Source organism: Erythrolamprus reginae, chromosome 11 (assembly GCF_031021105.1).
Source record: "Erythrolamprus reginae isolate rEryReg1 chromosome 11, rEryReg1.hap1, whole genome shotgun sequence".
NCBI lineage: Eukaryota > Metazoa > Chordata > Lepidosauria > Squamata > Dipsadidae > Erythrolamprus > Erythrolamprus reginae.
This window is the reverse complement of record NC_091960.1, coordinates 1,934,525-2,075,874: the sequence shown is the minus strand read 5'-3', so window position 1 is coordinate 2,075,874 and position 141,350 is coordinate 1,934,525. Positions and strand designations below refer to the sequence as shown.

General features: G+C 45.1%; 6 protein-coding genes and 2 long non-coding RNA genes across 14 annotated transcripts in view; 6 read left to right on the top strand and 2 right to left on the bottom strand.

The window, feature by feature from the left end:
* Positions 1-441, bottom strand: part of SARS2 (seryl-tRNA synthetase 2, mitochondrial) — a 16,345-nt gene extending 15,904 nt beyond the window's left edge. The window contains exon 1 of one of the 2 annotated variants that reach the window (XR_011560236.1): positions 143-423. Coding sequence is in view for 1 of the 2 variants with exons in the window: in XM_070763679.1 (XP_070619780.1) it covers positions 143-397 (255 nt within the window). In the remaining variant the exon portion in view is untranslated. Of the gene's footprint in view, positions 1-142 lie in introns of both variants that reach the window. The other variant, XM_070763679.1, reaches the window with a different exon arrangement.
* Positions 442-11,978: 11,537 nt separating this feature from the next.
* On the top strand, positions 11,979-15,281 carry LOC139174091 (uncharacterized). Of its 2 annotated transcripts, none has more exons than XR_011560296.1 (3): positions 11,979-12,360; positions 12,557-13,777; positions 14,613-15,281. It is a non-coding gene; the product is annotated as an uncharacterized lncRNA (long non-coding RNA). The 2 variants fall into 2 exon arrangements; XR_011560295.1 differs by having other exon boundaries at positions 11,979-13,068; positions 13,266-13,777.
* Positions 15,282-15,543: 262 nt separating this feature from the next.
* On the top strand, positions 15,544-19,048 carry LOC139174093 (uncharacterized). 2 transcript variants are annotated; one of them, XR_011560298.1, is made up of 3 exons: positions 15,544-15,825; positions 16,006-17,805; positions 18,104-19,048. It is a non-coding gene; the product is annotated as an uncharacterized lncRNA (long non-coding RNA). The 2 variants fall into 2 exon arrangements; XR_011560297.1 differs by having other exon boundaries at positions 15,544-16,524; positions 16,715-17,805.
* A 32,690-nt stretch (positions 19,049-51,738) lies between these two features.
* Positions 51,739-74,886, top strand: GIPR (gastric inhibitory polypeptide receptor). Its single transcript, XM_070764608.1, has 16 exons — positions 51,739-51,938; positions 55,416-55,494; positions 56,951-57,050; positions 58,389-58,496; positions 59,463-59,584; positions 60,291-60,394; positions 62,587-62,737; positions 63,333-63,492; positions 63,885-63,945; positions 64,756-64,825; positions 65,960-66,048; positions 66,680-66,818; positions 68,266-68,307; positions 70,277-70,426; positions 72,819-72,898; positions 74,658-74,886. Exons 1-16 carry the CDS (start codon positions 51,739-51,741, stop codon positions 74,884-74,886), a joined length of 1,884 nt encoding a protein of 627 aa, XP_070620709.1.
* Positions 74,755-85,264, top strand: FBXO46 (F-box protein 46). 4 transcript variants are annotated; one of them, XM_070763740.1, is made up of 3 exons: positions 74,755-74,882; positions 79,632-79,715; positions 82,853-85,264. In XM_070763740.1, exon 3 carries the CDS (start codon positions 82,948-82,950, stop codon positions 84,943-84,945), a length of 1,998 nt encoding a protein of 665 aa, XP_070619841.1. In that variant the 5' UTR covers positions 74,755-74,882; positions 79,632-79,715; positions 82,853-82,947; the 3' UTR covers positions 84,946-85,264. The 4 variants fall into 4 exon arrangements, with proteins under 4 accessions (XP_070619841.1, XP_070619842.1, XP_070619843.1 ...); XM_070763741.1 differs by lacking the exon at positions 74,755-74,882 and adding an exon at positions 75,701-75,863; XM_070763742.1 differs by lacking the exon at positions 74,755-74,882 and adding an exon at positions 79,104-79,222.
* A 5,862-nt stretch (positions 85,265-91,126) lies between these two features.
* On the top strand, positions 91,127-99,020 carry QPCTL (glutaminyl-peptide cyclotransferase like). Its single transcript, XM_070764708.1, has 7 exons — positions 91,127-91,277; positions 92,244-92,390; positions 93,139-93,426; positions 94,548-94,700; positions 95,585-95,684; positions 96,707-96,823; positions 97,985-99,020. The coding sequence occupies exons 2-7, from the start codon at positions 92,340-92,342 to the stop codon at positions 98,128-98,130; spliced, it is 855 nt and encodes a 284-aa protein (XP_070620809.1). The 5' UTR covers positions 91,127-91,277; positions 92,244-92,339; the 3' UTR covers positions 98,131-99,020.
* A 1,488-nt stretch (positions 99,021-100,508) lies between these two features.
* Positions 100,509-113,235, bottom strand: CCDC61 (coiled-coil domain containing 61). Its single transcript, XM_070764799.1, has 14 exons — positions 113,055-113,235; positions 111,127-111,327; positions 109,728-109,810; positions 108,457-108,617; positions 106,547-106,699; positions 105,650-105,866; positions 105,052-105,137; positions 104,712-104,887; positions 103,665-103,743; positions 102,708-102,838; positions 102,432-102,510; positions 102,048-102,114; positions 101,806-101,920; positions 100,509-100,829 (listed from the first exon to the last, which is right to left on the bottom strand). The coding sequence occupies exons 2-14, from the start codon at positions 111,278-111,280 to the stop codon at positions 100,732-100,734; spliced, it is 1,599 nt and encodes a 532-aa protein (XP_070620900.1). The 5' UTR covers positions 111,281-111,327; positions 113,055-113,235; the 3' UTR covers positions 100,509-100,731.
* A 4,317-nt stretch (positions 113,236-117,552) lies between these two features.
* Positions 117,553-118,068, top strand: NANOS2 (nanos C2HC-type zinc finger 2). Its single transcript, XM_070764607.1, has one exon. The coding sequence runs from the start codon at positions 117,553-117,555 to the stop codon at positions 118,066-118,068; it is 516 nt and encodes a 171-aa protein (XP_070620708.1).
* The last annotated feature ends 23,282 nt before the right edge of the window (positions 118,069-141,350 follow it).

Here is a 141,350-nt window from a genome sequence, read left to right as displayed (position 1 = left end):
TCTCTACCGATAAAGGCGGGCGAGAGAGGTGGGGGAAGCCAGACACCCCCAGCCAGCCCGAAGCCGAGATTCCAGATTCCAGCGCTCGCCTCCGTGGGCCCTTCAGCCAAGCCAGGCGATCTCCCCCACTCCCTCTGCTTACGATCTCACGCAGGTCCGGCGCCTTGAGAGGCCCTTTGCGCGCCTCCAGGTCCCGCTCGGCCTCGCTCAGCCGCTCGCTCAGCCCGGCCACGTCGAACCGCGGCCACGACGCCCACCCTTCCCGCGCGTGCTCGTACAGGCGGCTCCTGGCGCCGCTGGAACCGGCCCGCCGAGGCGGCGGCCGGCGGAGCGATTGCCGCGACAGCGCCCGCCATAGCCGACCCACGCCGCGGCCCAGCAGCAGGGTCGCAGCCATGACAGTCGATCACATGACAGCGACGCAGCCACGTCGGGGGCTCTGAGCCAGCCAATCCGAAGCGCCGGCTGCGCCTCCGTGGTCGCCATGGCAACGGAGAAAAGGTGGCCTGAGGCAGGGGGTTCCTCAAACTTGGCAACTTTAAGACTTGTGGACTTCAACTCCCAGAATTCTCCAGCCGGCATAACTAGCTGGAGGATTCTGGGAGTTGAAGTCCACAAGTCTTAAAGTTGCCAAGTTTGAGGAACCCTGCACAGGAAGGCAAGACCTAAAACGCACGAGATTTTACACATACACAATAAGCTCCCGAAGCTCCCGTCCACTCGCCGTGAAAAACAAACACACACACACCCCCGCGCAGCCTTTTCCAAGGCTGTGCAACTGAGCCGGGCATTGCAGTTGGGGAGGGGGGGGGGTGGAGCGACGAAAGTGCGGGGCCCGGCAAAGGTTTTTCTTATTTTGAATTTATTTATTTATTTTTATTTTATTAATCAGATTTGCATGCCGCCCCTCTCCGCAGACTCGGGGCGGCTCACAGCAACAGTAATACAATGTAAACAAATCTAATATTTAAGTTGTCACGCATTTTAAAAGATCGCTGGCTGCCTCATCGATGGGCTTTGTAGTCCAAAGGGTGGCCGGGCGGGGAGAAAGGTCCCCGGAGGAAGAAGAGGCGGGGCCTCGAGGAGAAGGCATTAAAACACGCAACACACTCACAGCGCAAAAACCTCTAATCTCCCTCACCTGGGCGCGATGAGCCCCAGGTGCCGAACTCTGCTGGGGGTCGGCACGAGAGCAGCCGCGCGAGCGCCTTTCCCGCCTCTCGCCCGTTTATTGGCTGCTCCTGAAAACCCGTCCCTCGGATTGGTCGGAATGCCTCCGCTCGCCCCGAGGGCGGGGGTGCATTTAAAAAGGCGGCGGGTTTCCTCAGCTGTGTGGAAAATTAATTAACCAGCGTGGCGCGCGAAGTAGCAGAGTCCACGGCTGGCGGGTCTCTCGAGAAGGGACCATGCTGCGGGGCGCCGGAGACACCCCAAAACAGTCTACCCGGCGCCTCCGCAGCTAAAGTCCTCGAGCTCGAGGCCGGGCAGGGCCTTTTGAGCTTTTGAGGTAATTCTACCCTTGCGGGATACGGAGGGGAGTGGGGGGGGGGAGTGTGAGTTCTTTAGCCTCCCGCAGGCGAGTCTTCGGAGAGGGTCGGCATACAAATCTAGTAAATTATTATTATTAATTATTAATAGCCTAGTGTTAGATAGCACCTGTAGTAATTTTAACCCTGGGCGTGTATTCTACGGAGTAAAATGCCAGGGACAGCTGAAATAATATCTCGAAGGTGGGTTATTTAAAGGACTCCGGTTCCAGAGCTGACACAAGTTACCTCCGTCTTACCAATTGGTTTGCCTGGGGGATAATGCGAACCACCGAAGTAATCCTAGTCAAGACTCTAGTCCTCAAAAATTTTGGAAGAACCTGAGGTAATGTCAGCAGCATCTCTTTAAAAAGGACCAAATCCACCAAAGGTGTGAAAAAATAGCCTTAAAAGTAAAATTGCTTTAGGAACTGACTTTGTTCTCTGGAATAAAGTCAGTTCTTGAGGTCTGAAGTAATTTTAGCCAAAACTGAAGGTTTTAGAGTCAAATTTTGGTGGAACCCAAGGTAATTTCAGCCTTTTCCCTTTGAAAACTAGCTTCTAAGTAAAGTCTGAGATAATTACAGCCCTGTTCCTTTAAAAAGGACCAAACTACCACAGGTGTGAATAAATTAAGTTCCAAGTAAGGTCTGTGGTAATTATAGCCCTGTCCTTGCAGATTAAAAGTACTGAGGTAATTTTAGCTAGTTAAAAGCAGGGAAATTATCACAGGTGGACAAGCATTAAAATTAGCTTCAAGACAAAATACAGTAGCTTCAGTATCTGTAGTTGCCCTTCATTTCTTAACAAAAGTGATTTGTTGGGACCTGAGGACATTTTAGTCAAAAATCAAGTCCTTAAAATAAGCAAAATATATAAGAAAACTAGTTGCCTCAAGGAACTACAGGCAAAAGTTAAGTAAAATGAGTTCAGGTCCAGGAGTTTGACCTTATTTGCTTGAAATAAAGCCAGCTCTTTAGGTAATTCTGAGATTATGTCAGCAAAGGCTCATATTATTAGTAAAATAGATGGAATTCTAGGTAATCTCAGCCATGTCCTGTTAAAAAGACCAAACCACCACAGGCAGAACAAAATCAGAAACAGAGAAATATAGATTGATGGCAGAAGAGACCTCATGGTCCATCTACTCTGCCCTTATACTATTTCCTGTATTTTAAAATTAAAATTAACAGTTTTAAAGGTAAAGATAAAATTACCGCAGGAGGTGACCTTGCTCTCAGAAATAAAGGGACCTGGGGTAATTTTAGTCAAGGCTCAAATCCTTAAAGAAGCAAAATATGCAGAAAGGATCTACTTCAAATAACTGAAGTCAAAAGTTAACTAATATTACTTCAAGTCCAGGAGTTGATCTTATTTTCTAGGAATTAAGTCAATTCTTGAGGTTTAGCCAACTTATTAGAATAAAATTTTGGTGGAACTTCAGGTAATCTCAACCATCTCCTTGTAAAAAGACCAAACCACCACAGGTGAATGAGAATTAAAATTTGCTTCCCAGTAAAGCCTCAGGTAATTACAGCCATGCCCTTGCAGACTAAAAGCACATAAAGTTACAGGATTAGTATTTCTAGCTTCTGAACATCTTTTGGTTATTTATTGATATTGATTTTTTTTCACCCAAAGGCATGAATCCAATAGACGAAGAAGAAGACATCAACAGTAAGACAGATGGTTTCATTTACTATTCAATGTACTGAAAGCAAGGAACTGTATAGAACTGTATTGAAGGCAGGAAATGTATTGAAAGCGAGGAACTGTATAGAACTGTATTGAAGGCAGGTACTGTTTGCAACATGTTACTGCAAAAAAATTTGGACCTTGCTAAAGTTTACTTACTTTGGCAAAGCTGTTTATTAAAAAACCCCAACATTAAAATGTATCAATGGCAGCGAGCCGGAAGGCTAAATTGCACTTGCCACTACGGCTCGTAAGTTCTTGTGGGACCGGCGCGATTTTGCTGTTGAACCTGTGGAGGTAGAAAAATTGCGCCTGTGTTTCAGCATGGTTTTACCTGTGGCTCCGTGCGTGATTTTTTAGCTGGTTCTACCTGTGGCTCCTACCTCCACAGGTGCAGCAGCAAAATCGCACTGGTCCTGCAAGAACTTTTTGAGCTGTGAGCGCAATTTAGCGTTCTGTCTCGTAGCCCACCACTGATCAATGGTAAAAAGAGCAGTCATAAGTTTATAACTTAGATAAAAAGTATCAAAAAAAATTGTGACTCACCATAACTTTGTTTATTGGCTGCGGTTCTTAGAACCAGATCACATTCCATATTCCACATATACCCTGGTGATGGGGGTGATGCCCCTACTTATAGAGGTCTTTCAGTCCGTGAGCTTTCGGACACTCACCCTGGATGAGATCAAGCTACCGCTTGTCTCATTGAGTTTCTGAGTGGACACTGTGGGAGACTCACACTGGACGTCCTCTCTGGGGTTGCCCTTTCAGTCCCTGAGTGAGCAGTGAGGGCGAATCACACTGGAAGAGACAACAGTGCTCAGCTAGAAGCCTCCTCCAATGCCTGAGGACCCCCTCAATGAGACTCAGACCGGAAGGGAATCCTTTGGGATCACCTCCCTCCCAGCTTAGAAATAATGCCAGTACCGGCCAGACTTCTTAAAGGCGAAAGTGATGCAACTGGATGCGAGGTGTATTGACAGAGGATAATATTTATGGCTCACCATTGAAAAGAGGCGTCCTTGGTGGTGTCTGAGCTCAGTGGCTTCCTTGTAGAGGTTTTGTTAGGAAACTAGGGAACATCATCAGTGCTGGAAGGGAGTGCAGTGTGCGCTCAATTTATGGTTTTAGTGGCTTCTTTCAGTGTTGGTGTAAATGGTCTTGGACAGGGGTAGGCAAGGTTGGCTCTTCTATGACATGGGGACTTCAACTCCCAGATTTCCTGAGCTAGCATGATTGTCACAGGAAGTCGGAGTTGAAGTCCACAAATCATAGAAGATTTGTGGTCTTGGTGATTCTGTGTTGTTAGCTTCTTTGGCAGTTCCTTGCTGGGAAATTCTGTAGTTCTTGATTGTTGGTCTGGTGTTAATGATAGTGATAAAACCTCAACAGCCTTTTTGTAATGCTAGGTCTGGCTGTTGATGTATAGAAGCTGTTATAGTTTTTTAGCCTTGCAGACTAACGGATGGAACCAGTGCTGACAAATTTTCCTTGGAAGAGGCAACGCTTGCTGGGCGCAGAAGAACAAGAAAGAAGTGTGAAAGAAGAAACCAGAAAGCAAGAAAATGTCTCAAGCCCAAGACTGTTGACCTTCAGCTGTTACTCATCATCTCTGCTGTGAGGTAAGTTTGGCTGAGCGTTACAGTCCCCCAAGATTTTAGGATATGGGTGGGGTTCATCTTCCTCTACTTTATACTAAGAAAGGGTAACCCTGCATATGAGATAAAAGAATGCACCACTGTGTATTGTGAATCTTAGGAGTAAAACTCCAGTGGCAACTGAAGTAACGTTGATTTTTTGTATTTATTTCACAGGCTTGTACCACACCAACTTAGAAGACAGACAATTCAATTGTCAGCCAGCAGTGTTGAGAGTAGAAATAGAAGAACAAATGGAAAGAATGAATGAATGACATCTTCATGTCACCAAGCAAATCAAAAGTGACCTATAGATAATAGATTTCATACCATTCTGGCCTGGCATAAATTTAGCCCTGGCAATGGTTGTTAGAACCAGTATGAAAATCTAAGTGGCCATTTTTAATGCTAGATGTGGCCAATAATTGATAATAGATTTCATACCTTTTTTGCCTGGCATAATTTAGCCCTGGCAATGGTTCTTAGAACCAGAATGAAAACCTCAGTGGCCATTTTTAATGTGAGGTGTGGCCATTGATCAATTTTAGATTTTATACATTTCTGCCTGGCATAATTTAGCCCTGGCAACGGTTCTTAGAACCAGAATGAAAACCTCAGTGGCCATTTTTAATGTGAGGTGTGGCCATTGATCAATTTTAGATTTTATAGATTTCTGCCTGGCATAATTTAACCCTGGCAATGGTTCTTAGAACCAGAAAGCAAACTTCAACAGCCTTTTTCTAATGGTAGGTCTGGCTGTTGATTTATGAAAGATCTTATAGTTTTCTAGCTTTGCAGACTAAGGGATGGTACAAGTGCTCACAAATTTTCCTTGGAAGAGACAACGCTTGCTGGGCACAGCAACAGAAGAAAAAAAAGTGAAAGAAGAAAGCAAGAAAATGTCTCCAGCCCAAGACTGTTGGCCTTCTGCTGTTACGTCATCATCTATGCTATGAGGTAAGTTCGGCCGAGTCTTACAGTCCCCCAAGATTTTAGGATATGGGTGGGGTTCATCTTCCTCTACTTTATGCTAAGTACGGGTAACCCTGCATATGAGATAAAAGGATGCACCACTGTGTATTGTGAATCTTAGGAGTAAAACTCCAGTGGCAACTGAAGTAACGTTGATTTTTTGTATTTATTTCACAGGCTTGTACCACACCAACTTAGAAGACAGACAATTCAATTGTCAGCCAGCAGTGTTGAGAGTAGAAATAGAAGAAAAAATGGAAAGAAAGAATGAATGAATGACATCTTCATGTCACCAAGCAAATCAAAAGTGACCTATAGATAATAGATTTCATACCATTCTGCCCTGGCATAAATTTAGCCCTGGCAATGGTTGTTAGAACCAGTATGAAAATCTAAGTGGCCATTTTTAATGCTAGATGTGGCCAATAATTGATAATAGATTTCATACCTTTTTTGCCTGCCATAATTTAGCCCTGGCAATGGTTCTTAGAACTAGAATGAAAACCTCAGTGGCCATTTTTAATGTGAGGTGTGGCCATTGATCAATTTTAGATTTTATACCTTTTTTGCCTGGCATAATTTAGCCCTGGCAACGGTTCTTAGAACCAGAATGAAAAACTCAGTGGCCATTTTTAATGTGAGGTGTGGCCATTGATCAATTTTAGATTTTATAGATTCCTGCCTGGCATAATTTAGCCCTGGCAACAATTCTTAGAACCAGAATGAAAACCTCAGTGGCCATTTTTAATGTGAGGTGTGGCCATTGATCAATTTTAGATTTTATAGATTTCTGCCTGGCATAATTTAGCCCTGGCAACAGTTCTTAGAACCAGAATGAAAACCTCAGTGGCCATTTTTAATGTGAGGTGTGGCCATCGATCAATTTTAGATTTTATAGATTTCTGCCTGGCATTATTTAGCCCTGGCAACAGTTCTTAGAACCAGAATGAAAACCTCAGTGGCCATTTTTAATGTGAGGTGTGGCCATTGATCAATTTTAGATTTTATAGATTTCTGCCTGGCATAATTGAGCCCTGGCAATGGTTCTTAGAACCAGAATGAAAAACTCAACAGCCTTTTCCTAATGTTAGGTCTGGCTGTTGGTTTATGAAAGATCTTATAGTTTTCTAGCTTTGCAGACTAAGGGATGGTACAAGTGCTCACAAATTTTCCTTGGAAGAGACAACGCTTGCTGGGCACAGCAGCAGAAGAAAAAAAAGTGAAAGAAGAAAGCAAGAAAATGTCTCCATCCCAAGACTGTTGGCCTTCTGCTGTTACGTAAGTTTGGCTGAGTCTTACAGTCCCCCAAAATTTTAGGATATGGGTGGGGTTCATCTTCCACTACTTTATGCTAAGTATTTTTAGTAAAATAGATATAATTCTAGGTAAACTCAACCATGCCCTGTTAAAAAGACCAAACCACCACAGGCAGATCAAAATCAGAAACAGTTTTAAAGATAAAATTACTGCAGGAGGTGACCTTGCTCTCAGAAATAAAGGGACCTGGGGTAATTTTAGTCAAGGTCAAATCCTTAAAGAAGCAAAACATGCAGAAAGGATCTGCTTCAAATAACTGAAGTCAAAAGTTAAATAATATTGCTTCAGGTCCAGGAGTGGATCTTATTTTCTAGGAATTAAGTCAATTCTTGAGGTTTAGCCAAGTTATTAGAATAAAATTTTCGTGGAACTTGAGGTAATCTCAACCATCTCCTTGTAAAAAGACCAAACCACCACAGGTGAATGAGAATTAAAATTTGCTTCCCAGTAAAGCCGGAGGTAATTACAGCCATGCCCTTGCAGACTAAAAGCACATAAAATTACAGGATTAGTATTTCTAGCTTCTGAACATATTTTGGTTATTTAGTGATATTGATTTTTTTCACCCAAAGGCATGAATCCAATAGACGAAGAAGAAGACATCAATAGTAAGACAGATGGTTTCATTTACTGTGTATTGAAAGCGAGGAAGCCTGGCAGGTACTGTTTGCGACATGTCGCTGACAAATTTTTTGGACCTTGCTAAAGTTTAGTTGCTTTGGCAAAGTTGGTTATTAAAAAAACCCAACATTATAAAGTATCAATGGCAGGGAGCCAGAAGGCTAAATTTCACTCACCACTGCAGCTTGTAAGTTCTTGTGGGACCAGTGTGGTTTTGCTGCTGCACCTCTGGAGGTAGAAAAATTGCGCCTGTGTTTCAGCATGGTTTTACCTGTGGCTCTGTGCGTGATTTTTTAGCTGGTTCTACCTGTGGCTCCTACCTCCACAGGTGCAGCAGCAAAATTGCACTGGTCCCGCAAGAACTTACAAGCTGTGGCGGTGAGTGCAATTTCAATACATCTTGGTGATGGGGGTGATGCCCCTACTTGTAGAGGTCTTTCAGTCCCTGAGCTTTCACTCTCCAACACTCACCCTGAATGAAGTCAAGTTTCTGCTTGTCTCATCGAGTTTCTGAGTGGACACTGTTGGAGACTCACACTGGAAGTCCTCTCTGGGGTTGCCCTTTCAGTCCCTGAGTGAGCAGTGAGGGCGAATCACACTGGAAGAGACAACAGCGCTCAGCTAAAAGCCTCCTCCAATGCCTGAGGACCCCCTCAGTGAGACTCAGACCGGAAGGGAATCCTTTGGGATCACCTCCCTCCCATCTTAGAAATAATGCCAGTACCGGCCAGACTTCTTAAAACCAAAAGTGATGCAATTGGATACGAGGTATATTGACAGATGATAATATTGGTGGCTCACCATTGCAATGAGGTGTCCTTGGTGGTGTCTCAGCTCAGTGGCTTCTTTGTAGAGGTTTCGTTAGGAAACTAGGGAACATCATCAGTGCTGGAAGGGAGTGCGGTTTGCGCTCAATTTATGGTTTTAGTGGCTTCTTTCAGTGTAGGTGAAAATGGTCTTGGACAGGGGTAGGCAAGGTTGGCTCTTCTATGACATGTGGACTTCAACTCCCAGTATTCCTGAGCTAGCATGATTGTCTCAGGAAGTCTGGGAGTTGAGGTCCACAAATCATAGAAGATTTGTGGTCTTGGTGATTCTGTGTTGTTAGCTTCTTTGGCAGTTCCTTGATGGGGAATTCTGTAGTTCTTGATTGTTGGTCTGGTGTTAGTGATAGTGATACAACCTCAGTGGCCCTTTATAATGCCTACTCCTGTCCAATACCATTTTATTTATTATTTTATTTTATTATTTTATTTTATTATTTTATTTTATTTTATTATTTTATTATTTTATTTTATTATTTTAGATTTTATAAATTTGTGCCAGGTATAATATAGCCCTGGCAATGGTTCTTAAAACCAGAAAGCAAACTTCAACAGCCTTTTTCTAACGCTAGATTTGGCTGTTGAGTTATAAAAGATCTTATAGTTTTTTTAGCCTTGCAGACTAACGGATGGAACCAGTGCTGACAAATTTTCGTTGGAAGAGACAACGCTTGCTGGGCCCATCGGAAGAAGAAAGAAGAAAGCAAGAAAATGTCTCCAGCCCAAGACTATTGACCTTCAGCTGTTATGTCATCTATGCTGTGAGGTAAGTTTGGCTGAGACTTACAGCCCCCCAAGATTTTAGGATATGGGTGGGGTTCATCTTCCACTACTTTATGCTAAGCAAGGGTAACCCTGTATATGAGATAAAAGGATGCACCACTGTGTATTGTGAATCTTAGGAGTAAAACTCCAGTGGCAACTGAAGTAACGTTGATATTTTTTTTCTTAATCTCAAAGGTTTGTACCACACCAACGTAGAAGACAGATGATTCAATTGTCAGCTGCAGTGTTGATGGTAGAAATAGAAGAACAAATGGAAAGAAAGAATGAATGACATCTTCACTTCACCAATCAAATCAAAAGTGACCTATAGATAATAGATTTCATACCATTCTGGCCTGGCATAAATTTAGCCCTGGCGATGGTTGTTAGAACCAGTATGAAAATCTAAATGGCCCTTTTTAATGCTAGATGTGGCCAATAATTGATAATAGATTTCATACATTTTTTGCCTGGGATTATTTAGCCCTGGCAATGGTTCTTAGAACCAGAAGGAAAACCTCAGTGGCCTTTTTAAATATGAGGTGTGGCCAGTAATTGACAATCAATTTTATACCTATTTTGCCTGACTTAATTTAGCCCTGGCAATGGTTGTTAGAACCAGAAGGAAAACTTCAACAGCCTTTCGGCACATCGGAATAAGAAAGCAGAAAGCAAGAAAATGTCTCCAGCCCAAGACTGTTGGCCTTCAGCTGTCACGTCATCATCTATGCTGTGAGGTAAGTTTGGCTGAGTCTTACAGTCCCCCAAGATTTTAGGATATGGGTGGGGTTCATCTTCCACTACTTTATGCTAAGTAAGGGTAACCCTGCACATGAGATAAAAGAATGCACCACTCTGAATTGTGAATTTTTTTAGGAGTAAAACTCCAGTGATAACTGAAGTAACCTTGAAGTAACACCACACCAACTTCGAAGACAAGGCGATTCAGTTGTCAGCCGGCAGTGTTGATGGTAGAAATAGAAGAACAAATGGAAAGAAAGAATGAGTGACATCTTCACTTCAATCAAATCAAAAGTGACCTATAGATAATAGACTTCATACCATTCTGGTTCTTAGAACCAGAAAGAAAACCCCTATGGCCTTTTTTAATGATAGGTGGGGCTGGTAATTGATAATCGATTTTATACCTATTGATTTTATACCTATTTTGCCTGGCCTAATTTAGCCCTGGCAATGGTTCTTAGAACCAGAAAGAAAACTTCAACAGCCTTATTCTAATGCTAGATCTAGCTGTTGATTTATAGAAGATCTTATAGTTTTCTATCATTACAGATTATTGGATGGAACCAGTGCTGACAAATTTTCCTTGGAAGATGCAACGCTTGCTGGGCTCAGCACAAGAAGAAGGAAGCGTGAAAGAAGAAACCAGAAAGCAAGAAAATGTCTCCAGCCCAAGACTGTTGGCCTTCAACTCTTACGTCATCATCTCTGCTGTGAGGTAAGTTTGGCTGAGTCTTACATTCCCCCAAATTTTAGGATATGGGTGGGGTTCATCTTCCACTACTTTATGTTAAGTAGGGGTAACCCTGCATATGAGATAAAAGAATGCATCACTCTTAATTGTGAATTTTTTTAGGAGTAAAACTCCAGTGGCAACTGAAGTAACGTTGATTTTTTTTTAGTCACAAAGGCATACACCACACCAACTTCGAAGACAGACGATTCAGTTGTCAGCCGGCAGTGTCGATGGTAGAAATAGAAGAAAAAATGGAAAGAAAGAATGAATGACATCTTCACTTGAATCAAATCAAAAGTGACCTATAGATAATAGACTTCATATCATTCTGGCCTGGCATAAATTTAGCCCTGGAATGGTTCTTAAAACCAGAAAACAAACCTCAACAGCCTTTTTCTAATGCTAGATCTGGCTGTTGATTTATAAAAGATCTTTTATTTTTCTAGCTTTGGAGACTAAGGGATGGAACAAGTGCTGACAAATTTTCCTTGGAAGAGACAACACTCGTTGGGCACATCGGAAGAAGAAAGGAGCGTGAAAGAAGAAACCAGAAAGCAAGAAAATGTCTCCAGCCCAAGACTGTTGGCCTTCAGCTGTTACGTCATCATCTCTGCTGTGAGGTAAGTTTGGCTGAGTCTTACATTCCCCCAAATTTTAGGATATGGGTGGGGTTCATCTTCCACTACTTTATGCTAAGCAAGGGTAACCCTGCATATGAGATAAAAGAATGCATCACTCTTAATTGTGAATTTTTAGGAGTAAAACTCCAGTGGCAACTGGAGTAGCGTTGATTTTTTCTTAATCACAAAGGCTTGTTCCACACCAACTATGAAGACAAGGCGATTCAGTTGTCAGCCGGCAGTGTCGATGGTAGAAATAGAAGAAAAAATGGAAAGAAAGAATGAATGACATCTTCACTTCAATCAAATCAAAAGTGACCTATAGATAATAGACTTCATACCATTCTGGTTTTTAGAACCAGAAAGAAAACTCCTATGGCCTTTTTTAATGATAGGTGGGGCCAGTAATTAATAATTGATTTTGTACCCATTGATTTTATACCTATTTTGCCTGGCCTAATTTAGCCCTAATTTCTTTCTGGTTCATACCATTCTGGTTTTTAGAACCAGAAAGAAAACTTCAATGGAATTTTTTAATGTGAAGTGTGTCCATTGATCAATTCTAGATATAATAGATTTCTGCCTGGCATAATTTAGCCCTGGCAATAGTTCTTAGAACCAGAAAGAAAAACTCAACAGCCTTTTTCTAATGCTAGATCTGGCTGTTGATTTTAAAAAAATCTTATAGTTTTCTAGCATTGCAGACTAACAGATGGAACCAGTGCTGACAAATTTTCCTTGGAAGAGGCAGCGCTTGCTGGGTGCAGAAGAACAAGAAAAAAAAGTGAAAGAAAAAAAGTGGGCACATCGGAAGAAGAAAGGAGCGTGAAAGAAGAAACCAGAAAGCAAGAAAATGTCTCCAGCCCAAGACTGTTGGCCTTCAGCTGTCACGTCATCATCTCTGCTGTGAGGAAAGTTTGGCTGAGTCTTACAGTCCCCCAAGATTTTAGGATATGGGTGGGGTTCATCTTCCACTACTTTATGCTAAGTAAGGGTAACCCTGCACATGAGATAAAAGAATGTAACACTCTGAATTGTGAATTTTTTAGGAGTAAAACTCCAGTGGCAACTGAAGTAACGTTGATTTTTTTTAATCACAAAGGCTTGTACCACACCAACTTCGAAGACAAGGCGATTCAGTTGTCAGCCGGCAGTGTCGATGGTAGAAATAGAAGAACAAATGGAAAGAAAGAATGAGTGACATCCTCACTTCAATCAAATCAAAAGTGACCTATAGATAATAGATTTCATACCATTCTGGTTCTTAGACCCGGAAAGAAAACCCCTATGGCCTTTTTTAATGATAGGTGGGGCCGGTAATTGATAATTCATTTTATACCTATTGATTTTATACCTTTTTTGCCTGGCCTAATTTAGCCCTGGCAATGGTTTTTAGAACCAGAATGGAAACCTCAATGGACCTTTTTAATGTGATGTGTGGCCATTGATCAATTTTAGATTTCATAGGTTTCTGCCTGGCTTTTTCCTTGGAAGAGACAACACTCGTTGGGCACATCGGAAGAAGAAAGAAGCGTGAAAGAAGAAACCGGAAAGCAGGAAAATGTCTCCAGCCCAAGACTGTTGGCCTTCAGCTCTTACGTCATCATCTATGCTGTGAGGAAAGTTTGGCTGAGACTTACAGTCCCCCAAGATTTTAGGATATGGGTGGGGTTCATCTTCCACTACTTTATGTTAAGTAGGGGTAACCCTGCATATGAGATAAAAGAATGCATCACTCTTAATTGTGAATTTTTTTAGGAGTAAAACTCCAGTGGCAACTGAAGTAACGTTGATTTTTTTTAATCACAAAGGCTTGTACCACACCAACTTCGAAGACAAGGCGATTCAGTTGTCAGCCGGCAGTGTCGATGGTAGAAATAGAAGAACAAATGGAAAGAAAGAATGAGTGACATCCTCACTTCAATCAAATCAAAAGTGACCTATAGATAATAGATTTCATACCATTCTGGTTCTTAGACCCGGAAAGAAAACCCCTATGGCCTTTTTTAATGATAGGTGGGGCCGGTAATTGATAATTCATTTTATACCTATTGATTTTATACCTTTTTTGCCTGGCCTAATTTAGCCCTGGCAATGGTTTTTAGAACCAGAATGGAAACCTCAATGGACCTTTTTAATGTGATGTGTGGCCATTGATCAATTTTAGATTTCATAGGTTTCTGCCTGGCTTTTTCCTTGGAAGAGACAACACTCGTTGGGCACATCGGAAGAAGAAAGAAGCGTGAAAGAAGAAACCGGAAAGCAGGAAAATGTCTCCAGCCCAAGACTGTTGGCCTTCAGCTCTTACGTCATCATCTATGCTGTGAGGAAAGTTTGGCTGAGACTTACAGTCCCCCAAGATTTTAGGATATGGGTGGGGTTCATCTTCCACTACTTTATGTTAAGTAGGGGTAACCCTGCATATGAGATAAAAGAATGCATCACTCTTAATTGTGAATTTTTTTAGGAGTAAAACTCCAGTGGCAACTGAAGTAACGTTGATTTTTTTTTAGTCACAAAGGCATACACCACACCAACTTCGAAGACAGACGATTCAGTTGTCAGCCGGCAGTGTCGATGGTAGAAATAGAAGAAAAAATGGAAAGAAAGAATGAATGACATCTTCACTTGAATCAAATCAAAAGTGACCTATAGATAATAGACTTCATATCATTCTGGCATGGCATAAATTTAGCCCTGGAATGGTTCTTAAAACCAGAAAACAAACCTCAACAGCCTTTTTCTAATGCTAGATCTGGCTGTTGATTTATAAAAGATCTTTTATTTTTCTAGCTTTGGAGACTAAGGGATGGAACAAGTGCTGACAAATTTTCCTTGGAAGAGACAACACTCGTTGGGCACATCGGAAGAAGAAAGGAGCGTGAAAGAAGAAACCAGAAAGCAAGAAAATGTCTCCAGCCCAAGACTGTTGGCCTTCAGCTGTTACGTCATCATCTCTGCTGTGAGGAAAGTTTGGCTGAGACTTACATTCCCCCAATATTTTAGGATATGGGTGGGGTTCATCTTCCACTACTTTATGCTAAGCAAGGGTAACCCTGCACATGAGATAAAAGAATGTAACACTCTGAATTGTGAATTTTTTAGGAGTAAAACTCCGGTGGCAACTGAAGTAACGTTGATTTTTTTTAATCACAAAGGCTTGTACCACACCAACTTCGAAGACAAGGCGATTCAGTTGTCAGCCGGCAGTGTCGATGGTAGAAATAGAAGAACAAATGGAAAGAAAGAATGAGTGACATCCTCACTTCAATCAAATCAAAAGTGACCTATAGATAATAGATTTCATACCATTCTGGTTCTTAGACCCGGAAAGAAAACCCCTATGGCCTTTTTTAATGATAGGTGGGGCCGGTAATTGATAATTCATTTTATACCTATTGATTTTATACCTTTTTTGCCTGGCCTAATTTAGCCCTGGCAATGGTTTTTAGAACCAGAATGGAAACCTCAATGGACCTTTTTAATGTGATGTGTGGCCATTGATCAATTTTAGATTTCATAGGTTTCTGCCTGGCTTTTTCCTTGGAAGAGACAACACTCGTTGGGCACATCGGAAGAAGAAAGAAGCGTGAAAGAAGAAACCGGAAAGCAGGAAAATGTCTCCAGCCCAAGACTGTTGGCCTTCAGCTCTTACGTCATCATCTATGCTGTGAGGAAAGTTTGGCTGAGACTTACAGTCCCCCAAGATTTTAGGATATGGGTGGGGTTCATCTTCCACTACTTTATGTTAAGTAGGGGTAACCCTGCATATGAGATAAAAGAATGCATCACTCTTAATTGTGAATTTTTTTAGGAGTAAAACTCCAGTGGCAACTGAAGTAACGTTGATTTTTTTTAATCACAAAGGCTTGTACCACACCAACTTCGAAGACAGACGATTCAGTTGTCAGCCGGCAGTGTTGATGGTAGAAATAGAAGAACAAATGGAAAGAAAGAATGAGTGACATCTTCACTTCAATCAAATCAAAAGTGACCTATAGATAATAGATTTCATACCATTCTGGTTCTTAGACCCGGAAAGAAAACCCCTATGGCCTTTTTTAATGATAGGTGGGGCCGGTAATTGATAATTCATTTTATACCTATTGATTTTATACCTTTTTTGCCTGGCCTAATTTAGCCCTGGCAATGGTTTTTAGAACCAGAATGAAAACCTCAATGGACCTTTTTAATGTGATGTGTGGCCATTGATCAATTTTAGATTTCATAGGTTTCTGCCTGGCTTTTTCCTTGGAAGAGACAAGACTTGTTGGGCACATCGGAAGAAGAAAGAAGTGTGAAAGAAGAAAGCAAGAAAATGTCTCCAGCCCAAGACTGTTGGCCTTCAGCTCTTACGTCATCATCTCTGCTGTGAGGAAAGTTTGGCTGAGACTTACAGTCCCCCAAGATTTTAGGATATGGGTGGGGTTCATCTTCCACTACTTTATGTTAAGTAGGGGTAACCCTGCATATGAGATAAAAGAATGTAACACTGTGAATTTTAGGATTAAAACTCCAGTGGCAACTGAAGTAACGCTGATTTTTTTTTAGTCACAAAGGCATACACCACACCAACTTCAAAGACAGACGATTCAGTTGTCAGCCGGCAGTGTCGATGGTAGAAATAGAAGAAAAAATGGAAAGAAAGAATGAGTGACATCTTCACTTCAATCAAATCAAAAGTGACCTATAGATAATAGACTTCATACCATTCTGGTTCTTAGACCCGGAAAGAAAACCCCTATGGCCTTTTTTAATGATAGGTGGGGCCAGTAATTAATAATTGATTTTATACCTATTGATTTTATACCTTTTTTGCCTGGCCTAATTTAGCCCTGGCAATGGTTTTTAGAACCAGAATGAAAACCTCAATGGACCTTTTTAATGTGATGTGTGGCCATTGATCAATTTTAGATTTCATAGGTTTCTGCCTGGCATTTTCCTTGGAAGAGACAACACTCGTTGGGCACATCGGAAGAAGAAAGAAGCGTGAAAGAAGAAACCAGAAAGCAGGAAAATGTCTCCAGCCCAAGACTGTTGACCTTCAGCTGTCACGTCATCATCTATGCTGTGAGGAAAGTTTGGCTGAGTCTTACAGTCCCCCAAGATTTTAGGATATGGGTGGGGTTCATCTTCCACTACTTTATGTTAAGTAGGGGTAACCCTGCATATGAGATAAAAGAATGCATCACTCTTAATTGTGAATTTTTTTAGGAGTAAAACTCCAGTGATAACGGAAGTAACGTTGATTTTTTTTTAGTCACAAAGGCATACACCACACCAACTTCGAAGACAGACGATTCAGTTGTCAGCCGGCAGTGTCGATGGTAGAAATAGAAGAAAAAATGGAAAGAAAGAATGAATGACATCTTCACTTCAATCAAATCAAAAGTGACCTATAGATAATAGACTTCATATCATTCTGGCCTGGCATAAATTTAGCCCTGGAATGGTTCTTAACACCGGAAAACAAACCTCAACAGCCTTTTTCTAATGCTAGATCTGGCTGTTGATTTATAAAAGATCTTTTATTTTTCTAGCTTTGGAGACTAAGGGATGGAACAAGTGCTGACAAATTTTCCTTGGAAGAGACAACACTCGTTGGGCACATCGGAAGAAGAAAGGAGCGTGAAAGAAGAAACCAGAAAGCAAGAAAATGTCTCCAGCCCAAGACTGTTGGCCTTCAGCTCTTACGTCATCATCTCTGCTGTGAGGAAAGTTTGGCTGAGTCTTACAGTCCCCCAAGATTTTAGGATATGTGTGGGGTTCATCTTCCTCTACTTTATACTAAGAAAGGGTAACCCTGCATATGAGATAAAAGAATGCACCACTCTGAATTGTGAATTTTTAGGAGTAAAACTCCAGTGATAACTGAAGTAGCATTGATTTTTTTTTAATCACAAAGGCTTGCACCACACCAACTTCAAAAACAAGACGATTCAGTTGTCAGCCGGCAGTGTTGATGGTAGAAATAGAAGAAAAAAATGGAAAGAAAGAATGAATGACATCTTCACTTCAATCAAATCAAAAGTGACCTTTTCTGGCCTGGCATAAATTTAGCCCTGTCAATGGTTCTTAGAACCAGTATGAAAATATATATGGCCCTTTTTAATGCTAGGTGTGGCCAGTAATTGATAATGTATCTTATACCTTTTTTGCCTGGCATAATTTAGCCCTGGCAATGGTTCTTAGAACCGAAAAGAAAACTCCACTGGCCATTTTTAATGCTAGGTGTGGCCGGTGATGTTTAGAAGATTTTAGAACTCCTGGGATTGAGGGATGGAACAAGTGCATGGCCCCTGCCAAATGTTCTTGGAAAGAGACAGTCCAGCCTCTCTGCTGTTAGGTCTGGTGAGTTGAGACTTGTATTCCTCTGGGCATAATGAAGAGGGGTGGGGGTCTTCCACTAACGGATAGCCCCTTTTGCCAAGGCAAGCAAGGGTAGCCCTGCATCTGAAGTAATAGTCTATTCACTAGGACAATCGTTAATTGTTGTAGCTTATAAATCTTGACAAATGCATCTTTTTTTAATATACACTGAGAGCATCTGCCCCAAAGACAATCACAGTTGGCCAATAAATAATTCTATTCTTTCCCATTCTGTTTTTAAGGGTAATGTTGCAGTAACGTTTATTTTTTTTATCTCAAGGGCATGTGGTACAACGTCTTGGAAGAGAGAAGACTGAATTTCCCACCTCCAGTGTTGAGAAGAGAAGAAGGAAGAGAAAGCAAGAATGGACATGATCTTCGCCAAGAATGCAGCTCGCCCAGTCAATCAAGACTGACCTGTAGGAAAATCAATGGGGTTGTAAGCCATTAACGCACCACACTACACATTTGAATGCTGTCTGTGTCTGTTGATAGGTAATAGAATTTCTAGTTTTCTTACCTAGCGTAGTTTTATCTGTGGTTTTTAGAAAGAAAAGGTCAAGAATTCTTTTTAAGCGTGTTCCAAGATGTATATAAGATTCAATAGTTTTCTTGCCCCTTGGCTATTAGACCAGGCAATGGTTCTTAAAACCAAGAAGAATCTCTATGGCCCTCTCTAATGCTAGGTGTGGTCAGAGATTCTTAAAGTAGTAATTAGTTATTTGGTATGGGATTCGAATTTGAGAACGCCCCCAAAGCATCCCACATACCAACATAGACATGGAAAGGATAGGGAGTTGATGGGGTGCATTGCTTGAGAGAACGGCTGCACTGTTCCTTAATCCCATCTGCCCTTAGACCCCCACACACGACGGTGGAAATGCCATGGCACCTCTGGGTGAAGGAGGCCTTCCAGTCCCTGAGCGAGCGATGGGGGTGAATCACACTGGAAGAGGGCAGAGAGCTCAGAGAGAAGGCTCTCCCGGTCCCTGAGGATCCCAAATGGTCCCAAATGGTCCCTGAGCGAGCGATGGGGGTGAATCACACTGGGAGGGTCCAGAGCGCTCAGAGAGAAGGCTCTCCCAGTCCCTGAGGATCCCAAATGGTCCCTGAGCGAGCGATGGGGGTGAATCACACTGGGAAGGTCCAGAGCACTCAGAGAGAAGGCTCTCCCAGTCCCTGAGGATCCCAAATGGTCCCTGAGCGAGCGATGGGGGTGAATCACACTGGGAGAGTCCAGAGCGCTCAGAGAGAAGGCTCTCCCAGTCCCTGAGGATCCCAAATGGTCCCTGAGCGAGCGATGGGGGTGAATCACACTGGGAGGGTCCAGAGCGCTCAGAGAGAAGGCTCTCCCAGTCCCTGAGGATCCCAAATGGTCCCAAATGGTCCCTGAGCGAGCGATGGGGGTGAATCACACTGGGAGGGCCCAGAGCGCTCAGAGAGAAGGCTCTCCCGGTCCCTGAGGATCCCAAATGGTCCCTGAGCGAGCGATGGGGGTGAATCACACTGGGAGGGCCCAGAGCGCTCAGAGAGAAGGCTCTCTCAGTCCCTGAGGATCCCAAATGGTCCCAAATGGTCCCTGAGCGAGCGATGGGGGTGAATCACACTGGGAGGGCCCAGAGCGCTCAGAGAGAAGGCTCTCTCAGTCCCTGAGGATCCCAAATGGTCCCAAATGGTCCCTGAGCGAGCGATGGGGGAGAATCACACTGGGAGGGCCCAGAGCGCTCAGAGAGAAGGCTCTCTCAGTCCCTGAGGATCCCAAATGGTCCCAAATGGTCCCTGAGCAAGCGATGGGGGTGAATCACACTGGGAGAGTCCAGAGCGCTCAGAGAGAAGGCTCTCCCGGTCCCTGAGGATCCCAAATGGTCCCTGAGCGAGCGATGGGGGTGAATCACACTGGGAGGGCCCAGAGCGCTCAGAGAGAAGGCTCTCTCAGTCCCTGAGGATCCCAAATGGTCCCAAATGGTCCCTGAGCGAGCGATGGGGGTGAATCACACTGGGAGGGCCCAGAGCGCTCAGAGAGAAGGCTCTCCCAGTCCCTGAGGAACCCAAATGGTCCCAAATGGTCCCTGAGCGAGCGATGGGGGTGAATCACACTGGGAGGATCCAGAGCGCTCAGAGAGAAGGCTCTCCCAGTCCCTGAGGATCCCAAATGGTCCCTGAGCGAGCGATGGGGGTGAATCACACTGGGAGGATCCAGAGCGTTCAGAGAGAAGGTTCTCCCGGTCCCTGAGGATCCCAAATGGTCCCTGAGCGAGCGATGGGGGTGAATCACACTGGGAGGATCCAGAGCGCTCAGAGAGAAGGCTCTCCCAGTCCCTGAGGATCCCAAATGGTCCCAAATGGTCCCTGAGCGAGCGATGGGGGTGAATCACACTGGGAGGATCCAGAGCGCTCAGAGAGAAGGCTCTCTCAGTCCCTGAGGATCCCAAATGGTCCCTGGGCGAGCGATGGGGGTGAATCACACTGGAAGAGGGCAGAGCGCTCAGAGAGAAGGCTCTCCCAGTCCCTGAGGATCCCAAATGGTCCCAAATGGTCCCTGAGCAAGCGATGGGGGTGAATCACACTGGGAGAGTCCAGAGCGCTCAGAGAGAAGGCTCTCCCAGTCCCTGAGGATCCCAAATGGTCCCAAATGGTCCCTGAGCGAGCGATGGGGGTGAATCACACTGGGAGGATCCAGAGCGCTCAGAGAGAAGGCTCTCCCAGTCCCTGAGGATCCCAAATGGTCCCTGAGCGAGCGATGGGGGTGAATCACACTGGGAGAGTCCTGAGCGCTCAGAGAGAAGGCTCTCCCAGTCCCTGAGGATCCCAAATGGTCCCTGAGCGAGCGATGGGGGTGAATCACACTGGGAGGGTCCAGAGCGCTCAGAGAGAAGGCTCTCCCAGTCCCTGAGGATCCCAAATGGTCCCTGAGCGAGCGATGGGGGTGAATCACACTGGGAGGGTCCTGAGCGCTCAGAGAGAAGGCTCTCTCAGTCCCTGAGGATCCCAAATGGTCCCTGAGCGAGCGATGGGGGTGAATCACACTGGGAGGGTCCAGAGCGCTCAGAGAGAAGGCTCTCTCAGTCCCTGAGGATCCCAAATGGTCCCTGAGCGAGCGATGGGGGTGAATCACACTGGGAGGGTCCAGAGCGCTCAGAGAGAAGGCTCTCTCAGTCCCTGAGGATCCCAAATGGTCCCTGAGCGAGCGATGGGGGTGAATCACACTGGGAAGGTCCAGAGCACTCAGAGAGAAGGCTCTCCCAGTCCCTGAGGATCCCAAATGGTCCCTGAGCGAGCGATGGGGGTGAATCACACTGGGAGGGTCCAGAGCGCTCAGAGAGAAGGCTCTCCCAGTCCCTGAGGATCCCAAATGGCCTCAAACTGGAAGGATCCTTTTGGCTCACCAGTCCTGCTCCTTCAGATTCTGAGAACTAAGTTCAGTAGCAGCCCAATCTGTTAGGTAGGTAGGTAGATTGATTGATAGGTAGGTAGGTAGGTAGGTAGGCAGACAGACAGACAGACAGACAGACAGACAGACAGACAGACAGACAGACAGATTAGAGGGAGAGAGAGAGAGAGAGAGAGAGATCTTGGCCCTTTTTAATTCTGGATGTGGCTGTTGAGATCCTGAGTAGATTCCTTGCCTGGCTTAATGTTGGTTCTCAGAACCAGAAAACATCTGAATGGCCCCTTTTAATGCCAAGTGTGCCATTGATTTAGAATAGATGTCATAGTTTTCTGCCTGGCATAAATGTAGCCATGGCAACTGTTCTTAGAACCAGGGGGGCAAACACCTGAAAGAGTATTTTTAATGGCAGGTGATAAATTTATCAGTTATTGATAAAAGGTTTCTAGTTGTCCACCTTAGAATAGTTTTAGCTGTGATTGAAAATGTATGTTGTTTTGACTGGTAAATGTTAATCATGACACACACTATGTGGCCCTCGCCTCAAGAATTGCGGTTTCTTTTGTCACACACATTTGTCATCTTTATTCCTGAAATATCTGTAAATGGTGATTGATGCTCGGTAATATTCTGTTTGACATGTATTTTTTGGAATGCAACTGAATTTTATTTACACTACTGTTAAGTAGCTGTGATGCTTATGGTAGACAAGATATTGCCTATTTTTAATTCCTGTAATTCCTTAATATCCTTTCATATCATCTCTTCACCAAGAGATACCTGTTGTTAGCTCGGCTCCCCAGCTGGGGAGCGGAGCTGCGATGTCCCCAAGCGCGCGGGCACCGCCCGCCCGCCCACGCTGTTGCTGGGGCCGCTTCCCAGCTGGGGAGCCGAGCTAGGGAGTCCCGACCGCGCGCGCGTTGCTGGGGAAAGCGCGCGCGCTTGGGGAATCCCTAGCTCGCTCCCCAGCTGGGAAGCGGAGCTAGGGATTCCCCAAGCGTGCGCGCTTTCCCCAGCAACGCGCGCGCGGTCGGGACTCCCTAGCTCGGCTCCCCAGCTGGGGAGCGGAGCTGCGATGTCCCCAAGCGCGCGGGCACCGCCCGCCCGCCCACGCTGTTGCTGGGGCCGCTTCCCAGCTGGGGAGCCAAGCTGGGATGTCCCCGCGCGTGCCGCCCGCCCGCCCACGCCGTTGCTCGCGCCGCCGCTGGGGTCTTACGGGGGCAAGAGGGGGAAGACCCAGGGAAGCCTCTGCCCGGCGGGGAAACTCCACCATCTACGCATGCGTGGAAGGGCACGCATGCGCAGATGGTGGAGTTTACTTCCGGGTTGAAAACTCGCGAAATAGCCCTTTCGCGATCCTTGAGGACGCGAAACTCGAGGGTTCACTGTACTGTACTTTTATATGTATCCTCTTTAGGACTGTATTTTATTTTTAGGGCTGTATTGTGATTTGAATGGTTGTACAAACTGTTGCAACTGTGTTATGCTTGGAAGATGCGATGTTTATTGTGTTTAGACAATAAAGTGTTTGAAACTGTGACTGTATTTGTGATCCTGCAATGAAGATCTTGGACCTGTTGGACACCCGGTGCTTCTGCTTGTGTTAAAGTCACCAGGGATCATCTTTGGTAAGCATCTGGGGTTTTGGGGGTATTGGGAAATGTCCTGTTTTACCAAAATAATCCACCAATGAAATTCTCAAAACTCAAATGTATGATTACAGTCATAGACTGAAACAAATAAAAATACTTAGTAAATACACAACCAAAAGTTGTAGGATAAAATGATAAATGACAGATAAAATCAATTACACGTGGTCAGTACTACTAAAATTAAATGCATAAGCTGTGAAATTATTTCCCACCTCTCGCCAATCATCTATTAACCTTCTGTCTTTATTTTATCCAATCTCATCTACCCAGTAACCTTTCCTGCCATACTTGAGAAAAATAAAATTGCCATGGACACACCTGGCCACAGGAGGGCAGCAGCCCCTGTTGCATTTATCATCCTCTGTTGCCATATATACATAGAGATGAAACTTTAGCTCCTGGAACTTAGGTTTCTATTCTGCTGTGAGCTTTCCTCCAAGGAAAGAAAGGAAAGGATGAAAAGAAAGCCACTCTGGGGCTTCTTTGCCAAATGTTACAGCGCACACACACACACAAAGGCAACTGCTTTTTCAAAACTCAGTTTTATGCTGTTTGTTTATATACTGTACACTGCTCAAAAAAAATAAAGGGAACCCTTAAATCACACCATATAACTCCAAGTCAGTCAAACTTCTGTGAAATCAAACTGTCCACTTAGGAAGCAACACTGATTGACAATCGATTCCACCTGCTGTTGTGCACATTCAACTTTGCACAGAACCTCCTACTTAGTCCTCATTCGTGTCGCACGAATCCCAGTGACCGATTAAGTCCCACAGCGTTGGCCTTCTTCGGGTCCTGTCGACTAAACAATGCCGTCTGGCGGGACCCAGGGGAAGAGCCTTCTCTGTGGTGGCCCCGGCCCTCTGGAATCAACTCCCCCTGGAGATCAGGACTGCCCCCACCCTCGCCTTTTGAAAGCTTCTGAAGACCCACCTTTGGGGAAACTGACATACCCCTAGCTATTATACTTTACATATGGTCTGTTAGGTTGTGTGATTGTCTTCCTTTTATAAGGGTTTTAAATTGTTTTTAACATTAGATTTGTACATGATGTATTGTTGTGGTGAGCCGCTCCGAGTCCTCGGAGAGGGGTGGCATACAAATCTAATAAATTAAATTAAATTAGGCAGGGAACCCTACATTACTTCAGACAGATGGTTATTCCAACATCTTCTTAAAAACTTCCAGTGTTGGGACATTCACGACCTCTGGAAGCAAGCTGTTCCAATGGTTAATTGTTCTCACTATCAGGAAATTTCTCATTATTTCTAAGTTGCTTCTCTCTGTTTAGTTTCCATCCATTGCTTCATGTTCTACCCTCACGTGCTTTAGAGAATAGCTTGACTCCTTCTTCTTTGTGGCAACCCCTGAGAGATTGGAAGGCTGCTATCATGTCTCCCCTGGTCCTTCTTTTTGGCTGGCTCCTATATCAATGGTCGTCCACTAGGACAGTGTTTTTCAACCAGTGTGCCGTGGCACACTAGTGTGCCGCGAGACATGGTCAGGTGTGCCGCGAAGCTCAGAGAGAGAAAGAAAGAAAGAGAGAGAGAGAGAGAGAAAGAGAGAGAGAAAGAAAGACAGAGAAAGAAAGCAAGAGAGAGAAAGCAAGAGAGCAAGAAAGAAAGCAACAGAGAGAGAGAAAGAGGGAGGGAAGGTGGGAGAGAGAAAGACATAGAGGGAGGTAGGGAGGGAGAGAGAAATAGAGCAAAAAAGAGGAAAGAAGGAAGAGAGAAAGAAAGAGGGATGGAGAGAGAATGAGAGAGAAAAAGAGGAAGGGAGAGAAAGAGGAAGGGAGAAATAGAGCGAAAAGAAGAGATAATTTTTTTGTTCAAACTTTTTTTAGCCCCCCCTCAATGTGCCCCATGGTTTTGTACATGTAAAAAATGTGCCGCAGCTCAAAAAAGGTTGAAAATCACTGCACTAGGACTCCAAGATCCCACTCACAATTACTACTATAGAGCAATGTGCAACCTATACTGTACCTGTGTGTTGTTTTTCTTGCCTAAATGTAGAACCTGACTTTTTTCACCATTGAATTTTATTTTGTTAGATAGCGCCCATTGTTCATATACACCACTTACATTTAGGAACAGCACAAGGGTTGCCAATTCTTGGCCAAAATAGCATTTTTGGGTTCATCTGCATGATCCAGACAACCAAGGTTCAAGGAACTTAAGGGTTTGGGTCTCCATCTTCAACCTGAATTACAGGTAGTCCCCGATTTATAAGAGTTTGTTTAGGGGCAGTTCAAAATTACAGCATCACTGAAAAAAACCAATGACTTATGGCTGTTTTTCACACGACCTTGTAACTTACACACTGTTGTAAGTCGAGGACTACCTGTATAACTGCTAGGAACAGGAAATGCAGGTTAGAAAAAATTGCAATGACACACAAGTGGGGAAGAAAACAAGATACAACACAAATCTTCTTCATCACTCATTTATTGTAATTTTCACACACACCCCAGTTGCATTCAATCATATAGTAACTAGTCTTCCACATGTAAAACATTCGATCATACAGTAACTCCAGTGTTCTACATACAAAATACTCATTTAAAAAACACATGTTTCTTAAAGCTACTCCTGTTAAAAAGAAGATTCGTTGAATTTCCCCAGGCTCAGGGTCGACTCAGACTTCCATGCTTCCAAGGTGGGTAAAATAAATACCCAGATTGTTGGGGGGTAAGAAGCTGGCTCTGTAAACCAGAATAGAATAGAAATATTCCCCCCCTTTTTTCCTCCTCCTTAAAAAAAAAAAATCAATACACTTTTTTCCAAAAAAAGAAGAATAGAATTATTTATTGGCCAAGTGTGATTGGACACACAAGGAATTTATCTTTGGTGCAGATGCTCTCCCTGTGCAAACCAACCACTGTGCAAAGCATGTATATAAGTATTGTTGTTAAGGGCAGATTCCATAAACCACATTTAAACTATGAAGAAATGCAAACAAGACAGCCATTGATTCTTTTTCATTTTTGGATGGACCTCTGGAAAACATTTAACTTACTGGTGGGAAGAGTGGAAAATGGAATAAATGGTTTCAAATTTGGGTTCAACTTTTTTCCCAGGGCTCCAAGACCCCTTGTATCAAAAATTATAACATTTAAGCATCACTCCGCGAAAGCCAAGCAAATCCATTCTGGGGAATTTTTTTTGTCTTAAAAAAACTGGAATAGTGACAAATTCAATATCTGTGCAACAAAGTAAAACCAAGGGCTGCGAACCAAGATTGCAACAGGGAGAAGATGCAACAATTTTGAATTTTGTTGAATTTGAGAGATACAGTGGCACCTGGGTTCTCTCCTGCAGGAGGGGGCGAGGCCTTGAGGAGAAAGCCTTAAAACACACTCCAAGCGCAGAAGCCTCCAATCTTTCTCACCTGTGTGGCCCACCTGGTCGTGATGAGCCGCCGTCTCCATGGCAACCCCTCCAGGTGCCGAGCCCTGCTGGGGGTCCCGCGCGTGCGCACCAGCGCGAGCGCCGCCACGCGCGCTTTCCTGCCCAAACCCCCTCAGACCCTTCCCGGAGAGAAAGTCTTTCTTCCCGCCCCTCTCGCCCGTTTATTGGCTGCTCTTGGAAATCCGTCCCTCGGATTGGTCGGAATGCCTCTCCTCGCCTCGAAGGGCGGGGGGGCATTTAAAAAGCCGGCGGGTTTCCACAGCTGTGTGGAAAATAAGCGAACTGGTGCTCGAATTTGCAGACTCGGCAGCTGCGGAGCCTTCCCCGGGGTGTTTCTCCCCGCCCCTCTCGCCCGTTTATTGGCTGCTCTTGGAAATCCGTCCCTCACATTGGTCGGGATGCCTCTCCCTCGCCCCGAGGGGCGGGGGGCATTTAAAAAGCAGAGCGGGTTTCCTCAGCTGTGCAGAAAATTAGCCAGCAGGTCCTCGAAGTTGCAGACTCCGAGGCTGCTGCGTCTCTCGTTCCTCGAAAGGGACGATGCTGCGGGGCGCCGGGGAGCCCCAAAAACAGTCTTCCCGGCGCCTCCGCGGCCCAAGTCCTCGAGCTCGAGGCCAGGCAGGGCCTTTTGAGCTTTTGAGGTAACTCTACTTCAGGCTTTTTATATCTTGCGGGTACGGAGGGGAGGGGAGGGGGGCGTGAGTTCTTTAGCCGGTGTAAAATGCCCGGGACAGCTGAAGTAATATCTTGAAGGTGGGTTATTTAAAGGACTCCGGTTCCACAGCTCACTCCAGTTACCTCAGTCTTACCAATGGGTTTGCCTCAGGGGATAACCGAACCACTAAAGTAATTCTAGTCAAGACTTTAGTCCTCAAAAAATTTGGAAGAACCTGAGGTAATGTAAGCCGCATCTATTTAAAAAGCACCAAATCCACCACAGGTGTGAAAAAAATAGCCTTAAAAGTAAAATTGCTTTAAGAGCTGACTTTGTTCTCTGGAATAAAGTCCAGTTCTTCAGGTCTCATGTAATTTTAGCCAAAACTGAAAGTTTTAGAGTAAAATTTTTTTGGAACCTGAAGTAATCTCAGCCATTTCCCTTTAAAAAGGACCAAACCACCACAGGTGTGAATAAGTTAAATTAAGTTTCAAGCAAGGTCTGGGGTAATTATAGCCCTGTCCTTGCAGCTTAAAAGTAATGCAAGTAGGTAGAGGAGAAAATTTAATACTACTTCAGGTCCAGGAGCTTGCTTGCTTGCTTGCTTGCTTGCTTGCTTGCTTGCTTGCTTGCTTGCTTGCTTGCTTGCTTGCTTGCTTGCTTGCTTGCTTGCTTGCTTGCTTGCTTGCTTGCTTGCTTGCTTGCTTGCTTGCTTGCTTGCTTGCTTGCTTGCTTGCTTGCTTGCTTGCTTGCTTGCTTGCTTGCTTGCTTGCTTGTTTGTTTGTTTATTTATTCATGACTTAGCTAGTTAAAAGCAGGAAAATTACTACAGATGAACAAGCATTAAAATTACAATAGCTGCCCTTCATTTCTTGAAGAAAGTGATTTGTTGGCACCTGAGGAAATTTTTTAAAAGCTCAAGTCCTTAAAAGAAGCAAAACATATAAGAAAACTAGTTGTCTGAAGGAACTACAGGCAATTAGTTCAGGTCCAGGAGTTTGACCTTATTTTCTTGAAATAAAGCCAGCTCTTTAGGTAATTCTGAGATTCTGTCAGCCAAGGCTCATATTTTTAGTAAAATAGATGGAATTCTAGGTAATCTCAGCCATGTCCTGTTAAAAAGACCAAACCAACACAGGCAGATCAAAATCAGAAAAGGAGAAATATAGATTGATGGCAGAAGAGACCTCATGGTCCATCTACTCTGCCCTTATACTATTTCCTGTATTCTAAAATTAAAATTAACAGTTTTAAAGGTAAAGATAAAATTACCGCAGGAGGTGACCTTGCTCTCAGAAATAAAGGGACCTGGGGTAATTTTAGTCAAGGCTCAAATCCTTAAAGAAGCAAAATATGCAGAAAGGATCTACTTCAAATAACTGAAGTCAAAAGTTAACTAATATTACTTCAAGTCCAGGAGTTGATCTTATTTTCTAGGAATTAAGTCAATTCTTGAGGTTTAGCCAACTTATTAGAATAGAATTTTGGTGGAACTTGAGCTAATCTCAACCATCTCCTTGTACAAAGACCAAACCACCACAGGTGAATGAGAATTAAAATTTGCTTCCCAGTAAAGCCTCAGGTAATTACAGCCATGCCCTTGCAGACTAAAAGCACATAAAGTTACAGGATTAGTATTTCTAGCTTCTGAACATCTTTTGGTTATTTAGTGATATTGATTTTTTTCACCCAAAGGCATGAATCCAATAGACGAAGAAGAAGACATCAACAGTAAGACAGATGGTTTCATTTACTATTCAAAGTACTGAAAGCAAGGAACTGTATAGAACTGTATTGAAGGCAGGTACTGTATTGAAAGCGAGGAACTGTATAGAACTGTATTGAAGGCAGGTACTGTTTGCAACATGTTACTGCAAAAAAATTTGGACCTTGCTAAAGTTTACTTACTTTGGCAAAGCTGTTTATTAAAAAACCCCAACATTAAAATGTATCAATGGCAGCGAGCCGGAAGGCTAAATTGCACTTGCCACTACGGCTCGTAAGTTCTTGTGGGACCGGCGCGATTTTGCTGTTGAACCAGTGGAGGTAGAAAAATTGCGCCTGTGTTTCAGCATGGTTTTACCTGTGGCTCCGTGCGTGATTTTTTAGCTGGTTCTACCTGTGGCTCCTACCTCCACAGGTGCAGCAGCAAAATCGCACGGGTCCTGCAAGAACTTTTTGAGCTGCGAGCGCAATTTAGCGTTCTGTCTCGTAGCCCACCACTGATCAATGGTAAAAAGAGCAGTCATAAGTTTATGACTTAGGTGAAAAGTATCAAAAAAAAATCTGAATCAACGTAATTTTGGTTATTGGCTGTGGTTCTTAGAACCAGATCACATTCCACATTCCACATATACCCTGGTGATGGGGGTGATGCCCCTACTTATAGAGGTCTTTCAGTCCGTGAGCTTTCGGACACTCACCCTGAATGAGATCAAGCTGCCGCCTGTCTCATTGAGTTTCTGAGTGGACACTGTGGGAGACTCACACTGGACGTCCTCTCTGGGGTTGCCCTTTCAGTCCCTGAGTGAGCAGTGAGGGCGAATCACACTGGAAGAGACAACAGCGCTCAGCTAAAAGCCTCCTCCAATGCCTGAGGACCCCCTCAGTGAGACTCAGACCGGAAGGGAATCCTTTGGGATCACCTCCCTCCCAGCTTAGAAATAATGCCAGTACCGGCCAGACTTCTTAAAGGCGAAAGTGATGCAACTGGATGCGAGGTGTATTGGCAGAGGATAATATTTATGGCTCACCATTGAAAAGAGGCGTCCTTGGTGGTGTCTGAGCTCAGTGGCTTCCTTGTAGAGGTTTTGTTAGGAAACTAGGGAACATCATCAGTGCTGGAAGGGAGTGCAGTGTGCGCTCAATTTATGGTTTTAGTGGCTTCTTTCAGTGTTGGTGTAAATGGTCTTGGACAGGGGTAGGCAAGGTTGGCTCTTCTATGACATGTGGACTTCAACTCCCAGTATTCCTGAGCTAGCATGATTGTCACAGGAAGTCGGAGTTGAAGTCCACAAATCATAGAAGATTTGTGGTCTTGGTGATTCTGTGTTGTTAGCTTCTTTGGCAGTTCCTTGCTGGGAAATTCTGTAGTTCTTGATTGTTGGTCTGGTGTTAATGATAGTGATAAAACCTCAACAGCCTTTTTGTAATGCTAGGTCTGGCTGTTGATGTATAGAAGCTGTTATAGTTTTTTAGCCTTGCAGACTAACGGATGGAACCAGTGCTGACAAATTTTCCTTGGAAGAGGCAACGCTTGCTGGGCGCAGAAGAACAAGAAAGAAGCGTGAAAGAAGAAACCAGAAAGCAAGAAAATGTCTCAAGCCCAAGACTGTTGACCTTCAGCTGTTACTCATCTTCTATACTGTGAGGTAAGTTTGGCTGAGCGTTACAGTCCCCCAAGATTTTAGGATATGGGTGGGGTTCATCTTCCTCTACTTTATACTAAGAAAGGGTAACCCTGCATATGAGATAAAAGAATGCACCACTGTGTATTGTGAATCTTAGGAGTAAAACTCCAGTGGCAACTGAAGTAACATTGATTTTTTGTATTTATTTCACAGGCTTGTACCACACCAACTTAGAAGACAGACAATTCAATTGTCAGCCAGCAGTGTTGAGAGTAGAAATAGAAGAACAAATGGAAAGAATGAATGAATGACATCTTCATGTCACCAAGCAAATCAAAAGTGACCTATAGATAATAGATTTCATACCATTCTGGCCTGGCATAAATTTAGCCCTGGCAATGGTTGTTAGAACCAGTATGAAAATCTGAGTGGCCATTTTTAATGCTAGATGTGGCCAATAATTGATAATAGATTTCATATCTTTTTTGCCTGGGATTATTTAGCCCTGGCAATGGTTCTTAGAACCAGAAGGGAAACCTCTATGGCCTTTTTAAATATGAGGTGTGGCCAGTAATTGACAATCAATTTTATACCTATTTTGCCTGGCCTAATTTAGCCCTGGCAATGGTTCTTAGAACCAGAATGAAAAACTCAGTGGCCATTTTTAATGTGAGGTGTGGCCATTGATCAATTCTAGATTTTATACATTTCTGCCTGGCATAATTTAGCCCTGGCAACGGTTCTTAGAACCAGAATGAAAAACTCAGTGGCCATTTTTAATGTGAGGTGTGGCCATTGATCAATTCTAGATTTTATACATTTCTGCCTGGCATAATTTAGCCCTGGCAACGGTTCTTAGAACCAGAATGAAAAACTCAGTGGCCATTTTTAATGTGAGGTGTGGCCATTGATCAATTTTAGATTTTATACCTTTTTTGCCTGGCATAATTTAGCCCTGGCAACAATTCTTAGAACCAGAATGAAAACCTCAGTGGCCATTTTTAATGTGAGGTGTGGCCATTGATCAATTTTAGATTTTATAGATTTCTGCCTGGCATAATTTAGCCCTGGCAATGGTTCTTAGAACCAGAAAGAAAACTTCAACAGCCTTTTTATAATGTTAGGTCTGGCTGTTGGTTTATGAAAGATCTTTTAGTTTTCTAGCTTTGCAGACTAAGGGATGGTACAAGTGCTCACAAATTTTCCTTGGAAGAGACAACGCTTGCTGGGCACAGCAGCAGAATTAAAAAAAGTGAAAGAAGAAAGCAAGAAAATGTCTCCAGCCCAAGACTGTTGGCCTTCTGCTGTTACGTCATCATCTATGCTATGAGGTAAGTTCGGCCGAGTCTTACAGTCCCCCAAAATTTTAGGATATGGGTGGGGTTCATCTTCCTCTACTTTATACTAAGTAAGGGTAACCCTGCATATGAGATAAAAGAATGCACCACTGTGTATTGTGAATCTTAGGAGTAAAACTCCAGTGGCAACTGAAGTAACGTTGATTTTTTGTATTTATTTCACAGGCTTGTACCACACCAACTTAGAAGACAGACAATTCAATTGTCAGCCAGCAGTGTTGAGAGTAGAAATAGAAGAAAAAATGGAAAGAAAGAATGAATGAATGAATGAATGACATCTTCATGTCACCAAGCAAATCAAAAGTGACCTATAGATAATAGATTTCATACCATTCTGGCCTGGTATAAATTTAGCCCTGGCAATGGTTGTTAGAACCAGTATGAAAATCTAAGTGCTCATTTTTAATGCTAGATGTGGCCAATAATTGATAATAGATTTCACACCTTTTTTGCCTGGCATAATTTAGCCCTGGCAACGGTTCTTAGAACCAGAATGAAAAACTCAGTGGCCATTTTTAATGTGAGGTGTGGCCATTGATCAATTTTAGATTTTATAGATTTCTGCCTGGCATAATTTAGCCCTGGCAACAATTCTTAGAACCAGAATGAAAAACTCAGTGGCCATTTTTAATGTGAGGTGTGGCCATTGATCAATTTTAGATTTTATAGATTTCTGCCTGGCATAATTTAGCCCTGGCAACAGTTCTTAGAACCAGAATGAAAACCTCAGTGGCCATTTTTAATGTGAGGTGTGGCCATTGATCAATTTTAGATTTTATAGATTTCTGCCTGGCATAATTTAGCCCTGGCAATGGTTGTTAGAACCAGTATGAAAATCTAAGTGGCCATTTTTAATGCTAGATGTGGCCAATAATTGATAATAGATTTCATACCTTTTTTGCCTGCCATAATTTAGCCCTGGCAACAGTTCTTTAATGTGAGGTGTGGCCATCGATCAATTTTAGATTTTATAGATTTCTGCCTGGCATAATTTAGCCCTGGCAATGGTTCTTAGAACCAGAATGAAAAACTCAACAGCCTTTTCCTAATGTTAGATCTGGCTGTTGGTTTATGAAAGATCTTATAGTTTTCTAGCTTTGCAGACTAAGGGATGGTACAAGTGCTCACAAATTTTCCTTGGAAGAGACAACGCTTGCTGGGCACAGCAGCAGAAGAAAAAAAAGTGAAAGAAGAAAGCAAGAAAATGTCTCCAGCCCAAGACTGTTGGCCTTCTGCTGTTACGTAAGTTTGGCTGAGTCTTACAGTCCCCCAAAATTTTAGGATATGGGTGGGGTTCATCTTCCACTACTTTATGCTAAGTATTTTTAGTAAAATAGATATAATTCTAGGTAAACTCAACCATGCCCTGTTAAAAAGACCAAACCACCACAGGCAGATCAAAATCAGAAACAGTTTTAAAGATAAAATTACCGCAGGAGGTGACCTTGCTCTCAGAAATAAAGGGACCTGGGGTAATTTTAGTCAAGGTCAAATCCTTAAAGAAGCAAAATATGCAGAAAGGATCTGCTTCAAATAACTGAAGTCAAAAGTTAAATAATATTGCTTCAGGTCCAGGAGTGGATCTTATTTTCTAGGAATTAAGTCAATTCTTGAAGTTTAGCCAAGTTATTAGAATAGAATTTTGGTGGAACTTGAGGTAATCTCAACCATCTCCTTGTACAAAGACCAAACCACCACAGGTGAATGAGAATTAAAATTTGCTTCCCAGTAAAGCCGGAGGTAATTATAGCCAGGCCCTTGCAGACTAAAAGCACATAAAATTACAGGATTAGTATTTCTAGCTTCTGAACATATTTTGGTTATTTAGTGATATTGATTTTTTTCACCCAAAGGCATGAATCCAATAGATGAAGAAGAAGACATCAACAGTAAGACAGATGGTTTCATTTACTGTGTATTGAAAGCGAGGAAGCCTGGCAGGTACTGTTTGCGACATGTCGCTGACAAATTTTTTGGACCTTGCTAAAGTTTAGTTGCTTTGGCAAAGTTGGTTATTAAAAAAACCCAACATTATAAAGTATCAATGGCAGGGAGCCAGAAGGCTAAATTTCACTCACCACTGCAGCTTGTAAGTTCTTGTGGGACCAGTGTGGTTTTGCTGCTGCACCTCTGGAGGTAGAAAAATTGCGCCTGTGTTTCAGCATGGTTTTACCTGTGGCTCTGTGCGTGATTTTTTAGCTGGTTCTACCTGTGGCTCCTACCTCCACAGGTGCAGCAGCAGAATCGCACTGGTCCCGCAAGAACTTACCAGCTGTGGCGGTGAGTGCAATTTCAATACACCTTGGTGATGGGGGTGATGCCCCTACTTGTAGAGGTCTTTCAGTCCCTGAGCTTTCACTCTCGGACACTCACCCTGAATGAAGTCAAGTTGCTGCTTGTCTCATCGAGTTCCTGAGTGGACACTGTTGGAGACTCACACTGGAAGTCCTCTCTGGGGTTGCCCTTTCAGTCCCTGAGTGAGCAGTGAGGGCGAATCACACTGGAAGAGACAACAGCGCTCAGCTAAAAGCCTCCTCCAATGCCTGAGGACCCCCTCAGTGAGACTCAGACCGGAAGGGAATCCTTTGGGATCACCTCCCTCCCATCTTAGAAATAATGCCAGTACCGGCCAGACTTCTTAAAACCAAAATTGATGCAATTGGATACGAGGTATATTGACAGATGATAATATTGGTGGCTCACCATTGCAATGAAGTGTCCTTGGTGGTGTCTCAGCTCAGTGGCTTCTTTGTAGAGGTTTCGTTAGGAAACTAGGGAACATCATCAGTGCTGGAAGGGAGTGCTGTTTGCGCTCAATTTATGGTTTTAGTGGCTTCTTTCAGTGTTGGTCTAAATGGTCTTGGACAGGGGTAGGCATGGTTGGCTCTTCTATGACATGTGGACTTCAACTCCCAGAATTCCTGAGCTAGCATGATTGTCTCAGGAAGTCTGGGAGTTGAGGTCCACAAATCATAGAAGATTTGTGGTCTTGGTGATTCTGTGTTGTTAGCTTCTTTGGCAGTTCCTTGATGGGGAATTCTGTAGTTCTTGATTGTTGGTCTGGTGTTAGTGATAGTGATACAACCTCAGTGGCCCTTTATAATGCCTACTCCTGTCCAAGACCATTTTATTTATTATTTTATTTTATTATTTTATTATATTATTTTATTATATTATTTTATTTTATTATTTTATTTTATTATTTTAGATTTTATAAATTTGTGCCAGGTATAATATAGCCCTGGCAATGGTTCTTAAAACCAGAAAGCAAACTTCAACAGCCTATTTCTAATGCTAGATTTGGCTGTTGAGTTATAAAAGATCTTATAGTTTTTTTAGCCTTGCAGACTAACGGATGGAACCAGTGCTGACAAATTTTCATTGGAAGAGACAACGCTTGCTGGGCCCATCGGAAGAAGAAAGAAGAAAGCAAGAAAATGTCTCCAGCCCAAGACTATTGACCTTCAGCTGTTATGTCATCTATGCTGTGAGGTAAGTTTGGCTGAGACTTACAGCCCCCCAAGATTTTAGGATATGGGTGGGGTTCATCTTCCTCTACTTTATACTAAGAAAGGGTAACCCTGCATATGAGATAAAAGAATGCACCACTGTGTATTGTGAATCTTAGGAGTAAAACTCCAGTGGCAACTGAAGTAACGTTGATTTTTTGTATTTATTTCACAGGCTTGTACCACACCAACTTAGAAGACAGACAATTCAATTGTCAGCCTGCAGTGTTGATGGTAAAAATAGAACAAATGGAAAGAAAGAATGGATGACATCTTCATTTCACCAAAGAAACCAAAATTGCCCCATAGATAATAGATTTCGTACCATTCTTGCCTGGCATAAATGTAGCCCTGGTGATGGTTCTTAGAACCAGAAAGAAAATCTCAATGGTCCTTTTTAATACTAGGTGTGGCCAGTAATCGATAATAGATTTTATACCTTATTTTGCCTGGCATAATTTAGCCCTGGCAATAGTTCTTAGAACCAGAAAGAAAACCTCTATGGCCATTTTTAATGTGGGGTGTGGTCATTGATCAATTTTAGATTTTATAGATTTCTGCCTGGCATAATTTAGCCCTAGCAATGGTTCTTAGAACCAGAAAGAAAACTTCAACAGCCTTTTTCTAATGGTAGGTCTGGCTGTTGGTTTATGAAAGATCTTATAGTTTTCTAGCTTTCCAGACTAAGGGATGGTACAAGTGCTCACAAATTTTCCTTGGAAGAGACAACGCTTGCTGGGCACAGCAGCAGAAGAAAAAAAAGTGAAAGAAGAAAGCAAGAAAATGTCTCCAGCCCAAGACTGTTGGCCTTCTGCTGTTACGTAAGTTTGGCTGAGTCTTACAGTCCCCCAAGATTTTAGGATATGGGTGGGGTTCATCTTCCACTACTTTATGCTAAGTAAGGGTAACCCTGCACATGAGATAAAAGAATGCATCACTCTTAATTGTGAATTTTCAGGAGTAAAACTCCAGTGATATCGGAAGTAACGTTGATTTTTTTTTAGTCACAAAGGCATACACCACACCAACTTCGAAGACAGACGATTCAGTTGTCAGCCGGCGGTGTTGATGGTAGAAATAGAAGAAAAAATGGAAAGAAAGAATGAATGACATCTTCACTTCAATCAAATCAAAAGTGACCTATAGATAATAGACTTCATATCATTCTGGCCTGGCATAAATTTAGCCCTGGCAATAGTTCTTAAAACCCGAAAACAAACCTCAACAGCCTTTTTCTAATGCTAGATCTGGCTGTTGATTTATAAAAGATCTTTTATTTTTCTAGCTTTGGAGACTAAGGGATGGAAGAAGTGCTGACAAATTTTCCTTGGAAGAGACAACACTCGTTGGGCACATCGGAAGAAGAAAGGAGCGTGAAAGTAGAAACCAGAAAGCAAGAAAATGTCTCCAGCCCAAGACTGTTGGCCTTCTGCTTTCACGTCATCATCTATGGTGTTAGGTAAGTTTGGGTGAGACTTACAGTCCCCCAAGATTTCAGGATATGGGTGGGGTTCATCTTCCACTACTTTATGCTAAGTAAGGGTAACCCTGTATATGAGATAAAAGAATGCACCACTGTGTATTGTGAATCTTAGGAGTAAAACTCCAGTGGCAACTGAAGTAACGTTGATTTTTTTGTATTTATTTCAAAGGTTTGTACCACACCAACTTAGAAGACAGACGATTCAATTGTCAGCCTGCAGTGTTGATGGTAAAAATAGAACAAATGAATAGAAAGAATGGATGACATCTTCATTTCACCAAAGAAACCAAAATTGCCCCATAGATAATAGATTTCGTACCATTCTGGCCTGGCATAAATGTAGCCCTGGTGATGGTTCTTTAAACCAGAAAGAAAATCTCAATGGTCCTTTTTAATACTAGGTGTGGCCAGTAATCGACAATAGATTTTATACCTTTTTTGCCTGGCATAATTTAGCCTTGGTGATGGTTCTTAGAAACTAAATGAAAATCTCTATGGCCATTTTTAATGCTGATGTGGCCAGTAATTGGTAATAGATTTTATACATTTTTTTTGCCTGGCATAATTTAGCCCTGGCAATGGCTCTTAGAACCAGAAAGAAAACCTCTGTGGCCATTTATAATGAGAGGTGTGGCCATTGATCAATTTTAGATTTCATAGATTTCTGCCTGGCACAATTTAGCCCTTGCAATTGTTCTTAAAACGAGAAGGAAAAACCTCAACAGCCTTTTTTAAATGCTAGATATGATAACTAAAGTAACGTTGTTGTTGTTGTTGTTTTTATCACAAAGGGATGCAGCACATTGTCAGCCGGCAATGTTGATGGTAGAAACAGAAGAACAAATAGAAAGAAAGAATGAATGACATCTTCACTTAACCAAGCAAATCAAAGTGACCTATAGATAATAGATTTCATACCATTCTGGCCTGGCATAAATTTAGCCCTGGCGATGGTTGTTAGAACCAGTATTAAAAGTCTAAATGGCCCTTTTTAATGCTAGATGTGGCCAATAATTGATAATAGATTTCATACCTTTTTTGCCTGGCATAATTTAGCCCTGGCAATGGTTCTTAGAACCAGAAGGAAAACCTCAGTGGCCATTTTTAATGTGAGGTTTGGCCATTGATCAATTTTAGATTTTATACCTCTTTTGCCTGGCATAATTTAGCCCTGGCAACAATTCTTAGAACCTGAATGAAAACCTCAGGGGCCATTTATAATGTGAGATGTGGCCATTGATCAATTTTAGATTTTATAGATTTCTGCCTGGCATAATTTAGCCCTGGCAATGGTTGTTAGAACCAGAAAGCAAACTTCAACAGCCTTTTTCTAATGCTAGGTCTGGCTGTTGGTTTATGAAATATCTTACAGTTTTCTAGCTTTCCAGACTAAGGGATGGAACCAGTGCTCACAAATTTTCCTTGGAAGAGACCGCACTGGTTGGGCACATCGGAAGAAGAAAGAAGAAAGGAAGAAAATGTCTCCAGCCCAAGACTGTTGGACTTCAGCTGTCACGTCATCATCTACGGTGTTAGGTAAGTTTGGGTGAGACTTACAGCCCCCCAAGATTTTAGGATATGGGTGGGGTTCATCTTCCACTACTTTATGCTAAGTAAGGGTAACCCTGCATATGAGGTAAAAGGATGCACCACTGTGTATTGTGAATCTTAGGAGTAAAACTCCAGTGGCAACTGAAGTAACGTTGATATTTTTTTTCTTAATCTCAAAGGCTTGTACCACACCAACGTAGAAGACAGATGATTCAATTGTCAGCTGCAGTGTTGATGGTAGAAATAGAAGAACAAATGGAAAGAATGAATGAATGACATCTTCACTTCACCAATCAAATCAAAAGTGACCTATAGATAATAGATTTCATACCATTCTGGCCTGGCATAAATTTAGCCCTGGCGATGGTTGTTAGAACCAGTATGAAAATCTAAATGGCCCTTTTTAATGCTAGATGTGGCCAATAATTGATAATAGATTTCATACTTTTTTTGCCTGGCATAACTTAGCTCTGGCAATAGTTCTTAGAACCAGAAAGAAAACTTCAACAGCCTTTTTCTAATGCTAGGTCTCGCTGTTGAGTTATGAAAGATCTTATAGTTTTTTCCAGCCTTTCAGACTAATGGATGGAACCAGTGCTGACAAATTTTCATTGGAAGAGACAACGCTTGCTGGGCCCATCGGAAGAAGAAAGAAGAAAGCAAGAAAATGTCTCAAGCCCAAGACTGTTGACCTTCAGCTGTTACGTCATCATCTCTGCTGTGAGGAAAGTTTGGCTGAGTCTTACAGTCCCCCAAGATTTTAGGATATGGGTGGGGTTCATCTTCCACTACTTTATGCTAAGTAAGGGTAACCCTGCACATGAGATAAAAGAATGTAACACTCTGAATTGTGAATCTTAGGAGTGAAACTCCAGTGGCAACTGTAGTAACATTGATTTTTTGTATTTATTTTTTGTATTTTGTATTTATTTCACAGACAATTCAATTGTCAGCCAGCAGTGTTGAGAGTAGAAATAGAAGAAAAAATGGAAAGAAAGAATGAATGAATGACATCTTCATGTCACCAAGCAAATCAAAAGTGACCTATAGATAATAGATTTCATACCATACTGGCCTGGCATAAATTTAGCCCTGGCAATGGTTGTTAGAACCAGTATGAAAATCTAAGTGGCCATTTTTAATGCTAGATGTGGCCAATAATTAATAATAGATTTCATACCTTTTTTGCCTGGCATAATTTAGCCCTGGCAATGGTTCTTAGAACCAGAAAGAAAATCTCAATGGACCCTTTTAATGAGAGGTGTGGCCATTGATCAATTTTTGATTTCATAGATTTCTGCCTGGCATAATTTAGCCCTGGCAACGGTTCTTAGAACCAGAATGAAAACCTTGATGCCCCTGTTTAAATCTAGGTGGGGCCAGTAATTAATAATATATATTATACCTTTTTTGCCCGGCATAACTTAGCCCTGGCAATGGTTCTTAGAACCGAAAAGAAAACCCCACTGGCCATTTTTAATGCTAGGTGTGGCCGGTGATGTGTAGAAGATTTTAGAACTCCTGAGATTGACGGGTGGAACAAGTGGTCAGCCGGGCAGAGGAAGAAACAAGCCAAAGAAGGAAACAGAGTCAAAGCCTGCTGGCCTTCAGCTGCAATGTGGCCTCTCTGCTGTTAGGTCTGGTGAGTTGAGACTGGAATTCTTCTAGGCATGATGGAGAGGGGTGGTGGTCCTCCACTAACGGACAGCCCCTTTAGCCAAGGCAAGCAAGGGAAACCCTGCATCTGAAGTCATAGTCTATTCACTATGACCATCGTTAATTGTTGTACCTTATGAATCTTGACAAATGTATCATCTTTTTTTAATATACACTGGGAGCATCTGCACCAAAGGCAAATTCCTTGTCTGTCCAATCACACTTGGCCAATAAATAATTCTATTCCTTCCCATTCTGTTTTTAAGGGTAATATTGCAGTAACGTTTATTTTTTTTATCTCAAGGGCATGTGGTACAACGTCTTGGAAGAGAGAAGACTGAATTTCCCGCCTCCAGTGTTGAGAAGAGAAGAAGGAAGAGAAAGCAAGAATGGACATGATCTTCACCAAGAATGCAGCTCGCCCAGTCAATCAAGACTGACCTGTAGGAAAATCAATGGGATTGTAAGCCATTAACGCACCACACTACACATTTGAATGCTGTCTGTGTCTGTTGATAGGTAATAGAATTTCTAGTTTTCTTACCTAGCGTAGTTTTATCTGTGGTTTTTAGAAAGAAAAGGTCAAGAATTCTTTTTAAGCGTGTTCCAAGATGTATATAAGATTCAATAGTTTTCTTGCCCCTTGGCTATTAGACCAGGCAATGGTTCTTAAAACCAAGAAGAATCTCTATGGCCCTCTCTAATGCTAGGTGTGGTCAGAGATTCTTAAAGTAGTAATTAGTTATTTGGTATGGGATTCGAATTTGAGAACGCCCCCAAAGCATCCTACATACCAAGATAGACATGGAAAGGATAGGGAGTTGATGGGGTCCATTGCTTGAGAGAAAGGCTGCACTGTTCCTTAATCCCATCTGCCCTTAGACCCCCACACACGACGGTGGAAATGCCATGGCACCCCTGGGTGAAGGAGGCCTTCCAGTCCCTGAGAGAGCGATGGGGGTGAATCACACTGGGGGGGGTCCAGAGCGCTCAGAGAGAAGGCTCTCCCAGTCCCTGAGGATCCCAAATGGTCCCTGAGCGAGCGATGGGGGTGAATCACACTGGGAGGGTCCAGAGCACTCAGAGAGAAGGCTCTCCCAGTCCCTGAGGATCCCAAATGGTCCCAAATGGTCCCTGAGCGAGCGATGGGGGTGAATCACACTGGGAGAGTCCAGAGCGCTCAGAGAGAAGGCTCTCCCAGTCCCTGAGGATCCCAAATGGTCCCTGAGCGAGCGATGGGGGTGAATCACACTGGAAGAGGGCAGAGAGCTCAGAGAGAAGGCTCTCCCAGTCCCTGAGGATCCCAAATGGTCCCAAATGGTCCCTGAGCGAGCGATGGGGGTGAATCACACTGGGAGAGTCCAGAGCGCTCAGAGAGAAGGCTCTCCCAGTCCCTGAGGATCCCAAATGGTCCCAAATGGTCCCTGAGCGAGCGATGGGGGTGAATCACACTGGGAGGGTCCAGAGCGCTCAGAGAGAAGGCTCTCCCAGTCCCTGAGGATCCCAAATGGTCCCTGAGCGAGCGAAGGGGGTGAATCACACTGGGAGAGTCCTGAGCGCTCAGAGGGAAGGCTCTCCCAGTCCCTGAGGATCCCAAATGGTCCCTGAGCGAGCGATGGGGGTGAATCACACTGGGAGAGTCCAGAGCGCTCAGAGAGAAGGCTCTCCCAGTCCCTGAGGATCCCAAATGGTCCCAAATGGTCCCTGAGTGAGCGATGGGGGTGAATCACACTGGGAGAGTCCAGAGCGCTCAGAGAGAAGGCTCTCCCAGTCCCTGAGGATCCCAAATGGTCCCAAATGGTCCCTGAGTGAGCGATGGGGGTGAATCACACTGGGAGAGTCCAGAGCGCTCAGAGAGAAGGCTCTCCCAGTCCCTGAGGATCCCAAATGGTCCCAAATGGTCCCTGAGCGAGCGATGGGGGTGAATCACACTGGGAGAGTCCAGAGCGCTCAGAGAGAAGGCTCTCCCAGTCCCTGAGGATCCCAAATGGTCCCAAATGGTCCCTGAGCGAGCGATGGGGGTGAATCACACTGGGAGGGTCCAGAGCGCTCAGAGAGAAGGCTCTCCCAGTCCCTGAGGATCCCAAATGGTCCCTGAGCGAGCGAAGGGGGTGAATCACACTGGGAGAGTCCTGAGCGCTCAGAGGGAAGGCTCTCCCAGTCCCTGAGGATCCCAAATGGTCCCTGAGCGAGCGATGGGGGTGAATCACACTGGGAGGGTCCAGAGCGCTCAGAGAGAAGGCTCTCCCAGTCCCTGAGGATCCCAAATGGTCCCTGAGCGAGCGAAGGGGGTGAATCACACTGGGAGAGTCCTGAGCGCTCAGAGAGAAGGCTCTCCCAGTCCCTGAGGATCCCAAATGGTCCCTGAGCGAGCGAAGGGGGTGAATCACACTGGGAGGGCCCAGAGCGCTCAGAGAGAAGGCTCTCCCAGTCCCTGAGGATCCCAAATGGTCCCTGAGCGAGCGAAGGGGGTGAATCACACTGGGAGAGTCCTGAGCGCTCAGAGAGAAGGCTCTCCCAGTCCCTGAGGATCCCAAATGGTCCCTGAGCGAGCGAAGGGGGTGAATCACACTGGGAGAGTCCTGAGCGCTCAGAGAGAAGGCTCTCCCAGTCCCTGAGGATCCCAAATGGTCCCTGAGCGAGCGAAGGGGGTGAATCACACTGGGAGAATCCTGAGCGCTCAGAGAGAAGGCTCTCCCAGTCCCTGAGGATCCCAAATGGTCCCTGAGCGAGCGATGGGGGTGAATCACACTGGGAGGGTCCAGAGCGCTCAGAGAGAAGGCTCTCCCAGTCCCTGAGGATCCCAAATGGTCCCAAATGGTCCCTGAGCGAGCGATGGGGGTGAATCACACTGGGAGAGTCCAGAGCGCTCAGAGAGAAGGCTCTCCCAGTCCCTGAGGATCCCAAATGGTCCCTGAGCGAGCGAAGGGGGTGAATCACACTGGGAGAGTCCTGAGCGCTCAGAGAGAAGGCTCTCCCAGTCCCTGAGGATCCCAAATGGTCCCTGAGCGAGCGATGGGGGTGAATCACACTGGGAGGGTCCAGAGCGCTCAGAGAGAAGGCTCTCCCAGTCCCTGAGGATCCCAAATGGTCCCAAATGGTCCCTGAGCGAGCGAAGGGGGTGAATCACACTGGGAGAGTCCTGAGCGCTCAGAGAGAAGGCTCTCCCAGTCCCTGAGGATCCCAAATGGTCCCTGAGCGAGCGAAGGGGGTGAATCACACTGGGAGAGTCCTGAGCGCTCAGAGAGAAGGCTCTCCCAGTCCCTGAGGATCCCAGATGGTCCCTGAGCGAGCGATGGGGGTGAATCACACTGGGAGAGTCCAGAGCGCTCAGAGAGAAGGCTCTCCCAGTCCCTGAGGATCCCAAATGGTCCCTGAGCGAGCGATGGGGGTGAATCACACTGGGAGGGTCCAGAGCGCTCAGAGAGAAGGCTCTTCCAGTCCCTGAGGATCCCAAATGGTCCCTGAGCGAGCGATGGGGGTGAATCACACTGGGAGGGTCCAGAGCGCTCAGAGAGAAGGCTCTCCCAGTCCCTGAGGATCCCAAATGGTCCCTGAGCGAGCGATGGGGGTGAATCACACTGGGAGGGTCCAGAGCGCTCAGAGAGAAGGCTCTCCCAGTCCCTGAGGATCCCAAATGGTCCCTGAGCGAGCGATGGGGGTGAATCACACTGGGAGGGTCCAGAGCGCTCAGAGAGAAGGCTCTCCCAGTCCCTGAGGATCCCAAATGGTCTCAAACTGGAAGGATCCTTTTGGCTCACCAGTCCTGCTCCTTCAGATTCTTAGAAATAAGTTCAGTAGCAGCCATATCTGTTAGGTAAGTAGATAGGTAGGTAGGGCAGGTAGATGGGTAGATAGGTAGGTAGGGTAGGTAGATGGGTAGGTAGGTAGGTATCATCTTTATTCCTGAAATATCTGTAAATGGTGATGGATGCTTGGTAATATTCTGTTTGACATGGACTTTTTGGAATGAAGCTGAATTTTACTTACACTATTGTTAAGTAGCTGTGATGCTTATGGTAGACAAGATATTGCCTATTTTTAATTCCTGTAGTTCCTTAATATCCTTTCATATCATCTCTTCACCAAGAGATACCTGTTATGATATTAAAATTTTCAACATTAACGTTGTGTTTTCTTTCTTCTGAGAGCTGTGGTTTCTTTTACATCTCACCTTTTAAAAAAAAATCAAAAATGTAAATCTGCATTAAATATTTAATATCCTAAAAATACTTACTGTATATATATATATATAACATAAATTTATAAGAAATTTAATTGTTCAAAAATTCCTTTTTAAAGTGTTAAATTATTATATATACTGTATTGTAATTTTAATTTTCTTTCCTTTTTGTTAACCATAAAAAATTCCAAATTTTGTGTCTTCCTTATTTCTGAATTTTAACACTTTCACGGCAGGGAGGAAAGCCGAGTTTCTATCCTCCGTCGCTTGAGTGTCCCTCCAAGGGACAGTGAACTGGCCTGGCCCCCTGTGTAAAACGTTTGGGGACCCCTGACCTAAAGGATGAGGGACGGGAAAGTCTGCATGCTCTCTGAGCTTGTTGGGTGGGTCTACGGACGTTTCGCAACCCAGCTAGATAACAGCATCAGTTATTAGCATATAAATCCAATGGATGGATGGATGGAAGGGAGGGAGGAAGGAAGGAAGGAAGGAAGGATGGATGGAAGGAAGGTTGGATGGATGGATGGATGGAAGGAAGGAAGGTTGGATGGATGGATGAAGGATGGAAGGAAGGAAGGTTGGATGGATGGAAGGAAGGAAGGAAGGAAGGAAGGTTGGATGGATGGATGGATGGATGCCCCATTCTGCCTGGTACTGATAACCTCAGCTAAGAGGGTCATGAAATATCTACAAGCAGAAGAGAACAGATAGGAACAGAACAGATTAACAGAGTTGGAAAGGACCTTGCAGGTCACCTAGTAGTCCAAACCCTGCCTGAGCAGGAGATCCTACATCTGCCTCTACCTAGAATCGAACTCACAACCTCCTAATTGTGCAATAAGAGCTCCACCTTTAGGCCAGTGTTTCCCAACCTTGGCTACTTGAAGATATCTGGACTTCAAATCCCAGAATTCTCCAGCCAGCGAATGCTATCTTCAAGTGGCCAAGGTTGGGAAACACTGCTCTAGGCCACAGCAAGAGTTCTACCACTAAGCTCAGCACCAAGAACTGTACAATTGTTAAATGTTGGAGGGACACAGGGGAGACTTCCAGCCTGAATTTGAACTCTCTCAACCCAACCTTTACAGGGCTATTGTGGGCAGATGGATGGATGGATGAATATATAGCCAGACAAGGATATTTAGATATTTATTTTGTCAAGTACATATTGGTAGTGTACAAAGATATAACAAGAACAAGGGGACACAATCTGAGGTCATTTGGGGGAAAGATCAGAAGCAACGTGAGAAAATATTATTTGACTGAAAGCGTAGTAGATGCTTGGAACAAACTTCCAGCAGACATGGTTGGCAAATCCACAGGAAACTGAATGTAAACATGCCTGGGATATATCCATCCTAAGATAAAATACAGTGTACAGGAAACAGTAGAAGGGCAGACTAGATGGACCAGGAGGTCTTTTTCTGCCGTCAATGTATGTTTCTATAGCAATGTTTATATACATGATACTAGTAAGAGAGAAACATTAGGATAGGGGACGGTAGGCCATTGCTGCACTTATGCACAATAGATAGATCAATAAATAGATCGATATTGGTGGATGGATGGATGGATAATACAATTGATAGATACAATAGATAGATATGGCAGATATAATGGATAGATAGATAGATAGATAGATAGATATGGCAGATATAATGGATAGATACATACATGCATACATACATACATGCATACATACATACATACATAGATTATAGATACATACATACGTATATACATAGATGATAAATAGGCAGATAGATAGATAGATAGATAGATAGATAGATAGATAGATATGGCAGATATAATGGATAGATACATACATGCATACATACATACATGCATACATACATACATACATAGATTATAGATACATACATACGTATATACATAGATGATAAATAGGCAGATAGATAGATAGATAGATAGATAGATAGATAGATAGATATGGCAGATATAATGGATATACCGTAATAGATAGATAGATAGATAGATAGATAGATACATACATACATACATACATACATACATACATACATACATACATACATAGATGATAGATAAATAGGCAGATACATAGATAGATAGATAGATAGATAGATAGATAGATAGATAGATAGATACATACATACATACATACATACATACATACATACATACATACATACATAGATGATAGATAAATAGGCAGATAGATAGATAGATAGATAGATAGATAGATAGATAGATAGATAGATAGATATATATGGCAGATATAATGGATGGATGGATAGATAGATAGATAGATAGATACATGCATACATACATACATACATACATACATACATACATACATACATACATAGACAGACAGACAGATAGACAGTCAATCAAATTGACTATAGATTGATGGATAGATGGATAAATATAAATTGGGAAGACAGGGAGCTATAGATGTTACCTTCCACTCCTGAATAAAAATATGGGCCATACCTAAGATAAAATACAGGAACTAGATGGACCAGGAGGTCTTTTTCTGTCGTCAATCTTCTATGTTTCTACATCCTTGAGCTGTTATGGTGCAAAGAAAGAAAAATCGATGAAGGTAAGATCCCTTCCATCACGAGCCATGCAGCTAAACCTCATTGTCTACTCCTAACCCATTTTCCCTCCTCTGGGGGATCCTGTGTGTTATTCCACAACACTGACATTTCACACCCAAGCCTATAAAAGGGCATGAAAAGCATCACCAAATTGTCCATTTTCTTCTTTTTAAAAACAGCTATTTTATTAATGCATTTTGCTCCGTTTTTGATCATGTTGTTTACTCTGTCGTGTACAATTTTGGTTGGCTCATTCGGGTTTCCTGCTGCAGTTCATGGACTATTTCCTTTTTTCAGCGTTTGTTCAAAATAACAGTTTTTGTGTGAAACACCGAACCACAACTGAGTCACTCCCCGTTTAGATGAATAAGTGTCATCACCACGATAATGCAGAGGGCTGGATTCACTGAATTGCTCTGCCATTTGTATGAAGTCATGGGTATTTAACTTATAGTTTATTAAATAAGCTGCGGTAGAGCAAGTTCAAAGATGCTAAGCCATAAAGCAAAGCTTATATATTGTAATGGGTTCACCCAACACATTAAAGAGCAAAGAAATCTACATATGACTTAAGCACATTACATGAGCTCAGATTGACAATACGGATTTAAGGACATTAAACTAATGCCTTCTGACAAATAATAGGTACCAACTACGATTTTAGTCAGTGCCTACTAGCAGTTAGAAGACAATGAAAATTCCTTATTTGTACAACATGTGGATAGATTTTGCCATTCCACTGGGGAAGTTTGAGCTGTTATTATTACTGCTGTTGTGAGCCGCTCCGAGTCCTCAGAGAGGGGCAGCATACAAATCTAAATAATAATGATAATGATGATAATAATAATAATAATAATGAAATTATTATTATTAAATTGTGAAAACTGTGATCAGCAAAGAGTACATCCAGAGGACCATCCTGACATAGGATGTTACAGTACCTCTGAGTTACCAACTAGCTTTGATGCATGAGATAAAGGAAAGACAATTGGACAGGGGACGAAAGGCACATCAGTGCACTTATATACGCCCCTTACTGGCCTCTTAGGAACCTGGAGAGGTCAATTGTGGATAGTCTAAGGGAGAAATGTTGTGGGTTAGGAGTTGACACTATTGAGTCTGGTAATGAGTTCCACGCTTCAACAACTTGATTGTTAAAGTCACTCTCCCTCCGGAGATTAGAACTGCCCCCACCCTCCCTGTCTGTCTTTCGTAAACTACTCAAGACTCATTTATACCGCCAGGCATGGGGGAATTGAGATAGCTCTTCCCCCTAGGCCATTACAAGTTATGCATGGTATGTTTGTGTGTATGTTTGGTTTTATAATAGGGGTTTATAGATGTTTTTATTATTGGATTGTACATGTTGTGTTTATTATTGTTGTTAGCCGCCCCGAGTCTGCGGAGAGGGGTGGCATACAAATCCAATAAATAATAATAATAATAATAATTATTATTATTATTATTATTATTATATTTTTTACAGTCAAGTTTGTAGCGGTTAATATTAAGTTTGAATCTGTTGCGTGCTCTTGTGTTGTTGCGGTTGAAGCTGAAGTAGTCATTGACCGGTAGGACAGGTAGGACATCACCAGAAACATCTTCAGACCAGATGTTTAACCCCTCAATTACCTTTGCGTGGGGCTTTTACCTTTCCTTCTGATCTCATTTGGGGCAAGGGATGGTTTTGTCTCTTCTTGAGTCATGAGATAATGGCAAGAGTCGTGATGCCTCGCCGTGGCTTTGCCTCCATCCTCCAGAGCTATCAAAAGCTATTAGGTTGATTCAAGGGTCTCTGGAGCCCCAACCTCATAAATCACCATTAAAGGCAGCAATTCCAGAGCTTCCGCGTTCCACAAACAGAGGCGCTGGTAATTGCCACTTGCCAATTCCAAGCACAGATACTTTAGCTTAGTTCAACCTGCATCAAAGTGTGCTGATACACATTGCTAGCAATCTAGTCCATTATCGAAATTGGTTTGCTTTACTACAAACTGCTTTGCTCCGATGATTTAAAAGCCATGAAATGTCGGCGCTTCGGGTGAAAGATATTTTCGGTGCAAATAGAATCAGTGAATGTTGGCAAGGAATATTTGGAGGCTGAACCTGAGCCTGCACGGCAATAATCAGATCAGTCAACAGATTGCAAATCGTGTTTCGGGTAACCCCAAATTGGGGTTTACTCAACCATAATCCAATCAACTTTATTGTGGTTTTGAATGATTGATAAACTGGGATTAATGCTAAGATCGTGTCGCTCTTGAGTGACTTGTGCTCCCGCAAGAGACAATGGGAATCTTTTGCAAATTTGGAATGTCAACAGGGTCTTTATCAGAAGGACCCTAAATCAGGGGTTGGTTCTACTTCCTTTCCCTATCAGTTGGCATCACGTCGCGCAAATGAGCCTCTGGGCATGTGCAGAAGGTTCTTTGCAAGCCACTTTCAAGGAGCGAAGGAGGAGGAGGACAAAAAGGAGAAAGAAAAGGAAAAAAGGAGGGGCAGGACCTTAGGTGCTCTGTGTTTTCTTGCAGACATCTCATTACCCAACTAGGTATCATCAACAGTGCTAGAAAGAAAGGGATATGTGGAGAGGAGGAGGAGGAAGATGACGATGATGGTGGTGATGATGATGTCTTCAGGGTCATTGGTGTTCCCAGAGCTTGATGGTTTTCTTGCAGACATCTTATTACCCAGCTAGGTATCATAATCAGTGCTAGAAAGAGTGTTGGGAGGAAGAGGAAGACAGCAATGACTACAGAGTCATTGGTTTTCCTTGAGCTTGGAGGGTTTTTTTGCTGATGTCTCATGACACACCTAGGTGATATAATAATAATAATAATAATAATAATAATAATAATAATAGTAATAATTTATTACATTTGTATGCTGCCCCACTCCGAAGACTCGGGGCAGCTCACAACAACATAAACAGTGTACAAATCCAAATTTTAACAATACAATTTAAAACCCTTATAGTAAAATAATCACACAACCCAATCAAACCATACACCAAACTTGACAATTGGGGTGTGTGTTAATTTCCCCATGCCTGGTGGCAAAGATGAGTTTTTAATGACTTATGTATGTATGTATGTATGTATGTATGTATGTATGTATGATTTTATTTATTTACTTATTTACTTTATTGTTGTTATTATTATTATTATTATTATTATTATTATTAATTATTTATTAGATTTGTATGCCGCCCCTCTCCGAAGACTCGGGGCGGCTATTTACTTATTATTACTTATTTATTTCGATTTTTAGTCCTTCCTTCTCCTGTGGACTCAGGGCAGCTTCCACAAGAAAATCAATACACTACAAAACGTGAGAACCCAATAGAGGTCACAGTACCGCAACAGTAAAAACCTAGTCTAAAACCCGGCGCAATTGAAAGCAATTGACTAACATTCATTCAAACCAATCATTCATTCCATCGGCCCGAGCATGAAGGCAATGCTCAACAGCCCTGAGCCTGTCGGAGGAGATGTGTTTTTAGGGCCTTACGAAAGGCCAGGAGGATATCTCACCCCGATGAGAAGAAAACACCTGCAGGCGAGCCATCGTGCCCAGGGAGCGTTCATTTCTTTGTTCATTAAATTTATATGCCTCGTGGACATCATGAACTCCTCGTCAGGATCTTTCACAATGACCGATCTGAAAGCCGTAACTTCATTAGATAGAAAACCAAGCAGTGTCACCCGACAGGTTCACAAAGCTCTAGCACAGGTGAGCCTTTAATGAACTAAAGATCAAATCATCCTTTGGCCGGCGCCGTGGAAACGTCCTCGAACGCCGAGGGCCAAACTCTCACCAAATGGGAAAGGTACACGCTGTGATCATTCTATATTATGTTCGGTTCATGCCAAATAAACACGGACGGAGGCTGTTCTCTACCGCAGTTGCTAGTTAATAATGTCCCCTTCCCAGCTTTGATAACTTAATTAATGCTTAGAGAAGAAGGGGAATATATTGCCTTGAATCAAAGCTTCGGCAAACAATCCTTTGATATTTTTGAACGATAGGAGCAAGGCGACACTTTGAAAACTGCTCGGTGTCTTTTTGCTGAGTAGGAACTGGGGGAGCAATGGAGCATACGGGTGATGGGATCGATTTCAAGTTAAATATCTGCAAGGAAAAAACAAGCAAACTCTGATTAAAATGATAAAAAAGCCATAAAGATATAAACTTATGAATGGTTGTTGATTTATTTGAACTAAGAAGAGCCGCTTATCTTGTTGGCTTTTATAACAGCTGTTTGGATCTGTCGGAAAATATCCTTTTTGTCTGCACCTACCTTTTCGTTGTATAAACAACAGCAATCGGATTTGGAAGAAAAGGAAGAAGGAAGGATGGGAAGAAGAAAGGGAGGGAGGGAGGGAGGAAGAGAGGAAGGAAGGAAGGAATGAGAAGAAGAAAGAAGGGAGGGAGGAGAAAGAGAGAAGAAGCAAGAAAGGGGAAGGAAGGGATGGAGGGAGGGGAAAGAGGAAGGAAGGAGGGAAGGAAAGAGGAAGGAAAGAGGGGAGGAAGGAAGGAAGGGGACAGAGGAAGGAAGGGAGAAGAATGAATGAAGGGAGGGAGGGAGGAAGGAAGGAAGGAGAAGAAAAAAGGAAGGAGGAAGGAGGGAGAAGGAAGAAGAGAGAAGAAGGAAGGGAGGGAGGAGAAAGAGGGAGGGAGGAGGAAGGAAGGAAGGAAGGGGAAAAAGAAAGGGAGGAAGGAGAAGAAGGAAGGGAGGAAGGGAGGGAAGAAGGAAAGATAAGGAAGGAGGGAGGGAGGGAGGAGAAGAATGAATGGAGGGAGGGAGGGAGAAAGGAAGGAAGGAGAGAGAAGGAAGGAAGGAATATATCTCTGCAAACCTTCTTAAATAAATTCCCTAGAGCTCTCTTTTCCAAATAAAGTTGTTTTTGCAAGCCAAACAAACTTCAGTCTTGTCGAACATGGTGGAGATGAAAGCTTGCAGAACAGTTTCCCCAAATAAAACCTCTGATCTTTCCCTCCGCAGCCTGGATTCGCTGCCTTCTCCATCCTGTTCTTGACACAGGCCACCAGGGACTACATTAAAGAACCCTTCCTCCCTTGTCATCGCCCCCTTACTCCTGCTTCGCTACCTGAGGCCAGACCCTGCCCTTTTCGGGATGACATCCAAAGCGGGCGTGAGCTTCCCGAGGGATGCCCCCCAGCCCTGCGGACACCCTCCCCAGGGGGATGACGTGAGAAACCCCCCTCTTCTGACTACTTCCACCCTCGGCTCAGGCCACCCACTCCAAGCCTTGATAAGGCAAGGGAGCTGGCACTTCCCATCAGCAGCAGCCTGGGCGACTTACCTGTTGGACAGGTAAAAATCCCTCTGCTTTTCCCAGCTCCTGAGACCAGCTGAAGGTAGGACTCTGGTTTGTATTTCTGCGTTCCTCCTTGGGTCTGTGCTTGGTTCTCCTTCGAGCTCTTCATTTAAGATCACTTTTGGGGAACAGGCTGTGAGGACAGTTGGGGGAACTGGGTGTGTCTGATCTTGGGGCAACACGACAGCTGGTCTCCCCATATTTGAGGGGAAGGGGTCCAACTCTGCTCCAAAACATTAGAAGGCAAGACAAGAAACAGCAGATTAAAAAGAACCGAAAAGTTCAATTTAGAAGGTTTATAAATGGAAGAGAGGATGATATGTAAGGAAAACAGTTGTTTGATGTAAGAAGGGAATGTTATATATTAACACCTTTAGGCACGGATGCTGTGTTGCTTTTATATCAGGTATGTTTTATTTCATGTTGGAGAAGAAAAATAAAAAATGTATACCCCTTCCCCCAAAAAGATGAATCAAGGAGAGAAGCAACCTACTGTATTTATTTTATTTATTTATTTTATTTATTTGTCAAACATGTAAGGATAGTAGTAGTCTGTATAAACATAACATTTTTTATTTATTTTATTTATTTATCAAACAATTATAGGGTGATAATTTGTACATATAAAACATTAGATAAGTAATGATAAAAAGTAGACCATAGGGCAGGGATGGTAGGCACAATGGTGCGCTTATGCACGCCCTTTACAGACCTCTTAGAAAGGGGGAGAGGTCAATTGTAGATAGTCTAAGTTTAAAGGTTTTGGGGTTAGGAGTAGAAACCACAGAATCAGGTAGTGCATTCCAGGCGTTGATGACTCTGTTGCTGAAATCGTATTTTTTCACAGTCAAGTTTGGAGCGGTTGACATTTAGTTTAAATCGATTTCGTGCTCGTGTGTTGTTGCGGTTGAAGGTGAAGTAGTCGGAGAATGAATGATTTCATTCTTCAGAAGAGAAGGATTTAGGGGTAGTGATTTCTGACAGTCTCAAAATGGGTGAGCAGTGTGGTTGGGCAGTAGGGAAAGCAAGTAGGATGCTTGGCTGCATAGCTAGAGGTATAACGAGCAGGAAGAGGGAGATTGTGATCCCCTTATATAGAGTGCTGGTGAGACCACATTTGGAATACTGTGTTCAGTTCTGGAGACCTCACCTCCAAAAAGAGATGGATCAAATTGAACAGGTCCGAAGACGGGCTACAAGAATGGTGGAAAGTCTTAAGCATAAAACGTATCAGGAAAGACTTCATGAACTCAATCTGTAGAGTCTGGAGGATAGAAGGAAAAGGGGGGACATGATCGAAACATTTTAATATGTTAAAGGGTTAAATAAGGTCCAGGAGGGAAGTGTTTTTAATAGGAAAGTGAACACAAGAACAAGGGGACACAATCTGAAGTTAGTTGGGGGAAAGATCAAAAGCAACGTGAGAAAATATTATTTCACTGAAAGAGTAGTAGATCCTTGGAACAAACTTCCAGCAGACGTGGTAGATAAATCCACAGTAACTGAATTTAAACCTGCCTGGGATAAACATAGACCCATCCTAAGATAAAACACAGGAAATAGTATAAGGGCAGACTAGATGGACCAGGAGGTCTTTTTCTGCCGTCAGTCTTCTATGTTTCTATGTTTCTAATGAAGGGAGGGAGGGAGGGAGGGAGGAGAAGAAGGAGGAAGGAAGGAAGGAAGGAGAAGAATGAAGGGAGGGAGGGAGAAAGGAAGGAAGGAGAGAGAAGGAAGGAAGATATCTCTGCAAACCTTGTTAATAAATTCCCTAGAGCTCTCTTTTCCAAATAAAGTTGTTTTTGCAAGCCAAATTTGCTTTTCATCGAGCCGAGCGAGGGAAGGAAAAAAGAAAAGAGAGAGAAGGAAACTTGGGGAAAAGTGCTGGAATCAATTTTGAAGCGACTGTCAAACAAAACCAAAACCCCATCAGCCCGTTTTCAGTGTACCTAAGGAAGGTGTCTCAGGTGGCACCATATCGATTGTCTGGTTGATGAATTATACATAGATCCTTCTCCACACACTGTGCGAAGCCCAGGAGTGGTTAGATTGCATAAAATGGGATTTATGGGTTAAAATGTTGGACAAATGGCAACCCAAGTGGGTGACCAAACAAGCCGTGTTATAGGAAGGTAACCATGATCTTGCGAATGAAAAAGAAAAACCAACAGCTCCAGAGATAGTGGAAATTTTAGACCAGATCTTTTAATTCCAGAAATTGGAATTTCTCTCCTAAATAAATTCAGCAAAACTTACCTATTTGGGGTTTTGTTTCAATGGGTACGTGTGCATGCCAATAGGCCTTTTAGTTTTAAATGCAATTCTTAATTTTAATTTTAATTATTATATCTCGATGTGACTGTTTTTTATATGCTGTGAGCCGCCCTGAGTCTTCGGAGAGAGGCAGCATATAAATTTAATAAATTTAATTATTATTATTTTTATTATTATTATTATTATTATTAATAATCATAATAATATATTTATTATTTTTTTTATTATTAGATTTGTATGCCGCCCCTCTCCGAAGACTCGGGGCGGCTAACAACAATATAAAAAGATAATGTAAACAAATCTAATATTAAAAATAATCTTAAAAAAACCAATTTAAACAACCACTCATACATACAAGCATACCATGTATAAATTCTATAAGCCTAGGGGGAAGGGAAATTTCAATTCCCCCATGCCTGACGACAAAGGTGGGTTTTAAGGAGCTTGCGAAAGGCAAGGAGGGTGGGGGCAACTCTGATATCTGGGGGGAGCTGGTTCCAGAGGGTCGGGGCCGCCACAGAGAAGGCTCTTCTCCTGGGTCTCGCCAAACGACATTGCTTAGTCGACCGGACCTGGAGAAGGCCAACTCTGTGGGACCTAACCGGTCACTGGGATTCGTGCGGCAGAAGGCGGTCCCGGAGATATTATATATAATATATTAGATTTGTATGCCGCCCCTCTCCGAAGACTCGGAGTGGCTCACAACAATACACAATGTACAAATCTAATGTTAAAAACAATTAAAAACCCTTATTATAAAAAACAATCACACAACCTAGCAGACCATACATTAAAAAACCTCCCAGAAAACGGTGGCTAAATGGATCTTGCTTCCCCGTCAAATGTATTGGTAGCAAAAGACGGTCAGCTAAGCCTGGGGACACTTTGCCACAGTCATTAAATAGGAACCCCTTGGCAAGCATCTGAATTTTAATCGTGGAGAGGCGGCAACAGTTGTGAGCATGGAAAACGGTCCTAAATCGCTTTTTTCTGTGCCGTCGTAACTTTGAGCGGTCACTAAATGTACCGTTGTAAATCAAAGGCTACCTGTATGATACGCCTGATGTGATATTTCTGGACAATTGTGTTTGTCCTTTCTCAGACAGTTGCTAACTGGACAAGTTCTCGGAGTTGATGAACAAGAGACAAGGAGCCCAGATTAAAAGAGTGCCCTGAGGTGGGGGCTTCCTGATCTGTAGCGCCCACCCCACCACGCCCGGAATGCAGAAGACCCCGGAGCTGTTTTTGCTGTTGATTCAGATCTACCAGACAATAGAGGTGAGCAGTAGAGGATCTGTGCCCCTCTTAATTGTTCTGTCGGGCTCTCTGGTAGACTCCTCTCAAAAATTCACAGGTACAAATTTCAGACACACACACACACACACACACACACACACACACACACACACGTTTGAAAATTCAAAACAATGTTCTTTATAATGAAAATTCCCTTAACCTAAGCCCTCTTTTGGTATAGCAAAGAGCACTTGTCTCCCAACAAACTGGTAATTTGTACAAGTCCCTTATCAGTTCTGTGATACTTAGCTTGCAGCTGGGAGGCAATTCACAGTCCTTCTTCTTTCACAAAGTGAAACACACTTTGCTCTGGTTTAGTTTCAAAGCGGGGAAAAATCAGCACACAAAAGGTCAAAGTCAGTAAAGCAGGCACGAAACACAATGATCAGATAATCCTCCACAATGGCCAAACCCACAGGCTGCTCTTTATAGCAGCCTCACTAATGACCACAGCCTCACCCAACTACAGGTGGCCTCCTTTTCTTTGATAATAATCTCTCAGTTGTTGTTGCCTATGCATCGCTCTCCGCATGTGTGGCTGTATCATTAACTCTTGTTCTGAATCCAAGCAGGAGCTAGATAATTGATCTCCTTCTGAGCTGTCTGCTCCACTCTCCTCCTCCCTGTCACTCATGTCTTCTTAGTCAGAGGAGCCTTCATCATCAGATTCCACCGGGGGCAAAACAGGCCTGCAGCATGTGGATGTCTCCCCCACATCCACAGTCCTTGGGGCAGGAGCTGGGCCAGAGCTAACCACAACATTAATTAGAATCAATTCATTAGAAAGCCAGTGGAACAGCTTGCCACCAGAAGTTGTGGCATGGTCCATCACTGGAGATTGGACATCCATTTATCTGAAGTGGTGTAGGGTCGCCTGTTTGATCATTTTGCAATATTTCTTGAGTGACTTTGCTATATCTCTTAAATGATTTTGCTGTATTTGTTAAGTGAGTGACGACAACAACTCACTTAACAAACAGAGCAAAAAAATAAGTAAGTAAAATCAAGTACAATCCATTTAATGACTGCCTTGCTTAGCGAAGAAAATCTGTCCTCAGTTGTGATCTTAAATTGAGGATTACCTATAATGGGCCCCAAATGTTTGGGGGAGCAGGAGATACCCAAGATTAGGGGGGCCACAACATGAAAACCTGGTCTAAATGCCATTTCTGATAGAGATAAATCGAATGCAACCCCTCTCCCATATCCATAAAACCTCTGTGTACCTCTGCTCTAAATACACTCCATCATTTTCATACTGTAATTTTTTAATATTGTTCTTATGTGTTGTTGCCCACCCAAGAGTCCACTGGAGTTGGGCAGCATACAAATGTTGTTAAAAACTAAACAATAAACATTATCCAAGTTTGCAGATGTATTTCTAACTTCCAAATTTGGGGGCAACGTACCCCCCTCTCTTCTCTCCCCTATGCCACAGGCTCACCCCACGGGGTCTTCCGTCCAAGAGATGTTGGAAGCCTGGCAGGGATACCAAGAGGCCTGCGTTCGAAAGATGACCGAAGACCCTCAACCCACAGGTGCAGAAGGACGTCCGATGCTTTTTCAGTTGTGAATCCACGTCCACCTCTCCCAATAATAGAGCAGTCTTTCTCAACCTTGGCAACCTTCAGATGTATGGACTTCAACTCCCAGAATTCCTCGGCCAGCATTCTGGCTAGGGAATTCTGGGAGTTGAAGTCCTTCGCTGCTGCCAAATTGTTAAAGATTCTATAGAACTTGTCCGAACTGGTAGGAACTCACTTCCAATACCTCCTGATGGGCACCTTAAGCAGTTTTTCTCAGCCATGAAAATGGGTGGACTTCAATTCCCAGAATTCCCCAGCCAACATGTTAATGAATTTGAAGATGGTGGGGGGGGACTACAACTCCCAGAATTCCCCAGCCAGCCATCTCCAACTTCATAATATGCTGGTGGGGAATTCTGGGAGTTGAACTCCACTCATCTTCAAGTTTGTTAGCATGCTGGCTGGGGAATTCTGGGAATTGAAGTCCACTCATTGCCAGGTTATCAAAGTTGAGAAATGCTGGCCTTGAGAAATATTGATGAATGGAGGCATGGGGTGATTTGGTAGCTATAGCTGGACATTCGCCCATCACCATCTGTTGTGATTCAGCCTGAGGCTGCTCAGGGACCAGCTGTGTCTCTGCTGGCTCCACGCCCGGAGGAGGAGGACAACGCAGAGGAGGGGGCTGAACAGTCGGACGGGGGAGAGGAAAATCAGGAATGGGATGAAGGAGAACAGCATGAGAGCCCCGGGGGGGGGGGGCTCTCCCCAGCCAGTAGCTTGGAGTCATTAGGTGATGACGCACAAGCTGTCATTGACATGAGACAGCGACGTTCAGAGCAACGAAAGGAGCAGTTAAAGAGATATTTTCACCATTGAAGTAGAAACAGCTGGGTTTGGGTGTGGTCCTCATCAGCAGGGTTTAAAAGGCAGGCAAGCCCTTTAAGCCATGTGGAGTGTTATCAGCTTGGCGTGGCGTTATCCTGTCTTGTTTCTCGGCGTCTCTGTTCCTGGCTTGTGGCCCAGCAGCTTTGGAAGATCCGTGGGAGGTATAGGTCTGCAATCTACAGCCTTGGTTTGGCAGCAAGAATTCTGTATTGCTGCATGGACTTTTGGCCTTCGTGAATATATCTGAAGATACAGCATTTTCCTGTTTGTAAGGACATTTTCTGTTACCTATGTTTTTCTTGGATTTTATAAAACTGCCTTTGCCTTTTACCAGTGTGTCTGGCTTCTCTTTTTGGGTTGGTATTGGCTTCTGGAGTCACCCAGACAGAACACCATCCTCCGTGTGATTGTTGATTTCTCATCCTGCTCAGTCTACTCTTCCTCTCTTCTGTTGTGTTGCAGGCCTGGTGTGTAACCGTACGTTTGATATGTATGCCTGTTGGGACGATGCCCCCCCTAATACTTTGGCCCAGATTCCTTGCCCCTCGTACCTCCCTTGGCACCAGCAAGGTGAGTGCAGTTTGAAGCAGGTTCGAAAGTCTCGATTGATAATTTAGAGAAATGGGCAGGTTGGGTTGGTTTCTCCATTGGAGGGTATCAGGATCCGAGTTACGGCTGCAAATCGGTGCTAGAATTTCAACCGCTAAGCAACGCAATTGTTACATCACCGGATCTGGTCCAACTTTGCATCGGTCCTTAACCGAATCACAGGGTCATTAAGTGAATTCTGTGGTCATTAAGAGAATCTTCTCCCTTAATGGAGGTTTGAAAATGAGGAATCATCTAACCACGAGACACCACAACTGTCAGAAATAAACCAATACTGGCCAAAAAAACCACATCAGAAATTATGAAATTATGATTTATGATGTCGTACTCCAGGCTGTCTGGATCTTAAATTGGAGCAAAGACCCCTAAGGCAGCCCACGCTAGGCAGCAAGCAAGGGATATTTGATATAACATAACATAAAACTTATAACTTAAAACGTATAACTTATAACATGAAACTGATCAGGAAAGACTTAATGAACTCCATCTGTAGAGTCTGGAGGACAAAAGGAAAAGGGGGGACATGATCGAAACATTTAAATAGGTTAAAGGGTTAAATAAGGTCCAGGAGGGAAGTGTTTTTAAAGGAAAGTGAACTCAAGAACAAGGGGACACAATCGGAGGTTAGTTGGGGAAAGATCAGAAGCAACGTGAGAAAATATTATTTGACTGAAAGAGTAGTAGATGCTTGGAACAAACTTCCAGCAGACATGGTTGGTAAATCCACAGTCACTGAATTTAAACATGCCTGGGATAAACATAGATGCATCCTATGATAAAATATGGGAAATAGTATAAGGGCAAATTATATGGACCATGAGGTCTTTTTCTGCCGTCCATCTTCTATGTTTCTATAACTGTCAAAAAGAAGGAGAAATTAGTCCACTGTTAACCAGATCATCGGATTCTGCTCTCTCTCCCCGGCAGTGCAAGACAGGTTTGTGTTCCAAAAATGTGGCGCGGATGGTCAGTGGGTGGTCGATGCCTCCGGACTGCCGTGGCGTGATCATTCCCAGTGCGTGGTCCCCAACAACGACCTCCCTTTCCAGGTAAATCCTATTAAACCAAGGATGGTGCAAACATTTTGCAATTTTTAAGACCGGTGGAAATTCAGCTCCCAGAACTCCCCAGCCAGCATGTTGCCTTTTCAAAAAGCACTTTTGGGATTATTATTATTATTTTATTATTATTTATTAGATTTGTATGCCGCCCCTCTCCGTAGACTTGGGGCGGCTCACAACAGTGGTAAAATTATGCCGTCAATTCAGTAAAAAAATGTATTAACTAAGACTGCCGGCATGGATAATTTATAAATTAAATAATTTTTAAAAAATAATGTGAAAAAAAAAATCAAAAACCCCACTAGATCAAACTGGATGCTAAAGTGCTGATTGGCCCCAAAGGTCACTCAGCCAGCATGCCTAAGGCAGGACTAGAACTCACTACCTCCTAGTGATTGGGCCAAAGTCACCCACTCACTTCTCTCCAAGTCTCCCCGCTGGCTTTCATGCCTAAGGCAAGACTAGAACTCTCAGTCTCCCGGCGATCGGCCCAAAGTCGTCCCGTCCTCTTTCGTGCTGAAGATGGGACTAGAACTCCCAACCACCGGGTTGCAAGGCCGGCAATTTAAACCACCAGAGCCAGCTCACGTCGGCAGGATAATTTTGGTTGGAAAAATCCTCCATACGTTCGTCTTCTTTATGTGGGTGCTGTTTTAAAATATACATCTCTCCTTGAATGTCTCTTTTCCTCCAGAAACATTTGTGGATCCTGGAGCAATTCCGCCGAATGTACACGGTGGGATATTCCGTCTCCCTCGTATCTCTCCTTGTGGCCTTGATGCTGCTGGCAACATTCAGGTATTTATTTATTTTTCATTTTATTTATTTGTCAAACATGCCTAGGATAGTAGAAGTTTGTATAAACATAACATAAGTAAAAAGTATTGTATTGTATTGTATTTATTAGATTTGTATGCCGCCCCTCTCCGAAGACTCGGGGTGGCTAACAACAATATAAAAAGACAATGTAAACAAATCTAATATTAAAACAATCTAAAAAAAACCCCAATTTAAAGAACAACTCATACATACAAGCATACCATGTATAAATTCTATAAGCCTAGGGGGATTGGAAAATTTCAGTTCCCCCATGCCTGACGACAGAGGTGGGTTTTAAGGAGCTTGCGAAAGGCAAGGAGGGTGGGGGCAACTCTGATATCCGGGGGGAGCTGGTTCCAGAGGGTCGGGGCCGCCACAGAGAAGGCTCTTCTCTTGGGTCCCGCCAAACGACATTGCTTAGTCGATGGGACCCGGAGAAGGCCAACTCTGTGGGATCTAACTGGTCGCTGGGATTCGTGCGGCAGAAGGCGGTCCCAGAGATATTCTGGTCCGATGCCAATAGAATAGGATAGGATAGGATAGAAGAGAAGAGAAGATAATTTTTTATTAGCTAAAATGTGATTGGACACATAAGGAATTTGTCTTTGGTGCAGATGCTCTCAGTGTACATAAAAGAAAATATACATTCATCAAGAATCATGTGGTACAACACTTAATGATTGTCATAGGGGTCAATAAGCAATGAAGAAAGAATCAATATTAATAAAAATCTTAAGGATACAAGCAACAGGTTACAGTCAATGCAACTGCGAGAGCAATCATGGGCTTCCCTAGGTATGCCCATGTTACTCCAACACTCCGCAGTCTGCATTGGTTGCCGATCAGTTTCCGGTCACAATTCAAAGTGTTGGTTATGACCTATAAAGCCCTTCATGGCATCGGACCAGAATATCTCCAAGACCACCTTCTGCTGCACGAATCCCAGCGACCGGTTAGGTCCCACAGAGTGGGTCTTCTCCGGGTCCCGTCAACTAAACAATGTCGGTTGGTGGAACCCAGGGGAAGAGCCTTCTCTGTGGCGGCCCCGGCCCTCTGGAACCAGCTCCCCCCAGAGATCAGAATTGCCCCCACCCTCCTTGCCTTTAGTAAGCTCCTTAAAACCCACCTCTGTCGTCAGGCACGGGGGAACTGAGATACACTTTCCCCCTGGGCCTCTACAGTTTATGCATGGTATGTCAGTATGTATGTCTGGTTTTTATAATAAGGGATTTTTAGTTGTTTTATTATTGGACTGCTACATATTGTTTTTACCACTGTTGTTAGCCGCCTCGAGTCCACAGAGAGGGACGGCATACAAATCCAATCAATCAATCAATAATAAACAAACAAACAAATTTCCTGACAGTGAGTACAATCCACTGATGGAAGAGAAGTTGCCTTAAGAAATTGTGGGAACTTCATCACTGAAAGAGTAGTAGATCCTTGGAACAAACTTCCAGCAGACGTGGTAGATAAATCCACAGTAACTGAATTGAAACATGCCTGGGATAAACAGATCCATCCTAAGATAAAACACAGAAAATAGTACAAGAGCAGACTAGATGGACCATGAGGTCTTTTTCTGCCATCAGTCTTCTATGTTTCTATGTCATACAGTCCTAAGTGGGAGGAAAAGGATGATAGGAATGATGAGAAAAAACTAATAGAAATAGAAGTGCAGACTTAGTAAATAGTTTGACAGTGTGGAGGGAATGATTTGTTGAGCAGAGTGACGGCGTTGGGGAAAAAACTGTTCTTGTGTCTAGTTGTCTTGGTGTGCAGTGCTCTGTAGCAATGTTTTGAGGGTGGGAGTTGAAACAGTTTATGTCCAGGATACGAGGGGCTAATACAAGTGCGCAATGAAGGACAGGGGTGGTAGGCACAATGGTGCACTTATGCACGTCCCCTTACAGACCTCTTAGAAATGGGGAGAGGTCAACTGTAGACAGTTAGCAGTTAAAGTTTTGGGGGTTTGGGGAAGAAACCATAGAGTCAGGTAGGGCAGTCCAGGCATTGATCACTCTGTGGCTCAAGTCATATTTTCTGCAGTCTAGTTTGGAGCGGTTGACATTGAGTAGATAGTTCTCCACAATTAAACAGAAATTAATTGAGAGGAAGGAATCTGTGCAAATGATGGAAATCTCTACATCTGAGCCGCGTCTCTTCCGCAGGAAGCTGCGATGTATGCGCAACTATATCCACATGAACCTTTTCCTGTCCTATGTGCTGCGCGCAGCCGCCATCCTTGTGCGAGACGCTCTCCTCTGGCTTCACTTCCCCCGCGACCTCCAGGTGGATCTCTCGGATCTTCCAAGGGACCAGGTATCTCTTCCGAGCATGGAGGATCCCCGGGGCAGATGGCATAGAGGGGAGAGGATGAAGGATGGGAGATGGAGGGTTCTGGATTTACATTTGATTCTCTTTCTTTCTTTCTTCTTTTTAATTTTTTCCTTCTTTCCTTTCTTTTTCCTTTCCTTCTTCTTTCTTTCCTTTCCTTTTCCTTTCTTCCCTTTCTTTCTTTCGCCCCGCCCTTCCTTTCATTTTCTCCTTCCTTCCTTCCTTCCTCTTTCTTTCCTTTCCTATTTCCTTTCTCTCCCTCCTTCCCTCCCTCTCTCCCTTCCTTATCTCCCTTTTTCCTCCTCCCTCCTTCTTTCTTTCTTCCCTTCCTCCCTCCTTTCCTTTCTTTTCCTTTCCTTCCTTCCTCTTTCTTGGTCTCCTTTCTTCCTTCCTTGATCTACCTTCCCTTCCCTCCCTCCTTCTCTCCCTTCCTTCCTTACCTCCCTTTTTCTTCCTTCCCTCCATCCTTCTTCCTCCCTTCCTTCCTCCCTCCCTTCGCTCTTCTTCCTTCCTTCCTTCCTTCCTTCCTTCCTTCCTTCCTTCCTTCCTTCCTTCCTTCCTTCTTTCTTTCTTTCTCCAGGCTGTAACTGGCTGTCGGGTGGCACAGATCCTAACCCACTATTGTGTCTGCACAAACTACTTTTGGCTACTGGTAGAAGGCATCTACCTGCACAACGTTCTTGGACCCATGGCCTTCTTGGAAGAAAGCTACTTCCCTGTGTACCTACTACTCGGATGGGGTGAGTCAGTTCGTTAGTATTACATTTCAGAAAGAGACTGAAGTGAAAATTTTAATTGGTGTCATTTATTTGGCCTCATTTTCCGGCCCACTCACAAGAGGTGGACAATTAGCAATGAAAGAACCATAGAAATACGTCATGGTGTTAAACAATCATGACATATTTTTAGAGGTCTGAAATGGCCAAGGTGAAACCCAGCTGTTGCAGGTATTTTCACGGAAGGAGAATGATAAAAGATCATATTGTCCCAGGTGGAAGTTATAAACAGTCTTATCTTATCCCAGATAAGATCCCGTTAAGAGTTCCACCTGTACGACAGGTGTCAACTGCCTGGATTTCCTGACAATATAAGGAAGGACGTTCTAACCTATGAACATTTTCTCTCTCTCTAGGGGCACCCCTCTTCTTCGTCGTCCCTTGGGGCATCATGAGATACCTCTATGAAAACAACGAGTAAGTTTAGCCGGAATAAACTTTCAGATACAACTTACAAAAAAAAACTATACAAGCTACAAATAGATGAATGTAAATAAATATCCACGATTAGGGTTATGCACAGGGCATGGGCTGATCAGGAACGCAGTACCAGTAGCAAAATTGGGAGCTCCAAACCCATAGCACCCAATTTGCATTGAAAGATGTTGAAACAAAATGCATAAGCCACACCCACAGTGCATTGCAGTCAAGTTTAGAGCGATTGACATGTAGTTTGAATCTATTACGTGCTTATGTATTGCTGCGGTTGAAGGTGAAGTAGTCATGAACAGGAAAGACATTTTGGTATATGATTTTATGGAGATATAGTCCACAAATCTTAACGTCACTAAACAAACATTAGTAAGTCAAACAAGGCATGTATTTTCAATTTGGGAACCAATCTTGTCCGAGTAAAAATCCAGCGGTTCAGCCAGTAAATCAGTGACCTTTTTACAGCCAGTTAATTAATGACTCTATTTAATCTGCTTAAATGCACATCCCAGAACAACCAATTGTTCCGAAGGAGGAAGGAGTCGAGTTTTATTTTTAGCTCCACCGTGTGTGGTTTTCACTGAACAAAAGGGCCCCTTTCGAATGGCCAAATTAAAGATTTCTCAGTAGGCTTATTGCTGATTGCCTGGAAGTTGCTTCATTTTAAATCGTGCCGGATTTACTATAAATTCCAAATTTGGAAAAGAAGCAAATTATTCATGTAACATAAACAGCCTTCTTCCTTCTCAGTTGTGAGGTTGTTATTGTTGTTATTATTATTATTTTAATTTTTAGGTGCTGGGAGAGAAATGGCAACCTAGGATACTGGTGGATCATCCGTGGCCCAATCTTGGTATCAATTTTGGTAAGTCAGAAAGGAAACACAGAAGCTGTTGCTTACTTGGCACGATCAGTTCCATCCTGACCATTGCGGTTGTAAGCCGAGGACACTGGTACAGCCTGCCAACAAAACTTGCATGATAAGCAGGTAACAGGTGACAAAGGAAGGCAAACACTAAAAATAAATTCCTAGATTTATTATACCGGAATATTGCTTTGTTTTCTGCATTGTTGCTTTTTATTAGGTTTCGATATGAGCCTTTTAAATTCTTGCTTCTAATGACTCATGCCCTGTATACTTTTGCTTGGGGGGAAAAAAAAGAGAGATGGAGAATTGAGGAAATTCCTCCCAAGTAAATAAAATATATTTTCAACTTCCTTTTCCGTCCAGATCTCTGGGGACTGAAATATAAATGGGAGGGGGTGTCACTATTACTAGGAAATCTCGGGGGGGGGGTGTCTGTTGCCCCTCGACCTTACCTAGCTAACAGTTTGGCTAAATATTTTCTGCCATACTACAAATAGAAATGTACTCAGATGTAAAAATCTTTTCTGTAAATGTAAATGGATTGAATCATCCAAGGAAAAGAAAACAGATATTTTCTAAACTTAAAAAATTAAGAGTGCAAATTATGATTTTACAAGAAGTTCATATTAAAAATACGAGCAGAAACTTATTATGCAATCCCAAATTAGGTAATTTGTTTACTAGTTTAGCTGGAAAAAAAAGGAGAGAGAGGCACTCTTAGAAATTTTCAATCGCTGGCTAGAGGATTCTGGGAGTTGGAGTTCACAGTTTTGAAATTGCTGGCTGGGGGATTCTGGGAGTTGAAGCCTACACATCTCAAAATTACTCAGATAAAGTACACTGATTTGGAAAAAGCAAAAGTGAAGATGTGATGGATGTCCATAGAATGCAACTTTTGGCATCATCATCATTATTATTTTTTACTGTGCCCTGCAACATTTATAGTACTTTCTTTTTACATAGTACTTTCTACTTATGTTATGCTTAGACAAACTGCAATGCTATACTCGCTTGACAAATCAATAAATATAAAATATCTGGATGCATCGGTCGAAATTCTCCACTGGATGAATGTAGTGAAACTTGGATTCCCGAATATCCAAACTATTATTATTTTCTCCCGTTTCCCAGGTTAACTTTGTGATTTTCATCCGTGTCCTTAAGATCCTGAACTCCAAGCTCCGGGCCCAGCAAATGCATTACACCGATTATAAGTACAGGTAAGGGATCAACTTTTGGATAAGATGGAGCTGTGATGGCAGAAGAATTTTGATTTGTGTTTGTATTTAGTCACGGCTTTTATTATTTTTAAAAGCTAAGCGGCAAGCATGCCTAATACACCCTCTTCTTCCTATTCTCCCTCCAACAACAACCCTGTAGGGTGGGATGGGCTGAGAGAGAGAGGGACCGGCTCAGTCACCCAACTGGCTTTTATGCCTAAATTGGTACTAGAACTCTCAGTCGCCTGGCGATTGTCTCAAAGTCAACCGGCAGACTTTCATACTTAAGATGGAACTAGACCTCACTGTCTCCTGGTGATTGGTCTGTCACCAAGCTAGCTTTCACGTCTAAGGCAGAACTAGAACTCACTGTCTCCTGGTAATTGGTTCAAAATCACCTAGTATCTGTCTTTCATGCCTAAGGCGGGACTAGAACTCTCTGTGTCCTGGTGATTGGCCCAAAGTCACCCGACAGACTTTCATGTCTAAGGCAGAACTTGAACTCGCAATCTCCTGGTTTTTAGCCTTGTGCCTTCACCACTAGACTAGATAATGCTTAAATGTGGCACCCATGTATCCCAACCGCAGGGACAGGTGAACTGTGCTAAGGTCTCTCGTTCTCCATGCTCAGGTTGGCCAGGTCGACTCTCACCCTCATCCCTCTGCTGGGCACTCACGGCGTGGCCTTCGCCCTGGTGACGGAGGAGCAGGCGCTCGGCACCTTGCGCTACGTCAAATTCTTCTTCGAGCTCTTCTTCAGTTCCTTCCAGGTGAGGGAAGCAGCCATAGAAACCTAGAAGATTGACAGCAGAAAAAGACCTCCTGGTCCATCTCGTCTGCCCTTATACTATTTCCTGTGTTTTATCTTAGGATAGATATATGTTTATCCCAGGCATGTTTAATATTCAGTTACTGTGGATTTACCAACCACTTCTGCTGGAAGTTTGTTCCAAGCATCTACTACTCTTTCAGTGAAATAATATTTCCTCACGTTGCTTTTGATCTTTCCCCCAACTAACCTCAGATTGTGCCCCCTTGTTCTTGTGTTCACTTTCCTATTAAAAACACTTCCCTCCTGGACCCTATTTAACCCTTTCGCATATTTAAATGTTTCCATAGATCTGTTGAATTAATTAATTGCAAGTAGTTCTCAATTTACGACCACAACTGAGCCCCAAAACTCCTGTCGCTAAGTGAGACAATTGTGGAATGAGTTTTCCCCGTTTTACGACCTTTCTCGCCACCGTTGTTAAGCGAATCACTGCAGTAGTTAGGTGAACCACACGGCTGTAGAGTGAATCGGGCTTCCCCCTTGACCTTGCCTCTCCGAAGGTCGCAAAAGGGAATCGCGTCACCCCCTCCCCCAGTCATAAATCAGAGTCAGTCTCCAAGTTCTGAATTTTGATCACCTGACCAACGGTCTTAAGTGTGAAAAAGATCATAAGCCATTTTTTTTCCAGTGCCGTTGTAAGTTGGAACAGTGACTAAATGAACGGTCACAAGTCGAGAACCACCTGTCGTTAGATTTATACAGCTCCCCATCTCACATAGTGTAGTATGAGTGTAGTATGTTTTGCTGTGTGAATGGTAACAAATTTTTAAAAATCTTATTAGTATTTTTTTAAAGTTTTTTAGTTATATGAATTGGATTTTTAAGATATGTATATGATATACGAGTCTTCGGAGAGGGGCGGCAAACAAATCTAATAAATTATTATTATTTATTATTATTATTATATTGTTTTTGATATGTTGTATAAATAGATACTGTAGATAGATAGATAGATAGATAGATAGATAGATAGATAGATAGATAGATAGATAGATAGATAGATAGATAGATAGATGATAGATTAATAATAGTGTTTCTGAGCAAATTACAGCAACCACAAAGAAAAACCTAAAGGTATATTTTTTTAAGGGCAAGTTCTCCAGAGCAACCTCTAAATTTAAAAAAGAAAAACCAACGCAATTTATTATCTATAATAAAAATAACATTTCTAGTAGGGCCAAACCCAAACTCATTAAATTTTTTTTGCCAGGCTTAAGAATAGCTGGTAATTTCTTTCCCACCAAGCAAGGCTGTAAGTGCCTAAAACCGGCATATGCTTGAAAGGTGGGTTGGACTAGAAGACCTCCAAGGTCCCTTCCAACTCTGTCATTCTGTTAAGTTCAGATTGTTAAATCCCATTTTTCTTCTTGTTCGTTCATTTTCAGGGTTTGTTCGTCAGCACCCTGTACTGCTTTGTCAATAAAGAGGTAAGCCAATCCTCCAGTTGATCTACTTTGCAATTCAGGCACGGGGTTAAGGCCTGGCTGCCCAGGGGTCTCATTGGACCTTAAAGAATCCCAAAAGACTAGCAGAGATGTTTAAAAACATCTCAGCCAAATGTTGGAAATGTAAACCACATCCCAGGTTCGTATTATCATATGTGGTGGACTTGCCCAAAGGCAAAATAAAAATATAAAATTGGATGAAAATAAATACATGGTTAGAGAAAAAGATAAAGCCACATATAGATTTAAAGCCAGAAATATTTTTGTTAGGTATTTTGCCAGAAAAATATAACAAAGGGAATGTGTATTTAAATACTACATGTTTTGATAGTACTGTAGTGAGAATTGTATTTGCACAACACTGGAAAAACGAGGAAACTCTTGCCGAGGAAAATATAATGAGAAAAACATTCGATTGTGCAGAAATGGATAGGTTAACGTTACAGACACAGGTTTTTTAAATAAACCTGGGATTTGTTATACCGATGGTTAGAGAATTAGAGTCTTCGGAGAGGGGCGGCATACAAATCCAAATAATAAATAAATAAAAACAGAAATTAGAAGTTGGAAAAATATTATCATATACAAGTAAAGAATATTATTACTATTATTATGTACAGTATATATAAAATGACCCAGACAATACACCATTTATTGAATACTTAGGTATATTAAAGAAAAACATATAAATAATATATATATATACCAATTCTGGGATTCTTTCTATCTATCTATCTATCTATCTATCTATCTATCTATCTATCTATCTATCTATCTATCTATCTATCTATCTCATATCTCTACCAATCATCTCACTCTCTCTCCCTCATTATATCTATATCTATCAATCATCTTTAACTATCATCTCTCTCATTCTATCTGTCTGTCTATCAATCTACCTACCTACCTACCTACCTATCTTCCTATCTATCTACCTACCTATCTACCTACCTATCTACCTATGTACCTACCTACCTACCTGCCTGCCTGCCTGCCTGCCTGCCTGCCTGCCTACCTACCTACCTACCTACCTACCTACCTACCTACCTATCTATCTGTTCTGTCTGGGTGCCCCCAGACTTCAACACCAACTGAAAAAAGCAGCCAGACACGCTGGTAAAAGCAAAGGCACTTTATAGTTGGAAAAACAAACACAGAGAAAAACCTGTTCTTCCCAACAGACAGGCTATGAGGCTTCACAGCAGAGTCATGACGGCCAGACAATACAGCAGATTTCTTGCTGGCACACACACCATTGTAGAGAATAAGACCCATGCCTTTCCCCCCAAGGTTTCAGCCTTCAGGGCCACAAGCCAGAGTCAGAAATGCCAAAGATCACAGCCAGGTCCCAGGACTCCCAAAGATAATACTCCACAATACAGGAAGGGTGGGTCTGCCTTTTCAGCCTTTCTGGGGAGAACCACACCCAAACCCAGCTGTTGCCTATTTAGGGCTGGAAATACCTGGCTAATTGTCCCCTTCGTTGTGCTGCTCTTCTCTGCCTGAGATCGATGATGGCTTGTGCATTTTCATCCAAGGACTCCAGGCTGCTTGCTGGGGAGAGCTCCACCACGGGGGACTCAGGCTGTTCTCCCTCTCCCTCGGCCTGATATTCCTCCTCCCCATCTGCCTGGGCCTCCTCCTCCTCTTCCTCCTCCTCCTGTTCCTCATCCTCCCCCTCTGAGCAGGGAGCCGGCAGAGGTTCAGCCGTTCCCTGAGGAGCCTCAGACGGAATCACAACTCTATCTATCTATCTATCTATCTATCTATCTATCTATCTATCTATCTATCTATCTATCTATCTATCTATCTATCTATCTAATCCCAGAATTGGCCAGAATCCCTTGAGGTCATCCAGTCCAACCCCACTGTACTTCAAGAACTGAACTGAAATCTGTCAGCTGTTTATCAAACATCAGGTGCAAATCTTTTGTCTTCCTTCTTCCTCCAGGTCCAGTCTGAGATCAAGAGAAAATGGCAGATGTGCCAGTTGGACATCGGCCTGCTTGAGACACCGGGACGCCATTTTGGTCTCTGCCGTTCTTGGTCCAACCGAACCCCCCCGACCAGGAAGCCCAGCTGCGCTCAGATTTACATCCAAGTAGGACCCAAAGTTGCTCCGAGTGACTTGGATAACAGGGCAGGCGCTCCGTTCCAGCCGGCGCCTGCAAACTACAACTCCCACTGATAACATCCCCATCAGGATGAAAGCGGAGAATTAATGGTCGTGTCCTCAAGACCAGGGTTGACACGGCTTCCTTCCAGATGTAGGGCAAAGCTGCCAGCCATAGCAAAGATGGAGGGATCTTAAGACAGGGAGCCGATGCAGCTGTCAACATCTGGAGGAAGAGCGGAGCAAAATTGACCCCTGCTTGCAAGCAGAAAAAGTCACCACCAGGCGATCCCCCCATGAAAACTTTGGAAACTACAAGCGGGTGGATTTTAGTTTGCCTTTTTTTGGTGGGCTACTAAGAGAGCAGGATTTACACAGAGCTGATGTGACAGACACAATCTGGAACAATTCACGTGCCAGAACTTCACCCAGAATCCACCTTTTTTTTGGCAACAGCATAGAAATGGTTTTCTACTGCTCTTTTTTTGAGATTTTCCGTTCGCATCTCATTGTCACTATGGACTCAAATCATAATCCAGGATGGGGCAGATCCAAATCTTGTATCTGCTAAATGTCAAAATCCTTCTGGATTAAAACTGCTGAGATCAAGAGGAGTTACGGGGAATTATTCCGTTGACCTCAACTGAGGCAGATTTACACGGTGGTGCCTCCCACCCAGGGCTGACGCAATCTGCTAAAATAAGATATAATGCAACCTTTGGATTTCTGGCTACAGGGATATACCGACAGCATCCTCGAATTAACTGTAAAACCAACGGACAATTTTTCACTGGGATTTCCAGGCTCCATGAAGAGAAAAGAAATTTGGGACTTCTGGTTGTATACTTTTTCTTGCAAGTTAAATCTCTTATTGGTGCAATATTTTATTTATTATTGTGAATTAAAAATGGTTGTCTCTGCAGTTCTTGTGGCATAATGGAATTATTACCTACATAACTCAGTTGGAGATCCTGCCATTTCCTGGATGGGGTAGATTGGGGAAGTCCATGGCTCTAACATTTACCAATTATTTACCAATTATTACAAATGTCTTGGAAACTTTACCCAGTTAAGTTAAATTTATAGTTACTTAAAAGGGGCTTGGTTTTAATGCAAACCAAAGAGTCAATGCCAAAAACAGAATTAATAAGAATAATTTCCTTCAGCAGTGGGGTTTTTCACTTTATATATTAAATGTTGGCCAACATTTGGTCAACATTATATAAAATGTTGGTCAACTTACTCAAATGCTTAATTTAAGGTTTAGGTTCATCTACCCCAGTAGGATCAGGTGACAGTAATGTATAATTCCCAGCTATGATGGCAGGTAGAATGGAGATTTTTGAAAAACCGAGTTGGAAGGGACCTTGGAGGTCATCAAGTCTGCTCAAGCAGGAGATCCCGTAGCATTCCACACCAATGGCTGTCCAATCTCTTCTTAAAAACCTCCAGGGATGGAGCAGCCACAACTTCTGGTGGCAAGTGGTTCCACTGATTCAATGGTTCTCATTGAAAGAAAATGTCTCCTTAGTTCCAGGTTGCGTCTCACCTCGCTTTGTTTCCATCCGTTGCTTCTTCTCCTGCCTTTAGATCAGTGTTTCTCAACCTTGGCAGTTTGAAGATGTGTGGACTTCAACTCCCAGAATTCCTCAGCCAGCAATGTCCCTCTTGAACCCTTATTTAACCCTTTCACATATTTAAATGTTTCGATCATGTCTCCCCTTTCCCTTCTGTCCTCCCGACTAGACAGATGGAGTCCATGAAGTCTTTCCTGATACGTTTTATGCTTAAGACCTTCCACCATTTTTGTAGCCCGTCTTTGGACCCGTTCAATTTTGTCAATATCTTTTTGTAGGGGAGGTCTCCAGAACTGGACACAGCAACTCCAACAATGACTAAATACCAAAGTAATTCAAGGTCTAAGCTGAAGGTTCTGAGTGTAGAAATCTAAGATAATCATCTCATGACTAACTCCAAAGACAATGCCTAGATAAGAACGATAAAGGTCATCCTGAAACCAGCTGCCTTTGTTTGGCAAGACCTGGCCATTGCCACCACCACTCTCGGATGGTAGGTGCCATCCTTGTTCAAAGCTTCCAAGCCCTGAGTTCAAACAGAGGAATGACTCAGGGATCGTAAAGAAACAATAGTTTCAATTCTTCCTAAAGGACTTTGGAAGACCTTTCTCCCAGACTTCCTTCTACCCCATAGTTCCCAGCAACCAGTAATATCCCACAGAGCTGGTCTCCTCCAGGTCCCGTCAGCTAAACAGTGTTGGCTGGCGGGCCTACGAGGAAGGGCCTTCTCTGTGGCTGCCCCAACTCTCTGGAATCAGCTACCCGCTGAGATCCAAACTGCCCCCGCTCTATTAACCTTCCAGAAAGCATTGAAGACCTGTTGGTTTCAGCAGGCTTGGGGCATTGATCTCGCAATTTTACAAGGTCTGGCCTTGAATGATATGTAGGTATGTGATTTTTAAAACTGTTTTTTCTTAATCTTTTATGATGTGTTTTTTTTAAAAAAAGATAAACATTATTAAACAATTAAAATAAACAAAGTGAACCAACATATTTAACATTAGTTGAGATTTTTAGGCTTACATTTCAGCAGTTTACCGTTCTTTCTTCTTCATATATTTTATATCCATTATTTAATATATTGGTATATAATTAATATTTATTTTATTTTATTTATTTATTTATTTTATTAATTAGATTTGTGTGCCGCCCCTCTCCGCAGACTCTTTTAGAATGTTTTTAAATGTATTTTCTATATCCTGTGATAAGCCCACAGCAGGATTTTATTGATTTATTAATTTATTAGATTTCTATGCCGCCCTTCTCGAGGCGACTCAGGGTGTCATACAACATTATAAATGCAACAATATGTAAAGAAATCTAAATTACTATAAAAGAATTATACAAATGACTAAAAAGTATTTTAAAAACCCATATACAGTCATGCGCATTCCTCCAATTCAATCATACATTGACAATCTCATCGCTCACGGCTCCCCATGCCCACCAACAGAGGTAGTAGGTCTTCAGAGTTTTGTGAAAGACCAGGAGGGAGGGGCGGAGCATATCTCCGCGGGGACCTCATTCCAGAGGGCTGGGGCCACTACAGAGAAGGCTCTTCCTCTAGTACAGGGATGGCGAACCTGCTGGCACGCGAGCCATTGCTCTAGCTCAGTTCCAATAGGCACCTAAGGCAGATATATTTAATTTTGCACGTAACAACCGCGGCAAGAATAATATTTGCACAATATTGGAAAAAATGAAAATGTACTGACAGAGGGAGATATAATAGGAAAAAATAGCATGTGCGGAGATGGATAAATTAACATTGGAATTAAAAAATAAGGAAGAGTCAGAATATTATGAATGTTGGGGCTGGCTGGAGAAAAGGAAAAGGTAATAAATGTATCCTTAGTAATAATATTATTAACTGGGATGATTTCTTGGTGACAAACGGGTTAAGGGGAAACAGACCTAGGATTAGACATAGAAGTAAGATCAACATATGACTTGTTTATAATAATATGCCAAAAGTAGTTACGTAATAGGTTGTGGGCACGATAAGAAATGTAACACAGACTTGCTACACAAACGTCCAATGTTTTTAAATGTCTTTTGTTTTGTGTGTTATGTATACAGCTCAAAAAAATAAAGGGAGCACTCAAAGAACACATCCTAGATCTGAATGAATGAAATATTCTCATTGAATATTTCATTTGAATAAATATTCCATTTGCACAGCAGCAGGTAAAATTGACTGTCAATCAGTGTTGCTTCCTAAGTGGACAGTTTGATTTCACAGAAGTTTGATGGACTTGGAGTTATATTGTGTTCTTTGAGTGTTCCCTTTATTTTTTTTGAGCAGTGTATATATGTATACACTGTATACATATATATACACCTTGAACCGCCCCGAGTCTTTGGAGAGAGGTGGCATACAAATCTAATAAATTATATTATTATTATTATTATTTTTATTAATAATAATAATTATTATTATTATGTAAATCAAACTTTTTGTAAAAAAAATATATTTTTCACCTAAGCAACCTCCCCCCAAAATAATCCTGCACGATTGCGAAACTCCAGGAGGGGGAAAAAAGGAAGCGGGGCCTCTATTCTTTTATCATCAGGGGACTAAATTAGGAGAAAACCCTTCCACCCCCCCAAAAAAAGAGCTTTTCTGCCCTTCTCATCCGCAGAGCTGCGCCAGAGGCTCCCAACGAAGCCCCAGAACTCGAACTCCCAGAAGCCTTTGCGTTTCGGACTCCTGAGCGGAGGAGAGGGAAGCAGCCCATTGGGCGTCTGAGCACGGAAGTGGGCGGTGGGAGGGAGGGGCGCCTGCGCAGAGGGGAACCAGGAAGTCTCCAGGAGTCACTGCTTGTCAAAGGAGAGTGGAGGTGGCGAGCGATCGGGCTGCGTGGAAGGTAAGGAGGCGGGGAAGGTCTCCTCCTCTCGGGGGTGCAAATGCAAAGAGGCCCCGGGGTGGGGATCGGAAGCAGGGGGGGCTGGAACTGAGAGGGGAGAAATGGGGGTCATGTCTTTGGCAACTTTTGCCATTTTTTGCCAGGGTTGCCAACTTACCTGCTCCAGCCCTGCTCCTCTGCTCTCTGCAGCAGCCCCAGCCACCGAGGCTCTTCTGCCCAGACAAGCGGGTTCTGCATAGAAGGGAGGAAAATTATCTATCATCTGTCATTTCTATCTATATCTATCTATCTATCTATCTATCTATCTATCTATCTATCTATCTATCTATCTATCTATCTATCTATATCTATCCACCCATTTGACTGTCTCCATCTTTCCTTCCTCCCTTCCTTCTTTCTATCATCTGCCATTTCTATCATCTATCTATCTATCTATCTATCTATCTATCTATCTATCTATCTATCTACCCATTTTATGCATGGTTTGTTGAGTTGTGTGATTGTTTTTAATAAGGGTTTCTTAATGTTTTGCTTTAATATTGGATTTGTAGATTGTAGTTTGTTGGAAGCCTCTCCAAGTCCTCAGAGAGGGGCGGCATACAAATCTAATAAATAATAATTATCTATCTATCTATCTATCTATCTATCTATCTATCTATCTATCTATCTATCTATCTATCCTTAGTTAAGGACAGTCTCCATCTCTGTCCCTGCCACTAACATTACCCAGAGTGCCCTAACGGAAGGCCCATCCTCCCCTGTTTGCTGTCTTCAGAAGACACACACACACACCCCTGGACCCCTGCAAAAGGCGAGAGAGGCCAACCGGCGTCTCCCGAAAACAGTTGAGCTGTGCTTGTGAATGCCGTGCCTGGGAGCGCTCAGTTGCCGCCTGTATCACTTTCACCCGGCTTGTGCAACCCGCCCCAATTTTACAGCCTTTCAGTGCCGCTCTTATCTCTCCCCGTGTGTTCTGCGTTGGTGAGTTACACAGGCTTAATTATACGGTTGTGGATGTTAAGTTAATCATAAACATTGTGCTTGGCGTGAGGCCAGCCCTCAGAGCGAAGAAGGGCTTGCCTTTTTTTAGTTTAGCAATGCAGGGCTTCGTTGTTACACTGAAGGTGTTTTGTAAAGACACTGGACACCCATTTGCCTGAAATTGGTGCAGGGTTTCCTGCCTGAAAACGGGGTTAGACTAGAAGACCTCTAAGGTCCCTTCCAACTCCATAACCCTCTTTTACACACAGGCAATCCTCGACTTATTTATTTATTTATTAGATTTGTATGCCCTCCCTCTCCGAAGACTCGGGCCGGCTTAACAACAGCTCCTTTAATGCCCAAATTTACAATGGAAAAAAGTGACTTTTTTTTAAAGAACAGAATTCTTTATTGGCCAAGTGTGATTGGACACACAAGGAATTTGTCTTGGTGCATATGCTCTCAGCGTACATAAAATAAAATATACATTTGTCAAGAATCATGAGGTCCAACACTTAATGATTGTCATAGGGGTCAACTAAGCAATGAAGAAACAATCAATATTAATAAAAATCTTAGGATACAAGCAACCAGTTACAGTCATACAGTCCTAAGTGGGAGGAAATGGGTGATAAGAATGATGAGAAAAAACTTGTAGTGCAGACTTAGTAAATAGTTTGACAGTGTTGAGGGAATTATTTGTTTAGCAGAGTGATGGCGTTCGGGAAAAAACTGTTCTTGTGTCTAGTTGTCTTGGTTTGCAGTGCTCTTGTGATAATTTTTCATACTTAATGACCGTAGCAGCCTCCCTTACGGTCCCCTGATCCAAATTAAAAATGCTTGGCGATGGGTTACGACGGTCACTGTGTCCCCCCAAGGTTACGCGATCCCCCTTGGTGACCTCCTGACAAGCAAAGAGGGAAGCCCGATTCTCTTAACAGATGTGTTCCTAAACTTAACAACTGTAGCGAGAAAGGTTGTGAACAGTGACAGACATGGGTGAACAGTGCAATCAGGTGGTAGGGAAAGCAAGTCGAATGGTTGGCTGCATAGTTAGAGGTATAACAAGATTGTGATCCCCCTGTATAGAGTGCTATTTAGACCCCATTTGGAATACTGTGTTCAGTTCTGGAGGCCTCACCTACAAAAAGACATGGATCAAATTGCACGTGTCCAAAGACGGGCGACAAAAACAGTGGAAGGTCTTAAGCATAAAACGTATCAGGAAAGACTTAATGAGCTCAATCTGTATAGTCTGGAGAACAGAAGGGAAAGGGGGGACATGATCAAAACACTTAAATATGTGAAAGGGTTAAATAAGGTTCAGAAGGGAAGTGTTTTTAGTAGGAAAGTGAACCCAAGAACAAGGGGCCACAATCTGAGGTCAGTTGGGGGAAGCAATGTGAGAAAATATTATTTTACTGAAAGAGTAGTAGATGCTTGGAACAAACTTCCAGCAGACATGTTTGGTAAATCCACAGTCACTGAATTTAAACATGCCTATGGTAAACACAGATCCATCCTAAGATAAAATACAGGAAACAGTATAAGGGCAGACTAGATAGGCCAGGAGGTCTTTTTCTGCCGTCAATCTTCTATGTTTCTATGTTGTAAGACGGGATAAAATTCAATTAACAAACACCTCACTTAGCTACAGAAATCTGGGGCTCAATTAATTTAATTTAATTACTTATATTGTTTTTAACATTAGATTTGTGCATGTTGTATTGCTTGTTGTGAGCTGCTCTGAGTCCTCGGAGAAGGGCGGCATACAAATCTAATAAATAATAATAATAATAATTATTATTATTATTATTTATTATTATTACTTAGATTTATTATTGTGGTCATAAGTGAAAAGCTACCTGGAGTTATGGCTCTACTGGTCCTTTCCTCTTATCTTACAGCCCCCTAGGCCAGCGAGTGGGGTTTCTCTCCTTGATCGTCTATTTATGGGAGAGTAATTTTCTCACGAGCCCATGTAGTTGCTCAGAGTCTGGACTCAAGATTCCCTGGCAATAACTTCTGTAGAATTACTCAGCATCACCTCCTTCTTATTCAATATGGCGGTTGCAGTTGTATTGATACCGCACTGATATTTAAGAGGATGCACATCTGCCTTTCTCACCCCCCATCCAGATGTTTGGGCCACATTGTCCAGGGTGATGGAGCCAAACTGTGATTAATGTGTGTCTAAACAGTTTTGGACATTTGCTGCGGTGTGGAGATTCCTCTTTGCATCTTAACTCCTCATATGCTTTCATTGGAACCACAGTTTTTTTTTTAAAAAAAAGAAATATAATGGGGTGGGGGGAATCCCAGGGGCTTCTTTTTTGGGTATAATTTTTTTCCTCCACCTTAAAACATGTGATGATGATGATATTAATAATAATAATAATAATTAATATCATTAGTACCATTAATTATTATGTCAATACAACTCAGCAAACGAGATCAGTATGTTGGATTTCGTATTTCATCACCAGTCGGGCGCTTCCCAAGCACCTAGGACTGCGTGATAATAATACTAATACTACTACTACTACTACTGCTACTACTACTACTACTAGTAATAATAATAGAGTTGTATGGGACCTTGGAGGTCTTCTAGTCCAACCCCCTGCTTCGTAGGAAACCCTACACCACCTTCAGACAAAGGGTTCTCCAATATCTTAAAAACTTCCAGTGTTGGAGCATTCACAACTTCTGGTGGCAAGCCGTTCCACTGATTGGTCTGGAGTGGTACAGGGTCTCCCGCTCAAGCCCAGGGGGTTGGACTAGAAGACCTCGCAGGTCCCTTTCCAACTCTGTCCTTCCGTATTCTGACAATTACAGTCGCCTCCTGTTGCAGTGCGAAGCGGCCAGCTGGTTGACTTTGGCCTGACCGGAGAAAATAAAATTTTGACATTGCAAGCTGCTCCGAATCTCCGGAGAGGGGTGGCATACAAATCTAATAGAATAGAACAGAATAGAATAGAATTTTTATTGGCCAAGTGTGATTGGACACACAAGGAATTTGTCTTGGTGCATATGCTCTCAGCGTACATAAAATAAAAGAGACATTCGTCAAATAATAATAATAATAAATAATACTAATAATAATACTAATACAGTAATGGTAAGAATTGCGCTACAGGCCCCCCCCCGTTCCAGCCTTCGTCCCTGGTGGTGGGTGGGACTTTCACCACGCGCTTCCTGGCTTGGGGATTTAAAGGGAGGGGGGGGAATGGGTGGAAGGAACAGAAGGAGAGGCTCAAACTCCGCTGTCATCCATATATGGGCATGCCCCAAACTCGGCTTTCTGATTGGCTGCTCAACCTCATGCATATGTCTGTCAACAAATGGCCGAAGTGGTTAAGGTGTGTGTGTGTGTGTATTGTGTGTTGTTGGGGGGGGGGAGAGTCACAGCCTGGTGCATTCAAGGCCCCTTATTAATTGCAAAAAAAGGGGGGGGGAGCTGGACAAGACCCTGTGACCAGTGGAATGGGGTAGCTGGCCCTTTAAGAGACCCAGGTAGCGCAGATCATTGTTGGGGGGGGGGGTTGATCCATTCTGTCAGCAGCCGGAGGAGGTTCCTCTGATCCGGGAACAATATTCCCGCTCACACACACCCCCACACACGCCCCCATTTTGGACCCTTCCCTCCCCTCCTCGCCTTTGCAAAAAAAAAAAAAAAGGACCTGTGGATTTTTTAATCGTTATTATTATTATTATTATTATTATTTATTTTTTGAAACAAAAACAGTCATCGTAATTTCATTTTTGCAGATTCTTTCCCGAGCCAGGATGTAGGGTTCCCATGCGCGAAGGCCTTCCGTGGCTCCTCCCCTTCCCTTGGCTTTGGGGTACCAGGTAAGAAGGGGGGGGACACAGGGAGGGAGAATGGGTTGGGACCTTGCCACCGCAGCCCCCCCAGGAGGAGATTTCTCCCTGGCGACAGGGAGGGAATTGCTGGAAGGGTGGTTGCGATGGTGAGGATTCTAGGCGGAATTCCTGTTGTGTGTGTGTTTGTGTGGGTGCCTGGGAAAACTCTTGCTTTGCGTGGATGCTGATGGTTGCGTTTGGGGAGGGGTCTCCAGGATGGGTTTGCAAGGGGGGGGGGGTTGGTGTGGCTTGGCGTGTCCAGGACGGTCCTGGCAGGCTCCTCCACCACACAATCAACAAGTGCACGTGTGACTTTTCTTGCGGGAGTGGCCTTCTGTCACAACACGCTAGGAGGGTTGCAGGGTGGCGCCCCCCCCCCCGTTGCCCCCTTCCCACAGGCTTTTGAAGGGAAGACGGAGACGGTTTCCAAGCTGTTTTTTTTGTTTATTTATTATTATTATTATTTATTGGATTTGTATGCCGCCCCTCTCCGCAGACTTATTTATTTTTATTTGATTGACAATTAAAAATAAATACATTTTTAAAAATAGTTTTTATTTCAAATATATACATAGGACAAAACTTTACATTACAAACCCCACCCCTGCTGTCTTCCTGACAGCCTCATTGACATCTCTTGTACGGTGTGTACAACCAACGGTTAACTATTTGTCATGTACTGTACTACTGTTATGTTGTGAGCCACCCCGAGTCTTTGGAGAGGGGCGGCATACAAATCTAATAAATTATTATTATTATTATTATTCGGTCTTAAGTACGACCAATTTTCAGGTTTCAAATATTTAACGTTCATTTACATATCTAATTGATTACTACAAAAATCCTAGTTTAATCTTTAAACTATAAACTTTAATCTTAATGTTTTTGCATACACACACACATATACACACACACACACACATATGTATACACACACACACACACACACACACACACACACACATATATATACAGTAATTTATTAGCTATAAAGCCCTTCATGGCACCGGACCAGAGTATCTCAGAGACCGCCTTCTGCCGCACAAATCCCAGCGACCGGTCAGGTCCCACAGAGTGGGCCTTCTCCGGGTCCCGTCGACTAAACAATGTCATCTGGCGGGACCCAGGGGAAGAGCCTTCTCTGTGGCGGCCCCGACTCTCTGGAACCAGCTCCCTCCAGAGATTAGAACTGCCCCCACCCTCCTTGCCTTTCGCAAACTCCTTAAAACCCACCTCTGTCGTCAAGCGTGGAGGAACTGAGACATCTCCCCCTGCCTATGTAGTTTTAGTGCATGATATGACTGTGTGTATGGTTTTTATTCTTTGCTTTTTTGATTGTTAAATGTACAAGTGTTATTTTAGATTTTGAATTATTAGATTTGTCAATGTATATTGTTTTTGTCACTGCTGTGAGCCGCCCCGAGTCTGCGGAGAGGGGCGGCATACAAATCTAATAATAATAATAATAATAATAATAATAATAATAATAATAATAATCCCTTGCTACTTCACAGTTCATCTTTTGCGGATTCACGGTTTTCAAAGGGGGGCTTAAATCCATTAAATCCATTAACATTTTAAAATCCATGAAAAATCCATAAAATCCTTCTACAGTACTCCTGTCCTCTATTAAAGAAACCAGTAGGGTATCCCATGTAGTTCCAGCTGAGAAACATTATAGAGTGACCGTTTAATGCAAAGGGTGGGTTTTAAAAGTCCAAATACTTGTCAAATACATAGCAAGTATTACCGGCTGTAAAGTTGGCCCCGTCTCCGGCTCCTGCTCGGGTATCATCCGCTTCTGCGTTGTGTTGGTGGCATCCTGCCAGCCCTCTGCCGCAGCGGGGGCACACCCACGTGGCACCCTGCTTGCCCTTGGCATCCGTAACCTTGACGTGCCTCCTTTGAAGCCGTAGGCGTCAATTAGGCACAAGTGCCCAGAACTTCGGCTGGACGCTGGGGAAACGGGCAGGAGGTATGAGAGCTAGGTGGCTTTTTCCGAAGCTTGGAACAATTCATTTTACCGATGGATGTATTATTATTATTATTATTATTATTATTATTATTATTATTATTAATTAGATTTGTATGCCGCCCCTCTCCGAGGATCCGGAGCGGCTCACAACAGCAATACAATATTTATTTATTTATTTTATTTTATTTTATTTTATTTATTTATTAGATTTGTATGCCGCCCCTCTCCGTAGACTCGGGGCGGCTCACAACACAATAAAAACAGTTTATAACAAATCTAATAATATACAATTTAAAATATTTTTTAAAAACCCCATTATTAAACAGACATACACACAAGCATACCATACATAAATTGTATAGGCCCGGGGGAGATATCTCAGTTCCCCCATGCCTGACGACAAAGGTGGGTTTTAAGGAGTTTGCGAAAGGCAAGGAGGGTAGGGGCAGTTCTAATCTCTGGGGGGAGCTGGTTCCAGAGAGTCGGGGCCGCCACAGAGAAGGCTCTTCCCCTGGGGCCCGCCAACCGACATTGTTTAGTTGACGGGACCTGGAGAAGGCTGACTCTGTGGGACCTAATCGGTCGCTGGGATTCGTGCAGCAGGAGGCGGTCCCGGAGATATTCTGGTCCGGTGCCATGAAAGGCTTTATAGGTCATAACCAACACTTTGAATTGTGACCGGAAATTGATCGGCAACCAATGCAGACTGCGGAGTGTTGGTGTAACATGGGCATACTTAGAGAAGCCCATAATTGCTCTTACAGCTGCATTCTGCCCGATCTGAAGTTTCCGAACACTCTTCAAAGGTCGCCCCATGTAGAGAGCATTACAGTAGTCGAGCCTCGAGGTGATGAGGGCATGACTGACTGTCACGATGTTATGTTGGTAATGACCTATAAAGCCCTATATGGCATTGGACCAGATTACTTACGGGATTGCCTCCTGCCACACGAATCCCGGCGAGCGGTCAGGTCCCACAGAGTCGGCCTTCTCCAAGTCCCGTCAACCAGACAATGTTGTTTGGCGGGGCCTAGGGGAAGTGCCTTCTCTGTAAATAAAATTATTGTTTTTGTTGTTGTTGTTGTTGTTATTATTATTATTATTATTTGTCCCCCCTGATGGATGTCTCTTTTCCTTCGCTTTCCCGCAGGCTACTCCAAGGCCCTGGGAAGACCCCTAGGAGCAGCTGATCATGCGCTAGAGGGGGGGACCGTCCTTCCCCTCCCTCTTGGCCATGAGAGCGTGATGGATCACAACACCTTCTCCCACATCCAGCTGTGGTGCCCCCGCCCGTTTGGCACCTACTCCGAGAACAAGCCGTGCCGTGGCAGCAACCAGGGGAAGAAAAGCTTTGGGGACTTTGCCTGCAAAGCCAAAGAGGACGAGGGGGGCAGCGGCGAGCTCTCTTCGGAGAACACCCCCCCAGCTCCGCCTCCACCGCCGCCTCCCCCGGCGGCCTCCTCCAATCCGGGTCAGGTGGAGGAGGGCCGAGTCCTCTTGGACACCTGGTATGTGATCAAGCCGGGCAACACCAAGGAGAAGATCGCGTTCTTCGTGGCCCACCAGTGCAGCAGCGGCAACAGAGCCAGCGCCATGAAGGTCAAAGGGAACTGGGGGAGCGACAGCTCCAAGGCGAAGCGGCGGCGGAGGTCGCACGATCCCACCCGGAGCAAAGCCTGCCCGGTCAAACCCAAGGATGGCGGTAGCGGTGGCAAGGAAGCGGAGGATGTTTGTCTTTGGCCCGAGTCCCACCCTGACCCTGCCGGCGGGGACACCACCGACTTGCTCTCGGTGGCCGAGATGGTGGCCTTGGTGGAGCAGCGGACGGCACGGGCCGAGCAGAACGTCTCGAGGCCGAACGCATCGCCGTCCCCGATGGTTTTTGTATCGGCAGAGCAAGAGGAGAACGGGGAGAAGAAACCGCCGTCCTCCGGTGGAAGCTCGGATTGTAGCCGCGTGGCCGAGGCCATTGCCCACTTCGAGTCTCGGGAGCGCAACGTCGTGTGTCAGAATGGCCTCCACCGGGAGTCCTCCGAGTGCATGGCCAACTCTCAGCATAGCCCTGGCGAAGTCCGCATTGCCTTCCGTATTTCCAGCAGCCGAGACTCCCGTTCCTCCTCGGAGACCGGCTCACATTCCCGGCCCAATTGCATGTTCATGAGCTGCGGAGCATCGTCCACCGGCACCACCGCCCGGTCCAAAGACAAGATCACCTGCGACCTCTATCAGCTAATCAGCCCCTCCCGCGATACCCTTCCCAACAATGTGGATTTCCTGTTGGCGAGCGCCTCCCCCAAGGGCCCCGAAGGAGCCGGCCGTGAGCCCACAGACACGGCGATGACGTACTGCGAGACTCCGAACGGGTCCGGTAAACTGGACGCTATCCCCGAAGACATCCGGGCCCCTGCTGAAAAGATGGGAGGCTCCCCGGCCCCTGCCGCTAGAGACTGCGTGTCCGGTTTCCACGTGGACGTGGTGGTGACGGGGGTGGTGGACCAGTGCGTCTTCTTCGGCAAGGACAGCACCAAGAACATGAAGGAAGAGACCGTTTGCCTGACGGTGGGCTCGCCGACCCAAGAAGCCTTGTGCGCGACCTGCGAGGACCCTCCTCCGGGGCAGCTCTTCTTCCTCCACGCTCAGATGCCACGGCAGGAGGACAGCCGCGACACGGACAGCACCTTCCTGGACTCATCCGATGGCGGCGAGAGCGGGTTGGAGAGGGCCGACGGATCCGGCTTGGAGACTTCCGTCTCCGACACGTCCTTGTGCCGCCTGTACCGCCACGTCTCGCACGACTTCCTGGAGATCCGCTTCAAGATCCAGCGCCTGCTGGAGCCCCGCCAGTACATGCTGCTGCTCCCCGACCACGTCATGGTGAAGATCTTCAGCTACCTGCCCACCCAGGCGCTGGCGGCCTTAAAGTGCTCCTGCCACTACTTCAAGTCCATCATCGAGACCTTCGGCGTGCTGGCCACGGACTCCAAGTGGAACCGGGACCCCTTGTACCGCGACGACCCCTGCAAGCAGTGCAAGAGACATTACGAGAAGGGCGACGTCTCCCTCTGCCGCTGGCACCCCAAACCTTACCATCACGACTTGCCTTACGGACGATCCTACTGGATGTGCTGCCGTCGGACGGACAAAGACACGCCCGGCTGCCGCATGGGACTGCATGACAACAACTGGGTGCAGCCATGCGACATGTTGAGAGAGAGGGCGGCCCGGAGGGAGGACGGGAGGTGAGGGGCTTTGGGACGGGGGGGGGGGCGGGGGGGGAGAAACCCCCGCCCCTCCCTCCTCTCCTCCTCTCTCCTGTCTTAATTCTCCATGCGTGTGTGTGTGTGAGAGTGGGCGTGCGTGCGAGTTTTGCAACAACTCTGGCCCGTGTGTGTGCAGTGCGTGTGTCTTTTAAAGAATTGCTCGATCCCGTTGTCAGGTGCGGGTGGTGCCGGCGCGCGGATATTGTTTCTGCTGCCGCTGCCCTCCTGCTCCAGAGGAAAATCGAAGGGTGGAGAAAATTAACCCACATATTAAAAAAATAAATAAATATACGTACAAAGAATCACAAGGCCCCTTTTAAATATATATATATAGATATATATTGGGTGGGGGGGTGTATTGGCCAGTCACTACAGCTTCCCCAATGACACTCCTTAAAAAAAGGCTGTCCGATCTTGAGGACTAGAACACCCGTGGGGTTCAACACCCAGAATTCCCCCAGCCGGCACGTCTGGTCTGAGGAATTCTGGTAATTGAAGTCCACAAGTCTTTAAAGTGGCCACGGTTGGAGTCCCCCTGGACGAGGTGATCCTTCTGGTCCCTCCCCACTCTATCATTCACGGCCGGCTGGGGAATTCTGGGAGTCGAAGTCCACGGGTCTCTTCAAGTTGGACAGCGCAGGGCTAAAATGAGAAGTGAGTTTCCTATCCTCCCCTTCTGCCTCGTCTTGCCTGGAGCGCAAATCCGTTCGACGCATTTTCAGGAAGAATTTCCCCATGGTGCTTGGGGAGCTTGCAAAGGCATTTTGGGGGGGGGTCCATATCAGTTGTCCCCCCCCTTAAAAATACATACAATTATTTTGGGGGTTCGCTTTTTTTTCCACCCTTGGCGACCTAAGATCTCGGGGTCACCTAAGCGATGGGGGGGGGAGAGGTCTTCGGTTCTAAGCAGGAAATGATGCCCCCCTCCATGCCCGGACAGGCCAAGCTTCCCCCCCCCCCAATTCCACCCAACCCTCGGACTACCCTGTCACAATTGTCATTCAGGATCTGATTGTTGAGAATTCGGTGGCTGTTCTATTCCTGGTGGTCTCTCTCTCCCCCACCCTATGTGGTGAATAAAGAGACTTTGAGCCCCTCATCTTGGATGAGTTGGTTCCCTTGTGTCCTGGGGAGGGGATTTGCAGGGCCGGGGTGGATATACTCGCTCTTCTGCTAAGGGTTCCTCTGCTTTCAGCCTTGCAACCCCCCCTCCCTTCAACCTAAGACCCCTTCCGTTCTACCTAGATGATCTGTGGCTTTCAGCTCCCCCCCCCCCCCCCCCAATATATATATGGCTCTTCCCTGGTAAAAGCTGATTCGGAGGCGAGCCTGTAGCACAGAGGTTAATATCCTGCCTTGAATGCAGCACGCTACAGGTCCAAATCCCAGTAAGGGTATGCCTAGCTGACAAGACCATAACAAGGTCGAAATAGATCTATAACAGGCTCCCTTTCTTTTCACTGATCAGCAAAAATTGAGGCTAAAATTCTTACTTTTCTATTTCAAATAAAGTCCATCTGCCACGTTGAATTACACATTCAATTGAATTATGACCCAATGGGCTTTGGGGGGGGGGGGGAAGGCAGGAGTAGCAAGGGAGGGCAGAGGTCTTCCAAACTCATCCACTTCCTCATGAACCGTTCGAAACCAAAAACGTGTTTTCACTGGAAAATGCCAATAGGTGCTTGACTGGCGTGAATTCCAGCCGGTCTGGTTGGACAGCTTAACCATCTGAGCTTGCTATCCAAGTCATCTTCTGACCTTTGTAACAATCTTGTAGATTGAGGGACCCGTCAGCATTGTCTGTTTTCTTTCATTGGCCTCTCGGTCTGGAGTTCTTTACAACCTGGTGTAAGCTAGTAGTTGCGGAGGAGCCCAGGTGTTTAGAACCTGCTGGGTTGTCCTTCCCCCATCCATCCTGGGGTCTTCTGGTTTCATCGCCTTTAGAACCTCACTGCATTGTCTTAGGGATATACTTCAGATCTAAAGAGGGTTTGGATCTTCACCATGAGAATGGTGGTTGGGCTGCCCCCCCCCCGCCCCCCGATTTAGTGTTTGTACACCCTCCAAAATTTGTAGGTCCTGGAATGTTTCCCATTTGGCCATCTTCCCAGGCAAGGAAAACGTCTGAGGACGTTGGGATGGAAGGTTCTCCATACCACGAAGTCTCCAACCTGGGCAACTTTATGACTTGTGGACTTTGCTGGCTAAGGAATTCTGGGAGTAGAAGTCCACAAATCGTAAAGTCACCAAGGTTGGAGACTTCTGCTCCATACCATAGGAAGACCTCCCTGGACTCCCTACTAACTGGTTGATACTTGGTTGGGAACCCACAGGGGACCGCAAGAGCTCTGAAGTCCACAAGTCATAAAGTTGCCCGGGAAAGTCAAAAAGGCCACCTTAGAAGACCTTCTCCATCCTGCCGTAGGGTCCTCATCCAAAGCTCAAATTCAGTTGAGCTCCACGTCTAGGGATTCAACCACGATTCCAACTTGCCATGGTCCCTTCTCCCGCTACCTCTTCCACATTATTCCACGCCTGGCTCCTCCTAAAATATTTCTTTAGCTCAGGAATTTTTTTTTACAAAGTTTGGATGCTTAATCCTACTCGGTCTCATTTCACCCACCACTCTCCTTCATCCGTGGAGGAAGAGGATGGGCAGCTAAGCAGCCCAGGTTGGGTAAGGCAGAAAGCAGACGGATCTTGAAGATGATGTGTTTTTCAACCACAGCCATTTTAAGGTGGGTGGACTTCAACTCCCAGAATGCCCCAGCCAGCATGGGGAATTCTGGGAGTTGAAGTCCACCCATCTTAAATGTTGCCACCACGTTCCACTGAAATATAATTTCCCTGCCTCCTCTCCCCATTTTATTTAACCTGGGCTCATGCTACAAACAAAATTGGGTTTCGGCACATTTTCGCTTGTACAAATTCTTGCAAGCCGTGTTCTCGACCTGGAGATCCGGTCTGTTTCTCAGCCTTTTCCTTTCTCCTGCGCCCCATAATTCTCACCACTCCTACACCTGTCCCATCCTCCCTCCTGGTGATTCTGTCCCTTCTAACTCTTTTATCTCCTCTCCACTCCTTTACCTTCAAACAGCGGGATTCCCATGGCTTCCCCTTGGATCAGATGTTGATTTGCAGTGATTTGATGCCCGCCTGCTGCTTCCGTTGCGCTGCCCGATTGGCACGGCGCAGGGGTGGGAGGTTGTGTGTGTGTGTTTGTGTGTCAGAGCGGGACACTTTTGCTACTTTATTCACACTGGTATTTATAAGCTCGTTTGTCTGTATACATGTGTGGCATTTCCAAACGAATGTCAAGTGGAGAGAAACGAAAATAAAAACAGGAAAGAAATGAAATTAAAAGATTTGCTTTCTCATTTCTGGAGGAATAGCAGAATAACATGAATAATATGTTTGTGAGTGACATAGGGGAAGGTTTGCCTATTTGCCGATGACTCTAAAGTGTGCAATAGGGTTGATATTCCTGGTGGTGTCTGTAATATGGCAAATGATTTAGCTTTACTAGATAAGTGGTCAAAGCAATGGAAACTGCAGCTTAATGTTTCCAAATGTAAAATAATGCACTTGGGGAAAAGGAATCCTCAATCTGAGTATTGTATTGGCAGTTCTGTGTTAGCAAATACTTCAGAAGAAAAGGATTTAGGGGTCGTGATTTCTGACAGTCTCAAAATGGGTGGACAGTGTGGTCAGGCGAGTAGAATGCTTGGCTGCATAGCTAGAGGTATCGCAAGCAGGAAGAGGGAGATTGTGATCCCGCTGTATAGAGCGCTGGTGAGACCCCATTTGGAATATTACTGTGCCCAGTTCTGGAGACCTCACCTACAAAAAGATATTGACAAAATTGAACGGGTCCAAAGACGGGCTACAAAAATGGTGGAAGGTCTTAAGCATAAAACTTACCAGGACAGATTTAATGAACTCAATCTGTCTAGTCTGGACGACAGAAGGGAAAGTAGATGCTTGGAAAGTAGATGCTTGGAATAAACTTCCAGCAGACGTGGTTGGTAAATCCACAGTCACTGAATCCAAACATGCCTGAGATAAACAGATCCATCCTAAGATAGTATAAGGGCAAACTAGATCAGTGTTTCCCAACCTTGGCAACTTGGAGATATCTGGACTTCAACTCCCAGAATTCCCCAGCCAGCATTCGCTGGCTGGGGAATTCTGGGAGTTGAAGTCCAAATATCTTCAAGTTGCCAAGGTTGGGAAACATTGGACTAGATGGAGCAGGAGGTCTCCTTCTGCTGTCCATCTTCTATGTTTCTATAACAGAGTTGGAAGGGACCTTGGAGGTCTTCTAGTCCAACGTCCTGCTCAAACAGGAGACCCTATAGTCGTAATGCCATAGGTGACGTGCGGAACCATATCAGAGCCCAAAGTTCATTGAAACTAGTCCTAAAGCAATTTGGAAAAATCTGGCTTGGGGAACACTGCACAAGCATTGATGATGATGATGATGATAAGAGATCACAAGTAAACTAGCTGTGCAAGATTTTTGCAACAAAGCTCCCATGTTTACACCCTGAAAACCCATTATTTGCAAATTGTAAGGCTATTAATTACTGCAATTGTTTAGGTTATAATTGTGGATATAACATATGGGCGGTTGGGGAAACGGCGTCTTCCCCATTTACACAACACAGGTCTTGCGTAACTCAAAAGACGGGTTTTTTCTACACCTTTTTTTCGAAACACTTTAACTGGAACCGGTCATTCCCAAAGGGAGGGAGATTTTCGGGAGGGGTTTTTTTTGCAACTGGAGGATTTTGAAAACGACTTTCTGCACTTGCTGGAATCCAGATAACGGTCGGCTCTTATTGTTCCTGGGGGTCCCAGACCCCTCCAGATCACCAGACTGGATTTGGCTCTTTTATCCGTTTTTGTCCTTCCTGAGAATTTGAGACAGGCAGAGATGGACATTCGGCTAACGACAGAGGGACCAGTAGAGGGAGGAAGCTCTTGCCAGCACACTGGTGGGGATGGTCAATGCCAATGGCTGGTGTTGGTGTTCAAGTGGGACTCCAGCTGTTTTGCGGTTGCAGTAACAGAGTTGGAAGCGACCTTGGAGGTCATCTAGTCCACCCCCTGCCTAAGCAGGAGACGCTCTTTTTGCCTCTACCTAAGATCGAACTCACAACCTCCTGATTGCCAGGCAAGAGCCCCATCTCTAGGCCACAGCAGCTTGACCATTGCCTATTCCTTCTTTCCCCTCTCTCCCTCTCTTGCCTGCCCCCTCCCCCCTTTCTCTTCCTCCTTTTTTCTTTCCTTCCTTCCTTCTTTCCCCTCCCTCCCTTACCTGCCTGGCTGCCCCTCCCCTCTTTCTTTTTCTCCCTCCCTCCATCCTTCCTTCCCTTCCCTCCCACCTGCCCCCTCCCCTCCCTTTCTCTTCCTCCTTTTTTCTTTCCTTCCTTCCTTCCATCCGTCTTCAGAGAGGGGCGGCACACAAATCTAATAAATTATTTATTTATTTATTTCTTGGATTTGTATGCCGCCCCTCTCCGCAGACTCAGGGCAGCTAACAGCAATAATAAAACAGCATATAATAATAATCCAATACTAAAAACAGTTAAAACCCATTATATAAAAACCAAACGTACATACAGACATACCATGCATAAAATTGTAAAGGCCTAGGGGGAAAGCGTATCTCAATCCCCCCACGCCTGACGGCAGAGGTGGGTTTTAAGGAGCTTGCGAAAGGCAAGGAGGGTGGGGGCAGTTCTAATCTCTGGGGGGAGTTGGTTCCAGAGGGCCGGGGCCGCCACAGAGAAGGCTCTTCCCCTGGGTCCCGCAAAGCGACATTATTATTATTATTATTATTATTATTATTATTATTATTATTATTATTATTATTATTATTATTATATGGGACTTACAGTCCTGGCAAGCGAGCGAGAGAACGAGCTCAAGGCTCCGCCTCGCGGACTCCGCTGACTCTGCCCACGTGTCCTTAAGACGGAAGAGGGCGGTCCCCGGAGCCCCGCCCCTCTCCCGCGCCGCCTCGGATTGGCCCGTGCCGTGGAGGGGCGTGGCCGAGCCCGGGTCTCCCGCCGCCCCTTCCCTGCCAGCCGGGCGCGGGCCATGCGGCGGGAGGGGGGCCGGCGGCGGGGCGGGCGAGCGGCCGGGGGTCCCGGCGAGGGTCGCGGGGCGGCTGAGCCCGGTTCTCTCGCGCGCTTCGTGCGGCGCTGGGCGCTCCCGCTGGGGCTGCTGGTGGCGGCCGGGTGCGCGCTGGGGCTGCTCTGGGCCGGGCAGACGGGAACCGAACCCCGGGCGGCGACGGGCAGCCAGGTAAGGCAGCCGGGCATCCACCGGGGACTCCATCGCCCATGAGGCGCAGCCAGGGAGACCAGGGGGGCCCCAGGCCTGCGCGGAGGGAGGGAGATGGACGGGCCCCGGGGGGGGGCTTTGATCCACCGCCTCCCGGTGCTTTGACAGACGCAGCCTCTTGCCCCCAACACTCGGGGTCCGCACTTGACCCCCCTGGGAAGGAGGGAGGGAAGGGCAGCAACAGTGTTTAGGCTTAGACAAGGTGCGTTCCAAAAGTAATGCAATTTTTTTAAAAAGTAATTTATTGAACAAGTTTCCAAAAACACTTCAAATTCTTCAAAGTGCTGACCTTGGGCCTCTACACATTTTCCCCAGCGACTCTGCCATGACTGGTACGCGTCCTGGAAGGCGTCTTCAGGGACCTCTCGCAAGGCTGATTGGATCTCTTCTATGGACGAAAGACACACCTTTGCCACAATGCACTACTAGTCCACGAGTTCCCGGCCAAACACCAGGTGCCAACGCTGCTCCCCCAATAGTCCTGACGTCGCCCCAGCAGACTTCTTTTTGTTCCCACCCCTGAAAGGAACCCATTTTTCATCCATAGATGAGATCCAATCAGCCATGACAAAGACGTTGTGAGAGGTCCCCAAAGACGCCTTCCAGGGCGCATACCGGTTATGGCAGAGTCGCTGGAAAAAATGTGTAAGGCCCAAGGACAGGACTTTGAAGAATTTGAAGTGTTTGTGCAAATCTGTTCAATAAATTACTTTTTTCTAAAAAAATTGCATTCCTTTTGGAACGCACCCTCTGTGCTGCTACCTACAGCTTCTCCAGCCCTCTCTAAGCGGTTTTCAGAACTCTTGACCCCAACAATCTGGGTCCTCACTTGACCCACCTCGACATTAAAAACCCCAGGACAACAACATGCCAAGCTTGTCATTCCCATAAGCGATGCATGAATAAACGGGGGTCTCTTTCCGACAGCTGATCCATAAACCCCAGAGTCTGTCCAGCAGCCAGTTAAAACATCTGACCGCCCAGCTGGATTTGCAACGCCTTTGGAAGACTTACCTGCAGCCCATGTTGGTGGAGAGGTATCCCGGCAGCCCTGGCAACCTCAGGATTCGGCAGGTGAGTCTCTTCCCACTGGGATATTTGGCAGCTGGATTCCGTCCTTGAAATATTGCTGTGTAGATGAATACAGTGGTGCCTCTACCTATGAACACCTCTACTTACGAACTTTTCTAGATAAGAACCAGGTGTTCAAGATTTTTTTGCCTCTTCTCAAGAACTTGAGACTCCAAAACTGGAGGACGGAAGGAAAAGGGGGGACATGCTTGAAACATTTAAATATGTGAAAGGGTTAAATAAGGTCCAGGAGGGAAGTGTTTTCAATAGGAAAGTGACCCCAAGAACAAGGGGGCACAATCTGAGGATAGTTGGGGGGGGGGGAGATCAGAAGCAACGTGAGAAAATATTATTTGACTGAAAGAGTAGGAGATGCTTGGAACAAACTTCCAGCAGACATGGTTGGTAAATCCACAGTCACTGAATATTAAACATGCCTGGGATAAACATAGATCCATCCTAAGATAAAACACAGGAAATAGTAGAAGGGCAGACTAGATGGACCACGAGGTCTTTTTCTGCTGCCAATCTTCTATATTTCTATGTTTCAGTTTAGGGAGCAAGAGAAAGAGAGACTCAGGAAGGCCTCAAAGAAAGAAGGAAGGGGAAAAAAGAGAGGGAGGAGAGAAACAAGGAAGGAAATAGTAGAAGGGCAGACTAGATGGACCAGGAGGTCTTTTTCTGCTGTCAATCTTCTGTGTTTCTAAGTGATTTAGCCTGTCTTCATGCTTTTTTTCCGATTTCTCTTCAGTTCATCGTAGAACGGCTAAAAGCGCTGAAGGCTTCTTGGCAGGTGGAATTAGATGCTTTCGAGGACCGGACGCCACATGGCAAGGTCGGCTTTGCCAACGTGGTGGCCACACTTGACCCTGCGGCCACCTGGCGCCTGGTCTTCGCCTGCCACTATGACTCCAAATACTTCCCCCGAGACAGGCACGGACGGGTCTTCGTGGGGGCCACTGATTCGGCTGTGCCTTGCGCCATCCTGCTGGAGCTGGTAACAACACTGGACAACCGGCTCCTGAAGTCCAAAGAGCAGGTGAGACGGTCAAGGTGGGAAGCTGGGAACACAACACGTCAGGAGGAGGGAGTAGAGACTAGCGGTTAGAGCTGTCAGGGTGCCGTTGTCATCCTTCCCGCCTGTTTGGGTGGGGGAGTTTTCCAACCCAGAAAGAAATGCATTTATTTGTTTGCAAAGTACAATGGTCCCTCTACTTACGAACTTCATTCGTTCTGTGACCAGGTTCTTAAGTAGAAAAATTTGTAAGAAGAAGCAATTTCTCTCATAGGAATCAATGTAAAAGCAAATAATGCGTGCGATTGGGGAAACCACAAGGAGGGTGGAGGCCCCGTTTCCTCCGAGGAGATTCCTAGAGAGCCCCCCCCGGAGGCTTCTCCCCACCCTTTCCAGCCTTGTTCCCTCTCAGGAGATTCCTAGAGAGGCACCACGGAGGCTTCTCCCCACCCTTTCCGGCCCTGTTTCCTCCCAGGAGATTCCTAGAGAGGCCCCCCGGAGGCTTCTCCCCACCCTTTCCGGCCCTGTTTCCTCCCAGGAGATTCCTAGAGAGGCCCCCCGGAGGCTTCTCCCCACCCTTTCCGGCCCTGTTTCCTCCCAGGAGATTCCTAGAGAGGCCCCCCGGAGGCTTCTCCCCACCCTTTCCGGCCCTGTTTCCTCCCAGGAGATTCCTAGAGAGGCCCCGCAGAGGCTTCTCCCTGCCTTTTCCGGTTAGTTTTAGAGGCTCGGGTTTGTAAGTGGAAAATGGTCCTTGAGAAGAGGCAAAAAAAATCTTGAACACCCGGTTCTTATCTAGAAAAGGTTCGTAAGTAGAGGCGTTTGTAGGCAGAGGTACCACTGTATTTAATTATTTCCTATTTTAAAAGTAATTAAGGATCATCCTAAGGTACTAGAGAAGGAAGGACAATTTTTAAAAACTATTAAGTATTCAATAAACAATGCATAAACTTACTTAGCCGCCCTGAGTCTGCAGAGAGGGGTGGCATATAAATCTAATAAATTATTATTATTAATTATTATTACTACCCCCACTACAGGGGCCCCCAGTGAGGGCAGCAGCCCATCGCTCTTCCCTTCCTGTTACAATTTTGTGACTTTGTGGCCACAACACACAACCTAACCGCCACTTCTTTGTGGTTTTTCAGGCTCCGGAAATAACCCTGCAACTGCTCTTCTTTGACGGGGAAGAAGCTTTCCGCGAATGGAGTGAGACAGACTCCATTTATGGGGCCCGTCACCTGGCTGACCACATGGGCAGGACCCCCCATCGCCAGGGCATCACTCACCTCCAGGCGATAGTGAGTCTCCGGGAGGGGATGTTCCCATATAAGTCAGAGGGGGAAGCTGGGATTACGTCATCCCGTAATGGTGACATTACTGGGGCTTCGACCAGAATTAAAATAAAAATGAAATAAAAACCTTATGTTTTGTCCCAGCGATGAGCCCCCCCAAGAAATAGGTCCACACCCATCCACGGAGTCTTCAGAGAGCGGCGGCATATAAATTTAATTAATTAATTACATGCTTAAATCTTGTCAAATTATTATTATTATATTATTATTAATAATAATAATAATAATAATTTGACAAGATTTAAGCATGTGATCCTAATAAATTAGGAGCAGTGAGGTTTAAATGCTTAAAATACATCAGCAAAGCAAGAAACAAGTCCGTTCGGTCTCAGCTGTTTGTTAAGAGTTTCAAACAGTAAATCTCACTCCCCAAATACTTCTCTTTGATCAAACATCTCTCATTGACATGACTCACTCCGAGTTGGCAGGAAGCCCGGAGACAAAAGATTCCACTTTCTAACTTTGTAATTCAACATAAATAGGCCAAGAGCCAAATCCAAACACCCATCTGGTCCATTCGGAAGTTGATTTCTGCACTGGTTCGTCAGCTCAAAGTGTTGTAGAGCAGTGTTTCCCAACCTTGGAAACTTGAAGATATTTGGACTTCAATTCCCAGAATTCCCCAGCCAGCGAATGCAACTTGAAGATATTTGGACTTCAAGTCCAAATATTGGGAGGTTTCCCAAAGGTTGGGAAACACTGTTCTAGAGATCTATTCACACAGACCTCCTCTTCCTCAGCCACTCCTGCCTTCTGACAGTCCTGCGCACTCTGGCATCAATTAGAGGCGATTCCTTCTTGCATTTGTTTATTTTTTTCCCCCCTTGCAGTCTCTCTTCGTGTTGCTGGACCTGCTGGGCGCCCCTCGGCCATCCTTTCAGAACCACTTCCTTGCCACCTCCAGTTGGTTCGAGAGGCTTATCGGCATCGGTAAGACCCAGAAACCGGGTTAGCAGAAGTTGGCAAGTGTTATTGGATTCCCATGCAGATGTTTCGTCACCAGGGTAGGAAGCCCCACCGGCACAGTGGGAGAGTGAAATTTGTGAGAGAAAGAACAGCAGCAGGAATTCAGCCATGCATCTACCTAATGACAGGCACTTCTCAACTGACAATCCTTTGCTTAGCGACAGGTTTGAAATCAAAACAACGCTGGAAAAAAATTGACTTAGAAACATAGAAGATTGACGGCAGAAAAAGCCCTCATGGTCCATCTACTATTTCCTGTATTTTATCTTAGGATGGATCTATGTTTGTCCCAGTCATGTTTAAATTCAGTTCCTGTGGATTTACCCACCACGTCTGTTGAAAGTTTGTTCCAAGGATCTACTACTCTTTCAGTGAAATAATATTTTCTCATGTTGCCTTTGATCTTTCCCCCAACTAACTTCAGATTGTGTCCCCTTGTTCTTGGGTTCACTTTCCTATTAAAAACACTTCCCTCCTGGACCTTATTTAACCCTTTAATATATTTAAATGTTTCGATCATGTCCCCCCTTTTCCTTCTGTCCTCCAGACTCTACAGAGTGAGTTCATTAAGTCTTTCCTGATAGGTTTTATGCTTAAGACCTTCCACCATTCTTGTAGCCCGTCTTTGGACCCCTTCAATTTGATCCATATCTTTTTGTAGGTGAGGTCTCCAGAACTGAACAGAGAGAACAAAGCGAGAGGTTAAAGAGGAGTGAAGAGAAAGCAGGTAGAAGGAGGAAACAGTTAGAAAGAGGCAGAGGGGGTGCAAGAAAAAATAGTTCGAGGGGCAAAGTGGCGTAGGGTAAGGAGACAAAAATATTATCTTATGAACAGTGGATAAAAAATGTGGAATTACCATGTGTATGTAATATTGGAAGGTATACATGTTAAATTTGTATGTAAAAGTGTAGAGAAAAAATGGGGGGGGGGAAGCAGAAACAGGTGCAAGGAGTTCCTCTGGTTAATTCCTCCTTTGCATTCTGTAGAGAAACGGCTGCACCGCCTTGGACTGCTCCAATCCCATTCTCAGGAACAGCTGTATTTCCACCGAAATTCTGTCTACGGCTCCGTTGACGATGACCACATACCCTTCCTTCGGAAAGGTAGGTTTCGCACCCACTCCTCTTACACACACACACCCGCACACCTGTTCTCCCACACCCGCCACGTTCTCTCGTCTCCTCCTTCTTCAGTCATTATTTTATTCCAAAAGTTAAAACCACAAAATCCGAAGGGGCAGGGGGGGAAAAGCTACAAAGGCAAAACAACAAAACTAGACAAAAATGTTGTCTAGTTTTGCCTTGCAACAGTTCATTTAGTGACATTCAAAACCCAGCTAGAGATGGCCTAGAGGTGGAGCTCTCACCTCGCAACCAGGAGGTTGTGAGTTCGATCCTAGGGAGAGGCAGGTGTAGGATCTCCTGCTTGGATGGGGTGGGGTGGGGTGGAAGGGTTGGACTAGATGACCCGCAAGGTCCCTTCTTAAAACTCTGTTCGTCTGGTAAAAGTCACAACAGCACTGGGAAAAAAATGCGCAGTCAGGCAGTAGGGAAAGCAAGTAGGATGCTTGGCTGCATAGCTAGAGGTATCACAAGCAGGAAGAGGGAGATTGTGATCCCACTGTATAGAGCGCTGGTGAGACCCCATTGGAAATAATACCGTGTCCAGTTCTGGAGACCTCACCTACAAAAAGATATCGATGAAACTGAACGGGTCCAAAGGCGGGCTACAAGAATGGTGGAAGGTCTTAAGCATAAAACGTATCAGGAAAGACTCAATGGACTCCATCTGTATAGTCTGGAGGACAGAAGGGAAAGGGGGGACATGATCGAAACATTTAAATATATTAAAGGGTTAAATAAGGTCCAGGAGGGAAGTGTTTTTAATAGGAAAGTGAACACAAGAACAAGGGGGCACAATCTGAGGTTAGTTGGGGGAAAGATCAGAAGCAACGTGAGAAAATATTATTTGACTGAAAGAGTAGTAGATCCTTGGAACAAACTTCCAGCAGACGTGGTTGGTCAATCCACAGTAGCTGAATTTAAACATGCCTGGGATAAACATAGATCCATCCTAAGATAAAATATAGGAAATAGTAGATGGACAGACTAGATGGACCAGGAGGGCTTTTTCTGCCGTCCGTCTTCTATGTTTCTAAATTGTGTCCAGAGACTGATTAAGAATTCCCTTCCACCTTCTTAAAATCAAGCTTTTCTGTGAAAGTAGCTGTGGGATAACACCCACATCTGTGTGTTTTTTGACAGGCGTCCCGGTCCTCCACCTCATCAGCACCCCGTTCCCCAGGGTCTGGCACACCATGGAGGACACCGAGGCCAATCTGGACCGCCCCACCGTTGAGAACCTGAGTAAGATCCTGGCTGTCTTCCTGGCTGAATACCTGGGCCTCTAAGGTGGACGGAGGTTCTTCCAACCTCCGATGGTCTCCTTGGCGCTACCAGACGTGGACATGGCTGAGACGGAAACGACAGAGCTGGGATTTGCGGGAGGCGATGGCCGTGGTCCAAGATCCAGAGAGGATGGCCGTGCTGTGGAAGGTGGGACAGGAGACGGAGGGGTTCTCCTCGGAGCTCTGGAGGGGACCCACCACGAAGGAGGCGTCATGCGCGGCTGTCTCCTGCCGGTGGGAAACCGCCCCAGGACAACATGGTGGAGTGAGAAGATCCAGGATTGGCTTGCCTGCAAACTGGGACAGCCTGGGGCAGTGATGGTGAACCTATGGCATGGGTGCCACACGGAGCCTCATCTATCGTCACACGAGCCGTTGCCCTTGCTCAGCTCCAATGTGCCTGCATGTGCCAGCTGATTTTTGGCTTGCAGAGGCTCCAGGAGGGCGCTTTTGGCTTCCAGAAAGCCTCAGGGAGATGGAGGGCATTTTCGCCCTCCCCAAGCTGCAGGGAGGTTGGGAAACAGGCATTTCTGGCCTCCGGGAGGACCAGGGGAGGCCATTTTCGCCCTCCGCAGTCATCGAATTATGGATGTGGGCATTCCTTTCGGCACCAAAAGGAAAAAAGGTTCACCATCACTGACCTGGGGTGTTTCAAAAGGGCAAAGAAAGATTTGAGGAAGGGTGGGATTCTTTCACTCTTTGGAAGGGCAGTTGGGCCCTGCTCGGTCCAGATTCTCCCTTGAAACCATGCACGGCTTGAAGCAATTGGTGGGAAGGCCCCATGCTTGATTCCCCTGGAGTGGGCAAGGGGTCCTCAGTCTCCTTTTGCCCCCCCTCCCATTTTTTATTTCTTGTTCTGATAAATTTTTTTTTAAAAAAAATCTCACAGGAAATTACTGTGTGGTGCACACTCCCTTTCTTTCAAAATTGAATTTGGCTATTTAAACAGAGGAGCCTGTAGTAACACAACAGGGCAGTGTTTCTGAGCATTTCCTGTCGGAAACATCTCGCAGGTAAAAAGCACATCAGGAACTTTTTGATCTTAGCCTGACGCCGGGCGAGGCAAAGTTGGCTCTTCTATGACCTGTGGACTTCGACACCCAGAATTCCTGAGCCAGTCATGGTAGCTCAGGAATTCTGGGAGTTGAAGTCCGCAGGTCATAGAAGAGCCAACTTTGCCCCCCCCCTAGCTTGGAGGGATCCAACGATGGCAACATTGAAGTCTTGTGGACTTCAACTCCCAGGAATTTTGGGAATTGAAGTCCACGACATCTTTAAAAATTGCTTCCTGGAGAATTCCGGAAGTCAAAGTCCTTTTTAAAAAGTTGCCAAGATGTTCACACCCCGTTGCCTCAGCTGTTTCTTGTCCTGCAACCTTTCCATTGTATTTAACACAAAGCGTTTGTGGGTTTTTCCAAGCGATTCCTCCTTTCATTTGACCTGGTGTGGTATAACTTGTTTTTCCACTGTGGGACTTTTAACAATGCATTCCTTCCTGTCGTTTTCGGGGGGGGGGGGGGGGGGGGGGGTTTGGGTGGGTGGGTGTCAATCAATAAAAGTTGTCGCATTTTTTGTGGGTTGTCTAAATTTCCTAAGCCCTAGGGATCATTTGGTAAGGGAGATAATCTATCTATCTATCTATCTATCTATCTATCTATCTATCTATCTATCTATCTATCTATCTTCCTTCTATCTATCTACCTACCGACCTACCTATCTCTATCTATCATCCAGCCATCTATCTATCTATCTATCTATCTATCTATCTATCTATCTATCTATCTATCTATCTATCTACCTACCTACCTACCTACCTGCAGTATCTATCTATCCATCCATCCATCCATCCATCTGGATTTATATGAAATTAAGCCCAAATGGGATTGAACACAGCTTGAACTTGAAGCAAGATTTAAAAATAAATAAATACATCTGCAAAGTAGAATTTCATAGGCAAAAACAAGTAGATTCTTAAAAGACGGAGACACCAGATGTGAACTCTGCAAAGGAGAAGAATAGCAAAATGTAAGCAGGGGTCAATTTGCCCTCATGGCTGGCTGGGGAATTCTGGGAGTTGAAGTCTACTTAGACTAGACTGCCATTTTTCGGGGTGTAGGCAGGGGTCCTCAAACTTGGCAACTTTTAAGACTCATGACATCAACTCCCATAATTCCCCACACTTCTGGAAGTCCACAAGTCTTAACAGTTGCCAAGTTTGGGGACACCTGTGTAGGGTTTCCTGCACTCCCGTGGGGGAGGACTAGATGACCTCCAAGGTCCCTTCCAACTCTCAATCCATCTTCATCTTTAAAGCTGCCGAGCTGAAGAATCGCCGTCGTTAAAAAAGGATTTTTGCAAGAAGGAAAACTTCTCGGGAAGGCTCTTGTTAGAAACCTTTAATGAAATCGTTCCCAGGAAGGCTTTCAAACCTGGAATTTTGCAGGACAGCCATTCCACCCACACACACACCGGTCAAGGACGTAGCCGTAGAAGGAAGACAGGCCACCAGGGATAGAGAAGAGTGGAGAGAAAGGACATCATCTACCTCTGGACCAGATCTAGCTAAGGCCGAGCAATGGCGGAGGCTTGGGTCCATCGCTCGGGCTACGTCTGGGTCTCCAGCTTGTTCATGTACTCCTGCAGCGCCTGCAGCCGGGCGTCGATCTCCGAGAGGTCAGCCGAGGGCTCATCGTAGAGGTTTTCTGTTAGGGGGAGGCGACAGGATCAGGTGGGGGCGGCCAAGGGGATCATCCCAAGCCGCCCACAGTGCCCACAGTCAAGGATCACAAAAGGGAACTTAGAGCAGCGCTTCTCAAAGAGGGGATGTGCCCCCTTGGGGAAGGGGCACAGAGCAATGCCAGGGGGGGCACGTGACTCCCGGAAATGTGCTTTTTTTTTTATCGCAGGGTTTTTTTGCACTGAACAATAGCACAGAGAAGGAGACACAAAATGCATGTAACAAACCCTTAAGAGACATCATGGAAAACTATACTGCTCAAAAAAATAAAGGGAACAGTCAAAGAACCCACCCTAGATCTGAATGAATGAAATACAGTGGTCCCTCGATTTCCGCGGGGGATGCGTTCCGAGACCGCCTGCGAAAGTCGAATTTCCACGAAGTAGAGATGCGGAAGTAAATACACCATTTTTGGCTATGAACAGTATCACAATCCCTCCCTTAACACTTTAAATCCCTAAATTACCATTTCCCATTCCCTTAACAACCATTTACTCACCATTATTACTGGTACTCACCATTGAATAAGACACTTAGTGATCCTGATATTTATAAACATAATTATTTATTAATAATTATTTTTTGTTATTTGCAAAAATTATTAGTTTGGTGATGACATATGACGTCATCGGGCGGGAAAAACCGTGGTGTAGAAAAAAACCCACGAAGTATTTTTTTAATTAATATTTTTTGAAAACCCGTGGTATAGGCTATTTGTGAAGTTCGAACCCGCGAAAATCGAGGGAACACTGTATTCTCATTGAATCTTTTGTTCTGTACAAAGTGGCAGGTGCACAACAGCAGGTGAAATTGATGGTCAATCAGTGTTGCTTCCCAAGTGGACAGTTTGATTTCACAGAAGTTTGATTGACTTGAAGTTATATTGTGTTGTTTAAGTGCATTAAAATAGTAATTAAACACCCCCAGAGATGGTCACCCACCTGAGTTTTCCAAGATCTCCTCCGAGACGCCAGCCCTCTTCGCTTTCCCCCTGGCTTGGCCCGTATTTGGGGTGCTGGAGAAGCGATTTTTCTGAGCGTTGTCCGCACGAGGACCCTGATTGGAGCACAAGAATTTGGGTGTGGGTGGGGGGTGTCACATGGTCTGCACAGGACCCTCTTGGAGGGCTCTCCTTGAATCCAAAGGGGGGCTTTGGGAAGATGGGCCTTCGTTGACCACTCACCGCTACGGGGCCATTCCAAGATGAAGAGCTGAAGGGCTTCCTGTTCCTGGCGAGACGTCTTCTGCCTCTAAAGGAACAAGGACAGGATACCAATAAGCTATTAGTCTCCAAATGGGGGAACCGTGCGGTCAGGCGGTGGGGAACGCGAGTAGAAGGCTTGGCTGCATAGCTAGAGGTATTACAAGCACGATCAAAATATTTAAATATGTTAAAGGGTTAAATAAGGTCCAGGAGGGAAGTGTTTTTAGTAGGAAAGTGAACACAAGAACAAGGGGACACAATCTGAAGTTAGTTGGGGGAAAGATCAAAAGCAACATGAGAAAATATTATTTGACTGAAAGAGTAGTAGATGCTTGGAACAAACTTTCAGCAGACATCTCTTACCTTGGTGCAACGGGCTCCGAATAATCCTCCATTTCACTCCCTGAGCTGGCGGAGGTGCGTTTGCTGCGGAAGCTTTCCACTGGGGAAAAAGAGAGAGAGAGAGAGAGAGTGTTATTTGGGGCAGGGTCCTACCAATCCCCCTGGACTTCAACTCCCAGAATCCCTCTGCCAGCAAAGTTTCAACAAGTCTTAAAAGTTGCCACGGTTGGCTGAGGAACTCTGGGGGTTGAAGTCCACAAGTCTTAAAGCTGCCCAGGCTGGAGACCCCTGCCATACCTGAAGAGCTGCGCCCGCGTGGCTTCCCAAGGCCATTTCCGCTGGGGAGAACCGCGGCGCCCCTGAGCTGGGTGTGGTGGTACCAGCCCCTGGGCGGGGTGTCTCCTACGCCCCGGTGGAGATTCCGTTTGCTGGAAAGGAATCCGGTATCAGGCAAGGCGTAGAGGAAATCGGCACAATATTTTAACTTTGATTCTTACTTTTTGCCTGTCCATTGTTTTTAAACAACAGGTTTTCCTGAATGGTGACGAATGTTTTTTAAATTATACTGGAGATTTTTAAAAGTATTATTATTATTATTATTATTATTATTAGTAGTAGTAGTAGTAGTAGTAGTAGTAGATTTGTATGCCGCCCCTCTCCGAAGACTCGGAGCGGCATTACAGATGGAGTTCATGAAGTCTTTCCTGATCAGTTTTATGCTTAAGACCTTCCACCATTCTTGTAGCCCGTCTTTGACAAAATTGATCAGGTCCAAGGACGGGCTACAAGAATGGTGGAAGGTCTTAAGCATAAAACTGATCAGGAAAGACTTCATGAACTCCATCTGTAGAGTCTGGAGGACAGAAGGGAAAGGGGGGACATGATCGAAACATTTAAATAAGGGTTAAATAAGGTTCAGGAGGGAAGTGTTTTTAATAGGAAAGTGAACCCAAGAACAAGGGGGCACCATCTAAGGTGAGTTGGGGGAAAGATCAGAAGCAACATGAGAAAATATTATTTGACTGAAAGAGGAGTAGATGCTTGGAACAAACTTCCAGCAGACGTGGTTGGTCAATTCACAGGAACTGAATTTAAACGTGCCTGGGATAAACATAGATCCCTCCTCAGATAAAATACAGGAAATAGTAGAAGGGCAGACTAGATGGACCATGTTTTAGTGGCCATCAAGGCCAGATGTGGCCAAGTAATTGGATGGCAGAAACTAAGCCACGTTTTGCAGGAAAGTCCACTCACTTCTTCTGTTCAACCTCCTTTTGTTTCCGTTCTTTGGCCTTCACGAAAGCTGTGGGATCAAACCGAGGGGCTCGGAGACCTGCAGTCGGAAAAGAGGGAGGAGAGTCGTGGGCATTTTAATGACATCTTTTATCTCCAACCAGAGGGTAAAAACCAGCCAAATAATAATAATAATAATAATAATAATAATAATAATAATAATAATAATAATAATAATAAATAATTTTAATTTATTAGAGTTGTGTGCCGCCCTTCTCCGAGGACTCAGAGCGGCTCACAACAAGCCATACATCATGTACAAATCCAATATTAAAACACCCTTATTAAAAAACAATCATGCAACCCAAACAAACCATACATAAACCGAGACAGCTAAGGGGTATTTCGATTTCCCCATGCCTGGCAACATAGGTGGGTTTTCAAGAGTTTATGAAAGGCAAGGAGGGTGCGGGCAGTCCTAATCTCCAGGGGGGAATTGATTCGAGGGCCGGGGCTGCCACAGAGAAGGCTCTTCCCCTGGGTCCCGCCAGACGTCACAATGGTGTTGAAGCTGACTGGACTAAGGACTAGCCAGATGAATGCCCTATTTCTTTCCTTTTTTTCCTCCCCAAAATCTAAGGTGTGTCTTATACTCTCAAGAATATGGTTGTCAAGGTTCCAGGCAGCATCCAAACTAAATCAGAGTCCAAATCAAACTGCTCGTCAAAAGTTCCAGTTTATTGCCGGAGCCATCCTGGCAGCCATACTGTTCCCCCCACCCCAAACGTGCCATGTGGCCCACTCAGGTTGTGCCAGCATGGCCAGTTCCCTCCTTCCGCTTCCGCCCAGGTGGGGGAGCATAGGATGACCTTGAACTCCTCGAAAGAATGCCTGGTGGCTGAATCTGTCCCCTCCTGAAAATCCCCCCTTCCAAATTCCCATCAACATCAGCTCTTCTATAGATCGTGTGGCAACCCAACTTCTGCAACCGGCTTGACAAGGGAATTTATAGGGCAACGGCAAAGATTGGCGGTCGAAAAGACAAACTCCCCCCCCCCATCCCGGCACCTGTTGGGGAAGGCGACTGGTGGGAGAGGCGGCCCTGACTTCCGCTGCGCCCGTCCCTGGAGGTGGATCGTGGCCGGCTGGCTCCCCAAGCGACGCTGCTGCGGTCCTGGGAATTGGACCGTTCGCCCGAGGCGGAGCGATGGGCCTCTCGCTTTGGGTGGCCGGCTCTGGTCAGGCTGTGGGGAGAGAAAGGGCGAAGGGGGGCCTTCAGAGAGTACGCAGGGAGGCCTCAACTGATGACAGTCTGTTTAGCGGCCGCTCACAGGAAATTTATTTCTTTTAGCATTAAGTTATTTAGTCTGTTGTAACTCCGAACGGTCATGAAGTGAGGACTACTTGCCTCCCCTTTTTGTACAAAGCTAGCTCGTTGGTTAGGTTCTTCACGCGGATCCGGAGGCTCCTCTCGGCGGCTTTCACTTCCGCAAGCTGCCAGAAAAAAAAGCATTCGAGAGGGTTGGGTGGAATGCGACCCCAACGACAATAAAGGAAGGAAAATTAAATCTAAATCTAAGCTCAGAGTTGAAAAGGAGGGGGGGGGGGCTTGGTGCTCTCTCAGGGCTTGTGACTCTTGCACCCAAACTTGTGACCCAAACTCAATAACACCAGCATTGATCATCTAGTCATCATTAGCACTGAGGATGTTACCTAGCTGGGTCATGAAATGTCTACAGGAAAACCCCCAAGTTCTGAGGGAGGGAGGGAGGGAGGGTGGAAGGAAGGAATGAGGGAAGGAAGGAAGGAAACAAGAGGGAGGGAGGGACAAAGTAAAGGAAGAAAGGAAAAAAGAGGGAAGGAGGGAGGGAAGAAGTGAAGGAAGGAAGAAGGGAAGGAAGGTTTATTTAATTGGATTTATATAGCCGCCCAGAGTCCTTTGGGAGTGGGGCAACATATAATCCAATTAATCAATCAATTGGATTATAATTAATCTACCCGTCTACCTCGTCAGCCAGCTGCCGGCTCTCCTGAAGGCGCCTGGTGGCCAGGCGCTGGTGCTTGGCCCGTTCCTTGGTCAGCTGCTCTTCCAGGGTCTGGACCACCTTCTTCAGGATCTTCACCTCTTTCAAGCCGCTGCCCTTGGAGGCCACCTGGAGCTCCTCCTGCGCGCTCAGCAGCAGCGACTCCATCAGCTGCTTCTCCTCCAGAGCACGCTGCAACCTGCCCGGGCAGGGGGGGGACAGAGGGGAGGGCTTGCAAGGGTCTAGTGTAGACTGTTGCCGAGTATTGCAACAATATGGCAAACCTAACTTGTCAATAAAGCATCTCATTCTTCTGTCTTAAAATGTGGGTTAACTGTTTATATCTATATGAATATGGAATGCCCTCTGTGGATATGATAGGATTAAACCTACATGCCTGGATTTGTTTAAGGAAATAATTATCCATTCAAGCTTCCGTTTCACCTAAGGTAGTTAAAACCCTTCTGTTTGTCTAAGGCAGGGGTAGGCGAAGTTGGCTCTTCTAGGACATGTGGACTTCAACTCCCAGAATTCCTGAGCCAATCACGCTAGCTCAGGAATTCTGGGAGTTGAAGTCCACAAGTCATAGAAGAGCCAATGTTGCCTACCCCTGCTGTATTGATTCACTTAACAAGGGAGGCAAGCGAGGTTGTGAAATGGGTGCAAAACACATTCAAATAGCCATCTTGCTTAGCAACGGAAATGCTAGGTCGTAAACAGAGGACTTCCTAAGATTTAATTTAATTGCTCTCCTGGCTCGCAGGCCTCCAATTTTAACCGTCTGTATATTCCGAGGATAGTTCGCCGACCCCTGAGCCCCCCCGTCAACCTCCTCTGGCCGCCCCTCCCTGACCGCTCCTCCTTTTCGCTCTCACTCACTCCTCCCGAAGTCGACGGATCTCCATGTCCCGGAAGTCCTTGCCTGGCTTAGCCTTCAACATGGCCAGTTCCTCCTTCAGCTCCCGGATCATTTTCTGCAGAACCACCGGATCCGGCTTTCCGACATAGGGAAGGGGTAGCGGGTAATGGATCCTGACGGGAATCGAGACAACAGGAATTGCGGACGATTTGGAAGAAAAATAGGAGCCCAAAGATCTGAGGACAGATTCCCCAATTTATTCCTTTTAAGTAAGTATTCAAATTTATTTTTTATGTGGACCTCTCGCAGAGCGATTATGTCTAGATTGTTCTTGGATAGTTTATTAAGAATTTAGTTTAAAATAATTCTTTTATTTGGTGAATTTAAGCCATTTATGTTTGCGGAGTAAAGTTTGATACCCAAGTTTATCTTTTTTTTGTGGGACTACTACTACTATTATTATTATTATTATTATTAACTGTATTTGGGTCATCTTTCCCACCAAATTTCTCATTCTTATCAGTTGTCTCGCCCTGTCTATTCCATTCCCGACCTTCTAATCGCTCTATTGTTCTAGGAGGATCGCCACCTTAGATTTCTGGCCACGGTGGCAAATTCAAGACCAGTGGACTTCAACTCCCAGAATTCCTGAGCCAATCACGCCAGTTAAGGAATTCTGGGAGTTGAAGTTCACATGTCATTAGAAGAGCCCACTTTGCCTACCCTCGAGCTAAAGGGGTTCACCTGTCAAGCCGGTGCAGAAGTTGGCTGGCCACACTATCTGGTGTTGATGGGAACTTGGGAGGGGGGATTTTCAGGAGGGAACAGATGCAATCAAAAGCATTCTTTTGAGAGGTTCAAGGTCATCCTATGCCCACCCACCTGGGGGGAAGCGGAAGGAGGACTGGCCACGCTGGCACAATCTGAGTGGGCAACGTGACAGGTTTGTGGGTGGGGGGGACGAGGGATGTGAACTTTCAGTTGGGTGGGAAACTCAGATTCATGTATAAGTGCTGTTGTGGTTAGCTCTGGCCCAGCTCCTGCCCCAAGGACTGTGGATGTGGGGGAGACATCCACATGCTGCAAGCCTGTTTTACCCGTGGTGAAATCTGCTGATGAAGGCTCCTCTGACCAAGAAGACATGAGTGACAGGGAGGAGGAGAGTGGGGCAGAGAGCTCAGAAGGAGATCAATTCTCTAGCTCCTCCTTGGATTCGGAACAAGAGTTAATGATATAGCCACGCATGCGGAGAGCGATGCATAGGCAGCAACAACTGAGAGATTATTATCAAAGAAAATGAGGCCACCTGTGGTTGGGTGGGGCTGTGGTCATTAGTGAGGCTGCTATAAAGAGCAGCCTGTGGGTTTGGCCATTGTGGAGGATTATCTGATCGTTGTGTTTCGTGACTGCTTTACTGACTTTGACCTTTTGTGTGCTGATTTTCCCCCGCTTTGAAACTAAACCAGAGAAAAGTGTGTGTCACTTTGTGAAAGAAGGACTGTGAATTGCCTCACAGCTGCAAGCTAAGTATCACAGAACTGATAAGGGACTTGTACCAATTACCAGTTTGTTTGGAGACAAGTGCTCTTGGCTATACCAAAAGAGGGCTTGGTTTAAGTGAATTTTCATTATAAAGAACAATTGTTTTGAATTTTCAAACATGTGTGTGTCTGAAATTGTATCTGTGCATTTTTGGGAGGATTCTACCAGAGAGCCCGACAGAACAAGTGCCAGGATGGCTCCGGCAATAAACTTTGAGGAATACTTTGATTGAGCTTGGATGCTACCTGGAACCCTGACATCACCTGAATTTTGAGTGCCTGTCCCCCAAATTTTCCACCCCTCGCCTCTACGTCAGCAACAGGGGGTCTCAAAATGATTGATTTCTCAAGATTCCCACCCCGATTCCCGGTCGCCCCTTAAAACCTGCCTGTCAAACTCCACCGAGTAAATCAGGATGAGGTAACGCTTGGAGTTCAAGGGGGACGTTTTGGAGGCCGAGGGGTGTCGGGGTCCCACGCCGATCTTCCTGTTCCGCAGGGCCTCCAGGTCCGCGAAGGTGAGGAGGTCCAACGTGACAGACTCACTGCTCTATTTAAAGGGGGCAGGGGAAAAAAAAAACAAGAGGCACCGCCAGGTTGATCCCAGAATCCTTCACACAAATATTCATTAATGAATATTGGTATTGGCTCCCAATTCGTTTCCAGTCACAATTCAAAGTGTTAGAAACATAGAAACCTAGAAGATTAACAGCAGAAAAAGACCTCCTGGTCCATCTACTCTGCCCTTATACTATTTCCTGTGTTTTATTTTAGGATGGATCTATGTTTCTCCCAGGCAGGTTTAAATTCAGTTACTGTGGATTTATCTACCACGTCTGCTGGAAGTTTGTTCCAAGCATCTACGACTCTTTCAGTAAAATAATATTTTCTTGCATTGCTTCTGATCTTTCCCCCAACTCACCTCAGATGGTGCCCCCTTGTTTCTTGGGTTCACTTTCCTATTAAAAACACTTCCCTCCTGGACCTTATTTAACCCTTTCACATATTTAAATATTCATGTCCCCCCTTTCCCTTCTGTCCTCCAGACTAGACAGATGGAGTCCATGAAGTCTTTCCTGATAGGATTTATGCTTAAGACCTTCCACCATCTTTGGACCCGTTCAATTTGATCCACATCTTTTTGTACGTGAGGTCTCCAGAACTGGACACAGTATTATTCCAAATGGGGTCTCACCAGCAATCTACACAGCGGGATCACATTCTCCCTCTTCCTGCTTGTGATACCTCTAGCTATGCAGGCAAGCATTCAACTCGCTCCCCCCAGTGCCTGACCGCACGGTTCACCCATTTGGAGACAGTCAGAAATCACTAGTCAAGGGGGAACTCCAGATTTACTTAACAACTGGGTGAATAATTTACCAATTGTGGTCATTCACTTAACAACTCCAGCAAGCAAACGGGCCAAAATTCACTTTACAAACGTCTCACTTAGCCCGGGAAATGCTCAATTGTGGCCCTACATCAAGGACTACTGATGTGTAAGAAAGCGTTGGTGGAAGGCAGGCAGGAGGGCAGGGAAATAGCCAACTGCCGCCTGGATAAACCTTCCTGCCCAGCCAGAGACTGAATTTAGGCCCAGGACGTGAAAGCGGGGTGGGGTGGGGGTGTCACGCGTACCGGAACCCGATTGGAGGCTCACCTGCGCCAGGGCGGATTCCAACATGCTGCAGAAGATCCCAAATTGCTTGAAATTCCCCGTTTTGTGGGTGAGATCTTCGATAACTGCAGGAGGGGAGAAAACGAGGAAGGGAGAGAGACAGAGAGATTGGAGTTCCTGCAGAGACAGAGGGCTGCATTTCAAGAAGGGGAGGTTTGCAGCCCTCCTACCTGCTTGGCCAACTCCGGGGTCCTGGCAGGAGAAGGCCTGACCTTCCCCAGGTGAGAAAGACCCCTAACACTCCTAACATTCCTCAACACTCCATGGCCTGCATTGGCTGCCGATCAGTTTCTGGTCACAATTCAAAGTGTTGGTCATGACCTTTAAAGCCCTACATGACTTTGGACCAGACTACCTCCGGAACCGCCTGCTACCGCACGAATCCCAGCAGCCGATAAGGTCCCACAGAGTTGGCCTTCTCCGGGTCCCATCGACTAAACAATGTCGGTTGGCGGGACCCAGGGGAAGAGCCTTCTCTGTGGCGGCCCCGGCCCTCTGGAACCAACTCCCCCCCGGAGATTAGAATTGCCCCCACCCTCCCTGTCTATTGTAAACTACTCAAGACTCATTTATACCGCCAGGCATGGGGGAGTTGAGATATTCCTTCCCCCTTGGCCATTACAAGTTATGCATGGTATGTTTGTGTGTATGTTTGGTTTTTATAAATAAGGGTTTTTAGTTGTTTTATTATTGGATTGTCACATGCTGTTTTTATCATTGTTGTTAGCCGCCCTGAGTCTACGGAGAGGGGTGGCATATAAATCCAATAAATTATTATTATTATTATTAATTGCAGGTGGACATCAACTTACCACGGGTTCACTTAGCGACCAAAAGCCACAACGGCCCTGAAAAAGGGGACTTTATGGTCCTTTTTCACACTAAACGATCGTTTCAACACCCTTGGGGAGGTCACGCAATCAAAATTCAGGCGCTTGGCAACTGATTCGTATTCATGACCAGTCACCGTGTCCCAGGGTTATGTGACCCCCTTTTTGCGACCTTCTTAAGTCAAGGACCAACTGTAGTTTTCCGTAGCTTCCCAAACTTTTTAACTATGTGACTTAAATTGTTTTTTCTAGATATTTTAATACTATTTACTGTATTTTTTGGAATATAAGGTGCACTTTTTTCCTCCCTAAAAGAGGCTGATAAATTGGGTGCGTCTTCTACTCTGAGTGAATGAATGAAATTATTCATTTAAGCTTCAAATCGTGAGGCCTGGACAAGTTTTGTTCAAGAAATCATGTCTTTGTGTCTGTGATTTCTACAGCAGACTAACCAGGTTTACTTCCGCAAAGCTTCCTCAAGGCTTGGGCTGGCCTCCCTCACCATCCTCCCATTGTCCTCCCAACCTTCTCGCCCGTCCGTCAAGACTCACAGGCAGCGTCAAATTCCCCTCGCCACTGGTCGGTGGTCAGCCGGTCTTCCACCTCCACTTCGAGCAGGTTCCCTTCCGTCGTCATCCGAAGGGCGTGCTCGGCTCCGCGGAAAACATAGTCCACTTGCAGGCCGTAGTCGTTTCGATTGGCCATGGCGGGACCGAAGGCTCACCGCCCGCTTCGCAAAACAAGCTCGTCACCTAGTTTGGGACAGGGAATGGGGAGATGTTTCTATACTGACATGCAAAAGAGGACCTTCCGACCTGCGTCATGGGGGTCTCCATCTTGACTCCAGTAGTTGTAGGTGCTCGAGCCCCCACAACCTTTGAGGAAGGTTTTTAGGGCTTCACTACTTGAGCAGGGGGTTGGACCCGTCCAGGGGTCTCGAACCTTGGCAACCTTTAAGTCTTGTGGACTTCAACTCCCAGAATTCCTCAGCCGGCAAAGTCCACAAGTCTCAAAGTCGCCAAAGGCTGGAGACCCCTGGACTACAAGATCTAAGGTCCCTTCCAATTCTGTTATTCTGTAATCCCAAAATCAATTAGCCACCGGAACAGCTTGCCACTAGAAGTTGTGCGTGCTCCATCATTGGAGGTTTTTAAGAGGCTCGACACTTGTCTCAAATGGAATAGGTCAAGTGTGGGCAAAGTTGGCTCTTCTTCTATGACATGTGGACTTCAGCTCCCAGAATTCCTGAGCTAATGATGATTGGCTCAGGAATTCTGGGAGTTGAAGTGCACAAGTCATAGAAGAGCCAACTTTGCCTGCCCCTGGTATAGGGACTCCTGCAGGGGCCCAGGGTTGGACTCAGGCAATCAGGAGATCTACTGAAACTTTCGGCCAGGGGTCAAGTTTGGGCAGCCACTGGGGCTTCACAGGAAGAAGGGCTTTGTGGTGGGGTCAGTCTGGACAAGAGCTTTTCTCCATTGGGGTTGAAGGAGGGAGAACTGGTCTCGGTCGGGCGAAGGGAGTATCGGAAGAGCTTCCCTCTGGCAAAAGGAGAAAGGCCAGCAGCAAAGGATTCCTGGGATCCACTTGTAGGATCTAGAGAGCCGCTACTGGATCAGGTTGCTTAGGGGCTGGTAGGGCTGTTGGAGAACAGAAAACCCGATCGGCCTCAATTAAAGAGCCAGGAATTATATTTGCACAACCCACAAAGCTGCATTCATCTTAACGGGTTGTCCAATGACTGTACAAGCCCTAACCCAGCCGCCATCAGTTTCCAGCAGCCAAACTTTAACCCACTTAAGCGGGTTCCAATATCCTGGGCAGACCAAGAAAGGTGGGCAGTTCAGGGCTTAACCTTAACCTGGTTAAGCCCTGTTGTGGGAACCCAAAGAACGGATTCATCCAAGAAGCTCCACGTGTAGGGAAGGGGGAAATGCAGACTAGTTTGCTGGGCAGACGGACTACACAGCCCATCATCCCATGCAGGGGTCGGCCCTCAGCTCCCATCAGCCACCCCCACCCCCATCCCACCTTCTGCAGGGTCCATCTGATGTCCATTGGAACAGGGGTCTGTCTCCAACCTTGGCCACTTTTAAGACTTGTGGACTTCAACTCCCAGAATTCCCCAGCCAGCTTTGCTTTGCTGGCTGAGGCATTCTGGGAGTTGAAGTCCACAAGTCTTAAAGTGCCCCCCCCCCCTGTTCCATGGAACACTGAGGGGGGGGGATGTCGAACTACACATCCCATCCTCCCCCGCCACAGGCTCTCGACGGGAAGGCACTTCCCGCCCCCCCCCCAAAGCACAGGAGACTGGCTGTGGAAGATGGGAGGTGTAGTCCTCAATACCCCGCAAACCTTCCGCCCGGGCACGACTGAAGGCGACGGAGGAAGCAAAGCGGGGGCAGCCCGAGGAAAGAGAGGAGGGGGGGGTCTCCAGGGGTGGCAAGGCAACGAGGCCCCCTCCCCAAAAACAACTCACCTGCCCGCCGCCGAACCTCAACTGCCGCCTCTGGAGACAGGCTCCGCCTTCTTCCCTCCATTGGTTTCTGGCTCAACAGCTTCCGATCTCTCATTGGCTCCCAGCAAGGCCAATCATGCGTCCCCGTTCGTGATGTGCCTAGCCGCCTGTCATTCAAAAGAATAGAGGCTTGCCCCCTTGTGGAAGCTCTGCCCTTCGTTTTGTTGGTGTTGCGCCCCTCTGCTTGAAGAGCCGTCCTATCAGCAACGCGGGGGGCGGTAGCTCGTCCCTGATTCGCCCCTTGAGAAACCCCGCCCAGATCCTGCCTTTTGGAGGCTCTATTGGAGATTACTCTTGTCAATCCTACGGCCGGCGGGGAGCTCCTCCTGCAGAAGGGACGGAGGAAGGGTTGAAAAAGATGCCGCCTTTAGCGACCCCTAGCGGCTTTTCGGGGTGAAGCGGAGCGACCGGCGCTTTCCAGACAGGCGCTTCGCGGGTTCGAGACCCGCTTGCGTCAAGTGAGCAAAGGACGCACATTACAGAAACCGAAAGTAAAAATACTTTTTTTCCCCTTTAATGCACGATTTTCGATTAGGAATGCGCTTACTTTTCTCTACTTTCCAAAGAGGTAAACTGGCATGTAGAGTTTTCCATGTGTGGGTTGTTATTTCATTGGACTGGGAATTTTAAGAATTCTACATTGTAAGATGTGCAACTCCTTTGATTTAACGGGAATTCCAAGGTGGGGATTTTTCTGTGCATAGAGTGAAATGTAGCCAATGGCCAATATCCTGTTTCGGCAGCATCCAAGAGCGATGGAGCCTTTAAGTGGCAGGCTGGGGGCCTTTTCCAAGATTTAATCTTTCCTGCCTGGTTTGCCAGAAGCTGCTTGTCTTTATCCCAAGCCTCTCCAGGCCTCTGCAGAAAAAGGGCTTCAACTAGTACACTTCATCACTGAAAAATTAAAAAGCCGTAAAAACTGCAGAACTAAAGTCGGAATAAAATCAGATTTGGGGGAGAAAAAAAAAAGAGCATCAGCTTCGTTAATAAAAATGAAGTTCTTTAATGAAGAAAACTGACCCTCCTCTCATAAAAAAAACAAAATTAAATATGAAAGTGTGGCAGCATGAAGCTCCAGCAGGATCTCAGCCTACATTCTGGGATACGACACGAGCGAAATCCACGAACCCTCGTAAGATCTCCGTTAACTTTGCCTCGGAACCACCGTGTGTGAAAAGAGTGGAATCGTTGCAAATAGAAAAACTTCAGGAGCCTTGTTCTGTCTTAGTGCCGAGCCCTAATAATCAGATGCACACAAATTGTCTAACAAATAAAAGTATTAAATATTTACAAAAGTCCCAGTATTGTAAGAATCTTTTAAGAGGCTTTTCCAAGAGAGAAGCTAGCAAAGTTTTATCAGTTGCCCAAAATCCCCAAAGTGAAGATAAACACGGTGATAATTACCAGCTGCAGCAAGAGTTCCCGGGCGTAGTTCTGAGAAAGTAACGGGAAGGCCGAAGCGCCTTAGCAAAACTAAGAATGTGCTCTTTTGAAACAAAAACTGAATTTAAGAGTCAAGATGAGATGATTCCCAAATGAACAATGTTGTTTTCTGCAACAAGGGGGAGCAGGCCTCACCCTTAAATAGTGTGAGGGCATGACCCAATAGCCAGCAATCTCCTCTTAGCCAACCATTCGTGTCTCCTAGATGCCCTCCGAACTCTGGCATCCAGAAGAGGTTCCTCTTCTCAATGGCAGGACTCCTTGGACCTTCTCAAACCAACAGTCATGAATGGTAGAAGCGCTCCTTAAAAGATTTAAGATGGCAAGTGGCAGGAAAGCACAAATACTAACAGCCAAAATGAAGCTGGTATTGGCTTTCCAAAATGGTGGCTTTTCAGCTATACTTTATCTCAGAGTTGTCCAATCTTGGCAACATTCAAAGTTGTGGACTTCAACTCCCAGAATTCCTTAGACAACCCTGCTTTAGGAGGATGGTAGCCGGATGAACACCTGGTAGTCAGATTCTTTCCCCCATTTTCCTCCCCAAAAACTTAGGTGCGTCTTATACTCCGAAAAATACAGTATACCGGGAACTCGCATTTTTAGGACAATCCTTGATTTATTTGTTTAGATATTTAGATATGAAATATTTATTTAGATAAACGGAGGGGAGTTTGCCAGGAAAGATAACACAAAGGACACGCAAACGGACACAATCACACCCGTACCGCACGCAAGGGGGGTTCAGCCTGGGGAAATCTTTGTGGCCGAGGCTTGTTCTGAGCGAGCTCTTAAAGAATGGCCGTAGACCTTGTGGATCCAACCCAAAACGCAGGACAAGGAGTTTTTCAGTCCCGTGAAAGTTAGAGGAAAGTTTGCAGCCCATCCTGAGTTCTAACCTCTTAGTGTTCCTGGTCCAGGTTTTGTTTACTTTCCAATTTTTTCTTGTTTTCCTTCTAAACATTTGGTAACTTTGTTGAGGTTTGTTGCACTGAGTGTTTGGATGATACTTTTCTGGCATCATCATAGGCAGGAAAACACTACATTACTGTAAATAGTACGTTGTAAAGCAAGGGGTCAGACTAGAAGACCTCCAAGGTCCCCTTCCGATTCGGTTATCCTGTATTCTGCGAATGTAAGTAAACCTCTACAGGTCGCCCTCGTCTTACAACAGCTCATTTAGTGACTGTTCGAACTTACAACGGAACTGGGAAAAAAGTGACTTACAACCATTTTTCATACCCCGTGGTCACAGGGCTCAAAATCAATCAGGATAAAACGAAGACGTTAACTAAAGACATGTCCAAAAAACATGTAGATGAATTAGAAGAACATCAAGTCAGTTAAAAAAGTCAAGTATTTGGGAATTTGGCTAACAGCTAAATGCACTTCGATAAAAGGAGATAATTACCCAAAATTATTAAAGGATATTTAGAAAGATTTAGTGAGGTGGTCTAAATTACAAATATCCCTATTAGGTAGAGCAGTGATTTTCAACCTTTTTTGAGCTGCGGCACATTTTTTACATATACAAAATAATGGGGCACATTGAGCGGTGGGGGCAATGGGGGACGGCTAAAAAAAGTTTGGACAAAAAAATTATCTCTCTCTTTTCCTCCCTTTCGCTCTATTTCTCTCCCTCTTTCTCTCTCTTCCTTCCTTCCTCTCTCTTTCCATCCCTCTTTCTTTCTTTCTCTCTTCCTTCCTTCCTCTCTTTTTTGCTCTCTTTCTCCCTCCTTCCCTCCCTCTCTTTCTCTTTCTTTCTTTCTCTCCTCTCTCTTTCTTTCTTTCTCTCTCTTGCTTTCTTTCGCTCTCTCTCTTTCTCTCTCTTGCTAAGCTTCGCGGCACACCTGACCATGTCTCGCAGCACACTAGTGTGCCACGGCACACTGGTTGAAAAACACTGAGGTAGAGTTTCGGTAATTAAGATGAACGTACTCCAAAGGTCCTTTATCTATTCCAGACATCCCCAATTAGAAACGAATAAAAAGTTTATAATGGATGAAAAACGAGTTCCTTTCAGGGCTGCCTTAATCCGAGGGAAGAAAAAGAAGTCTGCTGGGGAGACATCAGGCCTATGGGGGGGGGGCAGCATTGGCACCTGGTGTTTGGCCACGAACTCACGAACTCATAGCGCATTGTGGCAAGGTGCGTTTTTTGTCCATAGAAAAAATCCAATCTGCCTTGCGAGAGGTCCCCGAAGACACCTTCCAGGGTGCGTACCGGTCATGGCAAAGTTGCTGGGAAAAAATGTGTAGAGGCCCAAGGTCAGTACTTTGAAGAATTTTTTGTGCAAATCTGTTCGATAAATTACTTTAAAAAAAATAATTGCATTATTTTGGAACGCACCCTGTGAACCTCTGCCAGCGTCCAGAAAAAAGAAACACTCTCTTCACTCTGGGCAGCAACTCTCCTCCTCCTCCTCTTCCTCTTCCTCCTCCTCCTCCCGCTCAAATTCCGAGCTTTTATTTCTTTCTTAGTAAGTTTGCACGCCTTATTTTGCTTTTACATTGATTCCTATGGGAAAAATTGCTTCTACTTGCAAACTTAAAAACCTGGTCACAGAACAAATTAAGTAGAGATACCACTGTATTGCCCCCAACAATCTGGGTCCTCATTTTACCGACCTTGGAAGGATGGAAGGCTGATTCAACCTTGAGCTTACTGAGATTCAATCTGCTGAACTACTGGCAGACCGAACCAGAGAGTTATAGAGGTGCAAATGACAGACTCAACGATTCCTCTGTAAAACTGGACCAGCAGCTCCGTGGGCAGCTTGAGCTGGTCAAGTTCAAGTCCAGGAAGATCAAGAGAAGATCTAGATCAAGTGAAAGGAAGATCTAGATGGAGATCCTTCAAAAAGGAAGAGCTGTTTTCCTTTTGGCAATTTACATTTCAGACTCCACCTCTCCAGTGCAGTTATTAACATTGTTGAAATTGCAGTTTAATGTGTACGTGTGGTGTGTCTACTCATTCAGAGAGGGGTGCCTGGCTGGGACAGATTGCTCTGGTCACCATGTTCTCTGCTTCACCCCAACCTTCTCCAGCCTGGATTCCAGCTGCGGCCCAAGGGGACTTTTTTGACCCGTGGAAAGATTATTTGAACCTCTCCAAAGTCTTGATGGAGATCATTGAGGAGCGGAAGAAGGCACCCAATTTGTCTCCTTCTTTGGAAGCCCCTTTGGACCTCATCGTTCTACACTGGGTGAATGGAGGCAGCAACGGTGAGACCCCCAGTCCCGAGACCCCCGGTGTCTATGCAGGAGACCTCTCGCCTGCTCCACCAATCCAACCAGGGAGCTGCAATTTTTGCAAGCACAACGGGGAGTCCAAGAAGGTCTATTCTTCCCACGCCTTGAAGAGAGCCGACGGAGTGGTGGTGTGCCCCATTCTACGCAATTACACCTGCCCGCTTTGTGGGGCCACTGCCAACCAGGCCCACACGCTGAAATACTGCCCCCAGAACAAGTGGAAGCAGTCCTTGTACCGCAGAGGTGGGCGCAACGCGGCCGGACGGATGATGAAGAGATAAAAGGGGAACATGCACACACACACCCTTCCCCGATCCTTCTTCCACGGAAAACTGGAAGAAGGAAAAGGAAAAGAAGTTAAAACGCAAGTATGGAGGGTGAGAAAGAAGAGGCATCGCCCACAATTTGGAAAGAGAGAAATGCAATGGGTTTCCTCCCCCTGCCTCCCATTTCCAGTTCTTCAAAAAAATCACAGTTGCAAAAGAGGCGATTTTGCATGACTTTGATTGATATAGTTATATTGTCTATGATGGATGAGGCCGAACTTTGTTTTGAACAAGAGGAAGACTTGCCTCTTTCAACTGCACCAAATTTCAGTTCTGGACTGTAACAATCTGGACTTTCTTTTCCAAAAAATTAAACTTGTAAGTTTCAAAATCCTTTTTTTTTGGGGTTTTTTCTTTGTTTGTAATTGTCTTGAACGATGTGCAAAAGAAGTCAGCGTTTGCCTTAAATTAACCATGATAAAAGGGAAATTTTTTCCCCCTTTTCTTCAAATGTTCCTTACTGGCCCATGTTGGACAAAATTGAGACACCTTGAACAGTATTTATATCTAGGTTTGCAATATGTAAAGTTTATTATGGTTGTTTTTAAAAAGAAAAACAAGTAAACAAGTTGACTTTTAATAAAGTGTGTGTTTTTGTTGTTGCATCAAATCACTGCTTCCTTTGTTTTTAAACCCTGGGTTGAATTTTCCCTGGGTTCTCTGTAGCTGATTCCTCGTGCAATACTTCAATCTTCCCTCCACATTTAATTTTGATTTGGACCTAAAGAGGTTTCACTTTGTTCAACTCCTGTAATTGCATCTTAAGGCACAGTTCTTGCGGTATTTTGATGCAATGTTCACATGAAAGTTCACAACTTTATTTATTTATTACATTTATTTATTTGTTAAATTTGTATGCCGCCCCTCTCCGTAGACTGAAAGTCACATTCACTTTTCTGCATGTCGGTCCTGGTTGTTATTGTTGTTATTTTGCAAATCGAAAACCAGCAGTTATTTCTGCAACCTGCAAAATGCTTGGGGTGGATCACACCTTCACTTCCAGCAGTGAAAACTCTCGGAAAATTTCAGATTCTCTTTTTGGCTTTTGAGACTCGCACGATCAACATTTTGTCTTAGCTTGCACGCATTCGTTGTGGTGTGGTGTGGTATGTTTTGGTGCAGGCTTAGATGGCACACACAGGGTTGCAATCCATTGCTGGCATTAGATCTGCCCTGCTGGCACGAAGAAGAATGAACTTCTAACAGCTCCAAATGAAACTTAGGACCGAATAACCGAGTTGGAAGGGACCTTGGAGGTCTTATAATCTAACCCAGGGGTAGGCAAAGTTGGCTCTTCTATGACTTGGGGACTTCAACTCCCAGAATTCCTGAGCCAATCATGCTAGCTCAGGAATTTTGGGAGTTGAAGTCCTTATGTCATAGAAGAGCCGATTTTGCCTACCCTGGTCTAACCCCTTGTTGGGCAGGAGATCCTCTACCCTTCCACAAAAATGGCTCTCCCAGTCTCTTCCTAAAACTTCCAGTGTTGGAGCATTCACAACTTCTGGAGGCCAGCTGTTCCACTGATTAACTGTGCTCACTGCCAGGAAATTTCTCCTTAGTTCTAAGTTGCTTCCCTCCCTGATTAGTTTCCACCCATTGTCCTGCAGAAGACACAAGTCCAGGCAGCCCTGCCTAGTGGAAAAAGTTGAGAATGTTACAAAACGTCCTCGATTCTTTCTTGCAAGAGGCAATGTGATCAGCCCTGCTGGAGAAGTTGCTACCAACATTATTCCCGGGGTGTGTGTGTGTGTGTGTGTAGAAATATGATGTGCTTGTGTCATTTCACCCTGCAAATACAAATGCCCTTTGCAATCGGCGAGAAAGAAAAAGAGTTAAACAGCCAGTTTGATGGGGAGACAACCGGCTGCCGAAACATCGGGTGTCTGCTTGAATAGCAACAATTCTCCAATAGCGTGTGAATTTGTGTGTGTGTGTGTGTTTGTAGGAAAGAGGATGCATAAGAGAAGGGAAGGCCTCTTCGGTCCACCACCAACTGGGGTTTCCACGCGTGTTCTGATTGTAGCTCCTAGTTTAATATACGTAGTATCTCTAAATCAATGTTTTTCAACTCATCAATTGAAAAAAAAACCCCACACTGATTTAGTTAAATCAGTTAGGTCACTTTAAGATCTGTGGACTTCAACTCCCAGAATTCCCCAGCCAGCAGGCTTTGGTCTTGGATGATTAGGGAAAAAAACCATTTGTCGGGAGAGTAGAAGAGCCTCACCTAACCTGGCTGGGCCTTATGGGCATTGCAGACCAAGAGACCTGGAAGATGATGGATTGGGTGGAAATTCCGGTTAGAAATTCCCGGGCTAGTTGAAGATGGATGGACTGGCTGGACTTCATTGGTTTGCTGGGGGATTCTGGGGATTGGAGTCTCGCCCGTCTTCAAGTAGCCAAAATTGAACACTTGAATTAGAACTTTCCCACAATACTTGATGTCCTATCGACCACGTTGAGTTGGGTGTGGTCAACTTTCCACTTGGTCTTCCTGCCCAACTGGAGAATCTGCTACTTTTGCAGGTGAGCCAAGTTGAAGGAAGGCCGATGTGTCTGCAGAAATCTGGGAGGGGGCTGCCTCTAAATGCTCCTCCTCCTACACATCCCCCACTTCCCCCTCCTCGTGGCTGGATGCCTGGACCTTTGGTAGCCGCCCCCCAGCCCGGTGGTTCCTGGGTTCTAGCCTGGCTGGGCTGCAGCTTCAGGCTCTGCTTCAAGCCCCTCCTTGCAGAAAATCCACCGTCATTTCCCCCCCCCCCCAGGAGGTTTCTGCCTCTGAGAGCGGAAAGTCCAGGGTCAAACTGGAATTTTGTATCTTTGATGCAGACGACCCTCCTGCTGGAAGAAGGGAGGGGGCTCGTGGTCGACACTCTCTTCCAACTGTCCTGGAAGCTTGGGGAGGGGGAGTAAACAAGGGGAACCTCCTGCCCTCCCCCACATCCCACTCCATCCTAAAATAAGCAGTTGGGGGTCTCAGAGGGTCTCCCTGAGCAGAGGGCCCACCAAAGACCCCCTCATTTCAACCCCGAGCTGCAGTTACTCCTCTTTATTGCTAACCAGAGGTTCATGGGGGTGGGGGGCTTCTCACAACCTCAAATGATCCATTCGTCCAAAGCAGCTTTGCTGGGGCCAAGCGGGGGCTTAATCCTGGACTCGCTGAAGCCCCCCACCTCCATCTTCCAGGTGGGGCCAGGCTGCAGCAGGGAAGGGAGAGATCAGAGGGAACAGTTGGGAGGGAGGGGCTGTGGCTGCCTTGCCTGGGCTTAGGGCTTGCGGGGGCAGAGCAGCAGACCCACAAGATTTGGGGGTTCCCATCCTAAGGTTGGGGGACTCCGGTTTCATTTTTTAGGTATTAGTTGAATGTGAATTAAAAGGATTAAATCTCTCTCTCTCTTTCCCCCCTCCCTTCCTCTCCTTTCTTTCTTCTTTTCCTTCCTTCCTTCTTTCCTTCTTTCTTTTTCTCACTTTCTCTCCCCCTTCTTTTCCTTCCTTCCTTCTTTCCTTCTTTCTTTCTTTCTTTCTTTCTTTCTCTCACTTTCTCTCCCCCTTCTTTTCCTTCCTTCCTTCCTTCCTTCCTTCTTTCCTTCTTTCTTTCTTTTTCTCACTTTCTCTCCCCTTTCTTTTCCTTCTTTCTTTCCTTCCTTCCCTCCTTCCTTTTTTCTTTCTTTCTTTCTTTCTTTCTTTCCTTCCTTCCTTCCTTCCTTCCTTCCTTCCTTCCTTCTTTCTTTCTTTCTTTCTTTCTTTCTTTCTTTCTTTCTTTCTTTCTTTCTTTCTTTCTTTCTTGCAGAGCATATGCACCAAAGACAAATTCCTCATGTGTACAATCATACTGGGTCAATATAGAATTCTATTTTATTCTATTCTATTCTATATTCTCTTCTCTTCCATTTTCTCTTCTGTTCTCTTCTATTCCCTTCCATTCTTTTTCTTTCTTTTCTTCTTTCTCTCTCCCTCTGCTTTTCTAGAAAAGAGCGAGGGAGGGAGGGAGGGAGAATTCCAAAGAAGATCGGTAGTTTATTCCCATGATCAAACAAAACTGACATCCCTGCATGTTTCTTTGTTTTGTTTTGTTTTGTCGTTCTTTCCTGTCTGCTGGGACAAATGTTTCTTTCCTTCCTCTTCACCCTCTTTGCTCCTCTTGGCCAACTGCCAACCACCCCAAGAAGCCAGGGTCAGCAGGAGAAGTTTAGCCTCTCTTCAGCAGTGTCTTCCATCCATCCATCCATCCCGGAAGGGACCTGGGAGGTCTTCTAGCCCAACCCCTTCTCATGCAAGAACCCCGCATACCAACCATTTGAGTGACAGCTGGCTTTCCAGGCTCTTCATAAAAGCCTCCAGTGATGAAACACAGCTTCTGAAAAGCTTCCCTGATGCCTCTTTCTCCCAGGGGGCCCTTCAGCCACTGCTGCTGCAGGTGTACCTGTGAATAGGTAGCCTTTGACTTACAGAGGTATAACAAGCAGGAGGAGGGAGATTATGATCCCGCTATATAGAGTGCTGGTGAGACCACATTTGGAATAATACTGTGTCCAGTTCTGGAGACCTCAGCTACAAAAAGATATTGACAAAATTGAAGGGGTCCAAAGACGGGCTACAAGAATGGTGGAAGGTCTTAAGCATAAAACGTATCAGGAAAGACTTCATGAACTCAGTCTGTAGAGTCTGGAGGACAGAAGGAAAAGGGGGGACATGATCGAAACATTTAAATATGTTAAAGGGTTAAATAGGGTTCAGGAGGGAAGTGTTTTTAATAGGAAAGTGAACACAAGAACAAGGGGACACAATCTGAAGTTAGTTGGGGGAAAGATCAGAAGCAACGTGAGAAAATATTATTTTACTGAAAGAGTAGTAGATCCTTGGAACAAACTTCCAGCAGACGTGGTTGGTCAATCCACAGTAACTGAATTTAAACATGCCTGGGATAAACATAGATCCATCCTAAGATAAAATACAGAAAATAGTATAAGGGCAGACTAGGTGGACCATGAGGTCTTTTTCTGCCGTCAGACTTCTATGTTTCTATGTTACAGAGCCAGGATGGTGCAGTGGTTAGAGTGCAGCAGCGAGACTCCTTCAGTTCAGAGGTTCAAATCTCACCACCAGCTCAAGGTCGACTCAGTCTACCATCCTTCCGAGGTGGGACAAATGAGGACCCAGATGGTTGGGGGCAAGAGGCTGATTCTGTAAACCCATTTTGAGACTGTCAGAAATCACTACCCCTAAATCCTTCTCTTCTGAAGTTTTTGCTAACACAGAACTGCCAATGCTAGCTGTAGTTCAGCAGTTCAAATCTCACCACTGGCTCCAGGTTGACTCAGCCTTCTGTCCTTCCAAGGGGGATCAAATGAGGACCCAGATTGTTGGGGGCAAACATGCTGACTCTGTAAACTGCTTAGAAAGGGCTGTAAAAGCGCTATGAAGCGGTCTATAAGTCTAAATGCTATTGCCATTGCCCAAAATTGAGCCCAAAATCTCTATTGCTAAGTGAAATATTTGTTAACTTGAGTCCAGACGTGTTTTATTTTATGACCTTTCTAGACCCAGTTGTTAAGTCTGCCCCCCCCCCAGAAGAGGGTGTGTGTGTGTTTTCTCCTCCCCTGAAGCCCAGGCGTCACCATGACAACCTCAGCATCCCTTGTCGGGGCTGCCTCTCATTGCCATGGGGACGAGAAAGAGGAGAGCAGGGTGGTACCAAGGACCCGGGCGGAGGGGAAGGGAAGACACAGCTGCAATAGGGAATCAAAGCCGCTCCGTGGGAAGCCGAAAAGACGCCATCACTCTGCTAAACAAATAATCCCCCCAATCAGCTGGAGCTGCACACTCATTTCCACCGGTGGAATTGCGTTCCACCCCGTCCTGCCTGCTGCCCACCCCTGGGTCCATCCTAAGATAAAATGCAGGAAATAGTAGAAGGGCAGACGAGATGGACCGGGTGGTCTTTTTCCGACATCAATCTGTGCTGTTTCTAAAGAGTCCAGTAGGAGGCGCCAAGTGATCAGGATGCTGAATTGCAATTCACATATATGGCCATTACTTCTCCCTCCCTCCCTCTCTCTCTCCCCCCTTCTCCCCGTCTCCCCCTCTTCCTCTCCATGTGTTTGTGTGTGTGTATGTAAAAATATATACATAGCCTTAAGTGGACATTGCTTCTCCCCTTCTCCTGGCTTAATCCTTCTCTCCATCCATTCTCGAAGATGCTAACATTTTCTGCAAATCTTCTTTGTTTCCAGCCTTTTGTCCTGCCAGGAATAAAATCTCTTCTGACAGCTGCCCTCATTTAGATGCTACCTGAGATATCAACCCCTCCCCCTCCATTTCTTTCCTATTTGCCCTTCCTAAATCTAGTCTGGCTTCACCAAAAGAAGGACCAAGGGTGACGTGACAGCAGCACCCCAACATCCAAGGGGGCTGCCCCAAAGATGATGGGCTCAAATATATTCCCCAAAGCCCCTGAAGATAGAACGAGAAGCAACGGATGGAAACTAATCGTGGAGATGCAACCTACAGCTAAGGAAGAGCTTCCTGACAGCGGGGACAATTAATCAGCGGAACGACTTGCCACCAGAAGTTGTGGGTGTTTCCATCACTGGAGGTTTTAAAGAAGAGACTGAACAAACAAGGTCCATGGGGGGATAGACTCACTTTACAACCTTGTTACTAACTTAACAACAGCAATGTTTAGTGCAGGAAAGGTCATAAAATGGGACAATACGCACTTAACAAATGGTTCGCTTAGCAGCAGAAATTTTGGCCTGGGTTTTGAAGGCTGACCTGTATTTCAGAATTGAGAATTGATATTTCTTTTGCAGGCAACGCATGGAGAAGCCGAAAGTTATTTATTTTATTTATTTATTTATTAGATTTGTATGCGTGTTATGATTGTGATTAGGATGGGTTATACAGTCAGCTCAATATTTTGATCGGATTTATCATTTCGGTCCAGCTATTTTATTAGGATTCCTCTAAACAGCAGCAAAAAAATAAAAATAAAAAAATCGGGAATTGAGCTATCCGTATTAGAAGCCCCTTTCTGGTACCTGGAGGGGAGGCAGTTGCTTAGCAACGCCTGCAGCATCATTTGCAACCTGCTGGGCTGAGAAGTTCAGCCCCCCCCCCTCCACATATTTTTCCAATGGGTGTATTTTGACCCCCGAAAATTATTTAGGAGGGATAATGTGCTCTGAGCGTGAATTCAGAGCCACGTTCAGTGATGAAAAGGTCCAGCAGCACTTAATCAATAAATAAATAAATAAATAAATAAATAAATAAATAAATCATAATAGAGCTGGACAGGACCCCTTGGAGTCCTTGGACCCCCTGCTCAAGCAGGAAAGGCTAAATCTGTGATGGTGAATCTATGGCTCATGTGCCACAGGTAGCACGCAGAGCTATATACACTGACATGCGAGCCCTTGCCCTAGCTTAGCTCCAGTGTTCATGTGTGCACCAGCCAGCTGCTTTTGGGCTCGTGTGTAGACTCTGGGAGGGAGTTCTTGGCCTCTGGAGGGCCTCTGGCGGGTGGGGTAAGGCATTTTCGCCCTCTCAAGGTTCCAGGGAAGCCTTTGGGGCTTGTGGAGAGCAACAAACAGGGCTACTAGGCCCACCGGAAGTTGGTAAGCAGGGGAGTAGGCAGGGGTGGGCAGCAGGCAGGACGGGGTGGAACACAGTTCCACCGGCGGAAATGAAGATGCGTGGGCACCTCCAGCTGATTGGCGGCTGTCACTTTCTGGATTACCGGTCTCAGCTCAGCTCTCCTTTTTTCCCCTGCTGCTCCTGCTGCGTCTGCGCTCCTTGCTTTTTTCCTCTTTCCTCCTTCCTGGCCTTGGACAAGCTTCCCTCTCTCCTGCCTGGCTCCCCTCCAGCCTCACGTGGCCACCTCCTGCCTGAGGTGCAAGCAGAAGGTGTGGGTGGAAGCGGCGTTGGCAGCATTTATGCTTCTGGTAGCACCCGTTCGCCTAGCTACCCAGCTGGAGGTGTGGGGCGACCCAGGAAGGAGAGCGCGGGAAACGCAAAGCAAATTGTCACCCCAGCGAATGACACTGGCAAGGTTGTAAGTCGAGGACATAACAGTCCACTTGAACGATGATGATCGTTCAAGCCACTCCCACCTGGTCACATGGCTGGCAAACCACTCCTACCCAGTCACATGTCCATTAAGCCAGACCCACAAAATAAGCCACACACACAGTATGGCAGTAAAAATTTTGGCTGCCTATTACTGGGAGTGTGTGTGGGGTGTTTTTTTTTGTCATGCTCACATGCGCAGAGGAGGGTGAATGCATGGGGCATTGAATTATGGGTGTGGGCACAAATGCGCGCTCGATAGTGCTTGGATGTGCGTTTTCAGGTTCGCCATCCTTGGCCTCGACTGTTCCTGACAAATGCTTAGCACAACATTATGCGCCGGCCTTCCGACTGGCAAAAGGGAAGCGGAATTGAGCAACAATGGAAGATTGGCGGCAGAAAAAGGTGTAGCAATGTGTAGCACAAACAATGTGTGGAAGTAGGAAAGGAAGCTCTGAGTTTTTTTGGCTCCGTTCAACAGATTTCAAGGGTTTAAAAACTAGACACTAGTAGCGAAAATACGAGGGTCGCCCAGATAGTAATGCACCACATTTTTCCCCTCTGCCTACAGTAATGGTGCAAATGCGAAGCTTTAGATATACATTATTTGAACTGTCAGGAGTGCGTGTGTAAATTTTGCGTTTCTTCAGACAGATAGCATAGCTGCATCAGTGTTTCAAAATGGCGCCTGTAAGTGACGTACGTTACAAACGGTGTGTCGTCATTGAATTTCTCACTGCGGAACATTCACAAAAGTTTGTGGAGAATCTGCAGTCAACAGAAATACGGTTAGTCGCGGAAGACATTTTAAGGATGACGAAGAGGCGATTCGCACTGTGCAGAAATGGCTTCGTGACCAGAACAAGGAGTGGTACCGACAGGGCATACACGCCCTTGTGTCTCGATGGAGGGAGGCCATAGAACGGGATGGAGATTACACGGAAAAATAGGGAGTTTAGAAGAAACATCGTTCTTTCTTCTATGTAAGTTTCATTGTGTTCAATACATAATTACACTGTATTGGAAAAAAAGTGCATTACTTTCTGGGCGACCCTTGTACGAATGTTTCCCGAGGTCTGTTGACAAAGCATTGAGCAGAACAAGAATCTGGAAGGAGTTGATTGGCCTATAAATTAAATTAATAGTAATAATTTCCCTACCAAAGTTGTCAAACTTCCCTACTGGAAGTTTTTAAAGAGGTTAGATAGCCGTTTGTCTGAGGTGGTGTAGGGTTTCTTGCCTAAGCAGGGGGTTGGACTAGAAGACCTCCAAGGTCCCTTCCAACTCTGTTATTCTAAGTCTTTTGAAAATCTTACCGACTGTAAGATGGGTGGACTTCAACTCCCAGAATTCCTTAGACTGGGCCTTTTAAACGTTAGAATTTTGAAAAAAAAAACCATGCAAAGCCTTTTCTTTTCCATCCAAATGAATGAAGCCACTTGAAAAATAAAAATAAGAATACTATTTTGAGCTTTGGAAGGCGGAAGGAAGCTTGCTTGGTGAGAAAAGGATGTTGGACAATAGGCTCGGCTCTCTTGATGGGAGCAGTCTTACGCGCAGTCCTTGACTTATGACCAAAACTCAGTCCAACGTTTCCGTCGCTAAGTGAGACATTGGTGAAACAACTTTTTTTTTCTTTGCTCCACCTTTCCGATCTTCCTTCCCTCGTCGGTTCCACGAATCCCCCACAGCAGACAAGTTAAGCTGCCTGGTCGTTAAGCGAATCAGGTGTCCCTCTACAATTTGGCATCGCTGACGGGTCGCCAAAGGGGAGCACATGACGCCCCCGCCATCCCACCGGACGTGGCAGCCTCCATTGTAAATACGAGCCAACCGCCCAGCGTCTAAATTTGGAATCCGGGATCCCAAGGAATGAGCAGCAAAAATCGTAGCGGTGGAAAATTGGTCATGAGTTCCTTTTTTAGTGGAGGGGCTTTGGACCGTCACTAAACGAGGCATTGTAAGTCGTGGACTGCTTGTAATTCTCAGCTGCTGATGCCACCATACCGGCTACTACACTCTTCAGGTGAACGTTGGCAACTTTAAGCCTGGCGGACTTTTAACTCTCAGAATTCTGGGAATTAAAAGTCCGCCAGGAAGTTGCCAACGTTGGAGACTTCTGACCTAGATGATGTCATTTCCCATCCTCTGGTCTGCGAGGGCCATTCATTGTGAACGAGCGATGCGATGGAGAACTCACGTGACTCTTTGCCGCTGGAGAAGGCGCACCGCCTTCGGACCACTGCCTCTTGGCCCGTGTCCGAATCGCGCCCACCTCCTGCCAAAGGCCAGCCTGGCGCAGCGGCCAAAGCCTTTCCCCTCCCCGTCCCGTTCCCTCAAACGTTCCAAATGGCAAGCAAAGCTCTGCAACCTTTTCCCGCTGATTAATCGCCGCGCGGGATCCATTAGGCTCGTTTTAATTAGCTTAAAAAGTGCCTCGTGTGACCCGTCAGCCAAAAAGCAAAAAAAACCCCTCCACACCACGAAAAATAAAATAAAATCCAATTGCTTATTTTTTAAACAACAAATATTTTCTCTTTTTCCTCTTGCAGCGTAAAAACTTATCCATCCGTTCCGGGCTTTTAAAATTCCTTAATCCTTTGCCATCGTATTTTTAGTGGATAAACTCACTGTCCAAAATTTTGGGATGCGTTCGCAGATTGGCGGCGAGAGTTTAAATTCAGCAGCGGGTTCCGGAATTAGAAACTGTGGAGGATCCAGATTGGAACTCACGACATGCTCAGGAGGCAGTCCGATAAGGTTCTTTGCGGTCACTTAGCTTTAACTTACTTTATTGGGCTACGGTGTGGATAAAACTGGAGATTGTGATGAAAATACTACCGGTCCTTGTTTACTGACCAAAATCGGTCGCTAAGTGAAGCTGCCATTAAGTGAAACCACCATCATGCTCGAGTTGGGATGAACTCCTGAATGCAATAAATCAACGCAATTGGGCAAGTTGAATTGGTATAATCAGTGGCTATTGACGTCCTTGGAGACTGAACCTCGGGTGATCTGCATTCGAACTCGGAACTTGGTCAAGCAGGGCCTTATTTTTATCTCATCTGCCCTGTGCCCCTACTAAGCATTTACACGTTGGAGTAGCCTCACCACATTGGGAAGGCCGACATCAAGCAACACTGGTGCATTCATCCTAAAGTCACACGCGTGGTCGTAACAATGAATCGGCCCGGGAACATACACAGATAGTCCTCGACTTACAACAGTTTGTTTAGTGACCGTCCAGAGTTACAACGTCACCGAAACAAAGTGAATTGGGACTGGGGTTATTTTTCTCCACACTTAATGTCCGTTGCCACATCTGTGTGGTCACGCAATCCAAATTCAGACCCTTGACTCACATTTATGACGGTTGCAATGTCTCGGTGGTCACACGATGCCCCTTTGACGAACGAAGTCAACGGGGAAACCCAGATTCACCCTTAAAACAACTATGGCATTTCGCTTAACAACAGTGGCAAGGGACGTGGCCCCCTTAATGAAAGGCCACAGAAATTTGGTCGTTAAGTCGAGGACTTCCGGCGATGGCTTCAGGTGAGGCGTGTGGTGGGGGGTGGATGCAGCTGATGGGGGATGAGTGAGAAGAAGGTGCAGCCGGAGCATGAAACTCAGATTGTGGATATGTATTGAATGGGAGCGATCCTTTTGTCCTGTCCCTTCTTATGTTTAGGAAGGAAATCTCTGGGCATCAAAGTCCACAGAAGCATCCAAGGCTGAAAAAATGAATTATTTTAAAATATTTGCCCTCTTATGAAATATAAGTACAAAATATTATAATATTTAACAATAATACAGTGGTACCTCTACTTACGAACTTCATTCATTCCGTGACCAGGTTCCTAAGTAGAAAAGTTTGTAAGAAGAAGCAATTTCTCCCATAGGAATCAATGGGAAAGCAAACAATGGGTGTGATTGGGGAAACCACAGGGACGGTAGAGGCCTGTTTGCTCCCAGGAGATTCCTAGAGAGGCCCCAAGGAGGCTTCTCCATGCCTTTTCCGGCCCTGTTTCCTCCCAGGAGATTCCTAGAGAGGCCCCACAGAGGCTTCTCCCTGCCTTTTCCGGCCCTGTTTCCTCCCAGGAGATTCCTAGAGAGGCCCCACAGAGGCTTCTCCCTGCCTTTTCCGGCCCTGTTTCCTCCCAGGAGATTCCTAGAGAGGCCCCAAGGAGGCTTCTTCATGCCTTTTCCGGCCCTGTTTCCTCCCAGGAGATTCCTAGAGAGGCCCCACAGAGGCTTCTCCATGCCTTTTCTGGCCCTGTTTCCTCCCAGGAAATTCCTAGATATGCCCCATGGAGGCTTCTCCATAGTTTTTCCAGCCCTCTCTAGGAATCTCCCAGGAGATTCCTAGAGAGGCCCCAAGGAGGCTTCTCTGTGCCTTTTCCGGCCCTGTTTCCTCCCAGGAGATTCCAAAGAGAGACCCCACAGAGGTTTCTTCCTGCCTTTTCCGGCCCTTTTTCCTCCCGGGAGATTCCTAGAGAGGCCCCACGGAGGCTTCTCCCTGCCTTTTCCAGTTACAGTTTCGAAAGCTCGGGTTTGTAAGTGGAAAATGATTCTTGAGAAGAGGCAAAAAAATCCTGAACACCCGGTTCTTATCTAGAAATGTTCGTTAGTAGAAGCATACTTAGGTAGAAGTACCACTGTATGAAATATTCACCCTCATATAAAATATAAAATATTATAATATTTGATGATAATATAAAATATTCACCCTCATATAAAATATAAATATAAAATATTATAAAATGCTGGCTGGAGAATTCTGGAAGTTGAAGTCCAGATATCCCCAAGTTGCCGAGGTTGGGAAACACTGACTTAACAGATGCCTCGCTTAACGACAGCAACGTTGGGCTCCCTTGTGAGCATAAGTCAAGGACTATCTGGACGTAGAATGGGACGTGATCGGTCCCTGCTTTTAGGGAGATTCACTTTATCTTTGGGAAAGAAATGGGCAGAGCTGGATTTGAGTCGTTTTTTTCAACCTTGGAAGAATTAAAGCTGGAAGGACTTCAATTCCCAGAATTCCCCAGCCAGCTACAGTTGTATGGGGAATTCTGGGAGTTAAGGTCCTCAAGTCCAACCCTTTGCTCAAGTGGGAGAACCTACACGGTTTCAGATCAGTGGCTGTCTAGCCTCTTTTTAAAAACTTCCAGGGATGGAGCCCCCACTTCTGGTGGCAAGCAGTTCCCCTGGTTAAAATTGCCCTTAATTCCAAATTGCTTCTCTCCTGGATTAGTTTCCATCCATCCAATTATCGGAATGCTGCCTTCATAGAAACATAGATGACTGACGGCAGAAGAAGACCTCCTGGTCCATCTAGTCTGCCCTTCTACTATTTCCTGCATTTTATCTTAGGATGGATCTATGTTGATCCCAGGCATGTTTCAATTCAGTTCCTGTGGATTGACCAACCACGTCTGCTGGAAGTTTGTTCCAAGCATCTACTACTCTTTCAGCCAAATAATATTTTCTCACGTTGCTTCTGATCTTTCCCCCCAACTAACCTCAGATTGTGCCCCCTTGTTCTTCACTTTCCTATTAAAAACACTTCCCTCCTGAACCTTATTTAACCCTTGAACCTATTTCAATGTTTCGATCCTGTCCCCCCCTTTCCCTTCTGTCCTCCAGACTCTACAGACGGAGTTCATGAAGTCTTTCCTGGTCAGTTTGATGCTTCAGACCTTCATGATGCCTTTAATCCATCTCCCCCCGCTTTAGATTGGCCAAAACCCAAATCCTGTGCGCAGTGTTAAAAGAACAGCCACTTGCCAATGCCGGCCAATCCAATTAATTAATTGACCCTTGTTGCTTACTTGGTCCTCCACAGCGGCAAAATCTACTTACCTTCCCTACCGGTTTGCAAAAGGGCGTGTCACCATCACGCAAGCATTTTCACCCTCTGCGCATGGCCAGAAAGCTTTGTGTATGCGCAGAGGGTTAAAAAAAGGAAAGAAAATGGCAACGTCCAGGAAGGTGGGCGAAGCCTCGCACTGCTGCCACCACTACCAGTTTCTCTGAACCACAAACAGCCACCGCTACCAGTACTGGATCGAACTGGTAGCATTTCACCTTTGGTCCTCCAGGTGAAAGAGATGGAGAGAAAGAGAGGCTGAACACCTCCCCAAAGGTCTCCACCACAGAACTGATCACAAAGACCTGGATGCCCAGACTGTCTCTCCCAAACAGGGATTGGCTGCTGTGGCTATGTCACACCTGACTCGGCCAATGGGAGAAAAAAGAGCCGGGGAAGCCATGAAGCCTTGCCAGTCAACTGGCACCAAGATGGCGACCTAGCCAGTTTTTTTTAACCCAATTCTATTTTATCTGAATTCTATTTAAATTGGATCCAGTTTGATCCAATTCTGTTCTAATTTTATCAAGTGTTTTTCATAATAGTTGATCAGGAGATCCGACTGGGTTGGGAACCGGCCATGCTGGGCAAATTGAAGGAAGAATATTTTGGATGTCCAACCTTGGTGACTTTTAAGATTTGTGGACTTCAACTCCCAGAATTCCCCAGACAGCCATGTTGGGTGGGGAATTTTGGGAGTTGAAGTCCACAGGTCTTAAAATTGCCAAGGTTGGACAACGCCTCTGTTTAGAAGGTTTGAGAAGAGCCCAACTTCTCTACTCCCAGGGTCAGTAACATAACGGCTGAAATTGGGCAAGGTGGGGTTGTATCTCTGCCCAAGTCATTATGTATCTCAGGTAGCTTCCATAAATACCTGAACTTAGCTGATTGAGACGTTTGGAGCCAAGGGCTGATTCGGCCATGCTCCAAGGGAAGGAAAAGGCCATATAATTATAATATTAGACCCCAGTGAGCCCCTTCCTTTCGGGAGCTATTTCGTTCTTCCCTCTTTGGTGCCCCTGTGAAATCCTTCAACCACATTTCATGTGGAAGAAACAGTGGGGCAGCTTCCTTGGGACATTTTTCTGTGGACCGACTTGACCAGCTGGATGGGGAGCAACGAAGAGGTGGCCTTCAGCCAAACACTGGATCGGGGATCAAAAAACCCTGCAAACCAGTGGTTGTCAAATAATTTGGTCTGAAGGATCCCTTGAGCTTCTGGCTGAGGAAGTCAAAAGAGAGTTTAAGGTGGCGTCTATCCATAGTTCCTGTAGAAATTAAGATTTGAGATATTTTAAAGCATTGGACATGGGAGAAGCCCTGAAGGGGTCTTGGGGATGCTTTTGAGAGCCACTGCCCCCCCTCCAAAATGTTGTGATCTCTGGCACAGACAACACCTCTGGTGGGTGAGGATGAAGGAGGTCCAACACAGCTGAAGGGACCTGGTGTGTGGTGGGATGGTGGTTCGAGAATGACCTTCTGCCCGGTTAATGGGACAAAGGAGGGGGTGTAAAGGGGGGGGAGATGATGAACCCTCGATGCCTTGTTCTTGTCTGTAGGCCCCCTGCCCCCTCCCCGACTCCATTAGTTAAAATGGGTTAAGAGATTGTCGTGAAATGTAAAGAAAAAACGACAACAGAAGACGGAAGAGATGTCGTGAATGGACATTTATCATGACAAGAAATGAGTTAATAGTATTAGCACTAAAAAAAAAAAAGGCTGACTCCACCAAGCACAAAATCAATACACAACTTTACACTAAAACACACAAACCTACCAAGACATTCAGATTTTTTTTTCTTAATTTTTTTCTTTTTTTTGCTAGGTAGCCAGGACAATGGAATTGTTTTACTTAGTTGCTCCTTTTAAAAAATAATAATAATTTGTTTTTAAAAAACACCCCATTTTCGACCATAACTCTTTCCTTGGCTGTGTGGCCGCTCCCTTTTGGCACCAACCCCTGTAAGCCTAAAGAAGACCTTCGGTTCCAAAGGAGAGGCCGGATGGAGAACGGAAAAACACCTGGAATGGTTTGCAAGCGAGTTTGTATAAAAGGAACTGGAGGTTTGTGGGTCCCTAAGGAGGCGAGTCTCGCTGGACCCCTTCAGGTGGGAAGGGTGAACCTTCAACTGTCCTAGCTGGCCTTCCGGAATGGACAACCTCATGGCTGAAGGGCTATCAGGAGGGTCAGATGGATGTTGACCAAGGATGGAATGGAACTGAACCCCAACCAACATGGAGAGAACCAGGCTGGGGTATTCTGGGAGGTGACGTCCACACCTCTTAACACGGCTAATGTTGAGAAACGCTACTCTAAAAGGCATGAATCAGAGGACTCTTGTCCACTAGGCCTGGCTATCTAGAAATTGAATCATGCAAAATTAATTGATGGTTCGCCTGTTCTTGGTTCTAGACACACCAAGAATGACGGGATTCACCTCGCTACTCAAACTGGCCAGTTCTTAATGGAATGAGGTTGTCCATCCTGTCCTAGCTCATCCTCAGTCCCGTAATTCCCAACAGACTGCTGTTTCACTGCAAATTTTGGGGGTTAGGTTAACCTGTCAATGGTGCCATATTATCCATCCAGGTCACCAGAAAGATTCATTTGAGCCCGTCTTGGAAGGCCTCCTAAATTTGAATGGTGCCCATTAGGGGCAAAGAGACTGCCCTTCTTTGAGTGTTTTCCTTCCCTTATCTTCTGAAAAGATAAGTTTTATTTTCTTTTTTCCGTGCGAGATGGTTTAATGGGTAACACTATCGTTTCCCCTCAAGATGGAAGTGGTCCCATTCCATCAGTTCTGACTGCATTAGTGAGCGATAATAAACAGAAAATGAACCTCACGTCTTCACTAACCTGCAACTTTTTGCTGGCAATGAAATGGACGGACCTGGTTTGCTTTCCAAACCTCCAGTTCTTTTACTTACGGCTGTGCCGTAAAAATAAAGTAAAATTAAATTAAAAATAAATAAATAAAATAAAAGTCATGGTCTCCCTTCTACCCCTGTCTTCCCCCCCCCTCGCCCAACTCCGCAGACATGTTTAAAACAGAAACCAAGCATTTACAATGAAGCAATGGTCTTTCTTTCTTTTTCTTCACAGTTAAGAGGGAAAAAAATTTGTAACATCGAATCCCCTCTTTGAATCGTCTAAATCGTTAAGACTTGGACCGTCTCTTGCGTTTTTGTTTTTCCTCCTTTCACACCCTCCCGAAAACCCTAATATTTATATATATATTTATATATATAATTTTTGAAATGTTTTTCTTTCGTTTCTGTTTTGTTTTTTGTAATATGGAAGATGAGGAAGAATTCCATAAAACACAGGTTGGATGAACATAGAAGGTGGGTTGTTAAAAAGTTCAAAATGATGAAAGGGGTGAAGTTCAAAAGTTCAGAAGACGGGTCGGGACGAGATGACCGCTCCCCGGCAGCGAGAGAATTCGAGAGGGGGGTTCCCCCAAATTTCGGATGAAGCAAAAAAGTTGACTTTGGAAAAAACAAACAAACAAACGTTGGAAAAGATGAAAGGTTGCAGTCGCCCGAGAAAACAACACTGGAGAAAATGTTCTTGATGTGGAGGAAGATATGGAGGTGGATTTTGGGGTGGGGGAGGGAAGAGCAGTCCAGAGGTAGCCAGCTATTGTAATAAAGAGTCCCATGCTGCTTTAGAATAAGTGTGTGTTTGTTTTTTAAAATAATATACATATATATATATATATAAAGTATAAATATATATACTTATATATATATTTATAGAGAGAACTTTGTGGTGGGCGGACGTGTCAAAATGCTGAATGGAAAAAACAGATGCTCCAGGTTAATGAGAATGTCCCGACACAAACCAAAATAAGAAGCATCAGGCGGCTCTTAAGGAAAGGGGCGGGAGAGGGGGGAAAACACGGGGACCTTCACATGAGGGGTGGTGAGGAATTGCGCCTGACAATTGCCCAGGTTCAACTGCGTGTGGTCACCACCAAGAACGGCCTTGGTTGCAGGAGGTCCGCTCGCCCCTCCTCGCTTACTCCCTTTCCTCCTGCCACCAAACCACTGATTTTGATCCAAATTCCCTGGAAGTTAAGACAGGGAGAAGACCAGAAACTAGCCACAATTGAGACGATCGGTGCGGAGAAGAAGGGGAGGGAAGGAAGACCAGAACGCAACTCGCCCCTCGCATTTCTCCGGCTGGGTGACGGTGACTTCGGAGCTACGAAGCTGCGTCTTGGTCCTTCGGGGTTTGAAATTTGGGGAAAGGAACGATTCACATACACACACACACCCTTTGTTGTTGTTGATGTTGCTGTTGTTTTTCCTCTGGGGTTGACCCTCTTCCAGGCCTCCTCTTTCAAGCTTGGGTTCAGAAGCACCAAGTAGGTTTCTCCCTGCTCCGGTTTTGGCAGGAGACGGGAGCGACTCAGAGAGCGAATCCAAGCAGGACAGGAAACCTCGGATTAGACACCAGGAAGAGGGAACTTCGCACAAGTCCAGCCGGGCCGGGCCACTCCCCCCCCTCCCCCCCCCCCAAAAAATCTGTCCTTATGGGTTTCAGAAAAACACCTGGCTCATATTTGGCACATGAAAAAGCTCAAAAGTCTTGTGTCACCACTGCTTTGCTCAAGCAACACTGTCCCCCCGCGCACTGAGAGGGGTAGGGGCACGCATGCATCCAAGGAAGGCTGGCTCTAGGAACTGATCCAAAGGGGGCGGTGGGGGGGGGGGAGAGAGCAATGGTGGTCCCAGTAAGTACCAGTGTTGGAATCTGGTCAAGAGAGAAGACGGGTTAAAAACGGGCCCTCGGATAGAGCCAAGGTTCGCCATGGCTGCCCTGGTTTTCTCTCCGGGTGCAGCCGAGGGACGGCATCGGTGAAGGATTGACCCAGCACAACAACATCATTGCTCCAAGTGGGTCGGAGTTAGGAGAACCAGGTCAAAACCAGGAGTGATTCCCCCTCAATCCCACCCAGCATGGAAACTAGCCGGCAGATCCAAAAACACAAACCGTACTGGGGTGCTTCATAGCAAACACTGACTAATTGCAAAGGGGCCCAGAGGCCTTATTCTGGTTTAAGACGGAGAGACGACGCAGTTTGGGAGGGAATTTAGGAGCATCCAGCTAAAATCCCCTGGCTGATTTTGGCAAGAGTCGGCCTCTCTCGGAGCATCCAAAGAGGCCTGAAGCTTTTCTACCCCAAAACCCACCGTTTGTTGGAGGAAGAATACTCAACGTTTTCTAGAGCTGGCTATCAATCCGTCACTTTAGGATTTTACTTAACCACCCGCCCGGCTTTCCTCTCGTCTCTCCTCTTTTCTCGCAAACCAGCATATGCCTGAGTAAGTAAGGTTCTGTTTTTTTTCTAACAAAGCAGGGTTAGGCTCAGCAAACGCAGGAACGCCTCTGTCTTTGCTCTCCAAAAAACCAATGCATTTTATCAGATTTGGAGTTTTGTTTCACTTGTTTTCGTCTTTTTAAAAAGAAAAACAACCCCAATGAATACGGTAGAACACCGACATTGTTCCGCTAAGCAGATTCACACTTCCCCAAAGGAATCAATAGACAACCGCACCCAGTAAGTAAGATTGTGATGAAAAATATTTAGGAATCAGACCTCTAACCAACCAGAAATTAGCATCAAGACAGCTATGGAGATTCCTAAACAGTGACAGAAAGTCCTCAATGGCCTCTCTCTTTTTTAATAGAAAAAAATTATATATATATATATTTATATTTGTATTTATATATTTAAAAGCTACTAAGGATCCAGGTTCCAGATCCGCTAACTACACTTATCTTTTTTTTAAACGTTTGTTTTTAAATATTAAAATGCCCCTAACTTCCCCAACATTTTCCCTCTTTTCAATTTTATTTTAAAAGCTGCATGTTCCCTATAAATAATAGTAGTTTGGCACTTCAAATATGGGGAGGAAAGTGCGTCTTTTTAAACAGGATATGTCAGTAATATTTCTGAAGTGTATTTGTTCTTTGGAGAAGGTATTCGATGGACCACAATTGTCTTCTGGTGATCCCTAGCTTTTGATTACTTATAAAAATAAAGGGTCTTGCTTAGCAATTGTTTGGAGTTACAATGGCACTGAAAAAGAGAGATGCGACTCAGTCCTCGCCCTTATGGCCACTGCAGCATCCCCCGTGGTCACGTGATCAAAATTCATTTGGCAACCAGCCTGAATTTATGAGAGTTGCGGGTCACGTGATCTCAGTTTGTGATCTCCGGTTGACTTCCCACAAGTAAAGTCAAAGGAGGGGAGGGAAGCCGGATTCGCTTAAATTGTGGTGATAAATCAAGGAGTACCTGTAATTGCCTGGATTTGAAGGAGGAAAGTGGAAAGAAGGAGAGGCGAGGAAATTATCTGCCCACCCCTGAATTAAGTGGGCATGGAGACTCTCTCTCACCAGATGGCAGGGCAGCAGGTTTTGGGGACCAAAGATCAAAGTAAGCGAGGGCTCCACCGTGGCCACTTTTAAGATTCGTGGACTTCAACTCCCAATATTCTAACTTCATTTCTAGACCCAGTGTCTTTTTCTCCTCGGAAACCCTTTCCTAAACGTCTGGGGAAAGAGCAGGAATTCTGCTCGCGAAGTGGGATTTTCTGCCTCCCAAACTGCAAACAGAAATTTTTGGGGGGAGTGGGGGCAGAAATTGGCAAGAGGCTCCTTCTCCCTTCAGTACTGACCATATTTAAAAAGACGCAGAGAGTTTGGCACAAAAGTCTGTTCCGTATCGTTCTTTTCCCCTGGCCCCCACCCAGCCCCACCCAAGCCCACCCCAAGGAAAGCATGATATGCAATGCACCTGCAAAACTGCAACAGTCTTTTTTTGTTCATTGTAAAAATAATAAGAATAAGAATAAGAATCTCAGCCAGTGGAAAGGCAGGGTTTTTTCCTTCCCCTGCCTGCGAAGAAACTTCCCCAGCTGTGAACCCCAGTCGACAAAATGCTGATTGCAGCCATTCTTACTCCATAAAATCAGTGCAAGATGCTAAATAGATATTGCTTCCTTTAAAAAACCCAACACGTTAATAGTATATAAGTTTCACATTTTTGTTTTGTTTGCTCTCTTCTAGTGGTCTTCAGAGTCGTCGGACCCTCCTCCCTTCGGCCTAAGAAGGACAACAGACACATGCTACCGGTACTACCTAAGAGATTAAACCCACCCACCCACCCACCCAATATATGTCCCAACCTCTACCACCCCGATGCCAGAGCCATTGGCCTAAGTCGGACGGTCGGTTGATCAAACTCTTTGTTTTAAGAGCGTCAAGGAAAGAGGGGCCATGTGTGCTAAGGTCTTTCCTGGCAGACCTCCACCGGAGGGCTGGAGACCTCTGGAAGGGACCGTGTATTTCCCCCCTCCCTTTGAGAGTCACTGAAATATTGCCCAAGTCCATAACTCAGTGCCGAAGAGTCGAGGGAGGAGGAGGGGGGAGTTTTAATGCAGCATAGGAAAAATCTGTGCCAGAGGGACAGACAAGGACCTGGCCAAGGCCTCGAGAGAAGAAACGTGAGGCTGGAGAACTTCTCTCTTGAATCGCTTTTCCCAGCTTCTTCCGGTCTCGAGTCTTGAGAAGGACATCAAATGCACCGGCCAACAACTTCTACCCTTGGGGATGTCTCCCTCTAAAACTTCAAGAAACATTAGGTCACCCACTCGGTTTCATTTCCAACACGCCTAGCTCAACCGATACAAAGCCCGCGTAGACGTCCACTGGCAACGTCACCCTATCTTCTACACCTGGGTGGAACCTTCCCGCAAAGAGGTAGGCTTTGACTTCAGCCACTCGGTCTTTTATGCCAAAGGACAGAACTGGCAACTGTCACAAGCCATCAGAGAAGCCAACCAACCATGTGAGGTCCTCACTCGAGCTAACTTGGGATAAACGCCACCATCCTTAGAAGAAACACACAAAGAGCAAGCTACCACAAATACCGCAATGTCGTGTGGTCGATTTGCTCAGCCTTGCTGGCCGACTCTGGACTCTGACCATCCTTGGAGGGGGGGGGGACCCAGCACGATCAAGAAAGTCTTGGTGAAAATGCTGGCAACTTTCAAAAGCCGACAAGCTAGCGAGCTCCCTACGGACAGAGAGAAACGTCGCGAGCCCGATATGTAAACATTGCAGGGAGATACCCTGTGTTTTATTTTTTTATTTTTAAATTTATCTATTCATTCATTCCTTCATCCATCCATTGCACCCTTTTGACGGTGAGAGATGGAGAGGAGGCAATAACCCAGCGGTCATCCATCTTGCTTGGAAACTAACCAAACTAGGAGATCAAGACGCAGAGTCCTACCAGGAGGGAAATCACCACTTTGGGCTTGGGACCTGTTCTTGATGTGGCCTTTGTGGCTACTCAGAGTTTACATTGAGAACAGGAAGCCCTGATCAAACTATGATCTTAAAAAAAAACCCTACACGAAGACAACAACACCTTCATTGGAAAGATTCATGAATGCGTCATGGACAAGGATAATGAAGGCCATCTCACCAACCATGGTGGGTTAGTAATACTGCTGGTTTATACAGAGCAAGTTCTCAACCTCGGCAGCTTGAAGAGTATGGACTTAAACTCCCCAAAATTTCCGTGGGAGATTGAAACCTCCTGAGGTGCAGCAGTTTTTGCTGGCTGGGGAATTCTGGGAGTTGTAGTCCACATCTCTTCGGGCCGCCAAGGGTGAGAAGCACCATAAAAGAGGGTGAATAAACATAGAAAAAAAGAAAGTCAGAAAGAAAATTCTATTGTCTGGGCTTGAGGAGAGGTTCAATAGCCCATAATACTGACAAGCCCCGTTTCTTCACCAGGTGCACCTGACTGGTCCCCTGGAGGAAAAAGGGGAGCTTTCATGGTCATGTGAAAGTTCCTTCCAAATTTCCCACCACTGTTGGTAAGGGTCATAGTTACAAGCTGGGCTTTGGGCCTTTCCAGGATCAGATGGCACCTTCGTGTATGAAGATCTTCCTGTGGCCCAAACACAACTGGATGTGAGAGTAGAGGAGGGAAGGAAGACACAAGTCGTAGGTGGACCACAGGGAGAAGAAGGTCTCCATGCCCTGACTCCACATCACACAAGGACGACCTGACCATCTCCATCCAGGACACCGGTTTTATCTCCGGAGGTCCAGCATGTTGTACCTGAAGAGGGCCAACATGTTTATCTCTGGAGGTCCAACATGTTGTATCTCCAGAGGTCCAACATGCTGTATCTCTGGAGGTCCAACATGCTGTATCTCCGGAGGTTCAGCCTTCTTTGCAGTGGGAGAACGCTCATCCCAAGCCCTAGG

What these genes read in the sequence shown, in the direction of transcription:
- CCDC61 (XM_070764799.1), bottom strand. Translation starts at nt 111,280, where the DNA reads ATGGCCAATCGAAACGACTACGGCCTGCAAGTGGACTATGTTTTCCGC. An exon ending in TACTCGGTGGAGTTTGACAG is followed by an intron (nt 106,700 to 108,456) that starts GCAGGTTTTAAG and finishes GATTCCCGTCAG; the next exon opens with GATCCATTACCCGCTACCCC. An exon ending in CCAGTCGCCTTCCCCAACAG is followed by an intron (nt 103,744 to 104,711) that starts GTGCCGGGATGG and finishes TTCCGACTGCAG; the next exon opens with GTCTCCGAGCCCCTCGGTTT.
- NANOS2 (XM_070764607.1), top strand. Translation starts at nt 117,553, where the DNA reads ATGTTCTCTGCTTCACCCCAACCTTCTCCAGCCTGGATTCCAGCTGCG.
- FBXO46 (XM_070763740.1), top strand. Translation starts at nt 82,948, where the DNA reads ATGGATCACAACACCTTCTCCCACATCCAGCTGTGGTGCCCCCGCCCG.
- GIPR (XM_070764608.1), top strand. Translation starts at nt 51,739, where the DNA reads ATGACATCCAAAGCGGGCGTGAGCTTCCCGAGGGATGCCCCCCAGCCC. An exon ending in ACAACGACCTCCCTTTCCAG is followed by an intron (nt 59,585 to 60,290) that starts GTAAATCCTATT and finishes CTTTTCCTCCAG; the next exon opens with AAACATTTGTGGATCCTGGA. An exon ending in GTACCTACTACTCGGATGGG is followed by an intron (nt 63,493 to 63,884) that starts GTGAGTCAGTTC and finishes CTCTCTCTCTAG; the next exon opens with GGGCACCCCTCTTCTTCGTC.
- QPCTL (XM_070764708.1), top strand. Translation starts at nt 92,340, where the DNA reads ATGTTGGTGGAGAGGTATCCCGGCAGCCCTGGCAACCTCAGGATTCGG. An exon ending in GCAACCTCAGGATTCGGCAG is followed by an intron (nt 92,391 to 93,138) that starts GTGAGTCTCTTC and finishes ATTTCTCTTCAG; the next exon opens with TTCATCGTAGAACGGCTAAA. An exon ending in TCACTCACCTCCAGGCGATA is followed by an intron (nt 94,701 to 95,584) that starts GTGAGTCTCCGG and finishes CCCCCCTTGCAG; the next exon opens with TCTCTCTTCGTGTTGCTGGA.